Genomic DNA, 144,179 nt, shown 5'->3' with positions numbered 1-144,179 from the left:
AGCCCCTGATAAGATCACAACCGTTTGTAGTTTTACTAAATGCGCGGGAACAAATGGAAAACTGTTAATTGTATTAACCAATTACCAGTTGTAATGCTGCAACCAAAAGAATTCCTTTGTACCTCTGTAACCTTACATATCCTGTATGCATCGGGCTATAAAAAGCGGCCACATGCATCATTCAGGGCCCTCTTGTATGTTGTAAAACAGAGGGACCAAGTTCGAACTTGCATTAAAGATCTTTGCCGCTTGGCTTTGACTCCGGATTCTGGTGGACTTCTTCGGGGAATAAAGGGTCTGGGCATAACACCTCCAGGGGTGCTGGGAGCAGCAAATAATGCCCAGTAAGTGTTGCTGTTGCTTCATGGAGGGCACACCCAGGAGATACTGCTGGGCAGGTCGCAGGACCTCCTGGTCCAGCCATTCCAAAGGCCCCCCATACTCCACCTAGTGTACATCCTCACAGTCACTCCCCATCCTATTGACCACCCAGCCCACTCTCTCCACCACCACGGGCAAGGAACACCAAAGCCTCTGTGACCACACCTCACAGGAGGAGGAGATGCTCTGTCTTGGGAATTCCTGATGGGCTGTGGTGAGTGGCACCTGTCACCTCCCGCAGAGGGGCCCCATTGTCCCCCTACATGTCCATGTCCCTCTAGAGCCGAGCACAGGTCTGACCCAGGTCAGGCATCCCATCATGTGTGTGACTTTGCAGGTCAGTCTCGCGGAGAATGGTCAACCTCTCAGCCTGAGGTCACACACTCCACGAATTCTCCATTCCCAAGAAAGATCACAAGATGCTTAAAACACTCAAATTACCTAAAATTCACTCTGATTTTTAAAAAATCCACGGGAAGGATATCTGAGTAAATGCATTGAAATATTTCTTAACTTCCTTTAAATAACCACAAAAACACACAACTGGGGGAAAAAATCTGCATCTACCCTAGAACCAAGGAGGCATTTAGTGAAAAGAACCCAGGCCTTGGAGTAGGAACCAGGAGGCTACTAACATGAGGACCTCATTTCTATTATGACCTTCAGTTATGATTCAAGTATTATTCAAAAGAAGAAGGTCAAAGGGCACCTGAAGGAGTGACCTCAGTGTCCATGACATGCCACCTTCACCGGAAAGCAGAAAGAGGCCCTCACTGCCCCTGCTTCCCTGCCAATAATCCCATCACCCACACATCAGCAAAGCATGCCAGTCGAGAAATGGTGGCTCTGAGGGTTCTCATGTCAGAGCACGCCCCTCCCCTCTGACCTCCTCTCACCCCTGAGACCACACTTTCACTCCCCAGCAGCTGAAAGGAGCCTCTACCCATGGAGCTGTGCTAACCGGGGAGCCAGGCAGAGAGAATGGAGGGAAATCAGAAGCATGGCTGCATGGGGCCCCCGTGTCCGTGTTGCAGGAGGTTTGCAATTCTGCTGGCTGTGCAAAGGGCAATGTCCCCTCTTGCAACCCCACCGGCTGTGCAGGGGGTGATGTCCCTGTTGCAATCCTGCCAGCTGTGCAAAGTTGATGTTCCCTCTTGCAATCCTGCTGGCTGTACAGAGGGCAATGTCCCCTCTTGCAATCCTGCTGACTGTCCAAGAGGCAATGTCCCCACATTGGGCATGCCTAAGGAGTCTCAGCGTGTTTCCTGAAGCAATGGGTCTCCAACACTTTCAGCAAAGTTTCAAGTACAAGCTCCTACGTAACAGGCACAGCTGCAGATAGAATAGGATGGTGAAGACCCTCTAGCTTAGAATGTTTCTGTTTGTTTCTGAAAAGCCTCTGGAACCTCCAGGGAGGTACAGATCCAGTTTGAAAACCACGGCCTCTGAAGGGCCTGAGGCGGAGCAGGCACGGGCGCCAGGCCTGCCAGTGCCGCCTGTGAGTCAAAGACCCTCCATAGCAGCAACTGGTGGCCCTGGGATTCTCTAACCTGAGCCTGAGTCAGTCTCTTTGTCTTTGAAAAACAAAGAAAACAATTCAACATGTGGCTCAGGGTGAAATTCTGTAGCCAGCAAGAGTAAGAATAATGTCTTAGGCATCTGGAAGAAAAAGTCTGCTGAACTATGTTTTCAACAGAGGAAGGTAGAATATGTCATAAAACAGCAACTTCAGGTTTCCCATAGATTCGAGAGCATGTTACAGTAAACCAGACAGAATGGGTACAAATATGAAGAAACTGCAAGGTAAACCAAAATGGCAAATTAAAATCCACGCGGGCTGCGGCTGACAGCACACCCCATGGCGCAAAAAGAAATCATAGAGAGGTGGGGGAAGAAACTGGTAAAATATTCCAGAATCGGGATGAGAAAAGAGGAATAAAATTAATAGGACAGAACACAAAAACTGACCACAGATTTTCAAACTCACAAAATGGGTATCTCCAACAAGAAAACAGAACACTAGCAGGCCCCCAGAAACTGTGCTCCGCCTAGAAACACGACTCTGCCATGGAGACAACCAAGAAACAAATCAAAATTAAGGGCATAAAAAGAGAGAGTTATTGGATGAAAGAAGAAGTGGTAAATATCAAAATTAATTAATAAGTCTTTGCACTTGTCTTTGCAATTATTTTATAAAAATGTATGCAAAGAGGCTTTGTTAAATAAGGAATGTTATGTTCTAAGAAATTACAATCCATGTTAAATTAATGAAATTTGGCAAATGCAGCAGGAAAAGCAAAAGTGCTCAATATTTGGCTTTTACATATAAGGTACTACAAGTTCTATTAGTGCCTTTTAGTAAGTATATTAAGAAACCATATTATAAAACTATGTTAAACAAAGATTTTTAAATTAGCACAATTTTAGATTTACAAATCATTTGAGGAAAGAAAGGCAAACAAGACCTACTGTCTATAATTTTTTTAAAAACAGGAAAAAACAGACATCATGAACACAAATACAAATACAAACGACAAACATGTTATAGAGTAGAAATCAGTAATTGTAAACTGTTGCATTATTTAAAAGATAAATTAAAAACAAAAACCTCCAACCAACATACCTAAAACAGATGAAAAAGAATGTTTAACATTAAAAAGATGGATAGGTATCTATGAGACAGATGGAGAAAATGAATGCAGAAATGACAACTTTACTAACAAAGAATAATTTCAGAAAGTTTCTCACTGCATGAAGAGGATGATTTTATGTTGATAAAAGTTACAATATAGCAATACAAACGTGTGGTGCTGAAAATATCCTAGCAATTAAAAAGCAAACCATGCTGTAGGTCTAGCTGAAATGGACAGAAACACACCTGAACTGGGAGACTCCAGGCATCTTCCCTATTCCATGAGAGAGTAAATAGAAAACTAGCATGTCAGAGACTTGAACAAGAAACTTACACATAAGCCTTTCCAAGAGTCATGTAGTATTTACAAAAATTAACCATATTCAAGTGCTAAAGAAAACCTCAATGACATTTAAGTTAAGAAAGTTTAATAAAATTTAAGAAAAAATAGAGATTATATTTTCTGACCACAACACACCAAAGCTTAACATTAATAATAAAGCTTGTGCCATCAAAAAAAAAAAGTAAACTCTTGGAAAAAAATAACTCATAATTATTAGGATAAAGAGAAAAGAAAACGAAATACCATAACAGACTATTTATAATATAAAGAAATCAAAATATCACATGTTAAACAATTCATAGCTTTAAATGCTTCCAGGAAGGAAAGGTGAGAGGGAATGAGTGGAAAGAAAGAGAGATGAGAAGGAAACAAGAGAGGGAAGGAGGAAGGAAGAAAGGAGAAGAAAAATAGGGGAGGGAAATATCTTGGTAGATGCATTAATTGCATTAATCACCTTTTTCTGTGTCCGTGCTGCGTACGGAACAATCACAAAATGTCAGTGACTTACCATGTCAAGGATTCGCTTCTTTCTCCTGGGTTTGTAGGTTGGCTGACCTTGGCGAGATACAGCTGGGGTTGGCTCAGGATGTACAGGTTGGGTTCACAGCTTCTCTGGGCATCTCTCTTCCAGGCTCCAGGTTGAAATGGCAACAGTGTCCTGGAAACTCTTCCTCACCTGGAAAGAATATATGTGCACAGAGTGAACCTAAAAGTCCTCAATATGTTCAAAGCCTCTCTGCAGACATGGTATATGTAATATTCTTCCCATTCCAGTGGCCAAAGCAAGATTGAAAACCAAGCCCATGGCTTGTGGGGTGGAAGAGTTTGCCCAGCCCCTCAGTGAGAACAATGATTAAACAATAGCGTATCAAAGAGATGAAATTTTGAATACACCAATAAGCCCAAAACTAAGAAGTAAGGAGAAAATGCACTAATGGTGTCTTCAACGGTTGCAAACGTTCAAGGAAATAATAATTTTAAATGTAAAAACACTAATGCACAGCACAGAAAAATCTGGGAGACTGCTGGAGTTATTAGAGAAAGCTAATACAACCCTAGTGTCAAAAACTAACAAGGAGAAAAGACAATTACATGCTTTAAAATAAAGCTAAATGTCCTTAGAAAACACTAGCAAAAAACAAACAAAAACAGCAGGGTAGTAACCAAATAATCTTGTAAAATCAAGTAAGTTTACTCAGGAATGTGGACACTTTAACACTAGAAAATCTATCAATAAACGTATCCAGTCAACAAAGTTATATAAATTGTATTTCTGTCCAGAAAAGCAAGTATCTATTCCTGATATCTAAAAACTAGAGGCATTCTCAATAAAATGGGAAACTAAATTAGGAGACCTTCTGCTACAGACTAAATGTTTGTGTCCCTCCAATACTTAAATATGGAAACCTAATCCTCAGGATGATGATATTTGGAGGTGGGGTCTCGGGGGAGTGATTAAGTCTTGAGGGTGGATTCCTCATGAATGGGGCCAATGCTCCTTATAAAAGAGACCCTGGAGAAGCTTTTTGTCCCTTCCACCACATGAGGTCACAGTCAGACGATGGCCATCTATGAACCAGAAGGCAAGTCCTCAGCAGACATTGAATCTGTGGACACCTTGATCTTGAACTTTCAGTCTCTAGAACTGGAGAAAGAATCTTCTGTTGTTTAGAAGTCTCCAAGTCTATTGTATTCTGCTACAGGAGCCCAAATGGAGACACCTTCTATCATTCCCATTATTCAGTATTTACCCACAAGCTACACCCATTGAAATAAGGCATGAAGCAGGAATCAGAGAATTAAATATTGACAGACAAACAAAATTTACATAAGAGGATTGTTTCATTTTACATAAATTTGAATAATTTAAAATAATGTAATAAAACAGTAATGAAGTCTCACCTTTTGTCTACATTTGCTATAATTTAAAAGTCTAATTTTTGGTTAAAATAGCACAATTCAAAGATTATAAATGGCATGTAAGCTTGGTGCCATGTGGCAGTGGCAGACAGAGATCTGATAAACAGAAGTGCCTCTTATTTCAGTAGCCTGTGAATTGTGCTGCTGCTTATGTGTAGGGTAACTTAATAAGTAGAATTATCGGTTTAGTGGTTGCTAATGTTTTACTTAAAATATTAAAAGTTTATATTCTGGCTGGGCGCGGGGGCTTATGCCTGTAATCCCAGCACTTTCGAGGCCGAGACGGGTAGATCACCTGAGCTCAGGAGTTAGAGAATAGCCTGGCCAGCATGGTGAAACCCTGTCTCTACTAAAAATACAAAAACTAGCCAGGCATGGTGACGGGTGCCTGTAATCGCAGCTACTTGGGAGGCTGAGGCAGGAGAATTGCTTCAACCCGAGAGGTGGAGGTTGCAGTGAGCCAAGATTGCACCATTGCACTCCATCCTGGGTGACAAGAGCAGAACTCCATCTGAAAAAAAAAAAGTTTATATTCTACAACAGTGTCGCATGGGTGTCATTTAAACAGTGGTACATGTGCCAAATAATGCAAGTCAAAATCAATCAATTTGGAACACAAGTTAGAGGCAATAAAATGCCACTCTTATTCAAACATTTCATTACATTTTTTCATGCTTAACTTACATTTTTAAAAATACAATGAGCAAAAAATTATTCATTCTGATAATATGTACATGCGTTCAAACACAAGCATGCACGCACAGGTGTGCACATACACACACACACACACATTCCCATAGGAAAATTATGTTCAAATAAAATAATTTTTAAAGCCCTTAATGCTAGCAATCGCTATGTGAGATGGGCATTTCATACATTGCATGAAAAGGTAAATAAACAAACACCTTTATAAAATAATCTGTGAGTATGTAAAGAGAATTTTAAAACCAATTATCTCGTAATTTATATTTTTGAAAAATCAGAACATGGTTTTCCCAAAATGTTTTTCCTGGCCATATTTATAGTAGAAAAATAAAACACTAAAATGAACTATATGCCCAACTAAAAGATAAACAATTAAACAAATTAGAAAACACAAGAGGAAATATTTTGCATCTGTTAGAAATGATGCTGGTTATAAATAAAGAAAAAAAATCAATAAAAGATCAGCAAGCTGTGAAGCAATTTAAAGCGGCCCAATATATGAAGTCCCCTAAGTAGACTGAGCAGGATAACAGCAAAAAATATGTGAATAAATAATAGCTGAAATTTTTCCAAATTAGACAAAAAATATAAGCCTACAAATTTAAGAACCATTTAACCACAGTCAAAAGGAACATGAAGAAAACTACACTAAGACACATGATGATCAAATTACTCAAAGCCAGTGATAAAGAGAAGATTTTAAAAGCACCCACAGGGCACATATCAGGCATATCAGGATAATGACTTCTTGTCAAAAAGAATGCCAGAGGGAAGACAGCAAAGCAACACCTAGAAAGAGCAGAAAGGGGAAAATAAAAAAGGTACCAACCAAGAATTCTATGCCCTGGAAAAAAAAAAATCTCAAAACCAAAGGCAAAATGAAAGGTTTCTAGACATAGAGAAGCAGAAAGAATTCATCATCGTCAGCAGAGCCACACTACTACAAATTTTTTTTAATTGTACTTTAAGTTCTGGGTTACATGTGCAGAACATACAGGTTTATTACACAGGTATACATGCGCCCTAGTGGTTTGCTGCACCCATCAATCCGTCACCTACATTAGGTATTTCTCCTAATGTGATCCCTCCCCTAGCCACCTACCTCCCAACAAGCCCCAGTGTGTGATGTTCCCCTCCCTGTGTTCATGTGTTCTTATTGTTCAACTCCTACTTATGAGTGAGAACATGCGGTGTTTGGTTTTCTGACCTTGTGATAGTTTTCTGAGAATGATGATTTCCAGCTTCATCCATGTCCCTGCAAAGGACATGAACTCATGCTTTTTATGGTTGCATAGTATTCCATGACATATATGTACCACATTTTCTTAATCCAGTCTATCACTGATGGACATTTGGATTGTTTCCAAGTCTTTGCCATTGTGAATAGTGCCACAATAAACATACACGTTCATGTGTCCTTATTGTGGAATGGTTTATAATCCTTTGGGTGTATGCCCAGTAATGAGATTGCTAGGTCAAATGGATCCTTGAAGAATCACCACACTGTCTTCCACAATGGTTGAACTAATTTACACTCCCACGAACAGGGTAAAAGCATTCCTATTTTTCCACAACCTCTCCAACATCTGTTGTACCTTGACTTTTTAATGATTGCCATTCTAACTGGCGTGAGATGGTATCTCGTTGTGGTTTTGATTTGCATTTCTCTGATGACCAGTGATGATGAGCATTTTTTCATCTGTCTACTGGCTGCATAAATGTTTTCTTTTGAGAAGTGTCTGTTCATATCCTTTGCCCCTTTTCTCATGGGGTTGTTTGTATTTTTTTTCTTGTAAATTTGTTTAAATCATTTGTAGATTCTGGGTATCAGCCCTTTGTCAGATGGATAGATTGCAAAAATTTTCTCCCATTCTGTAGGTTGCCTGTACACTCTGATGATAGTTTCTTTTGCTGTGCAGAGGCTCTTTAGTTTAATTAGATCCCATTTGTCAATTTTGGCTTTTGTAGCCATTGCTTTTGGTGTTTTAGAACATGAAATCTTTGCCCATGCCTATGTCCTGAATGGTATTACCCAGGTTTTCTTCTAGGATTTTTATGGTCCTGGGTCTTACTTTTAAGTCTTTGATCCATCTTGAGTTGATTTTTGTGAAAGGTATAAGGAAGGGGTTCAGTTTCAGTTTTCTGCATATGGTTAGCCAGTTTTCCTAACACCATTTACTAAACAGGGAATCTTTTCCCTGTTGCTTATGAGTGTCAGGTTTGTCACAGATCAGATGGTTGTAACTGTGTGGTGTTATTTCTGAGGCCTCCGTTCTGTACCATTGGTCTATAAATCTGTTTTGGTACCAGTGCCATGATGTTTTGGTTACTGTAGCATTGTAGTATAGTTTGAAGTCAGGTAGTGTGATGCCTCCAGCTTTGATCTTCTTGCCCAGGATTGTCTTGGCTATGCAGGCTCTTTTTTTGGTTCCATATGAAGTTTAAAGTAGTTTTTTCAAATTCTGTGAAGAAAGTCAGTGGTACCTTGTTGGAGATAGCATCGAATCTCGAAATTCTGAAAGAAGTCCTTCAGGCAGAAGAAAAATGATAGCAGACAAATATTGATCCACAGAAAAGAACGAAGAGCCCTGGAAATGGTAACTACCAGAGTAAGTATATGTGTTTGTTGTTATTTAAATCTCTTTAAAAGAGAACGGTTTTAACTGTTTATAGCATGTATAACAATAAAATGTACGGCAAAATAGCATAAAGGCAGGAGGGAAGAAATGGAAGTGTGTAATTGTAGGTGCTTACACTCTCTGTGAAGTGGTGTAATAACACTTGAAGATAGGGATTCGTTAATGAAGTATACACTATAAACCCTAAAGCAACCACTAACACAACAAAACAAAGCATTACAGTTAATGATCCAACAAAAGGCATAAGATGGAACTTAAAAAAAAACACAATTCAAACAAAATGGGAATAAAAGGAGAACAAAAGACAGACAATACAAATAGCAAGAAGGTAGTCTTAAATCCAACCACATCAATAAACACATTAAATATATTGATAAGTTTTGGCTCTGTGTCCCTACCCAAATCTCATCCTGAATTTTAATTCCCACATGTTGAGGGAGGTGATTGGATCATGGGGGCAGTTTCCTCCATGCTGTTCTTGTGATAGTGAGGGAGTTCTCACAAGATCTGATGGTTTTGTAAGCATCTGGCATTTCACCTGCTAGCACTTCTCTCTCCTGCCACCATGTGAAGAAGGTCTTTGCTTCCTCTTCGCCTTCCACCATGATTGTAAGTTTCCTGAGGCCTCCCCAGTCATGTGAAACTGTGAGTCAAATAAACTTGTTTTCTTTATAAGTTACCCACTCTTGGGCAGTTCTCTATAGCAATGTGAAAATGAACTAATATAGTAAATACAATCTAAACAGCAAAAAGCAGCTTTTGACAAATTGGATTTTAAAAAGCAAGATCCAACTATAAGATGAGGGGAAGAAACACACTTTAAATATAAAGACATAAATTAAAAGTAAAGGAGTGAAAAAAGATATATCACATTAGCATCAGTCAAAACAGATGGAGCGGCTACACTAATATCGTATGAAGCAAATTTCAGAGCAGATTCTATTGCCAGAGATAAAGAAGGACACTTCATAATGATAAAGGGTTCAATTAACTGAAAAGATATTATAATCTACAAAGGCTACTACAAGTAATGTGAGTTTAACAAGATTGCAGGATACAAAATCATAAAAATTTAAATGTACTTCTATATACTAGCTACAAACAGCAGAAAATTGAAATTCAAAAATAATAATACATTTGCAACAGCACAAAAAAATGTGACATAAATCTGACAAAAGATGCAAGAGATCTGTACATTGAAAACCACAAAACAGTTCTGAGAGAAATTTTTTAAATGCCCAAATAAATTAAGAGATGTGCCTCATCATATAGATTAGAAAACTTAACATGGTTAGCCACCACTCATCCTCCAGTTGATTCATAGATGCAACATAATTTTTATAACAATCCCAATAGGCTTATTTGCAGAAAGTGACAAACCGGTTTTTAAATTCATATGGAAATTGAAAGAAACTAGAACAATAAGAAGAGCTAAGGAAAAGAATAAAATTAGAGGATTATCACTACCTGATTTCAAGACATTATAAAACTACAATAATCAAAAGAGTGTGATACTGGCATAAGGACAGGTCAGTTGAACAAAATAGACTCCAAAAATACATACATATGGACAACCGAGTTTTGACAAATATACAAAAGCTATTAAGTAGAAAATGATGAGTCTTTTCAACAAATAATTCTAGAACAACTGAATATCTCTATGCAAAAAAACTTCAACCGTGTCTTATATCATATACAGAAATTAATTCAAACTAGATAATAGACCTAAATATATAACCTAAAATTATAAAATTTCAAAAGAAAACAAACATAAAATCTTTGTGACCTTTGATTAGGCAAATATTTTTTAATATGACCATCTAAGCACAATCTATAAAATAATAAATTGGTAAGTGGGACCTCATCAAAATCTAAAACTTCTGCTCTTCAATAGACACTGTTAAGAAAATGAAAGGCAAGGCACAGCTGGGAGGAAATCATTGCAAAGCATACATCTAAAACAAGTACTTATATCCAGAATACATACAGAACTCTCAAAACTCAACAATGACAACAAAGTAAGGGGAAAAGTGAGCAGAAGTTATACAGATACTTCACCACACGGCATTTACAGATGGCAAATTAGTACATGAAAACACGCTCAATATCATTAGTCATTAAATATATGACCATGTTAAATATAAAGCCACAGTGAGAACCATTCCACACCTACTACGATGGCTAAAATTGAGACTGACCATGCCAAGCCCTGAAGAGACTCTGGGGAACTTGGAACTCTCCCAAGCTGCTGATGGGAACATAAGATGGTGCAACTATTTTGGAAAAGTTTGGCAGTTTCTTAGAAGGTTAAACATCACCCATTATAGGATTCAGTCATTCTACTCATAGGTGTTTCTCATAAGAAATAAGGGTATTTCCTGTGGGTTTTTTTTTTTTATGGGAAATGTCCTCATAAAGACTTGTACCTACCTGTTCATAGCAGCTTTATCTGCAATAGCCCCAAACTGGAAACAAGCTGGATGTCCCTCAGCTGCCGAGTGAGTAAATAAACCACAGTGCATCAATTCCATAGAATACTACTCAGCAACAAAAAGGAATTAACTATAGATATACTCAGCAGCATGAATGAATCTCCAAATCATTTTCCTGAGTAAAAAAGCCAGACAAAAAAAGAGTATGTACTCTCTATTTCCATCTGTAGAACACTCTAGAAAATACAAATTAATATATAATAACCCAGAGTATTCAAGTGTTTGTTGGGGAGCAAGAGGAGGCTGGGGAGATGGGAGGGGGATTTTAAAGGGGCCTGAGGGAGCTTTGAGAATGAAGGAAATGTCATTAACTCAATTGTGGTAATGGCTTCACAGGTGTAGGCACATGTCAAAACTTAAGAAATTACACACTTTTAATATGTGAGTTTATCATATATCAATTATACCTTAGTTAAGATATCAAAGTGATGCTTGTGAAAATAGTATTATTTTTAAAATAAACATCCTATAAACTGTTCAATTGCATTGTAAAGTGCTTATGATAAAATGCTATGAGATAATAACAGGAATATTTTCAGATGCTGGTGAGGTTTGGAGGGAATGCTTATACACTGTTGGTGGAAATGCAAATTAGTTCAGCCATTGTGGAAAACAGTGTGGTGATTCCTCAAAGACCTAAAGACAGTCAGGGTGTGGTAGTGAATACCTATAATCCCAGCACTTTGGGAGGTCGAGGCAGGCAAATCACTTGAGGTCAGACATTCAAGACCAGCCTGGCCAACATGGTGAAACCCTGTCTCTACTAGAAACACAAAAATTAGTTTGGCATCGTGGCACATGCATGTAATCTCAGGTACTCAGGAGGCTGAGGCAAGAGACTCACTTGAGCCTGGGAGGTGGAGGTTGCAATGAATCGAGATCACACCACTGCACACCAGTCTGGGTGACAGAGCAAGACTCCATCTCAAAAACAAAAACAAAACAAAACAAAACCAAAACAAAACAAAAAAGACCTAAAGACTTCCATTCAACCCAGTAATCCTATTACTGGGTATATAACCAAAAGAATATAAATCATCCTATCATAAAGACAAATGTATGCATATGTTCATTGCAGCACTATTCACAATAGCAAAGACATGAAGTCAACCTAAATGCCCCTCAATGATAGACTGGATTAAGAAAATGTGGTATATACACACCATGGAATACTATGCAGCCATAGTAAGAATGAGATCATGTCTTTCACAGGGACATGGTTGGAGCTGGAGGCCATTATCCAAAGCAAACTAACACAGGAACAGAAAACCAAATACCACATGTTCTCACTGATAAGTGGGAGCTAAATGAGGAGAACACACGGACCCATATTGTGCAAAAACACACAGTGGGGCCTTTTGGAGGGTGAAGTGTAGAAGGAGGGAGAATATCATCAGGAAAAATAACTAATGGGTATTGACATAGTTTGGCTCTGTGTCCCCACCCAGATCTCATGTTGAGTTGTAATTCCCAATGTCAGGGGAGGGACCTGGTCGGAGGTGTTTGCCATGAGATGTATTTCCCCCTTGCTGTTCTCATGACAGTGCGTGAGTTCTTGTGAGATCCGGTTGTTTAAAAGTGTGTTGCTCTCTCTCCCACTCTGCCATGTGAAGAAGGTACTCAGTTTCCCTTTGCCGTCCGCCATGACTGTAAGTCTCCTGAGGCTTCCCAGCCTTCTGCCATGATTGTAAGTCTCCTGAGGCCTCCCAGTCATGCTTCCTGTACAGCCTGCGGAATGGTGAATCAATTAAACCTATTTTCTTCATAAATTACCCAGTCTCAGGTAGTTCTTTATAGCAGTGTGAGAGGGGACTAATACAAGTGCTAAGCTTAATACCTGGGTGATGAAATAACCTATACAACATACCCCCATAATACAAGTTTACCTATGTAACGAATCTGCACTTATATCCCTGAATTTGAAATTAAAGTTTTTCTTTCTAAGTCAAAAAAAGTTTGGTTCTTTTTCTGTAAGAAAAAGTAAAACAACATTATGTAGAAAAAAATGGAAACATTAAAATATGTGGGCAGTGCTTGGATCTGAGTGGTGGGCTGTGGGGGTATGTCCCTAAATGCTGATCATTTATTCACTGCTGTTTTCTGTTGTTGTTGTTGTTGTTGTTGTTGTTGTTGTTGTTGCTGCTGCTGTTGTTGTTGTTTTGGCTTTTTTTTTTTTTTTTTTTTTTTGAGACAGAGTATCGTTCTGTCAGCCAGGCTAGAGTACAGTGGCATGATCTCGGCTCACTGCAACCTCTGTCTCCCGGGCTCAAGCAATTCTCCTGCCTCAGTCTCCCTAACAGCTGGGATTACAGGTGTGTACCACCACACCCAGGTAACTTTTTTCTATTTTTAGTAGAACCAGGGTTTCACCATGTTGACCAGGCTGGTCTCAAACTTCTGACCTCAGGTAATCCACCTTGGCCTCCCAAAGTGCTGGGATTACAGGTGTCAGCCACCACGCCCGGCCTATTTACTGCTGTTTTAATGTGCCTGTGGTACTTCTCAGGAGTGGTGAGTGGGGTGTTTCTGTGTCTTAAGCCAGGACTGCAGAGTCTGTGCAGAGGTGAACAGTAGAAAGCAACAATGGGGTGCTGTGGCCGGGTCCTCAGTTTCCTCCACACCCCAGGTGGGCTGCCACCACTGACCATTCTTAGTCCACCACCGTCTCTGGGATACAGCCCAAACACACCACCATAATTCACTTGTTGGCTTCCAAATGTGGGTCTCAGACTGTTATCAGGCTTGTGGCTTCAAATTTACCTTCTCATTTAGCATTTTAAGAGATTGATACCTCCAAAGAAAATAGGGTTTTGCCCTTCAAAAAGATGATAGAGTCAAGATGGGATTTCAGACTTCTGCAAGCATCTCTGATGAGTTTTCCTAGAGTACTAAAAAGGGACCCAGTTAAGTTCCACGAGGCAGCAGCGTGTAAAGGAAAGTCAACCCAAAATATCCCCAGCAGTTCCAAGGCGAGTTTCCCACCGAGCAACTCATGCACTTATTTTTGTGGTTGAATTATTAAGCCATACAGATTTTCAACAAAAGTAAAAACACTAAGAAGAGCTAATGGGTAAAGAACTTCACCCTGGGCCAGACACCACACTAAGACACCACACTAAGTTCTTCACGCATGTTAAATCATGTATCCTCACAATTTGCTAGGTGAGGATAGCAAACAGAAAAACTGAGGCATGGAAGTGTGAATGTTCTCAGCAGTAACAAGGAGGGCACCTAGGACTTGAACCCTGGGAGCCACCTCCTGCATTTGCATCCTTACAAAAACACTCAGTGGCTATCAACGTGGCTGAAGCCATGGACACCACAGGCCAGTGCCTTCACCCTGTTGAAATGTGCATCAGGATCGGGTCACCTCCCCTGTCATCTAGCAAAAGGTTGTGCAATACATCAGCCACAAATTGCAAAGGGCAGATGATAGCTTCACCACCCAAAAATCATCTCGGCTTTCACCTTGATCTCTCCAATTGCCATCCAATATCACAGGGTTCCTCTCATCCTCTCTTCCTTCCATAATCGTAGCTCCTTCTCCTGCTCCCATCTCCTACAACATATTTACTGATTTGCTTGACCCAAAAAAAAAAAAAGTTTCAGAATTGCTAACCCATACTTCTGTGATACATTACAATAATAATAAAGCCCCTTAACTAGAGCTGGAAGTTTGTTTCGAGTTATTTTTATCTTTAGCCTGAGGACATAGAGTCCAAATACATTCAGCCCTTCATATCCATGGGTTCAATCCATGGGTTGAATCCACGGATTCAACCAGCCACAGACCAAAAATAGTTGGGAAAAAATGGATAATTGTGTTTGTACTGAACATGTACAGATACTTTCTTGTCATTATTCCCTAAACAATACAGTACAACAGCTATTTACATAGCACTTACATTATATTAGGGATTGTACATAATCTAGAGATTATTTAAAGTATATGGGAGGATGTGCATAGGTTACATGCATAGGATGTGCCATTTAACATAAGAGACACAAGCATCCATGGAGTTTGGTATCCGTGAGGGCTCCTGGAAACAATCACCCATAAACACTGAGACAACTGTTCTGTGTTCAGCAGTTATTTGGGTTAGTTCTCCACCGCCTCCCACCCCACTTCAGTATGCTCATCTTATTCACTGTGGAAAACAAGTCACTTCATTTATTTTCTTTTTGTATTCCATCGTAGATTGTTTACACACCCATTCTTGTTGATTTCATTGATTTTCTTTTTGGAGTAAGTAAAATATTAACATGGTTCCAGAAGTCAGATGGCACAATAGGACTGACACCAAGAAGTGTCACCACCCAACCCCCTTTTTTTCTATTTTTTATCTTTCTGCTCAAGCCCACCCACCCCAAGTAGGTGCCAATTTTATTGTATGGGTCTCTGGTTCATCCTTCTTTGTGTGTGAATAATTGCGTTTTCCATTTTTTCATAAATGAACAAATGGGTGTAAATTTTTAGTTCCCCTTCTTCTTACACAAAAAAGTAACATACTGCATTCTTCTGCACTTTGCTTACTTTTTCGTACGTAATAATATATCCTCGTGAATCACTCCCTATTCTTCCCAGAAGTCTTCCTCATTACTTTTTTTTTTTTTTTTTTTTTTGAGACAGAATCTTGCTCTGTCACCCAGGCTAGAGTGCAGTGGTACAATCTCAGTTCACTGCAGCCTCCGCCTCCCAGTTTCCTGTGATTCACCTGCCTCAGCTTCCTGGGTAGCTGGGATTACAGGCGCACACCACCAAACCTGGCTAATTTTTGTATTTTTTTAGTAGAGGTGGGGTTTCACCATGTTGGCCAGGCTGGTTTTGAACTCCTGACCTCAAGTCATCTGCCTGCCTCAACCTCCCAAAGTGCTGGGATTACAGGCATGAGCCACCACACACAGCCATGTGTTTCCTTTTTAGATGCACATAGACTGCATTGTATTAATGGTTTCCCTAATATTAAATGACCTTTGCACTAAGAGAGAAAAAACCTACAGCCATAGCATTAGACTCTGCTGGCTGATTTCTGTTTTTATCTTTAATATTTAACATTTCCTTCCTTGTGATGTCTTTTGGTTTGCTTGGTGATTTTTTTCTAACTCTTTGAAAAGGAAAATTAACTCAGTTCTTTTCTTTCACTTTTGTTTATAAAAAATATTTAAGGCTATACGTTTTCCTCTTTCTGAATATATACTACAAATTCTGATATGCAGTGTTTTCATTACTATTGTTTATGAATTCTTTAATTTTGGTTTGTATTCCTCTTTTATTCAAGTGTAATAGGATTTTAAATTTTCTTTTTTCTTTTTTTTTTTGGGGGGACGGAGTCTTGCTCTGTCCCCCAGGCTGGAGTGCAGTGGCATGGTCTCGGCTCACTGCAAGCTCCGCCTCCCAGGTTCACGCCATTCTTCTGCCTTAGCCTCCTGAGTAGCTGGGACTACAGGTGCCCACCACCACGCCCAGCTAATTTTTTTGTATTTTTTAGTAGAGACGGGTTTTCACAGTGTTAGCCAGGATGGTCTTGATCTCCTGACCTCATGATCTGCCTGCCTTGGCCTCCCAAAGTGCTAAATTACAGGTGTGAGCCACCGCGCCCAGCCTAGGATTTTAAATTTTCTAATGAAAGGGCCATTTTAATTTTGGTTAATACTTTCTACTTGTATTGTATTATAATCAGAGAGTGTTGTTTATAGAATTCTTACTCCATGAATCTTACTGTTTTCTTTGTGACCTAATGTGTGATCAGTCCTTAGTAATGTTTCACGTGTGTTGTATGTAAATATGCATGGACAATTATCAGGTTGTGGAATAGATATGTACAAAAATCTACCTTAAGGCTTGTATTTTTTAGGTCTTCTATATTCTAATTTATTGTTTGTGCCTTTGTCTGTCTTGTACTGAGAGTGATGTCTTAAAGTCTTCCTGTCCTATTTAGGATTCTTTGCATTTCTTCTCAATTCTGCCTTTTCAAGTTGGTTGTTATTTGGTAAATAAATATTTATAATTATTATTGCTTCATTATAAATTATGGCTTTCAGCAGTAAAATGTGTCCTTTGTTGTTTGCATTTTTTTGTCAATTTCTAAATGTTTTGTTATTTCCAAAAGCTTTGCATTTGGAATTCTACTAGGTCTGAAGCAAGTGTTGCCACTCTGATTTTCCTGTCTCCAATTGCATAGCACATCTTTGTAAATTTCTTTATTTTCATCATTCTCAAATAATTTTATTCTAGATGAGTCTCTTGCATACAGCATACATGTGGGACTTTCTCTCTGAAGTGAATTGGAAAACATTTTCTTTTATGCAATAAGTTAAACCCATTTACCTGTATTGACAAAACTGGTATGTTTGGGTTCAATCCTGTCAGATTCTTATTTTTTAATGGCTTTATGGAGGTATAATACCATTTCATAAAATTGACCTACATTATATACAAATTTCAACAATTTTTAAATAAATTTATAGAGCAATGGAACCCTTACCACAATCTAATTCTAGAAATTGTAATCACCCCCAAAAAATAACCTCCGGCCCATGTGACCTCATTCCTATTTCCATTCCCAGCTCAGGCAACTACTAATCTACTATCTGTCTATAGATTACCTTTTCTGGATATTTCATATAAACAGGCTCACATAAAATGTAGTATTTTTTGTCTTATTTCTTTCTCTTAAAATAGTGTTTCTGAGGTTCTTCCATGTTGTAGTCCATATCAATCTTTCTTACATCTTGATTTATGAATAACATTCCATTGTAAGGATATGCTGCATGTCATTTGTCCACTCACCAGCTGATGAACATTCTGTGTTGTTTCCACTTTCTAGCTGGTATTAGTAACGCTGCTGTAGACATTCACATGCAAGATTTTATGCGGGCATGGGTTTTCCTTTCTCCTAGCTAGGTACCTAGTAGGATCTCTGGGTCTTAAGGTGAATATATGTTTAACATTTTAAGGAACTGCCAAGCTATATTCTAAAGTCACGGGATGATTGGCCTTCCTACCACAGCCCAGGAGTTCCCTGTGTCCCACCTCCTTGCCAGCAGGAGTTATCGTCTGTTCAGTTAGAGCCATGTAGGGTATGGGGGAAGGGGTATCCTCACTGTGATTAGAATTTGCATTTCCCTGATGGTTAATGGTGTTCATCATCTTTTCATGTGCTTATTCACCATTCATGTATCTATTTAGGTGAAATGTCTGTTCAAACTTTGCGCCCATTTTAATCTTGTGTGTGTGTGTTAGAGAGAGACAGAGAGAGAGAGAGAGAGAGAGATGGTATCATAATAGCTCTTTATACATTCTGGATACAAAGCTTTTGTCAAGTACATTATTTGCAAATACTTTCTCCCAGCTTGCAGATTGTCTTTTTATTTTCTTGACAGTGTCTTTTGACGTGCCAAAGTTTTAAATTTTGATGATGCCTAAGTTATTGTTTTTTTCTTTCATGGATTGTTTCTGTAATATTTCATCTAAGAAATCTGTGCCTAACCCAAGGTCATAAAGACCTTCTCTTTAAAAATTTCTTCCAACAAGTTTAGAGTTTTAATTTTTACGTTTAGATTTATGGTCCATGTTGAGTTAACTTTTGTGAATGGTATAGAAAGAAACCTAAGTGTCTTTCTGCATGTCAATATCCAGTTGTACCGGGATATTTGTTGAAATGTGTATTATGTATTTATTCATTAAAATTGTACTTGTGTATATTGTATTCGTCATTTTGTTTAACTGATGCATTCTATTAGCTCTTTTATTTATAATTTATGTCTTTTGGTATTTACCACACTTTTTATTTTTGTTCTAGAGGTTACTTTTGTACTCATATCTTTTAAAATGTCTTATTCAGATTTTCTTATACAAATTTTCACAATTTGTTTTGGTGTTTGTTTTGGGTTTTTTGTTTTGTTTTGTTTTGAGGTTTTTTTTTTGTTTTTTTTTTGTTTTTTTGGTGGTGGTAGTTTTTTTTTTTTTTTTTTGAGACATGGGGGTTTCGCTGTGTTAGCCAGGCTGTCTCGAACTCCTGATCTCAGGTGATCCGCTCACCTCAGCCTCCCAAAGTGCTGGGATTACAGGCATGAGCCATAGCCCTCGTTTTGTTTAAGAGTATTCTGCCTATCAGTTATTGCCCATATGGCCATCAGTGATCAATGGGTGTGTTCTTCTTTCTTCTATCTGTCTCTTTTATCTCTCCACTTCATTTGCATGACACACACACACGAGAAAGAGAAAGAGAGAGTCCTAGATCCATCTTTGCAACATCATTTAAGCTTCTATCTACCTACAACTATTAGATACAAATATTCAACATATAAAATACCAATAGTCTTTGTTCTGAAGTCTCCACAGTCATCTCTTGGCAATATAAATTTATTTTTGGTGTATTATTTATGAAAGCTCCTGCATGCTGCATGTTAAAACTACTGTTTGAATAATTTGGACATTGGAGGGACTGCTTAGCCAGATATCAAGTCCTTGGTTCACATTTTCTTACTTGGAGTACTTTGAAAATTCTGCTACATTGTTGCTTTCATTTGTATGTATTTTGAGATGTCTAAGTTTAGCCTATATTTTTGTCCATTGTAAGTTGGTTTATCCAGTCATTTTGCTAGGGGGTGTACTGGAGTTAATGCTTCCAAGTCAGTTTTCCCCGCTACCCTGGGGTCCTTTTCAATATGTAAATTCAGATATTACTTCGTTACTAACATTTTCCCCTAGATGACAATTTTAAATAGCAGCTCTGCCCACTGTTTTTGTTTTGTTTTGTTTTATCTGTCTTTATAGGTAAATTGGGTATTTTTCCCAATAATCCATTTCATCCACTTTCTCTTTGTATTTACTTTCTTGCTGTTTTCCTCATTTTCATTGTCTTGGTCTGTTTTCACCTTTTCTTCAATGTATTTTCATTGAAAATGTATATTTTCATTCTAATCGATTTTTATTGGATGCCTTGTAATTTGGACCTCATTGTTGATATGATTTTGTCTTTATTTTCCAGCTTCATCTCTCATTTCATTTTTCTTTTGTCTTTTTACACCCATTTCTGTTCTTAGTTTTTGAACTTCTGGTTTAGGATGTTCTGCAGACCTCTCCAGGCTGTTTAAGTGGATCTAATTTTGAGTATAACATAATAATTTTCTTCTACTTTGTTATTGATTTTGTAAGGGGGGTTTTACCAGGTAAATTGTTTGGAATCCCACCTTTTGGTTTCCTTTTTGGCAGATTTGTGTAGAGAAAGACTGACTGTGCCTCTGCATTTATGTGGACTGGGCTAGCAATTTAGTTTGGTTCATGAGATATTTACTTCAAGGCTATCCTTGCCTGCTTTCTGTCAGTGCAATAAAGTCTAGTTCTTTACTGAATAGATAATTCTTTCTCTCTGTCTTCTTTGTCAATATTTTGAGAGGTGGCAGTGAGAAGAGGGAGTGTGCATGTCCTTTGATTCTTTTTCTTACAGGACTCCCCCCTCCTTCTTTTGCTCTTCACTGTGCAGCATTCAGCACGCTGCCGCTTTTTGTTAACCCTTTCCACCTCCCAGGCATGACCTTTTCCAGGTTACGTCCTCACGTCCACCACACAGTTAAAGGCTTTTCTTTATAATCTGCCAGGAATGGCATTTTCATGCTTAAGGTGACTTCCTCTTTCCAGGGGTGGATTCAGATCCATTTCCGACCTGAAACTGCTCTCCCTGTTCTGTGAGCTGCACTTACCCTGCAAACACCTGCAGAATGTGGGGACAGCACCTGCATTGTGCTGGAGGAACTTCTCATATTTGATCATTCTCTGTCTCTGAGTTATGCTGAAGATGCTGATTTTGCATAGCTTTGTTATTCTCCATCTTTATTTCATTTAGAAGAGATGTGCAAAGTTTCATATTTATGTAGTTGCCATTACCTCGACTACCCAAAATTCCCCAATGAATTTATTCTTTAAACTCCGACTTACATTAGAAAAGACATATACGTATTCATTCAGTATGTATAAATGAATGCAAAACAATTAGAAAAAATATTGCTGTATCATGTATCACCTACAGTCCCCCAGCAAAACCCCCCTGTTGCATCCTCTTGGGGAGACACCGGCCGCACTTGTTCATTCCCATCCCTGTGACAACCTCCACCACTGCACTCACAGTTGATAAACCCAACATGTCTTTCCAGTCCTCTTCAGTGGCCACATCTTCTGTGAGCCTCTCCCGTGAGCCAGCTGTGGTATCCTCCCTCCGCCCTTCGGTGGGGTTATCCTCAGAGGAGTTACTTCCCTTCTTCCTTGGTTACCACCATTTACCTGGTAGCCATAACTTTTCTTATCTATTTTTATTCTCATAGCACTGAGTACACAATAGGTACTCAATAAGTGCTCACTAAATCATTTTATTTCCTGCTGCTCTGGGCCATCAGGAAGAAGCGAATACCGGTAAATGCTCAAGATGACAAGTATAAATGATGTCACCATCCTAAGAGGATGACATCACTTCTACCAGCGGTTCTGGATTTTTCCAAACTTCTAGCACATTAATCTTAGTGGAAACTCAGTAACTGTTTTTCAGATAAGGTGATAGAATGACAGAGAAGATAGGGAAGAAGATGGGGAGTCCTTCCCACTGCTGGAAATGTCCCCAATGCTGAAGGCAAGGGCTGCCACAGGCCATGCCACACACGTCAGCCTGGCCAGGACCTCCTATCCACAGACAACCTGGAAATGGAGTCATCTTTGACTCATGGTGGGCTGACCTACTGTGAGCTCAGGCAAGCTTGTGAGCATTAGGGATGGACTGAGTGAAAGCAAAAAAGTTCCTTGCAATTCAAGTTCCCCTGTCCTTACCAGAATCTGATCATGGGGAGATATTTCAAAGCCCCTTTTGAGAACACCCATGGGCAGCTGACTTTGGGGCCCAGTGCAGACATTCTGGCCAGAGAGACACCTTATGTTGTGCAGGGAGAACCCCAGAATTGCAGAGCTGGATGTGGTCTGAGTCAGCCTGTGGCCAGTCCCTCACCCTGGGGGTGATGGAGAGGAAGCCTGGACTAGGCTGTGCCCCCAGATCAGTCTTCCAGGCCAGCAGGTGCAAATCTCCACCTGCCTCTGCAAGGCCCTCAGCTTCTTCCCTTTGCCGGGTCCCTGTGCCTGTGACTCTGCTGTTTATGGGGCACTACCATCTTCCCATCAGGGAGCCAGGTGCACCTGGTACACCTGCAGAGGTGTGCAAATGGAGCCAGGTGCGCAGGCATGAGGGCCATGGATAGGCAGCATCACCTCCTGCGCCAGCATCCTACACCTGGGGTCCCCAGGGTGAGGGACCCCACTCACTTGGTGCTACAGACACTTCTTATCCAGAAGTTTCTGATGACTTGAGAGATGGCTTGGCAAGGGGGAAGAGGCAGGGACAGAAGAAATGGGACTTCCACTGGAAAGAAAAACCAGGACTCATTTTGGTTCCTTCTGCCATGTCAGTGGTTGATGTGGGGGTTTCCCCCGGAACTGGCACCATACTTTAAGTATAGATTAAGATGCAAGATCACCTAACCTATGATAATACATGTATTTCACATATTTACAGAACCCTTTTCGTAGAAATGAGAGGGATTTGCACTGAGGCTTAACACCTTCAGGGATACCCTGTAAGGATAACAGGACCTAAGGAAAAAATGGAAATTACCTAGAACCTGTTACCCTCCCCACAAAGAGGCTTCCAGGCACTGCTCTGAAGGGCACTTGTGACCAGTACAGTCATTCATGCGACAGTCAAGAGGGGTTGATGAAACTAAAAACAGGAAAAAACAGAAGAGCTGAAGCATCATTAAATTCATGAAGTTCCATTTGCCTTTTAAGCTTTAGGTTGCATGTTTCCAACCCAACTCACGTGAGTTCAAATCCAATCATCACTGCCATCAAATAGGTTTTACGAGCTGCCACCTGTGCTTCCCAGACACAGAGCCCAATGCTCGGGTGGTGCCTCCTCCCAGAGCCCGAGCCTTCACTTAGCTTTTTGAGGATCTGTTCCATGCACTTGTGCTGCTCTTGAATGCCATCTCTGGATCTCACAAAACAGGACACAGGCAAGCTGTTCATGGGCTTGACACGGGTAATTCCTTCATTGTTCCCTCTGGAGTTCCACTTGTCAACCTTAAACCCTCACAGAGGTCCAGGATCTGGCATCCAAGCTGGGGCCAAAGACGAGCTTGAAGGGGTCACCGCCTGGGTATGTTTGAGAGACACCATCAGGGTGCCGCAGGATGTCAGATCCATGGGGGTCCAGAAGGGCTCTCAAAACAAGAAACAGACTCTCTGAAGCAGGCACATGTGGGTGACAGCACTCATGCCATCTCACGTGGACGGCTGGCTCCTGTGAGGCTGCCAAGCCAGGGGGCACCCACCATGCTGCGAGGGGCATCCTCAATAAGACTCACGTGGATGTCCCCTGTAATTGGGCAAAGAAATGGAGCTGAGTGTCCCTCACCAAGCTGAAGGATTGAGGGCAAAGGTTAGCTCAATCATCCATATAAGACAAAGGTTGGCATGACAACCAGCTGGTATCTGGGGAAACTCAAGGGCATCTCACCTCTGCAGACAAACAGTGGTTTCACTCCTCATGCATTGCACTGAAAGTGTTCAAAGAAAGGGGGACAGAGGAGATCCCAGGAGGCGCCACCATCACCTAGGAGAGCTCCACTCCAGCAGTGGGTCTGCGTGCACCTAATCGAGGGAGCTGCGCCCTGCCCACAAGCTTAGCAAGGTGCACAGGGAAAGCCAGGGTGCAGACTCGGGGGTGTCAAATCTGAGCCTGTCTATAGATCACGGTGGATTTTGATAGCATAACACCAAAAAAAAAAAAGGCAAGAATCACCATAGTTGGACTGAGATTTTAGCATCTCTCTCTTTCAATAGAGGCTCTTCACAGGAGCCACATGCATACGATTGGTGTCGCTAACACCTTCTCCTACTCTGTGGCTTGCATTTCACCCTCATAGTGGTCTCCTTTCATGACCAGAAGTTCTCAATTATGACATAATCTAACTTGCAAATCTTGTCCTTGATGGATAGAACTTTATTTTTTTTTTCCTTTTGCCTTTCAAGTTGAAGCTCACTGTGTGGCTGGCATTTGTTTATGTGGTGAGGCAAGGCTGACTTTTTCCCACATAGATGTTCAGAGAACCCAGCGTTGTTTGATGAAAAAAAAAAAATCTGTACCTGCTCCACCATTAAAATCAAATGTCCACATATGTATGGATTTATTCCTGGATTTCATTATGTTCCTTTTGTCTAACACTATTGTAAATGGCAAATATTTTTTCATTTTATTTTCTAATATTTGTTGGTAGTATCCAGAAAACAATTAACACTGAATTCAGTGTCCTTACTGAACCACTATCTGTATTAGTCAAGGTTCTCTAGAGGAACAGGACAAATAGTATGGATGAATATATGAAGGGGAGTTCATTAAGGAGTACTGACTCACATGATCACAAGGTGAAGTCCCACAATGGGCTGTCTGCAAGCTGAAGAGCCAGGAAGCCAGTTCGCCCCAAAACCTCAAAAGCAGGGAAGCTGACAGTGCAGCCTTCAGTCTGTGGCCAAAGGCCTGAGAGCGTCTGACAGATCACTAGTGTAAGTCGAAGAGTCCAAAAGCTGAAGAACTTGGAGCTGATGTTCAAGGGCATGAAACATCCAGCATGGGAGAAAGACGAAACCCGGAAGACTCAGCAAATCTGTTCTTTCCAGCTTCTCCTGCCTGCTTTATTCCAGCCATGCTGGCAGCTGATTAGATGGTGCCCACCCAGACTGAGGGTATGTCTGCCTCTCCCAGTCCACTGACTCAAATATTAATCTTCTCTGGCAACACCCTCACAGACACACCCAGGAACAATACTTGGCATCCTTCAATCCAATCAAGTTGACACTTAATATTAACCATCACACTATCTTAAATCTAATAATTTCCCCATAGATTACTTGAAGTGTTTTGTATACACTCCAAATAATATTCAAATAATGAGAGTTTTATTTCTTGCAACTATGATGTTATTTTTAAATTTTTCCCTATTGCACTGGTTATGAATTCTAGCATAATGTTAAATGGAAATGGAAATGGTATTTTAAAAAAGGACATTCTTGTTTGCTTCCAGTCTTAGGGGAAAATATTTGAATATTTCACTATTTAATATGATGTTCAATGTGACCATCAGGTTAAATTCTATATCTTTACTTCCTTATTTTCTAAGAGTTTTTATCAAAGGCTTTTCCCTCATCTACTGAAATGTCGTGAGTTGTCTTTTTTGTTCTGGTCCCTTGGTGACTTACACTGATTGACTTTCAAATGTTAAATCAATCCTGTATTCCAAAATAAATGTGAGTTGGATGTCGTGTATGATCACTTTATTCATTGCTAGACTTGGTTAGCTAACGTTTTGCTGAGGATTTTAAAATCTACATTTGTGAGTGACATCAAACTCAATTTTTATTTTCTTGTAATGTCTTTGTCAAATTTCCACTTACACATTATTTGACTCTTAAGAAAGAAATTGGAATCTGCAGGTTCTTTTTTTGTTCTCTTGGGTGGGATTGGAATAATTTATTCCATCAGAGTTTGATAGGATCTGCTGTTGAAACCTTTTGAACATGAAGTGTTTCGTGTGTGTGTGTGTGTGTGTGTGTATAAAAATATAAATTTGTCATATTTAATTCTGCAAAGAATACTCAAAGATTTTATTTTCCCATGGGTCTGATTTTCTATTTGTTTCCAGGAATTTAATAATTTTATCCCAATGTTCAAATGTATCTCTGTGAAATTTCTCCCAGGGATTAGTCACCTGTGATCTGTGTGGTGGCTACAGGGTCTGTGACACTAACCCCTTGGCAGTCCTGAATTCTCGTGGTACCAGGCAGGGCCTTGCCCCTTTTCAAAGATTCCACTTTTGCTTCATTAAATCTCTATACTGTATATTTATTTTATATTACACTAATTTATACTCATAATTATTTCCAGCCTTCTACTTTCTTAGGGTTTAATTTGCTTCTGTAGGTGGATTTTTTAATGATTAATTATTAGCTTTTTTCCTAATATGTGCATTTATTTCCTTCTAATTAGGACACATTAGCTCCATTAACCACCCTCCAACTTGTATACTATTGAGTTTATGTATTTTAGGACTCTATACTTGTTAAAACTCATTAAACATTATTATTATATTATTTTAAATATACCCACATAGTTACTTTTCTCTTTGTTCTTAGTTCCTGTCTGTATCACTCAACTTCCGTCTGGGATCATTGCTCTTCTGCCTGCATAATAATAGTTTGTTTCTATTACTGTTGTTTGTGCTGATATTTTTCTTTGTCTCAAAATCTTTATTTGTCTTCATTTTTGAAAAATATTGTTACAGCATGCAGAATTCTGATAAGCAGTTATTTTCCTTCAACACTTTAAACATATATTTTTGTTGCTGCCTGTGTTTCACCATTTTCATTAAAATGTCAGCTATCAATCTTGTTTTTCTGAACGTTAAGAAGTGGGTTGTTTTTGTTTGTTGTTTTGTCTCCTTTTAAGAATTTCTCTTTGTCTTTGATTTCAGCAGTTTTGCTATACTTTGCTTACTGCAGTTTTCTTAATATTTACCCCAGGTTTTATAGTACTCCTCGCATTTGTCATTTAGTGTCTTTTATTATTCTCACTTTTTGCCTTCTGAGCCCCAATTTTATGTATACAGCTGGGCTATGAGGAATTATCTGTACTCATTCATTGCTTTTTATAAAATTCTTTTTTTTTTATTATTATACTTTAAGTTCTAGGGTACATGTGCATAACGTGCAGGTTTGTTACATATGTATACTTGTGCCATGTTGGTGTGCTGCACCCATCAACTCGTCAGCACCCATCAATTCATCATTTATATCATGTATAACTCCCCAATGCAATCCCTCCCCCCTCCCCCCTCCCCATGATAGGCCCCAGTGTGTGATGTTCCCCTTCCCGAGTCCAAATGATCTCATTGTTCAGTTCCCACCTATGAGTGAGAACATGCAGTGTTTGGTTTTCTCTTCTTGTGATAGTTTGCTAAGAATGATGGTTTCCAGCTGCATCCATGTCCCTACAAAGGACACAAACTCATCCTTTTTTATGGCTGCATAGTATTCCATGGTGTATATGTGCCACATTTTCTTAATCCAGTCTGTCACAGATGGACATTTGGGTTGATTCCAAGTCTTTGCTATTGTGAATAGTGCTGCAATAAACATACGTGTGCATGTGTCTTTGTAGTAGAATAATTTATAATCCTTTGGGTATATACCCAGTAGTGGGATGGCTGGGTCATATGGTATAAAATTCACATCACTCATCCTAATATTACCACTTTTCTCTTTTCCATTTTTTATCCATTTATCTCTCAGTGACTGAATTTTGGATATGTTCTTCTGACATATCTTCAGGGTTACCGATTCTCCCTTTGACTTATCTGATCTGTCGTTAAACTCAGCTACTGAATGGTTAATTTCTATTATTGTACTTTTCAGTTACAGAATTAGCATTTTGGGTTTTTTTTATAGTTCTCAATTCTTTGTCAATTTCTTCTATCTTAATTTTTATTTACATAAATATATTAGGCATTGCTGTTACAAAGTTTTTGTCTGAGAACGCCACAGTTTCATGTCAATAATCCTGTCTTCTGGATACTACGTAGGTCTGTTTTGTTTGCTTATGTTCTTTTGATTTTTGGTTATGCTTTCTTTCCTCATATGTCTAGCTGTTTTCTTTTAATGAAATGGAAAACTTTCATATGAAAAACAGTGGGGATAATTTGAGGATTTGAGTGGTGTATCTTCCTTTAGAAATTATTCATCTTTTCTTTTAGTTAGCTAAACTAGGGGAACAAGTCATCCCTGATGGCCTTAATCCAATCATGGATTGAGGTGATTTTAAGCTAGTCTGTATTGGTGCCTCTGTTTCTTGTTTATCCTTTTCTTATTTTTTTCTTGAATTATAAATCTTTAAGGTCCCAAACCAAAGCCTGAGGGTTGCTGGTATATTTGAAAGTCAACATAAAATCTTATTATTTACTTTCTATCTTGCCTAACTCTTCTATGCTCTTTTATCTCTTTTCTTGCCATCTTTTAGATTTTTTTTATTTTTCTATTTGCTATCTCTATCAGCTTGATAGTTACACATGCTTTCACTACTCTTTTCATGCTTCTCCTAGAGATTACAAAGTGCATCCTTTAGTTATCAAAATTTTACTTCATCTTCTGTCTTCCTAGTCCTCCGTGCCTGCAGAGAACTTGCTTTGCTTCTCAGCCTATAGGCCATCATTTTCAAAAACTGCAAACATCTGTAGGGTGAAACCCACCCCAAATAACAGGCTCCTCTATATGCTCCTCTCCTTTCCTAGATCTTGATAACTCTCCAGTACTTTCCAACAGATTGTTATGTTCTTTGGTAGAACAAAGAACATAAAAGGTGTAGAAACCTGGTAGTTACTTGATTGTTGTTTCGATGGTCTCCAATTTTTTGAGTTTTCAAACACAATAGAGAATATGTATCATTGGGACTTTGGACCTGCCTAATAACGTCGATGATTTATGAAGTTCTCACTGCGTGCTCAACATTGGTCTGAGTACTTACACATGCTATTTCACTTAATCCTCATGATTGGCCTTTGAGTTGGGCCATTGTTAGAACCTCACTTCCCAGGAAAGAAATCGAAAGCACAGAGGCGAACCAAAGCAAAGCCTGGCAGAGGCCAGGGCCACAGCTGTGAAGTGGCAGGTGAGCCTGCAAAGCCTGAGCCTGACCTTAGAGTAGCATCTCTTAGCCCCGACGCCAGTTTACTGGGAAATGGTTAAGCATTTTTGAAAAACCACGGATTCTAGAGTGTTAAGGGGAAAAGTAGGTGGTAATGTGTGGTTAAGAGACTTGAACCTATGCACCTGTCGAGAGGAAGAGCCAGAACCCAGGGAGAGGAAGTGTGTTCTGTGTAGCCTCAAACTAGAGCAACAAAGACTTTAATATGAATGAGCCTTTTCTAACTGTGCTAAAACTCCAAGTTATAGAAATGCCACTGAGGGGTTCCATGGGCACACTTTACTCAGCTGGGTTTAACTGTAACAATATTTTTACAAAAGAAATATGCAAATCCCCCCAACAACAAAACTGCATGGCCTTGGGGTAAACTCGACAGACTGTTACCCAAGTGGCTACCTTGTCTGGGGTAAATACCTGGGGTTCATCCTCTCGTGCCAGGAAAATTTAGACACACACACACACACGAGGAGTTTAGGAGCAAGAAAAAGAGAAAGGAAAACAGCTCTCTCCCAAGAGCAAGAGAGGGAACTTCCCAGAGGAAAAGGCCAGCAGGTGGATGCGCTGAGTGCTGGATTTTTCTAGTCCACCTTGAGAAGGCGGTGTCTGATTTAGGTGGGGCTCACAGATGGGTTCGATCACGTATGACGTTTACATAGCGCTCGGGGAAGGCTGGCCGCCCCACCCTGACCTTATTATGCAAATGAACTTGCCCCTTGGCCGGCGCCATCTTGTCTGCTCCTTACTGTACAGGTGCCTGGCAGAAGGGAAGATGGAGCCGCCATTTGGAACATGATTGGCACAACTGCCCGCATCTGTGCCGCAGCTTGATTTTTACAGGCTGCTCTTTGTTAGAAAGGAAAATGATTTGGGCCTGCTTTTCATTAAAAGGAAAGCCTTACCGAGGACTTCCCTACCCTCACTATCTGCCTAAGTCATTTCTTCTTAACTCCTGTATCATTGCTCTCATCCATTACCCAAGAAGGAGCAAAAAGAGTCACATGATGATGGGGAGCCAGCAGGAAGGACGGGAAGTGAAGGCAAAGACTGTACAACATCTGGCAGGGCTGTGCCTCCTCAGCCAGTGATGCCACCACAGTCATGTGGCAGGTGCCTGTGGGCTCTCTTCCCATGGACGACCACCAGCAGCGGACTTCCTGGTGGGTACACTCCCGAGGCTGGGCAGCTATCTCTTCTTCAACATTGAATATAAACCTGTGTGCAGAGGAGTGATGCACTGTGCCAGCAGCAACCCATTTCAGTGCTCCTCGCCTTCCAGGTTCGCACGTCACTGAAATGCCTCGGGTACCAAGGAGGGGGTACGACCAGTGAGTCTGCAAAATGGCATTAGCACGAAACCCCCACAGCCATCCTGAACATCCCCGTTTCAAATTTCCCTGGAAGTGTCATACATGGAGATTGAGTCCAAGATTTTTACTTCGATGAACAATTGGAAAATGAATTCTATTATCTTTCCATAGAAAATACAGATGTTCGAGTCCCTTGGCCACTTTTCTGCTGCCCGAGCTCCTGTGACAATGGCATGGTGATATATTCCTGCCGCCTGGGGGAAGCCTGCAGCCACAGGGAACCCAGCAAGGAGATGAGCGGAGCCCTGGCCTCCCCCACCAACCAAGTCCTGGCCTCCCCCACCAACCAAGCTCTGGCCTCCCCGACCAGCAGAGCCAACTCCCCACAATCTAGGAACCCGCCTTCAAGAAGAATCCAAAATCCACCATGGTCTGGGCACATTGTCTCCGGGGTAGAGAGAAGGAACAGGTCACAAGGAGAGATGATTTCAAGGACGCATCATCGGCACACCCACTTGCATCCAGCATACATTTAATTTCCCTTATTTTGTTGTTGACGTCTACGAGGGCTTCCTGTTCTACCATCTCTGACCCATGGTAGTTTGAGTGACTACTTTGGGAAAATTATACCCCAGTCCTGATGTTTGTTCTTGTACAAACACCCATAGTTATTCCAGATACACATGTAAAACTCGGAGGTTCGAGGGAGCTCGGCCATTTGAATTGCTAATAGTTCCTATGCCTCTGTTCCTACCGTGGCAGGCAGGGTTATTCCACCACCTGCTATGTGCTGCCCTCAGCTAAGAACAGAACGTGGTGCTGCTGTTCAAATAAAAGAAGAAGTGCTGCATTGAAACCAAAAATGAGAATAATCAGCATAGGAGTCTGGATTTAAGCAAACACTGGTGTGTTTTTTATCCTCCAATGCAGTCAAGCAAGATCGCCAACACAATTAAGCAGCTGCTTAAGAGCAACAAAAAAGAAATCCACTTGCAACCAGAAAATAAAATGGGCCGTTTTCCACACTTTATTCCTGTTATAATTGTTCATTTTCAGTAGGCCCTTAGAAGACTATTTAAAGAAGAGATTTCATCCAGTATGGCCAGAGAGCAGTACTTCTCCATCGCTTTCCAGGCTGAAAGTTGGCTTTTATTTTAAACAACACTCAGGGAAACTGCTATGTGACTAGGACGATGGTGGCCAATGCAAGTGGCGGCACCCACCTCCCCTTGTGTGCAGTGGGAAGAGCTGCTCTTTCTCTGAGGGCACACAAGGACACAAGGGCTCAATTTCATAGGAGGAGGGTCTGTAAGGTGCTTCCCTTGTTTCTAAGAAGCCAACTTCCAAGGAGGAGGGAGCGAATGCCTGGGAACTGCAGATACGGCAACCTGCAGCCCTGGGTGCCACCCAGTCCCCAGAGCTGAGCTCCCAGACTATGCCAAGAGATATCAGAAGGCTTTGGTCCAGAAAGTCCTGCTTCTCTTTGTCCCACCTCCTGTCCCTCCCATGTCATCTGCCTCCCTTCCCCCACTCTGTCCTCTGGATCCTTCCCTTCCTTGTTTAATGGAGGGGAGGAAGGAGAGCCCTGGTGGCTTCCTGGAGGGAACGCTGACTCCTCCCGCCATTGGAATGAATTTGCTCCTCACCCTTGGACATTCTCCCCACCCCGCTCACAGAGAAAACTGCGGGCTGCTCCTGATCCGTGGGCCCAATTTGATGCACAAGCTGTGTCAACCCACTTTTAACCTCACAGGTGTACAAGTCTGTGTTTATTAGCAATGCCTGCAGCTTCCACAAAAATAGCAGGCAACTCAGGGCAGTCTAAACGTGAATGTGGCCTGGGAGCTAAGCAGGATTTCACCTTCATCTTCCTCAGCCCAGAGAGTCCAATTTGTACCCATGGGCCAGGCTGGTACCCACTTGGTGCCAGCCAGCGAGAGAATCCACAACCGCAACTTGGCACTAGCCTCTCTCCAGGACAAGCATCTAACCAGCTGTTCCTGCATCCTGGATGCCATGTCCTCCTCCTAGAAAGTGCAGTCCCGGGAAGAAGAGGAGAAGCCACAGGTCAGGGGGTTTACAGGACAGGAGGGGCCGTGATCATCCCCATGCTGGTCCAGTCTCCACACCCTAAGCCTGCTCTCAGGGGAGCCGCTTCTGGGATGAATGCATGAACATGGCCTCCACAGTGCCAGCCTGAACCCCCCACCTCTTTAGACACAGCGTTGTATCCTGGTGAACATCTTCCCAGGGATCTGATCAGAAGCAATTCTTTGGTTTTCCAGTTTTCCCAGGAGGAAGGTGGCCTACCAGGTTGGGACAGATAGCATTCAAACACCAAGGACGACGAGCTCGCTGCCCTCCAGGTCCTGTCGCGTTCTGGGAACCTGAGCGGCTCGAGATGTGGAGCACACCTCAGAACAGGAGAGTACATTTCAAACCCTTTTCTGACTGGCTCTGAAGAGAGTGCGAGCCATTACCAGCATTCTCTTCTGATATTCTCCAAAGTTTTTAGTAGCTACAAGATTCTTAATTTCATATAAAATATTTCAGAAAAATCAAATTGGCCCTTGTCAAGTGAATTTTGACTTTTAAAAAAGAGTCATATCATTATTCAAACCTTAAGTATCAGTACAGAGCTTGGAAACATTACTTTAAAATACATACTGAATTTTTGGAAGGGCTGCTTGCTGTCACCAGTATTTTAAAGTTATTTCTCCCCGAAGCATGAACAGAAATTTTATAAAATGCAAACGTCAGGACATCTGAACTCGATGAATTTTTTTCTTTTTCTTTTTTTTTTTTTTTTTTTTTTTGAGGCGGAGTCTCACTCTGTCGCCCAGGCTGGAGTGCAGTGGCCGGATCTCAGCTCACTGCAAGCTCCGCCTCCCGGGTTCACGCCATTCTCCTACCTCAGCCTCCCGAGTAGCTGGGACTAGAGGCGCCCGCCACCTTGCCCGGCTAGTTTTTGTATTTTTAGTAGAGACGGGATTTCACCGTGTTAGCCAGGGTGGTCTCGATCTCCTGACCTCGTGATCCGCCCGTCTCGGCCTCCCAAAGTGCTGGGATTATAGGCTTGAGCCACCGCGCCCGGCCCGAATTTTTTTCTATTACCCTAACTTTCTCCACTTCTTTCCCTCAGCCTAGCCATCACTCTAATTAATAATTAAATAAAGTAAGACTCATCACTTGCTAAATGCAAGCTCTCACCTTGGCAGGAAGCTTATGTTAAGTCTAATGCATTAGAAGTTGAAAAAAAAAATTCTTACAAAAAGCAGCAAATCATAACAGTTGCTAAATTTTCCCTGAAAGGAAAAAATGCATTTTAAAGTAAGTGGGGCCAAATGCGGTGGCTCACACCTGTAATCCCAGCACTCACGGAGGCCGAGGCGGGCAGATCACTTGAGATCAGGAGTTTGAGACCAACCTGGCCAATGTGGCAAAAACCTGTCTCTACTAAAAATACAAAAATTAGCCTGGCGTGGTGGCAGATGCCTGTAATCCTAACTACTGGGGAGGCTGAGGCAGGAGAATCACTTGAACCTGGGAAGCAGAGGTTTCCGTGAGCCGAGATCATGCCACTGCACTCCAGCCTGGGTGACAGAGCAAGACTCCATCTCAACAAAATAAAACATAGAAAATAAAATAAAGTAAGTGGTATATTTTCTTCCTTCTCCCTAACTTGAAATTTCCCTCGGTAAAACTCAGGAGAACAGAGCCCAACATGGCCATCCATCACGGATCAATCAACTTTCTGGAGGCATTTTTCTCCATGAGAAAAGACTCCCATTTGCTCTAATCATTTTGGATTTTTTTGCCTGACATAACACTCGTTTCCCAGGGACAAACTAAATAACCAAGGTCCATGAACTGAATACATTGTGCAGCGCACTGCCTGGACAAGGCAACAGAAAACGTTTTTGCACCAAAAGGCTGGCTTCATCCCTCAACAAGTGACATCTTAAAAGCAAAACTGGAGGACTCAGAAAGCTGTGTTTGCTCAAGAAAGAAAACCCAGTTCACTTATTCTACTAAGGTAATGAAGGAGGCATTCTATGATACAGAACTCTTGTTAGTTTTAACACTTTCTGATAAAACCTGACCCAACATGTCTGTCAGGAGAGGCTAGGGAGCAACGTGGAGACAAATAAGCTTGAAAGCACAGCGGCTTCCGACAGTGCAGTGTGCTCCTCACTCGCCGCACACCCAGTGTGGTCAACAGAGCAGCAGGAGCTGTGGGTGTGGGGCCTGGACATCACTTTTACCAAACCGGTGGCCAGAGTTGGTCTCCTGGCCAAATCAACTTCACGGGCTGGGGAAGCTCAGTTCTCCTGGGCACCCCAAAGGAGGGCACCCTGGTGATATTGGGGAACACTCATAATTGCACCTGAGTTGCTGCCATCGTTCCCAATTATGGGTCATAAAAACCTGACATTTAAGACATTTGAGTTCTCAATGCTAACCACTCAATATTAGCATGGGGGAAGCTTTCATGAAACACCTGCCCAGACCCCTCCCAGGTCAACAAATTCCAAATCTCAGGGTGGAACCCAGCCATCTTTATCATTTCAAAGCTCCAACTCTTTGATTTCAACACATAGTGGGTTTAAGAATCCCAGCAACAGTCTTACAGCCTCCCCCATCCCGCACATGACTCAGGAGTGTCCATTCCTACTTGTGATGACACCACCAAGCACAGCATCTCTGCAAGCTTCAGCTTGAGGCAGAGACTGAACCAGCCAGCATCAGTATCTCCAAGGCAGTGGAATCTCAAACTCCAGTGTATAGAGAATCACCTGAAGTGTTGCTTAGAACCCCATGCTAGAGTGCCCCAGTACCCCCAGTTCTGATCCGTGGCAGCCAGTGGAATCCCCCAGCCCAGGAATCCACATGTTGGCAGACGCCCCACTTAAATACAGAGCTAAGGAGTTTTCAACCTCCCCGTGCTGACTGTGGACAGAATGCTTCTGTTCTAGTGGGTGGAAACTGCCTGAGAACAGAACCCAGCCTGAGGACTTACAGTGGGTGCCCTGGCTCACACCCTCATTCATTCAGCCACACAGACCTGGACTTAGCAGGTATCAACCAGGTGCCAGGTCGCAGACCAGGGAGGAATCCCGATGGCTTTTCTCCTCCAGCAGCCTCGTGGGTGCTGTGAGCCCTTGCTCATACCAGGGTGCCAGCTAGTTCAGACCAAGGGGCTCAGTGGCAGCAGGGGTCCACTAGTCACAGGTTGTAGGCTTGGCCACGCTGCTGCCATGAACTCCCCATTGTGACAGAGAACTCAGGACAGCAGAACCTCGGGGTCCACGGAGCTGTGCTCTGGCACAGGGACAACAAGTGGCATTTGCAGACAAAGAGTCTCTGCTCTTCTCACTGGCCATGCCCTATTTTTTCCTTCCCACCTCAACACTGGGCACCAGCAAGCAGAGAGAAGAACAGCAGGTGTTTCTGAGCCAAAGCCTGTCTGCACCGCACGCAGCACATGGTAGACCCTGAACGCTGTCAGCACCATCACTGCTGTGCTATGGTCTGTAGGTGTCTCTTGAGCTGAGAGTTGCCAGAGGTGCCGAGGATACGCTGAGTGCTGTCATTAAGCAGCCCCACCTCCTACCTCTTCCCAACAGGATGGCATTGCCCTCCTCAAGCCAGACTCCGGGCCCTAGTGCCACCAGGAGCCATGCAAGCAGCACTTGCCTGCTCAGGGCATCTGCAATTAGGGATGGGGCCTGGATTGGCATAGTGTGTGTGTGCCCGTTCCCACAGACTGCTGGGTGGCCTAGCCCGGACAGTGCACGGGAGCTCACTGGGCAGCAGGAACCTGAGAGACAGTCTCACTTTATACTTCAGGGAATCAGTGGGGCTTCTGCCCTAACTCCACCTGTGCCCACAAAGTCAAGTCCACAGCAGCATCCCAACGTCATGCTAAGTCCACTTCCGCACATCCCTTCTCCAGTCCCAACGACAGCTCTGCCAGGGAGCACCACACATCCAGTGTTGACAGACGAGGAGGCCAGGACTCAGACAGGCTGCCCAGCCCTGGGTCACAAGCCGAGCAGCACCCAAGCCGAGATGTGAATGCTGGCCCAAAGCTGCCCTCTTCCCACAGTACTTCGTGGCCCCAGGAGCAGGTGCAAGGGGCTGAATGTCTGTGTCCCCAGCAGATTCATATGTTGAAACCTAACCCCTAAGGGGATGGCATTACATGGTGGGGTTTTTAGGAAGTGATTAGGTCTTGAGGGTGTGGCCTCAGGGATGGGGCAGCGCCTTATAAAAGTGAAGGGGTGGCCTACCCCTCCACACCTGTGGGTGTTTCTCGTTAGGTGGAACGAGAGACTTGAGAAAAGAAAAGAGACACAGAGACAAAGTATAGAGAAAGAAAAAAGGGGACTGGCGCCCAGCATACAGAGGACCCATGCCGGCAGGGGTCTCTGAGTTCCCTAGTATTTATTGATCATTATCTTTACCATCTTAAAGATAAGGGAGTAGCAGGATAATAGGATCATTGTAGGGAGAAAATCAGCAGTAAGACATATGAATAAAGATCTCTGTGACATGAATAAGTTTAAAGGAAAATGCTGTGTCTTGATATGCATATGCAAACATCTCCACAAACCTTTTAGCAGCATTGTGCCAGCAAGTCCCACCTTTTGCCCTAAGGCGGTTTTCTCCTTTCTCAGTAAACAGAGCATACAATCGGGTTTTACACCGAGATGTTGCATTGCCCAGGGACGGGCAGGAGACAGATGCTTTTCTCTATCTCAACTGCCAACAACCGCCAAGAGGCCTTCTTCCCTCTTACACTAGTCCTCCTCAGTACAGACCCTTCACGGGTGTCAGGCTAGGGGACGATCAGGTCTTTCCCTTCCCACGAGGCCATATTTCAGACTATCACGTGGGGAGAAACCTTGGACAATACCTAGCTTTCCTAGACAGAGGTCCCTGCGACCTTTGGCAGTGTGCGTGTCCCTGGGTACTTGAGATTAAGAGAATGGTGATGACTTTTAACCAGCAAGCTGCCTTCAGGCAGTTGTTTAACAAAGCACACCCTGCATAGCGCAAAATCCTTTAAACCTTGAGTCACCATAGCCCATGTCTCTTGCAAGGACAAGGTTGGGGGTAGGGTCACAGACTAACAGCATCTCAAATACAGAACAAAATGGAGTCTCTTATGTCTACTTCTTTCTATATAGACACAGTAACAGTCTGATCTTTCTTTCTTTTCCCCACAAAAAGGGGCCCCAGGGAGCTCTCGCCCCAGCCTGTGAGGACACAGCAAGAAGGTGGCCGCCTGCAACCCAGAAGAGCCCTCCCCAGAACCCAACCATGCTGGCATCCTGACCACAGACCTCCTGCCTCCAGAACTGTGAGAAATACATCTCTGATGTTGAAACCACCCAGTCAGCAGGACTTCGTTACGGCAGCCCACATGAACTGAGAAACCGCACTGATATTTTCCGGCTGGGTCTGCGTCTGCCTCTGCTTGGCACAGGCTGCTGTTCATCCGTCTCTGGCTGGATGGAATCACACTCAGACACACAGCAGCTGCCCTCACTCACAGCACCATGGTTAAAGTTGGCTCACTTACAAGTATCATTTCTTTTCTTTTACCCATGTATTATTCCCCTCGTCAACCTCTTCTTCCCCAAAATAATGCAAAGTAATTCAATCAGATAATATACTGACAGTAATGCAGAACTGAGGAAGTCATAATTTGAAAGAGGAGAGAGACACCACCGTCCTAACCAGGGAGGCCCAGTCTCTCTCCATGATTGTGAATCCAGCTGGACTCCGAATGTCCTGAAGGCCAGAGCAAGGAGGGAAATGAGTGAGGAGCAGAAAGCTCTTCAGAAAACATCCACAGGTGCGATGGCTCATGCCTGTAATCCCAGCACTTTGGAAGGCCAAGGCAGGGGGATCATCTGAGGTCAGGAGTTCTAGACCAGCCTGGCCACCATGGCAAAACCCGTCTCTACTAAAAATACAAAACCTAGCTGGGCATGGTGGTGGGATCCTGTAGTCACAGCTATTTGGGAGGCTGAGACAGGAGGATCACTTGAACCCAGGAGGCGGAGGTTGCAGTGAGCTGAGATTGTGCCACTGCACTCCAGCCTGGGCAACAGAGTGAGACTCTGTCTCCAAAAAGAAAAGAACCACAGGGAAAGCATCTCTTCCTGGTGCCTACAGATTGTGAGTGAGCCCTAGAATGACTGTTTTTCTTCCTGTCAAAGGCATTTGCCCCACCAGACATGAACGTGATTTGCCCCCAGTGACTGACAGATAAGGAAATAAAAGTGACCTGCAAAGACTCAGTTCTTCAAGCCCATTTAGCACGTTGTGGTCATAGAGGGAACCGAACACAAAGGGGAGCATGGGGAACGCAGAGCGTGGACTAACCGGCCGTGGCCCAGCACTCGCTCGAAGAGTCCACTCATTCCTACCTGAATAAATGTCTCTGAGCCCCTGTCAACAGGCACACACAGGCCTGAATCACTGTCCGAGCACCTGTCAACAGGCCCACACCGGGAGAGACACAACCTCTCTCTGTGTTGTCTCCCCTCCTGCTGCGAGGGCAGGACACTAAAACATGACTGAGGAGACTCAAATCTGAGGCTTCAGGAAAATGGAGCAAACGGCTCCCTCTCTGATAGAAAATGCTGTTTTGGCCACAGAATCCAAGTAGTTTTTCCACCATTTCATAGAGACCTGGGAACGGATTCCCTCAGTGACTTTGAAAATGACCCGTTATTGTGAAATGTTAGCTAAAATCTTGCGTGGAAATGTGTCCCCAGCATCCACCATTCCATGAAGGAAGTGAAGTAGAGGGGGATGTTGTCTGGGAACGGGGTCTGCTGAGCAGGAAGGTGAAAGAGCACAAACACATTCCTCCATATATCTCAACTTCCTGGGCCCAGCACAAACACATTCACACATTCCTCAGCCCTGGGCCCAGCACAAACACATTCCTCCATATATCTCAACTTCCTGAGCCCAACATAAACACATTCACACATTCCTCAGCCCTGGGCCCAGCACAAACACATTCCTCCATATATCTCAACTTCCTGAGCCCAACATAAACACATTCACACATTCCTCAGCCCTGGGCCCAGCACAAACACATTCCTCCATATATCTCAACTATGGAAAAACACCACCTGGAGAATCCCCCGATAAGGTCACAACTGTTTGTAAAAGCGTGGGAACCAACAGAAAACTACTAAATGTATAACTTAAAATAACAACCAATTGTAATGCTGTAACCAAAAGAATACCCTTGTTCCTCAGTAACTTAGCATATCCTGTTTACATCGGGCTATAAAAAGCGAGCACACGCATCGTTCGAGGCCCTCTTGTACTCTGTGGAATGGAGGGACCAGGTTCGAACTTGCTGTAAAGATCCTTGCCGCTTGGCTTTGACTCTGGACTCTGATGGTCTTCTTCGGGGAATAAACAGTCTGGGCATAACAGAAGGAAGTGAAGTGGAGGGGAGTGTTGTCTGGGAACGGGGTTTGCTGAGCAGGAAGGAAGTGAAGTGGAGGGGAGCGTTGTCTGGGAACAGGGTCTGCTGAGCAGTCACTGTGGTGTGGACAGCTGCTGCGGTCACAGTCGGCTACTCCCTCGCAGACGCCCAGGCCAGGAGCAGACGCCCACATGGCCTGATGGATAAACACACATGGACAGCAGGGAGCTGGATAAGCTGGAGTCACAGCAAGAGGACTTGGTCCCAGCGGGGCCCAAAGTGCTTTACAAACCGTCTATGTGGGTCTGCCGCTCCTACCAGTGGACACCGGGCACCTGTCTAGCATTTACAAAGCCCTCCCTCCGGCTCAATGTGACGAGTGCTAAGGAAAGAAAGGCCCCATGTCACCACCACAGAGGCCTCAGGGGCATCCAGGTGTGGCCCTTGGGGACGGGCTCATCAGCACCTGCTCCAAGTCCTCTCCTTGTCCCCACGGTCACAGAGAGGGCAAGACCACACACCCTGCCCCGCGGACGACCAGTACCCTTCAACCCAAGCAAGTCCCGAGGATTCAGCCCATTCCCGACCTCACCTGGCTCCTGGTTTCCTAACATCTTGCAAAGGGAAGAGAATAAGAGCTTCGGCTTGCTTAGTGGGACTGGTTTCCCATGCAGGAGACAGGAAAGCCAGAGGAAATGCTGGCCCCGGGGTCTGACGAGGAGCAGGAGAGGGTGGGGAAAGGCTTTCTCAATCCTGGATCCCTCGGGCTTGCCAAATTTCAGGCCTAACCTGGAAGCCTTGAGTACGAGGTGAGGGAGAAATAAATCACCTGGGGGCCAACCCCTCCCTCCAAGCAGGGGTGGGGCAGGGGGTGCTGCCCGGGCCTTGTCTTCTGCCGACCCCACACCTGCCCCTGCTCAGAGCTGAGAGGAGCGTGTGTGAACTCCAAGGAAAACCTCCACTTAGAGCCTAAGGCTTAACTAAGCCTGAGGATACTGTCAGCTGCTACAGCCCTTCCCGGAGGCAGAGAGTCCCTGAGATGACTCTCGGACCCAGGCCTCCAGCCCTCTGCCCTCTCCCAGCTCTGATGCACCATCCCACCTGCTGCCTCACACTCAAAGGCACATCTGGGATGTTCACAGCCCACCCGTCCCAGGCGCTGCCTCTCCCCTCTGCCCTCGCTGGCGCCTCCGGTTTCTCCCTTCTGTAGAATGTCACCCTCCACCTCGGGCCCTGTCAGACTCCCAGAGCCGCCCCCTACTTCTCTACCAGCCTTACCCACCTATGCAGGGGTTTGCCAAGTGCTACAGTCCTACGAAGTACCCTTACCTGCTCCTTCCTTCTAGCCCCAATTTCGGCAGCTCATCTGCTCCCCCAACCACGATGACATTCCCAGCTCCACGTTTCACTTCACTTCATCCGGCCCATACCTGCCAGAGCTTCCTAACATCGTATGATTATTATCATCTCATCAGGCCTCCTTGCCTGTGAAAAATCTCCAGCCTGCCTGGCCTCTACCTGCCAGTCCCAGCAGGCCCTTCTCTCGATACAGTCCCAAGGAGATCTCCAGCTGTGGCAGCCCCCACATGTAAATCCCACCCACCTCCTGTGAGCAGCAGGATGGCAGAACAGCTTCCTTGAGTGGCCCTCTCACAGGAAAGACTTACAATGGTGCACGAGAACGCTGTCATTTTAGTGCTGGCTGCATACAGTATTCTGTGAAGACAAGAACAATATGTAAATAGGAGCCAGGGGAGGTAACACCAAAACTGGTCTCGCCCTGGGGTCTCTGCAGAGCCTTGGGAGCCTGGAGCTTCTCCTTTGGTGGCTGCACGGGACACACATGGGGGCAGCAGACAAAACCCAAGGACCACTGTGTAATCCCAAGGGAGGTTTCCATATTAAGATAGAACTCAGAGGGCTGTGTCCACCTTTACATACAGCAAGCAATAACCCTTGCTGCACAGAAAACAAATAAATGTGCTTGTCTCAACTCTCACATGGGGCAAGGAGAAAAACTTTCCCAGAAAACCACAAGACAGTCCTCTTCCAGGTCTGCTGTCTGAATTCACTGTAGTATAGATCAAAAAACTTCAAACAGGAAATTTTAATTACATCGGTGCCTAGTGGAAATGCCCCGGACAATAGGAAGAAGTAAGTGTGCAGCCTCTGGAGGAAATAAATCTCAACCCACCTCTCAAAGAAGTTCGTGGGTAGCGTTGAGGGAAAAGAACAACCTGTCTCCTAAGTAAGAAGATAAATCGCGTGAGTGCAAAGCAGCAGAAGCAGACGTGCACACGTTTATTATGATTGATATTTTAAAGAAATAAAAGAAGAAAGCTGCAAACAAGACGCACAAAGGATTTTTAAAAAAGAATTTCTAAAGATGAAAAATATGATGATTAAAATAAAAAGCTCAGTGATCTCCAGGTACAGGAAGTTGGAACGGAGGCATCATTCCACCTGCCCAGTGTGACTAAAGACACTGGACGTTGTTCTTGGAAACACACAGTTTCTGAAGGGTGCAGAAAAGACAGATGGATGAGGTGAAAGAGATCAAATGAAAAAACTAAAAGGCAGAAATGAAGTCCACAGGCAAACAGCCCGGGCAGCGCCCTGAGCCTAGTTAAAGATCGACCCCGGACCTAACTGATTAGGTTATCTATAGACTCCAGACATTGTAAGGACAAACGTTGTGAAAGTCTCTGTCCTGCTCTAATTACCGGTGTCTGCCACATATCTTAGTCCTGGGCCCAGAACAAACACAATCCTCTATTTTGTCCCAACTTCCTGAGCCCAAGACAAACACATCCCCCCCCTCACACATCTCAGAAACACCACCTAGAGAGCCCCTGATAAGGTCACAACCGTTTGTAGTTTTACTAAATGCGCGGGAACAAATAGAAAACTGTTAATTGTATTAACCAATTACCAGTTGTAATGCTGCAACCAAAAGAATTCCTTTGTACCTCTGTAACCTTACATATCCTGTATGCATCAGGCTATAAAAAGCGGGCACATGCATCATTCGGGGCCCTCTTGTATGATGTAGAACGGAGGGACCAAGTTCGAACTTGCATTAAAGATCCTTGCCGCTTGGCTTTGACTCTGGACCCTGGTGGTCTTCTTCGGGGAATAAACGGTCTGGGCATAACAGAGGGACCCCGGGATCTGAAGAACAACAGAGTGGTAAGTTCTCAGGGCGTTCTTTCACTTTACATATCTCAGACTTCAGGTGGAAGCAGCCAGCAATCTGGAAATACCCACAGGTACAGACAAGGAAAGCCCCAACCAAAGTTTGCTCCCTGCAGGCAGTGGATCAGGACAGAGGCAGCCTGGAAACACAGAAAACTTTTAGGAGCTCCACTCTAGCTGACTATCACAGAAAAAAAATCTGTGTCACCCCTCCCCCACCCACCACCCTGGCTATGGATACTAGCCAAGGCCAAGTGGGGAGCCTGGACTTCCACTTTCACATGGTTTGATGGAGGTGCCTCAACCTCCCCACTGCAAGATGGTGTCAGAGAAGACCTCATAGGGAGCTGGGACATTTATATCCAGAGGCAGAAGAAGGACCCCTTTAGGATGTCCATGGAGCCCCTAAGGGGAGCCTCAACCTTCACCCCACCCAGCAGGAACAAGACACTCTCCCCTCCCCTTCTTGCTATTTGGGATTTGGCAAGCCCGAGGGATCCAGGAATGAGAAAGTCCTTCCCCACCCTCTCCTGCTTCTTGCTAGGGTGGTGTCAGAGGACACTGTCCTAGTAGAAAGTCAGGAATCTTACCAGCATCCAGCGGAAACGAGGCTGGCCCTCCTCCTCTGGGGCCACATGGGGAGAAGTAACGAGGAACTCCCACACTCCACACCCGAACTAAGCAGTCATCAGTGGGTGCCTAGTGGGGATTTGGAACTTTTACCCCAACCCACAGTCATGAGGCGCAGCCCCCTAGAAGCCAACAGAGCTCAAATAGGAAGCCTGGAGTTCCAGCCTCACCTGGCAATAACAGGACAGCTGCCCCTTTTCCTGCCAGAGTGGCATCAGAGAAAGCCAGCTGTGACTCCTGTTTCAAATAAGATTCAGAGTCGTACAACATAGTACCTAAAATGTTCAGGATTCCATTTTTTTTTTAATCATTTATGATAACAAGAACCAGGAAGCTCTCAAAGTGAATGAAAAGAAGACAATCCGTGTTTAACACTGGGGTGATAGAGATGCTAGAATTACCTGACAAAAGACTTTTTAAAGCAACCATCAAAAAATGTTTCAGACATGCTTGAAATAGAGTCTCATATAATAAATCAAAAGTCTTAACAAATAGAAGATGTAAATAAAAACCAAATGAACATTTTAGAACTGAAAAAAATATATAGTGGTTAAAATGTTAAAAGCCCAAAGGATGGGCTTACCAAGAGAATGGAGGGAACAAAGGAAAGAATTAGTAGAACAAAAGAAACTGCCCGATCTGACCAACAGAGAGAAAATAGACTAAAACAGGTGAGCAGAGCCTGGGGGACCTGCGAGGCTGTAACAAATGTCCTAACATGGATGCCACCAAGGACAGGTGGAAACAGAACTGGAAGTAACAATCGATGGAAACTTCCCACATTTGGCAAAAGACATAAACCTAAAACTTCCAGTGCTAAGCAAACCCTAAAAGATAAATCCAAAGACATCCATACAAAGCCACATTATAGTCAAGTTTCCAAAAACTAATGAGAAGGGAAATATCTTGAAAGCAGAGAAGAGAAACAGCACCTTACCTCCAGGGGAAAAACTATGGGAATGACAGTGGATTTCACAGCAGCAACTGTGAAGGGAAGAAAGGAAGCACCACACATGTTCAGTAACGAAAATTCTCTCTCCAGTGAACATACTTTTCAAGAATGATGGGGAAATAAGACCTTCTTGGAGAACAGAAATAAGAGAATGTTGTCGCCAGAAGACCTATTGAAAAGAATGACTGAAAGAAATTTTCTAAACAGGAAAGAAGAGAATCAGGGGACTTGGAATATCAGGATGGAAGAAAGCACTCAGCATGCAAAAGCATAGGCAAATATAATATATTTTATTTTCTTCTCAAATCTTGTAAGTTATGTTTGAGGGTTGAAGCAAAAATCATAACTCTGCCTAATGTGGCTCTGAATACATGTAGAGAAAATTTTAAGAAAAGTATATTATAAATGAGGAAGGGTAAAGGGATAAAAGGAGAGGTGAGGTTTCTTATACTTTACTCGAACTGATAAATGGCCCATACCAGTGGACTGTGACAGCTTATATAATACCTAGATAAACCAATTTAAAAGGCTATACAAAGGGATACAACCAAAAATACTATGGTTAAAGCAAAAATAGAATTCTAAAATATTCTCATGGAAGCCACAAGAAGACAGAAAAAATAGCAAACAGAGAAATAAAAAAAAGAACAAACAGAAAACAAAAATTAAAATGACATTGAAATCCTAACATTTCAATATTTACATTAAATGAAAGTGGTCAAAATACACCAATTAGAAGAGAGAAATTGGCAAAGTATATTTAAAAACATGATTCAACTATATATTGTCTGAAAGAAACTTACTTCAAATATAATGAAATAAACAGACTAAAAGTAAACAGATGGGAAAAGACATTTCAGACAAGTATCAACCAAAAGAAAGGAGTGGCTATGTTAATTTCAGACCAAGAATACTTCAGAGCAAAGAAGATTACCAGAGATAAAAAGGAATATTATGTAACGATAAAACAATTCACCAAGAAGACATAGCAATCCTAACTGTGTATGCATCAAACAGCAGAAATGCAAAATTCGTGGAGTTAAAAATTGATAGCACTGACAGGAAAAATGAACAATCTACATTGTAGTTGGCAATTTCAGTCCCCCTCTCTCAATTGTGATAGAAAAATTAAACATAAAATCAGCAATAATACAAAAAAGTTTAAAATACCACCAAGCAATATAACATATACAATATTTATAGAACATTCTGCCAAACAACAGCAGGATACACATTTTTTAAGCCAGTCAAATTCAACAGCAGGGGGGTTGTATACCAACTTTAGTGACACTAATGTTAACAAGTTCTGATGGCCTATTACCATCAGACCAACAGAATACACATCTTTATTATGTGTCCATATCATAATAGGATACATCATGGGCCATAAAACAGATCTCAACAGATTTAAAAGATTGTATTCTTCAGCCACAATGGAATCAAATTAGAAATCGATCGCAGAAAAATAGCACAAAAATATAGAAACACTTGGAAACGAAATGACACCCTTCTAAATAATTCACGGTTCAAAAGAACATTCTTAAATAACATTTTATGCTGAACTGAATAAAAATGAAAATACAACATATCAAAATTTGTAGGACAAAGCTAATGCCAGGCAGAGAGGGAAATTCACAGTAATAGATGCTTATATTAGAAAAGATGAAGGGTCTCAAATCAGTAATCTAAGCCTACATCTCAAGCCCCGTGATACAGAAGATCAAAATAAATGAAAGCAAGCAGAAGGTAGAAAGGTAACAATAAAGATAAGAGTAGAAATTAATGAAATTGGAAACAGAAAAATAACAGAGAAAACTAATGAAGCAAAGAGTTTGTTCTTTGAAGAGATCAATAAAATTGACAAACTTCCTAAAAGATTGGCAAAGAGAAATGAGAGAAGACACGAATTACCAATATCAGGAATATCACAAAAAAATCTTGCAGACTTCAAAAAATAATAAAGGAATAAAAGAAAGAAATCTCCACAAGACACATTTGAAATCTTAAACAAAATGGACCAATTCCTCAAAAAACACAAACTGCCACAGCTCACCCAATATGAAATAGATCATTTGAATAGCTCTGTGTTTAGAAAATTGAATTTCTACTTTAAAAAACTACCCCCCAACCCCCGCCGCAAAAAAAAAATAAATCTCCAGATCCAGGAATTGCATTACTGGGCATTTATCTCAGAAAAGTATAGTAAAGGGAGAAGTATAGGATAATCCACTGAAATTTTAAGTTCACACAAAAACACATCCACAAATGTTTACTGCAATTTTGTTTGTAAAAGTCCCAAACTGGAAACAAGCCAGACGTCCTTCAGCAGGTGAATGGATAGGCAGGCTGTGGTGCATCCATTCATACCATGGAATACTTCTCAGCAATAAGAAGGAATAAACTATTGATAACAAGGAAGAACCTGGATGAATCTCCAGAGAAGTATGCTCCGGAAGAAAGCCAATCTCAAAAGGTTAGGCATTATACTATCTCATTTATAGAATTCTCAAAATGACAAAATTATAGAACTGGAGAACAGAGTAGTGGTTGCCAGTGATCAGGTCTAAGGTTGCGGATGGAAGTAGGCATGGGCCTAAAAGGGAAACCTGAGGGATCCGGTGGGATGGAAATGACTGTATCAATGTCGATATCCTGGCTATAACATTGTACTATGGTCTTTCAAGCTCTTACCACTGGGGAAACTGGGTAAAGAATATGCGTGATTTCCCTGTATTCTTTTTTTCCAACCATATATGAACCTACAATCATCTCAGAATAAAAAGGTTAATTAAAAATGACTCAATAATCGGATTAATTGGTGGATTAAATGCAGATGAAGAAAAAATTAGTGAACTAGAAGAGAGATCCAGAAAAATCATCTAAGTCATATTATGGGGCTAGCAGAATCTCAATATGAAAAGCAGACAGGGACCAGAAAGGAAAATTGCAGGCCAATTTCACTTGTGAACATAGATGCCAACTCCTACAGAATATTATCAAAGTGAATACGATAGTGCATAAAAACATTCAAAAACACGTGGGCCTCTCCTCAGAACTCTCTGAATGTTCTTACAACTCAAAGAACAAATGAATGTTCTTACAATCTGTCTTCCCCCAGAATAAGTAATCAGAGAGAGAAAGAGAAGAGGAAGAGGAGGAAGAGGAAAAGGAGGGAAGGGGGAGAAAAGAGAGAGCCCAAAGCCATGGTGCACTTTACAACCTTATCCCTGGATTCACACACTGTCAGTTCAGCTTTCGTCTTTTCATCAGAAGCAAACAGATAAATCCAGTTCACTTTCAAGGGATGGGGAGTTAAGCCCCACCTCTGGAAAAGAGAAATATAGACTAATCTGTTGATATAATTTAGGACCATCACGATATTACCTGTGACAGCAATATAAACACGAAGTATCCAGAAATAAACATAACCAAATATCCATAAGCCTCTTTTGGAGGAAGTTACAAAACTTTATTTAAAAGAGCTGAAGAAGACCCAGAGGAGGGATAAAGACCACAGTACTAGACAGGAAACCTCAAGGTTCCACAGAGCTCGTTTCTCCTCACCTTGATGTATCATCCAGTGCAGATTTAACCCAAATCCCCAGGAGACTTGTTTTCCATATGGAACTTGAAAAGATTATTGTAAATCATACATGGAGAAATAAATGGCCAAGAATAGCCAACATACTCCTGCAAATGGATACCATGGTGATCAGTGTTGGGCAGGGCAATTCCTTGAACAGATATCAAGACTGACTATGATCCTGAAGCATCGCATGCCTTTAGAGAAGGCAGAAAACCTTGAAGGCCCCAGCATGAAGATCACATGGATCAACAGGCTCTTGTCCCTGCTGGGGGAAAGCAAAGAGCTGCTTCCTTTTTGCTGAAAGTTTGACATCACCTAATAGGTTAAATGTGTCTCTATCAAAACCCCAGCAAGCAAAGGCGCCTAGGCATAGGCCCTTGAAAAGCTGCTGCCCAGTGCACCAGAAGATACGTAGGAGAATGTCTGGAGCAGTGCAATTCACAGGTAAGACAGGCAGAATACACCCAGATGCCCACCTACCAACAATAAATGCAGTATACTCAGACGAGAGAATGTTCTCCAGCCGTGAAAATAGATTTGCTATATGCACAGACATGGATGAATCTCAAAATCACCACATCAAGCAAAAGAAGCAAACAAATTCCAGACTGTGCAGTTACTTGTGTGTAACTTCAAAAAGAGAGAAACTAAGCAGTCTATTGTTTAGAGACACACATAGAGGTGGGGCAACCATAAGGAAGGACAAGGGATTCAGTTGACTTTGAGGGCAGTGTTTGGCAGGTAGAGAGTTGGAGAGAGAGACAGAGGGAAAGGTGATCGGGGTGGAACACTGGGAGGCAGGATGACCAACTGCCCGATTTTGCCAAGAAATGAGAAATTTCCTAAGGTTTAGAAATGGGAAATTTCCTAAGATTTGGAAATGGGAAATTTCCTACGGTTTAGAAATTTCAGCGCTACAACCAGCACAGTCTTGGGCAAAGTGGAACTACTGGCTACCCTACACCAAAAGCTTCTAAGCTTCCAGAACATTCTGATTTGGCCCTGTGGCTCTTTATCTTACCAATATTTTTAAACTAGATGTAGCAGGTGAAATGGTACCCCCCAAAGATATATCCACATCTTAATCCCCGTTACACTGCGAAGTGACCTTATTTGGGGAAAAAAAAAAGTGTCTCTGCAGATGAAAATAAATGATGACTCTGAAGACGAGATCATTTGGTTAACCAAGTGAGTCCTAAATAAAAAATAAGTATCCTTATAAGAGACAGAAGTGGAGAAGACACAGAGAGAAGGAGAGAGCCATGTGAAGATGGAGGCAGAGTCTGGAGCAATGTGGCCACAAGCTCAGGGACACCTGGAGCTCCCAGAAGCTGGAAAGGCAGGGAAGCCTTCTCCGCTAGAGCCTCCAGAGGGAGCGTGGCTCTGCTTACACCTCAGTTTTGGACTTGTGGCCTCCAGAACCATAAGACAATCAATCTCTTTTGTTTTAACCCAGCAGTTTCATGGTCATCTTTTGTGGCAGTCACAGTGAACCAATTCACTGAGTGCATATATTTTTACACCCTGTTTTGGTTACATAATATATTTTAAAATAGAAAGAAAAATTTTGACACCGCCCCCCCCCCCCCACACCCGGCTTCCTTCCAGGTAGCAGCTCTCACACACCACCCCTCCCACCACCCATGCCCCCCCGGAGTAGGTCTGCAGCGCGTGTTTGAAAGTCCCCTATTTTGGCATCTTGTGCGTGTGTAAGTAAATGCTTCTAATCTTCCCTGTCAGATGTAAATATCCTTGAAAACACCAATCAAGACTTATGCAATGTTCATACCCCGCAGTGTCTAGACCAGTTGTCAATCAAACAATAGTGCGCAATCAACGCTGCTGAGCGAATGAATCAGTAAATTAGTGTCAGCAAAACTCTACGAGGCAACAACCAAGCCGGGTGAGACTCCCGATGCACATCGGAGGCCGGCGGCCCCTGGCACATCCTGCGGATGCAGCCTGGAACCAGCAGGCTGCAGTTCTCAGCAGTGCCCGGTCTGCCTTCCATCTTCCATTTCCAAATCGCCTGCTCATCCCCCGCCCCCTGCCTGCCCTCCCATTTGCTGTGTCTGCATCCACCTCTGAGATGCTGGTGTTCACCACTCAGCCATGGTATTTCTTATCCCATGAACCACAAGCACCCATTGCAGATGGTTCCCAGCACTGTCTGTGGATTCTCATGGCCAGCATGTGAGGTCCCAGGCTCCAGGTTTCCCCTTTGCTCACACCCATGTCTCCCAGGCTTGGGCAGCCCATGCACAGTTATTAGGATGAGCCAGAGAGGCCAACACACCTCAAACCTGTGTCCCAAAGACAGTGAGAGCAAATGGCTGGCTCACTTGTGGACAGGGACACTGCAGCAAGCCCAGGATGCCACAGCTGCCTCCACCTCCTCGTGCAGCACACAGCTTCTGGTTCTGCAAAAGCACTCGTCACCCTTCCCCACCAGGTGCTGCACAGCAGCCCACCTGCAAGGCTTCACCAGGCTCCCTGCCTGGCTTCCAGGTGGGCTCAGCCATTGGGAATCCCTGTCAGGAGATGGGAGGGAGGAAGTAAGGGAGGAGAGAGAAGGGGGAGTATTTATCCACACTACCCATCCTTGCTCTCTGCCTGCAGGGCTCCCGCAGACTGGGTGCTTTCCTTGGGTGATGGACACAGCTCCTGCAAGATTCCCCATGCCCCTCATTTCCACCAGCTGTTCTTCCCCCTTCTCTCTTCAATCCACAGCATGGTACATGCCCCATGATCCCATGTCCAGCACAAAGCACAGTGCCCTCCCCACACTCTGCCCACCTTCACATTATCCTCTTATTAAACTCTCCTTAAATTCCACAAACTGAGGATGCATCTGTTTCCCATGAGGACTCAGGCTGGCCTAGCACCTGCGACGTTCCCCAGGAGGGCACATGGTGGGATCTCACCACCCTTCCAATCTTCCAAGCCAGTGGGGCACCAGGACACACTTACTCCCAGGTAGGGCCTCAGGATACCACAGGCCAGAACTTAGAGAACAAACTCCTGGTCAGAGATCACATGGGCAGCGAGAAGGAGCAGTGGGTTCTGAGAAAGAGGAGTGGACAGGCTGCCAGGATCCCCATTCAGGCCCCCTAACCCACCCGTCTTAACCAGGAGAGCAAGGCCCAGCCAGGCAGTGAGGCTCAGCCCAATCTGCGTGTCCCAGGACTGCAGTCTGCTCTGCCTCCCAGATACCATGTCCTTACAGAGATTGAATTGGCATCACCAGTTCAAACCCTAGCCAGTGAGATCTGCTAGGAGATGGGGACAGTGAAGAGCTGAGATTGAATCTCAGGTCAGAAAATACCAGCAAACCACCCGGGGGGATTTCCAGTGAAATTAGACATAAGATGGACTGGGAGTTTCTGGGGCTCCAGTGGAGAAGGGCAGGATGGCAGCAGGACCCACCAGTGCAGGAGATGGCAGCAGGACCCACCAGTGCCGGAGTCCTGGCCACAACCACCTTTGCTCTGCCTGGGACACAGTTTATGATAAGAAAATGATGGCATCCTGCTTTGGGATCTTGAGTGTCCAGGGTAGGGAATTACACGAAAGGATTCTATTTTTGTCATTTGTCATTTATATTAACCAGCAAGTCAATGATCTTATACACACACACAAACACACACACACACACACACACACACACAAAATTGTCAATCATCCCTTGTCCAGACACTCCTTAGGAGAGAACCAAGGCCATTCTCGAGTCCAGCACTTGCCTGGCCTGGGCCCTGAGTCTACAGAGCCAGATCCTCTCCTGGACCTCACATGTCAGAATTCCCTCCTGGACACCTGGCCCGGATCCACGTCATCTTCTGCCTCACAACAAGCAGTGCACTTCCTGGACATGAAGTCGCTGTTCATTACCAGAGGCCAGGAGCGCGCTCAGTTTGATAGGGAAGAGTTCAGGGAAGAGTTACGATGGGCCACGACTTCATCTCATGAGACAAGCAGCTTCCCAGCAAAAAGCGATGAATTGTGTCTGCTGTGGCTTTTCTCCTGGGAGTAAACCAGATGACCTGGGTCCCTCAGGCAGCTCCCATCATTGAACCTGTTCGAAGCTTGTATTTGGAGTTGAAGGGGTTGCTGTTACTGAACAATAACCACACACAAATATTTGTGAGGATTTTAGCAGTGATCAGTGACTGCATCTGAACAGTCCCGTTAGATGACCCCAAAGCATAATTAGCCTGTGTTAGATCATCAGGTATTACCACATTTAGCTAAACTTTGGAGGCTAAATTTACTACATATTCTGATTTTGACCTACTTCAAGTAAAGAAGAGATACAATTGTTTACAAAAATGAAAATTATGTCCCCACAGATTATTTCTGCTTGTTAAATGATTATTTCTTCCCATAGAGTAAGTTTGGAAGACACTAAGAACAACCACAGGACAAGGCATTGAGCATTTACGATGGGACAGGCACAGCACATTCTCACTAACCCTCATGAGAAAGCCACAAGGCAGATAATACCAACATTCCCATTTCATGGATGAGGAAACTGAGGCAGGCCAAGACCGAGCAGCTGCTCAAGGAGGCAGAGCCAGGACCTGACTGTGGCCCTTTGCTCTGTGAGCTCACCGGTCTAGTCCTCACTCTATGTGACCAATCTCCTGAAAGACCACACCCTGTCTTTCCAACATGCAGTGGGGCCCTGCCTCTGAGCCCAAACCCCCTGGGGGGAATTATCCCCAGAGCGAGCACGGCAGTGGTGCCCCCATCACGACCTCACCAAGGAGGCACCAGTGTCTCACATTGAAGCATCCCTTCCTGGAGTTTGAGTTCTGACCAGAAGCATCTCAGGACCTTCCCGGATCCAGCCCCCAGGGCCGCTGCCTCATCCCAGGTTTCTTCATCCCACCACCACTTTATGCAGACAATTCTGATTCCAAGAAGGGACCATCCCTTGAGATCTGGCACCAGCCTCCACATCTCTGGGTGTAGACCTACACCGATGAACCATCTCACCATGCTCTGAGCACGTGTACCTTTTTCCCTTCTACAGCTCGGGTACCTCCAGAGAGCACGAACCACAGCTCGTTATTTTTGCATCTCCAGAACCTGGAACAGGTCTTGGCACAGAGAAGGCAGCGAGCGTTTCCCAATGAATGAATAAAATGTGGAGTCTGGTGAAATTCTTGCTGTAGGAACCAATGATTATGTAGTTGATTCAGAAAATGGTGCATAAAAAATGGAAATATCCTCCATGTTTCTAAGATAAAAGCCTCACTTTGGCCGTGGCCTGGACCATCCACATGGGCCTGGTTGCACAAGCATACCATAGACCTTTCCTGGACCTCTTCCCTGCTCTAGGCTGAGCCCAGCCACAGGGGTCCTAAAGCGACATACTTCCCACAACCTCCAGGTGTGTCTGGCCACATGTCATCCTTGCCTGTCAGAGGCCATGCCTCTGCTGTAACCCCAGAATATTTTGAATGCTTGTACTCGGAAAATCCAGATAGCATGGAGTGACCCCAGGACGCACTCCCACAGCGTCCCCATTGGCTAGATGTCCATCTGCAGGACATGATCCCCTTCCACACCCCTACACCCATGCTGACACCCACCCATCCCAGGACAACCAGTTCAAAGGCAGAGAGGTCGAAGCAGGAGCCAGCGGCCCTGCCTCAATATATAACGGCCAGAGCCACCCACTCCCCGGCACCTGCTCTTGGGGCCTTCAGGCCTCTCTGAGCAGCCAGGGATATGGAGGCAGCTCTGGGTCAGCGATGCAGAGAATCTGGAATCTTCCGGCTCTGTACCCAGGGCCCACTTCTGCCGCACAGCTGGGAAGTACTTGTCTCCAGGCTTTTGAAGTGTACAAGAGTCACAAACTCCTGAACCCATTCTATACTGCTGACCCAGGAAGACTAGACGCTTGGATGACTTTCCACTCACTGTGCCATGGGTCTGTGCAACACACCATAAAATCCATGGGATTTTACATCAGAATGTTCTGCAAAATAAATAAGAAAATAACTTTAGAGTCTGAGGGAACCACCACCGTAAATAAAGTGTAAGATGTAAGAAGTTTACTGAAAGCTAAATGTTCTGCCTTTTCAGTGTGCTTTTCTGCCCTAGGGTTCAATCAGCCAGCTGTCCCCTCCAGCAACAAAACCCTAATAGACTGAAACTGTCGGATTGCAAGACTGCATGAGTGATGCAGTTTACTCATATAAGATGCCATCGATAATACATAAAAAGTATCTAATTCCTAGACCCGAATCTAAGGAACTCGGAAGGAAGCTTGTTGGATGTTCTACAAGTGTGGGGATTCCAGATTCATGCAGAAAAGGCACAGGGTGAAATGCTGCAAATGGCTTAAGAGGAACCCCTTCCCTTCCATCCCATGTACTAGTGGAGTCATCACACAGAAGGTTGCTCTCTGAATGAACCGAAAGGACACTTTTCTCCATCCTCATCCTCCTTTGATCACGATTGGACTGTGTGGAGGGAAAGGGCCCCGCATCCGCCAGCATGCTTGACTGACAGCAGGCAGGCCTTGAGACAGGCCCTGGGTCCACAGGAGCACAGGCAGCCAGCGACTGTCCTGCCGGCTCAGGCCAGGGCCGCCGTGTCACTCAGAATCCATGGGGAAATGGTGTGGGGCTCGCAGTTCTGTAGGTCCAGCAGCTCCTCGGCTTGGCTGCCCCAACCACATCCTGGAAACTGTGGATTTGGGAGGAAAAGAGAAACAGAGCTAAATGGTCAGTGAAAATTACCCATTTCATCAAAAAATTTCCAAATTCAGACCCCAATAAATTACCTGGGATCTGGCAGCTGCTGTGCACAGCATATTAAGGGATCGACAGAAGTCTTCTTCCACCCTTCCTTTCCATTATTCGCTTGGAAGTGTCCAACCAGGGTGTGGGCTGCAGGAGCCACAGACAAGGCCAGGCTGGCACTCTGAGGCCAGCTCCACCACCCCAAGGCTGCTCTTCTGAGCCTGCTGGCCTTTCCCTGAGCAATGCACCCAGCTCGCCCCTCTGACCCTGGCCTGTGGGGGACTGGGCAGGGACCTCGGGGAGGGACACAGATGCTCAAACGCCCAACCTGGGTCAGCTTCCCCTTCTGCCCCTGCCATTCCTTCCCTATCTTTGCATTTCTCCCTGCAGGTGGGAACAATGTGAACGCACGCTTCCACCCTGTGCCCATGGGGTTCCTGAAAGCTGGCCATCTGGACTATGAATTTCCAAGGTGAAGAAGTTCATCCTTCCTTCAGTTTCACTTTCCTGAAAGGCCTCCGGGCAAACCATGGCCAACTCAATCACCTTTCCTAGAGTGCCAGGCTGGAGAGCCTGGGCTCCTCTCCCAGAGAAAAGACAGCTGTGGGGCGTGTCTGAGCTCACATGCAGGGGGCATGGCCAGACACCTGGGGCAAGTGTCCGGGAAAGCACCAGCACTGAAGCTCCACCAGACTGAGTCACTGCCACCTGCCCTGAGCATCCCTGTGTCACCTGGCTGGTTTCTCCACAAACTGCCTTCTCACTGGTCCTCATGGGGAAAGAGGCTTCTAAATGGGCCACTGGCCCCAGGAAGCACAAGCTCAGTCTCTACAACACTTGGGTTCGCCATTCTGAAGCACTGGCTTGAAGCACGTGGCTTGATGCACGTGGCCGGCTCACTACAGCATTCAGAGCGCCCTGTGTGGGCCCAGCACCTAGGAGGTGCTCAAGAAACATGAACTGTGCAAAACGTCACCTAACGCAGGCTGTGGCAATACCAGAAGCAAGCCTGGCCGAGTCTTACTTTTTGTTTAATTCTTTACTGCAATCATACATAAAACAAAAAAAGGCAATGAAATGTAAAGAGAAGAATGGCAACCATAACCATCATCTACAGGGCTGAACAAGGCTCCTGTCTCTATTTTTCAGATGAGCCCCTCCATCCAATATTACAATTAGTTGCTTGTATTTATGGAACGGAGCACCATCACATACCACACACCATAACAAACCCTGAGCTTGCTCTTTGTAAGCATTGGAGAACGATTATTTTCTTACATACACATAAATGCATGTGCACTTATATACACAGTAAATACATTTTTGCTCACACAGTATGCACATGTGTTCACATATACACAAATGTGTGTACACACATAAATTCATATGTTCACACACACAGGCACCTGAACACATACATGCATGCAAACACACACAAATCCATGCATGTGTGCATGCACACTTAAACACAGTTACACACAACTACACATACCTACACATACAGACAAGGCTCTGGGGAAAAGCGGCTGCTTGTGGCATGATTGCTGAGATTTCTCTGGGTCTAAATTGATACTGCCTCCTGTGTCAGAAGAGTCTCGTGCCTACAGCCAGACAGACTGAGGAAATGCCAACCCTCTGTCTTCCAGCACAGCCCTGAAGCCAGGCTCCACCCCTCTACACTCCAAAAAGGGGGACATCCAAAGGTTGGTTCAAACCAGAAAATGCTTCTGTACTTCTTGTGTGTTATCCCTAGGTCAGTCTGTATTCCTCCATCTATATGATAATATGCCTCAACTTTGCTTCTTACAGAAATGTTCAAACATGCATGAAAGTAGAGAAAAGCATCAACTCAGCCCCTCGCATCTATCACTGCGGATCCAGCCCCACTCCACGTCCATGCTCCTATTCTCTCTGCTCTGTGTCAGTTGAGGCAAGTGGAGAGCCAACAGACAAGGTGGAGCAGGGCAGTCCTCCTCAGCCCCGGGGCTGCATCCTGGCTTGGCCTCACATCAACTGTGAGGTCAGGCCCGCCAGCCGTTGGGCTGAGATCGCTTCTCCCCCATAATCCAGATGACAACGTCCACTCCCAGGGCCATTTGAGATTAAATTTTAAAATGCACACAAGGCTTCATGCGGTGTGTAGCACCTTATAAGCATTTCATGAACAGTAGTCAAAATTAGTAATTGTATTGTTAGCTGTACTTCCAAACACCACAGCACAGACAGCAGAGGAGCTAGCCCAAGGTCACTGGTCCATGAGGGGCAGATGGGCTGGGCCCCAAGATTCTGCGTCTGCTCCTCGGGCTCAGGAGCGGGAGGAGGTAGTTTTGTCTTCAGGCCCTGAGGCCCCTTGGATTCAGCAGAAGCCTAAGAAGCAGAGCCGTGTGTATGTTAACTCCGAAACGTTATGCTGAAAAACAGATGCATTCTTGAGGCATTTTCATGAGTTTAGCAAATGCCTGAAAGGTACCTTCTATGAAGTATGAAAGTCCAAACGCAATTTGTTTAACTCAGTTTTTAACTCTCAGGGAAGCGTTCCTTTCTCAGCACCCTGAGCCCAGTTATGGTTGCGAAATCCTGGCCCATCTTCCACCAAGCGGAAGGATCCCTGGCCACCTTCCTCAGTGTCTGCAAGGAGGAGGACTTCTCTTCAGAAGGGCCAGGACGGCCCCGCATGGACAGGTGCCTCAAATTCCCTGTGGCACAATTTCCTCTGCTGAGCATTCCACCCTGATGGATTTGACAACCTGCTCCGCAGGCTCAGAGCAGCCCAGAGCTGTCCCCGGGCTGCAGTGGGAAGAGGGATGAACCCACACGTGAGGGCTCCCAACTTCAGACAAGGGAAGGAGGAACCCAGAGATTCACAAGAGAATTAAGCAAAATCAAGCATCCTAGAACCCTCAGCATGGGTGCCAACCAGGACCTCAGTCCTCAGGAGGCTACTAGGGAGGCAGAGAGAGGCTTACCCACTCACAGAGCAGATCTGAGCCTGGAACACACCAGCCAGCACGGGGCCACACGGGGTCCCAGACCTGTGTCCATTGCCCAGGGTCCATACCCAGTGTCCACACCCAGGCTCCACACCCAGTTTCCACCACACCAAGGGTCTACACCCAGGGTTTACACCCAGTGTCCACACCCAGAGTCCACACTCAGTGACCCACACCGAGTGTCTACACCCCATGTCCACACCCAGAGTTTACAGCCAGTGTCCACTACGCCCCGTGTTCACCGCATCCAGAGTCCACACCCAGTAACTCACTTCCAAGTACCACACCCCGTGTCCACACCCAGGATTTACACCCAGAGTTCACTACACCCAGGGTCTGCACCCAGTGTCCACCACATCCAGGGTTTACAGACAGTGTCCACCACACCCAGGGTCCACACCGACTAACTCACATCCAAGGTCCACACCCCATGTATACATCCAGGGTTTACACCCAGAGTCCACCACACCCAGGATCTGCACCCAGTGTCCAAACCCAGGGTCCACACCCAGTAACTCACATCCAAGGTCCACACCCCATGTCCACACCCAGGGTTTATAGCCAGTGTCCACCACACCCAGTGTCCACCACACCCAGTGTCCACCACACTCAGTGTCCACCACACCCAGTGTCCACCACACCCAGGGCCCGCACCCAGTGTCCACACCTGGTGTCCACACACAGGATTCACAGTGTCCCACACCCCTGTCCACACCCAGGGTCCACACCCAGAGCCCCACAGACAGATAACGAGGGAGAGACCAGCAGACTCCCAGGCAGCGATGTCTGAACCCCAGTGGCTGTGCTGTACCCCATGCTCTCCTGCTCTTCCTCCTTCAAGCTCAAACCTTTTATGATATTTGCTCTTGTGAGTGGTTTATTAATTACTCTGGAGGGGCTGGGATATAGGTTGAGAGGATGCGCAAGGAAGTCAGCGCTCCTGGATTAAATAAAGCACATCCTAATTCTGTATTTCCAGCCCTAGAGTGAGTGTTTTTCCAGTATGAGCTGGGGAAGCATTTATTGTTCTGAATGTATTTACCTTAGAAAATGCATTGCAACTGGATCCGCTGAGCCCTGGCTCTCCAGCCAGCTGTCCCCACACAGCAGTAGCTGGTTTTACAGGGTGAGCCAGCGCCCAGCACTTAGCACAATTCCCTGACCACATTAAACATTCAGTAAAGACCGGGTGCACAGAATCCTAATGCCATTCATTCTCGTAGGGCTTTACCTGGCTCAAAAATGGTTCCTTAACCACAAATTCATTTCAAGAGACATGTCCAATGAAATTAACATTCTCCCTGCGACTGGAGATCATTCCTCAGTCACAACCAAGCTCCCCGTACTTAATGACATGCTTTTAAAAAAAATGATGGCTCTAGTTAAAGTTGAGTGGTCATTTCATTCCCAACTCATCCTTATGGTTCTTAAAGAATGTTTAAAATTCCTTGAGCTGAGCCTCAGGCTAAATGTGAATTTTTTAAGAAAGTAAACAAACATTGAGATTCCCATTTGGGAATTAGTGAGGAATGAGCAATTCACAGCTTGGTTTCAAAGTAATGGCTCAGACTCCAGCTTTGGCAGAAGTTGGAAAATGCAGACTGGGCCCTTTGAGAAAAGACTTTTTTTTCCTCCAAATAAATAATTGTTTGAAAGCAAGTGAGGTGGTAGGCAAAGTAATTCTTCCAATGCAAGGCTCCAGACAGCAGGAAGAGGCCCCTGGGAAGGTCCAAATCAAAAAGCAAGCCTGGGCCGCTGGCATGTAGCCAGGACCACCAACAGGGAGCGGCCCCCAGGCCATGGACTCTCTGGGCCCTGTCACCAAGCTCTGGGCTGTAGGACATGTACAAGGCCCTGTAGGTCAATGTCCCAACTCAAAACATACTCCTACAGGGTCACCCCCTTTCTATGTCAGGAGTCAAACTTATATAGTTGGTTATTTTCTTATTTTCCTAGATAATTTGAGACATTAGACCCGAAGTTCTCAACAATAACTGCACACCGGAAATAGCTGGAGAGATTAAGAAACACAAGGCCTGGCTGTCTCCCACAGAGGTTCTGATTTAGTTGGTCTGGAGTACACCTGGTTGCAGCATCCCAATTCGAATGTGCAGCCGTAGCCAAGAAATCCCTTGTTAAAGGAATCCATGAGTTACCAATGCCAGCCAAAGGTGAGCCCCTGGAAGGAGAGCAGGAAGGAGGAGAAAGAGGGAGAAGAGGATGAGGAGCAGCTTGCAAAACACCTTACAAAAGATGGATCAATGTTCCTAGACCAAATCCCCTGAGGATCAGAAGAAAATTTCCCAGGCGTCCTTCATGCTTGAGAAGGATATAATAGGAACAGAAATGCAATAAAAATAGTCACTCAAAGGCAAGATTATCAAACAAGGAAATAAGATGAAAACAGAAATTGCAGATTCCAGGAAACAAGTTGACCCAAAACACCATCATTACAGGAATCCTACAGAGAGTCAAAACATTGAGAAAAGAGGACACCCGCAACCAACACCAAATTAGTGACTCAGGAAAAAGGCTGTGGTCACCACGGTGCAGGCCAGTGCAGACATAGCAGGGAGTGAAGCAAAGAGAGAGAATTGACCCCAGAGACAGCGATAGTCAAGCATAAGGAAAACTGGCTCCCCAAAAATGAGCCCAACCTGTGGAAGCAAGGCAGTGCAGGAGAAAAGGAATGATTCACAGAAGAAATGCCTTGTGATTCTACAGCTCATATCATGTTTCAGCATCAAATTATACAGAACAATCTACCAGACATATCCTGGTGAAGGTCTTGATTTTCAAGTTGAAAGAAATGATTTTTGAGGCATCCAGGTAGATAAAGAATTCACCAAGGCTGAAAACCATCAGACTGGCTCAGAGTTCTCCTCAGCCAAAGTCTACTCAGTCTGTGGGAGGCAACGGGGCAAAGGCTGCAAAGTGCCCAGGAAGGGAGCGTGAGACACCAGGATATTCACTCCAGCTAAGGTCATTTAACATCAAAGACAATGAGCAGGCACTCTCAAAACTGCCCGAACTCCAGAACTCAGGGACTGGGCAACACCCATGGGCCCTTCTCCGAAGACCTGCTCAGTCAGAAAGTTCAGGAGATGAGAAAGCCGGCAGAAGGGCCTTCCTAGGACTTCGTGCTGGATGCCAGGAAACCAAGGAGAGGCTCTACAGAGTGCTGAGGTGAGGACGGAAGACCCACTGCAGGTGCAGAGTGCATATGGAAAGAGACAGCGTTTCCATGCTCCCAGGACCTCAGGGAGTATGGTCACTGGGTTCTTCTAAGAAAAAAATCACTGGCACCAAATCTCACAAACCATGAAATGAATAAAAACGACCTAGGAATGGAGATGTCTTCATTAAAGCCCTGGTGAGGAAGGGCAAGTCCACAAAATACAGAGCTGACACTAAACATCTACATGAAGTCAAGTTACAAAGTGATTGCGCGGGCTATGAGCTTTGGTAACATTCGAATCATAGCTAACAAAACATTGAAGGTGGGGGAAGGAGAAAGGAACTGTGGCTACATCCATTCCTGTGTCTTTCTTAATAGAGAATGGGAAAATGAAAACACATGGTTAAAACAGTCTGTCTCCACCCTTACCATCTCTCACAATTATTTTCAGAACCTGGAAGGCATCATTGCATCACCAATATCTCTTCTAATTAAAAACATGCATCGGAAATCCAGCAATCACTTCAGCTTTGCTTTCTGTTGTTGTCTTCATGTAAAATTGAATGGGTACATACGTTAGAAGATGGCACATATCGGATCATCTCATGTCATCATATACAGCAAGCGACCTACGCCAGCCTCCCTGCTCCTGTGCGCCATGGATGGGCTCACCAAATGTTACCCAAGTAATAGGCAAGTGAGTCAGTGCCTTTTTTAACTTTCTAATGCATATTTCTCTTTATTGCTTAGCTCTTTAGAAGAGAATATGTCTGGCTAGGTACGGTGGCTCATGCTTGTAATCCCAGGACTTTGGGAGGCCAAGGTGGGTGGACCACCTGAGGTCAGGAGTTTGAGACCAGCCTGGCCAACATGGTGAAACCCCATCTCTACTAAAAATAGAAAAATTAGCTTGGCGCGGTGGCAGGTGCCTGTAATCCCAGCTACTTGGGAGGCTGAGGCAGAATAATCACTTGAACCTAGGAGGCAGAGGTTGCAGTGAGCTGAGATCACACCACTGTACCCTGGCCTGGGCAATAGAGTGAGACTCCATCTCAAAAAAAAAAAAAAAAAAGGAAGAGAATATATCACTGTTCTGAATACAGTCAAGCCCAAAAGGTAAAGCTTTTTCCACTAGACAAAACCTATAGAGTACCAATTGCCCAAACTGCCCCCTGTGGCTTCATTCACCTCCAAGTGGAGCCCTTGTCCTGCCTCTTCCTCAATCCCCCGGGCCCCATTGCCTCTCCCATCAGTCTACACCCCTGCCTCTGCCCTCAGACAGTGAGTCTTGGGGGTCTATGACTATGGAACCTCAACCTCCTCAGACTGAATACAGGCTGGTTGGTGGAATCCACCCCCTTTCCTTCACTAATCTCTACACTCCCCAAGAACGGAGATGGCACCTCTGTCTCTAAATACCTAGGAGACTGACTGGTGCCGGATACACGCTTTAGTGAAAGTCAGTTAAAAAGTCAGTCACAAGGCGACTTATGAACGCTATGCCCATGAATATCACAGTGCAGCCAAAAGTATTTTCTCATAATATTTAAAATACAAAATTGATACGGTAAATATTTGCTAAGAGCTTATTTTCTATAAATAGAGGGAAAGTTTTCAATAGTTAAAAAAAGGAAAAAAATGTGTCCTGCCATTTTTCAGAAAAGATGGACCTCAAGTAGCAGGAAGACCAGAACGGTGCAAATGAGGGGCAAGCGCACACGGGCCACACCTGCGCCCGCTCACAGCCAGGCCCTGCAACCTGACCTGGGTCTTTTCCCCAAGTGGTATTTGGCGCAGCCTAATTGTGATCAGATGGGAGGTTTCACAGGTCTAGCTGCATCCTGGGAAGATCTGCCACCTGTCTGGACCAGAGCACAACCTCAGAACACAGTTCTGGAAGGACCTGAGGCTAAGGAAGGCGCCACGGGGCCCTGGAAATGCAAGCCCCAGGGTCTGGGGTGGGGCCTCTCACGGTCAGCTCCTCCAGCGCCAGGCCGGTGTGGCAGGCCAGGTCTCACTAACACAGGCCTCCATAACGACTGCTTCTGCACTGGCTGAGTGGTTAAGTTAAATATTAAAAACTGAAAGAGCCAGTGCTCGTATTCAAAGGCTGGAATGTAACAGAAGCCCACCCAGAGCTGTGCCTAGGCCTTTCCTGGGCCTTAAAGCATGACAAAATAACGAAGGAATTTTGTCCTGTTATGCTTATCTGTTGCATGCATAACAGACATGCACCTGTTAACAGGACCCATTTAGGATTAAACAAGCTTTATTGTGGGTCTGAAGACACTCCCCAGGCCTCCACAAGCAAGTTGATTGGGGGTCTGAAGGAAATCCCTGTCAAGCGCATCTGTGTGAAGAGACCACCAAACAGGCTTTGTGTGAACAATAAAGCTGTTATTCCCTTGGGTGCAAGTGGGCTGAGTCCGAAAAGAGAGTCAGCGAAGGGAGATGGGGAAGGGATTGCTTTGTAGGAGTTGGATAGGTAATGGAAAATTACAATAAAAGGTGGTTACCTATTGCTAGCAGAGGAGGAGGTTGCAAGGTGCATGGTGGAGAGATCATAAGACTTACTGTCCAGAAAAAGAATGTCACAAAGTCGACTGATCAGCTAACGTAGGGCAGGGACAAGTCACAGCAGTAAAATATTGTAATTTCAGTTAATCAGTTAAGGCAGAACTGGTTGTTTCACTTCTTTGTAGTTTCTTTGGCTGCTCCAGACTTCTCGGCTCCTGCAAGCCACCTGGATGTGTATGTGGAGGTCACAGGGGTTATAATGGCTGAGCTTCGGCTCAGAGGCTTGACACTCTCCAGACCTCCGTGATTTAGCAGGAGACAAGGGTAATCACCCCAGCACCTGGACCCATTTAGCGTAAGTAAATTTACCCAGGCTCCAGAGGAAGGGCTTCAGCACTCAGACCCGTTATACATTAGAGGTTAATCACTTATGTCTTTAGATGAATATACACTTACACATAGACATATAGCTTTGACGGTATATAAGCTCTGGAAAACTTTGTAATTTTGAGTTGGTCTAGCACTATTTTCCAGGCCTTCTCCCTGTAACCAGTTACAGAAATAAAAACTCCCTCCTTTCCCAGTTCATCTGCATCACATTACTGGGCCTCAAGAATAAGCAACCCGACCCTCCATTTGTTCAGGGAACACTGTCACGCCCGGGGAAGGGACACTCTGTTTCCCAATTACTGTCCACCCCTTGCCACGTGGCAGCTTTCATGCCGGAGGCCGGAATGCTTCTACAGAGGTGGGGTGAGGCCATCTGGAGAACGAGGCATGGCCCCCAGGGTGGCTTGGTGGCTGAAGAGCAGTGAAACTGGGGGAGACCAGAGTCCCGGGGTCCACCAAGAGCTGAACCAGAGGTGGAAGCCCATTTGTCCTGGGATGCTGAGCAGGGCTCAGTCCCATTCACACGTTCTGAACTATTTCCCCTGGACGGGGTTGAATGGCACCCCCGGGAAGTTGGTGCCCACCTAGAACCACAGAATGGGATCTTATCTGAAAATAGGGTCTTAGCAGATGTTTTGTGTTAAGATGAGGCCATAATGGATTAGGGTGAGCCCTAAATCCAATGACTGGTGTCCTTATAGGAAGGCCACGTGATGGCAGAGACGGGGGGGACTGCCGCTGCCAGCCAAAAAGTGCCAAGAACTGCTGGCCACCGCCAGGAGTGGAGAGGCAGGAAGGGGCCCAGGTGGAGCCGCCAGCAGGAGCGCTGGCCCGCCCACGCCCTGATTTCAAATGCGGCCCCAGAGCTGTGAGGCAACAGGTGTCTGTTGCTCTAATCCACTCGTTTGTGACACTGTGTTAAAGCCGACCTAGGGAAAGACCCCGTGGGGAGGACGTGTGGAGAGAAAGGTTCCGTAGGAGCGTCTCAGAGCCTGCGGCTGGGGGAGCCGGGGGCAGCGGAGCTGGCCGGAGTCATCCCTTCCCCTCCACGGCTGCTGCGCTGTGGACGCTCTGCCGCCCTCACTTCTCCAGCAACATCCACAGCTTTCCGGTCGCGTCCAGCTCTCCAAACTTCACCCCGCCCCGTCTATGCTCTTTCAGAGCTCCCATGGCTACCCACGCATGCCCCCGCGCCACCCCATTGCAGCCTGGCCCCAGCTGGGAGGCAGGACCCCCTTTCTCCCAGCCTGTTCCCGGGCATTCACAGGCGTGCACACCCTTCGTCAGGGGCACTCAGCCCTTCCCATCGGACTCTCCCAGTCTTCAGTGCCACCCTGAACCCACTGCTGCCCTCAACAATGCCTTGCTGGGACCAGCTGGGACCAACACAGACCGTGCCCACGCCCCATCCATGGGACAGTCTAATCGGCCCCATCACTTCCCAGCACTTTCGTGATGGAAACTGCCTGGACCGTTGCAAACCTTCCCTCTCACACCTTTGCCGGGCCCCACCTCCCTTCCCAGGCCGGCTGGAAGCCCAGGGGTGGGGGTGGGGGTGGGGGTGGGGATAGGGGTGGGGGTGGGCTTGAGGGTGGTGCGCCCTTTAGGGCGTTCTTTCCAGGGATGGGAGGAGGAGGTGAAGACGCCCCGATCAGTTCTTCCAATCCCATCCTGCTGGGCTGAGGTCTGGCGGGAGCCCACACAGGTGAGTTCCGCTCTCCCCTCTCACTTTTGCACGTGGGTTGTCTGCAGTCTTCGCTGCCTCGTGGGTGTGGCCATGCAGCTGGGGTGTGTGGCATCCTAGGGTGGCATCTAGCTTTTCTCCGACCCATTATTGTTGGTTGAATTGTGTTTATTTAAAAGAAAAAAAAAAAGTTGGAGCCCTAACCCTCAGTAACTCAACATGTGACCTTCGCAGACAGGTCTTTGTGGAGGTAATTAAGATGAGGCCATTAGGATGGGCCCTAATCCAGTGTGACTGGTGTCCCTATAAAAAGAGATGGGACAGACAGAAAGGCACAGAGGAAGGACTGTGGAGACACCGGGAGAAGGCCACGCAGCAGTGGAGGGTTACAGGGATGCAGCTACTCTGAAGGCCGCCGGGGCCACCAGAGCTGGGAGAGAGACAGGAGGGAGATCTTTCCCGGGGCCTTCGGAGGGCGTGTGTTCCTGACACCTTGATTTCAGACCTGTGGCTTCCCAGAAACATGAGACAATAAACTCCTGTTGCTCTGAGCCCCCAGTCTTGGTACTTTGTTTCAGGGTTACTAACACTCCCCTGCCTGTCTAGCAGCATCTCCGAGAGGCTCGGGGTGGCTGTCTTTAGCCCCTGCAGCGGGGACCACACCAGACCCTCCCTCAGCAGCCCAGGCCAGCCTCTCCCCCTCCTGTTCCTCACTTGGAGTCACAGGAACCTGCAGGGTGTCCCCTGCCTGCCCTCTGAGCCTGCAGGGCAGCAGATCTTCCTCTTCTCCTGGGCACAATAGTTCCTGTGTCCTCCTCAACTGCTGGTGCGGCCTCAGCCCTCCCAGGTCCCCAGCAGAGGGAAGACACAGGTGTGCAGGCCACACGTCCCAGGTCCATGTCTTCCAGAGCAGCTCAGGTGCAGCCAGCGAGCTCCTCCTGCCGGGGCTAGGGGGACGCAAGCCCCACTGCTGGTCCTTCTCTAGAACACCTCCCCAGGCCACTTCCTGGCTTCCAGGGTGGGGCTTGGGAGCCCAGTCTTCCCTCACAGGTTGGAAGGGGAAAGACAGTCCCTCACTGCCATGGATCTTGGTAAGACCAAGGACACTCCATGGACTCCCAGCCCCTCTCCTCCCCTTGTACCTCCAGATCACCTTATTCCCAATGCCTCGCCTGGAAAGGGGCTGCAGACATGGGCCCCCTGCAAGTCAGTGACCCTGAGCTGGAGGCACCCACCCACCCCGTGTCTTACCCTCGGTTCAGGGAGGAAGAGTCTGGGCTCTCAGAGGCTTCCTGTTAGCACTTGGCTTGCTCCCCATTAGCCTGTCTGGGTTAAGGACTGAAGGGTGCTGAGGGTTTTGTCTGCACCGGAGGGTCCAGCTGTGCCCAACCCTACACCAAGCAGGCCCCTCACTCCCTGCCCCCTTTCAACAGGGCTCTTCTGCCCTGGAACCTTCTTGGTGGCATTTCCCTTAACACGGTTAAGTAGGTTAAAATAAAGGCAAATGGAACAAGCCTCTGAAGTGCCGTGGAAAGATGCCAAAGAAAATCAACTACGTGCTAAGAGCTCGGGATTCTCCTTTAGGAGCCTACAATATGCTGTCCAAATGGTGCCCGCCTTTCCAGTCCATTACTCCCCATCACTGGCCCATCGTGCAGACCTCAGCTCACTGGGCTGGGGAGCTTTATGTCACCGCAGGCCTCAGAAGTTATCAGGTAAAGGGCGCCCTTCTGCCAAGCTCCTGGGCTGGAAGTCCTGCTGTGTTTCCCGAAGCCCAGGAACTCTGCCCCCGCTGTGGACAGCAGGAGCTATGAGAAGAGAACAGCAGCACCCCCAAAACACCAGGGGGAAGGGGATAGATGGGGACTGGGCAGGGTATTCCCCCAATGGCAAGCTAATGGAATGGAAGTGGCTTCCTTCCCATGAGGCCGGAGCAAGTGACCATGGTCAGGAGGCAGGGGATGCTGCATTGCCCCTGAGACTGGGACCCGCCTGGACAAAAGCCCCTGGTCTCCCTCCCCAGTGTCACCCCACACACAGGGTACCCTGCCTGACCGCAGATGTACAAACCTCATGTCAAGGCTGCTCCAGCAGGTTGGGATGGCCAGACCTCAGCGAGGGTCTCAGCACAAGAAGGGGCAGCTCCACGCTGGGTGGTCCCAGCCTCACTATCACACATAGTGCAACTGACCTGCATGATAGGCTGTTTCTCAGCTATTTGGAACATGAGAGGACTTTGTGCTTTGACATTTTCATATGCAGAATTGCAGAATCCAACAAACAGGACCCAGTCAGGTGTTTACTTAGAGAAACAAATGCTCTCGCCACAGGTCTTTCTTTCTCAAAAGCAAACAGCCACAGTATCCATCATACTCCAGGGGCAGCCCTCGAAGCCTGGGCTGTTGAGAATGCGCGTCCTGGCCTGTGGTGATGGCCGTCAGATGGAGAGGGGCCCCACGCCACAGCACCAGCAGCAGGGCCTGGGGGCTGCACAGGGGAGAGCTCCATAAGGAGCATCATGAGCATAGTGGGTCCATTGACAAGGTGCAGTCCCCATGGTGGTGCCTAACGACAAAATGACATCATGCCAGCTGCAAAAAAAGGAAAAGTGATCAGAGGCGAGCTTGTCAGAAAAGCTTTGAACTAGGTGACTGCACCAGACATCTCAGAGGAGGAAGAGTGCCTCCCCCTCCTTGGGACTCCGACCTGGTGCCCTGAGCTCATCATCCCTCCTCTCGTGGCCCATGCTGTCAATATGCAGGGCCTTTTCGAAATGACAATGGGTCCCAAGGCTTTGGGACCACGTTTGACACCTCCCCTTTACACAGTGCCCATACCTCCTTGGTGTTCAGCTGCTGGTCAGCTCCATATGCCCTGTGGCCCCTGCCCTCCCAAAGCCTGTGAACAAATGCTTAGTCCCAGATCAGAGTCTATGGCAATCTGGGATGTGAGCTGAGTGGCACCTGTTGTGAACGTGCACGTACACGGGCATTTTGTCAGTCTGCACCAGTGCATAAATGTTGCTGCATTTGCCGGCTGAGTGTCACCAGGCTCCAGGTCCCATTACACATCAGGAATTGTGTCCAATTCTCCTGGATATGCTGATTGGACCTGAGGGATCCCTGACTTAAGCTCCGCCAAACAGACTTACCCCGTAGAATTTGGATTTGGGATGGAAAGGGCCTGAGGGATCCCAGGGAGGCTAAGATGAGCAAGACATGGCGTGTTGGAGAGCCAGTTTCAGAGCAAGCCTGCAAAGCTGCCAGCCAAGGTTTCCCTTTGGAGCAAAGCCAGCTCCTGTCCTTCTGGCTTGGCTTTTCCTAGGGTTCTGGGCAGAGCAGAAACCTCAGCATAAACCCCCTTTTCATGAGCTATTGCAATAGGTTTCTGTCCCTTATAACCAAATGACTCCCGACCAAGAGGTGCCCTCCTGCCACGTTCTCTCTAGGGCAGCAATGTCTGGCACTAGGTCTGGATGGTTCCTGCACTACGATTAAGCTTTATGACCCCTCAATAAAGGAGGAGGCAGTGGAAGCAGCCTAAGCCTGGCCGTTCTGCTTCTCCAGCTCGGACGCTAGGTCAGAGGTGACTGGGTGTCCACTCACACAGGCAGCCAGGAGGAAGTCAGGGACTGGTCCCTCTGCAGGCAAGCAAACCTGGACCTGCGGCTGCCTGGACACCCAGGCACGGTGCTTGGTTCCCATGCAGGCTGAGCCTCCATTCAAGCTCTGGCCCCAGTTTACCGGTTCTCAGTGCGACCATTGCCGGCCAGTACTGATGGTTCCCACACAGACAGGGGTGCCCAGCAGAGGCAAGCCTGTTCCAGCCACACGCACCCTGGCAGAGAGGGCAGCTTCCAGCAGATGAAGGCCCTGGAGACACCTGGCCCTGTGCCTGGCAGCACAGAGACAGTGGCATTCATTTTCTCCAAACATCATGAGTCCTTCTCACGTGCTCTCCCTGGTGCCAGTGAGGTGGAGTTCTCCCAGCTTGGCACTGCTGGGGCCCTGGGGGCAGGGCCACCCCGACTCAGCAGCACTGGGGACCACAGGGCCCAAATGTGTTCAGTGCAGAGCTTCAAACAGTCGGAGGAGGCTCCGCAAGTCCCGAAGGAGAGAAACAGGCTGAGCCTGAAGCAAAAACATCTGGCAGGGCTGCGGAGGGCAGCAGAGACGATGCCCCAGGAAGGTGGCATGGGGGTGGCCCTGACGGCTGGCTGAGACCCCGCCGGTGGGTGTGGGGGACCTGCTGACAAACCCCATTGTTCCCAGGGAAACAGATCTGCCCTCAGTGCACCTCCCGGGGCTCTGCACTAGCAGTAGAATTTAGACAGTGGTTAGAATCTTTTCCTCTTTCCTCCCAAAATATTTTATTTTTCCCACTTTGGTCACTATTTCTAAAAGACAGTTGCCTATTTCTATGAGGCATTTTTAGTGTCCTTCACACGGGAGTCACATCTCCAGGGACAAGTCAGGGCCCGGCCTCGATGCTGGAGGACATCTTCCGAGGACGATGGGAGGGTGGGGCACACACCTCCAGCTCTCAAGGACACCACATTTGTGACAAAGGCAGGAATAAAATGCAGAAAGTGTCTTCCGGTGCCAGACTGGGAAGCCGGACAGGGAGCTGGAGAACTTTGGGGCCCATGCCCAGTACCTGGATCACCTGGGCGCTTCCCTTTGCCTACTGGCCTCCCATTCCATAAAGGCTCACTGATGGGGGAGGACTGGAGGGTCCTGGGATTCCCCCGCACAACCAGTCAGATGGGAGGGCAATACTCGCTCCCATCCCAACGCCCATGCATTGGGAAACCAGGTGCAGAGGCGCTGCTCACCACTGAGATGTGGGGCCAGTGTGTGATGTGTGCGGGTCTCTCTGTCTCTCAGTAGAGCAGGGAAAAGCTCTTCACGGCCAACTCCTAGGGAATTAGAGAGTGCACCACTAGCTGGGCACCCACCGTGGGCCAGCTGCTGGCAAACCCTGTTCATCCCTTAGGTGATTTAATTCTTATGACTGTCTCTTAAGGGGTTGGTCTGTTGACTGCCACTTCATAGCTGAGGACTCAGGCTCAGAGACGTCTGGTCATTTGCTCATGGTCACACAGCTTAGAAGCACTAGAGCCTGGATTGAATTCCAGGCTACTCTGAGGCCAAACCCTAGCTCCTCTCCCCATGGCAGCTTATGTCTACATAGATTTATCCTCACAGCTGTGACTCTGTTCAGAGGATGCACAATGGACAGACGGTGTGAGCTGACGTGGAGCTCAAGGACACTGGCCAAGGCAAAGCTTTGCTCTAAATTCAGTAAACATTCATTGGCTGAGAGCACGCACAGACGGAAGCATGTCGTCTCCTTTGTCACCACACAGAGATTTTGCCTGAACTAAGTCAGGCAAATCTCCCCAATCCTGGAACCCCCAGGCAACGCGACTCCTCTCCTGCACCCGCATCTGCTCCCAAGAGCTGACAACCATCCACTTCTCGGGATCCAGAAAAGAACCTGTTTCAACACATCAACCCCCTTGACTCATTTGCTTCAATCTTCTTGTAAAACTAATAAAAATGCAAAGTATCACCATAATTAAAGTTTTAAAATTACACCAAAATAAGTTAAATAGTTCCCATCACTCATATCGTTTTTCAGAATGATATAAAAGATACTATTTACTATCTAGCAGTCATAATGAAAACTAATCTTTGAAGCGCTTAATGGATTTTCTGATACAACTCAACCCGCTCCCCCAATTATTCTTAAGCAGCTCCAATTTCAAGTGCTGTCCTTACTGTAGCTGATGTCAGGAATTCCCAGATGGCACTGAGGAGAATATGGATTTCAGGAACACAGTGACAGCGGCTCAAATCACGTCACCCACGGAGGCTGCACCCACCTGCCAGCGCCTCCCTCAGGCTGCGATGCGAACCAGCAGTCACCACGTCGAGCCATCTCTCTGCCTGCCTGTGAATCCCACCCAGGGCAGGGAAGAACTTGCCTTCCTCTGATGCCCTGGGAGCTCTGTTGTGCTGCGGCACATTCCAGGAAGACAGCCAGTCAGGAGGGAGGGTCACAGGCGGGGCCGGGAGGAGTCCATGTGCTGGCTTCCTCATCCTCTTTTCCTCCCACAACGGACCACACGGAGCTCACTTTGCCCCAGCCAGTGAGTGAGGTTTCTACCTGAGGTTTTTACTAGGGGCTGGTCAGGCAGGTGCCCTAGTAGATCTGCCAGGACAGGAATAGGCAAAGCTACCCCCTATTAAAAACAATTCCTCACTCTCCAATGTTAAATGGAGATGGCATTCTAGGGGAACCAGGAGTCACTTCTTGAATGTGCCCCTGAAAACTGGGAGCACTCAGACCCTATCCATAGACCACTGCCCACTGCCCAGCCAGCTGCCCAGGCCCCACCTTGAACAAGGCAGTGCCTTCTCTGATTGCTTCCCCGACCACTCTATTGTTGGAGCACAAAGGCACAGGCAGGCAAGAGGACAAAGCTCTGGGGCCAAGCCCTACAGGCAGGCATTTCAGGCCCTAGCAGCGAATTCCCAGCCCGAGTCCCTTCAGTTTCCAACTAAACTGTCTTCCAAGGACTGGGTCATCGGGGTGGCAGCAGGATGACTGTTGCAAGATGATCCCTGAAAAGAGCTCAAGTTTAACGCTGTGCTGCCCCGAAACCGCCACTTGGCTCTCCTGGGAAAAGCGCTGTGTTTCCGGGCACTGTGGTCCCACTGAGCTTGGGAAATGTCCTTGGCTCTAGTCTTAGACTGAAGACCCCCTATGGCAGTGATGTCATCCGTGTGGCTGTCCCTGAGAAGTGACTCAGAGGGTCACTTGAGGAAAAAACTGTCATTGCAACAGGGTCTGTAATGAGGGTCTATAATGAGGAAAATAAATGTGTATGGTAAATTTGGCATTTTCCTTACAATCCCCAGCAGGCACTAACTTCACATGTTGTAGCAAACCCAGCTCTGTATCCAACCAATGGCATTATTCAGTTTTATTGTTTCTCTCTCAATTAGACATTGCTGACTGGGGCCAGTTTCACTTAGGAGGGAAAAATGGGTTTAACGAGCTGTTAAAGGCTTATCTATGCACAGTTACGACTACTTCCAGCACCTGATTATTTCCAACTTCAGAAGCTCACCGTCTCTCACACAGATCATCAATACCCATCATTTCACAATAATCACATTGATTCCAAGGTTAAGGGATTACCTTTGACTTTTAATGCCCTGCGGCTTTATCAGTATTTCTGAATAAAATTTTAGGATCCGCACAAGCCTTAGCCACTGGAATTTCATGCACACTAGTGCGAACGTTCAGTATTTCCAACTGGTCATGCTTTTTGGACTAGAAATCAAGACAGACATTGGAGGGCAGTTTAGAAAAACGTTGTTAGAAAAATAAGGATGCTGATGATGCCTTTTTTTGTTTTTGAAGAAAGCTGTTTCCCATGGAAATGAAGTTCCTCTGAGAAACTGAATGTCTCAGTGCAGAGAGGGCTGCATAGCAGCCTGACTGCTCTCTGGAGAAAGGTCTGCTTGCAAGGTCGGCTTGCAGCTGCATCTGGGCACCAAGTTTAGGGTGGGTTCCCACCACTCTCTGTGCCAAAACTGCACATACAAGGAGGTTGGTGCTGGATGTCAGCTTTTCTCCAGGAAGTCTGGAATTCAAGTGCCCGCTGGGAAGAGGGCACTTACCTGACCAGCCCCTAGTAGAAACCTCCCCCACAGGCTGTTGCATTGTTGTTGCAGGGAGGAGGGAGCTCCGTGTGACCCGCATGGCAGGAAGAGAAGAGAAGGAAACCAGCACGTGGACTCCTCCAGTGCCGCCTGTGTCCCTCCCTCCTGATGGGCTGGGTGTACTCTGTGCTTCTGTGCTGCCGCCATCCATCCCAACCATGAGTCCCAGTGAATCTCTGCATGTGGGGGTGATCGGAGGCCCTGACACAGTCCCCGTCCCCTAACTCGGGTCTGGCTATGCGCAGGTGATGGCCCTCTTCCCCAACAGCCTGGCCACGGGTTTTGTCCTGCACTTTTTTCTTGGGTTCTAAAGCTGAAGAGCTGTGGGAGGAACTTCAGCTGCCTTGCACCTGCTATGCCCTGGGGCACCCTGGAGTGGACACCTCCTTTGATTCTGCTATAGAGCATAGTCTGTTCAGGTTTCCAGGCCAAACCAGCCTTCTACAGGATGCCAATCAAAAGGCAAAGCCCCTCCCTCCCAGGAGCTGACCGTGGCCCCTCTACCTGGGAGGAGGGATGATGGCTCCCTCCCCAGAGAGACAGAGCCTCCTGCTTAGCAGTCAGGGCAGGCTGGCTTGGGTGCGAGCCGTGTGCTCGTGTCCCCAAAATGAATAGGTTGAAATCCAACCCTCAAGGTGATGGTGTTAGGAGGTGGGAGTTTGGGGAGAAGACCAGGTTGTGAGAGTGAAGCCCCCATGGATAGAATCAGTGCCTTATAAAAGGCAGACAGAGGGCTCTCTCGCCCTCTTTTCTCCAAGCGAGGAGGATCCAGGAGAAGGCAGCCATCTGCAGCCTGGAGGAGGCCAACCCTGCTGGCACCATGAGCTCAGACCTCCAGCCTCCAAAACGGTGAGACGGTGATGCTGGTGGCTGATAAGCCCTCAGTCCATGGGACTTTGTCGAAGCAGCCCAACCAGACTGACGGGAGCAAGTCCCGGTGCCCTAATAACACAACCTTCAATTGGCCCCAAAGAGAAAACACGAGACACTGAGGCCAGACGGCCCAGGAGGATCATCAAGAAGGGGACACAGGAGCCGGGAGGACACAGGGGAGCAGCAGGGGAGAGGCGAGAGGGCTGCCGAGGCTGGCTGGGGTGTCCTGTCTCAATGGTGGAGGAAGTGGTGGGGAACAAAGGCCTCCCTAAGGGCTCCACGCTAGATTCTAGTTTGCCGGCTACTCGTTGCTAAATACATGCACACATTTGCTGAGAGCTTGACTGTGTTACTTCCCATCAATTCTTTTTTTCCTTTAAGATCTGGAAATCCAATTGGCTAACACAGCACGAGGTCAGCACAGCCAGGTCCAGGCCTGCACTGCAGTTGCAGCCACACCATCGCTGCAGAGCTGACACAGGGATGCCCCCACACAGCCAGGGATGGAGGCCAGTTCCCCAGTGTCGGCCCAGGAGGCCAGGCATCTGCAGAGCCTTTATCTGGGCTGAGGCTCCCATGGATATGTCAACAGCACATCCTCAGGCTCCTCCCTTTGAAGCACACGAGAGAACAGACACACCAGCCCCCCCGGAAGCAGGTCAGGAAATAATGTAGTGGAATAATTGATAACAATGTTGATACATTCCTACACCTTTGGAAACACGTCTATTATCACAAAAAATGCAAACGTAGTCTGAGCTTCTATCAGGGGCTAAAGGAACTTGCCGCCTCCTTTCAACCCACAGTGAACAGGGGTATCAGCGGGACAGCAGGACCCTTCGAGTGTGTGGAATGTCCCATGTCATCCTACAAAAGTGTGGGGCTGAGCGTCACATCCCAGCACGGCACAACATCAACAGTTTCCTGCTACAGTGACCTCCAAAGGAGGCCTGAGACAGAACAGAAGTTGGAGGTTACCTCCAACATCCAACTCACCAAGTAGGAGTTTCAATCAAAGGAAGCCTGTGCCAATATGTTTCTGTGTCCGTTGACGTGTGAAGAAGCTCCTGTGGATGGAGACGGAAGATGAACTCTGTGGTTCTTCCAGCAGGGGACTTGATGGAGGCCAAGTCTTCAAGTCTCCAAGTGAGGGGAGCACAGTCGTGGGTGGGTTCTGCACTGGCTGGGGATGGGCATGTTTTGTGGAAATGCACTCTTTTTCTTTTCTTTTCTTTTTGAGATGGAGTCTCACTCTATTACCCAGACTAGAATGCAGTGGTGCAATCTCTGCTCACTGCAACCTCCATGGGTTCAAGCAATTCTCCTGTCTCAGCCTCCTGAGTAGCTGGGATTACAGGCACCCACCGCCACGCCTGGCTCAGTTTTGTATGTTTAGTAGAGACATGGTTTCACCATGTTGGCCAGGCTTGTCTCGAACTCCTGACCTCAGGTGATCCGCCTGCCTCAGCCTCCCAAAATGCTGGGATTACAGGCGTGAGCCCCTGGGCCAGGCCTGGAAATGCATTCTTAAGGCATTATCATGGAAGCATATCTCCCCCATGGGCTGGAGGAGCCTGGAGAGAAAGGGGTTGCCTTTCCAAGTGGCCCTGTTTATGACAGTGGAATTTAGAATTTGCAGCTGAATTTTCCAAGCTCTGCGATTCTTTCTTTCCTTTTCTTCCCTGTCCATTTCATTACTTGTAGCACAGACAGAAGGAAAAAAGCTGAAGAAAAGGACAAGATGCAAAACTGACCACGCAGATTACTCCTCGTACCTGCCATAAAAATTGCGTGGCAGAGCTTGAAAGAAAAGGCACTAATGAGGTTTGGGGTCATCAGCGGCTCCCTGCCTCCCGGAGAACAATAACCAAGACTTCATCACATTATCCTAAACTGCGGAGGAACCAACAACTAAATGATAATGATAAAAAATAATGACTATTTCCCTGTTAAGTGCTCATTTCAATATCGCATTCTGAGTATTCTATGTTTATGCATTTCAGAAACGAAAAATTGATCATTTATGAGTCAGACAGGTCCAGATACAGGGGTGGAAACATCATGAATTAAGATGACATGTTTCCTGACTCTGTGCCAAGTGTGGATATATTTCGGAATAACTGTTGTGTCTACCATAATTTAGGAGAGAAGGGCCAGTTGAGCCTTCACTGCATAAGGTCATGTATTATTTCACCAAAAGTTACATCTTAGATTGGAAAGTATTTATAAATATTAAGCAGCACAAAATAATCAAGCTATTATTCCTGGGGAATGAAACGTGTTTCCCCACCCCCTCCGTACTGCCTAGGAAATGTCGGAAGATTTGATACAGAAGCCATTATGAGAACATAGTGTGTTTGCAGTTAGACACTTGGACGGAATCCAGACCCCACCACTAATTCAGAGTTGGGTCTTCAGCTAGGCTGACCTGGGCTGCCTCTGCCACAGACAGGGACAAGCCTCTATGCAGAAGAGCCTCCAAGGTGGAGGATTTGAGTCTTTAGCACAGAGCCCAGCACTGAGTAAGCACTCAAATAATGACGACAGGGAGACATTATCTCCTATTTACATAGAACGCAACCCTCCATTTGACATCTTGTACCAGAGTCTGCATGTCTCTTAAAGATGACCGTGGCTTCCTGTCCTCTCTTGTCAGAGAAGCTGCCCCTTTTCCAAGGTAACTGAGTTTGCCTCAAAGACTCTTCTCTTCTCAGAAGCAAAACTCACTGGCTGGCATGGCCCGGCCTGTCTGGTGCCCCCACAAAGAACATTCACCAAAACATCCCAAGCTTGAACCCCCAAGTAACACCCAAGACCCTGATTCTGTGGGTCCCGAGAAGGCTGGTTCTGGGGCCGGAGGTAGCACCGAGATGGAATGGCACATTCGTCATCCTTTCCCCGCTGGTCACTCGCCAGCTACTCGGGCAGTAAGGGGTCCTCTGTCTGTGGTGGCCACGTTCGCAGGAGGTCCAGGTGCCCGTGGGCCTTGTCTTCCCGGACAGGTAGATAAAGAGTAAATGCACGCTCTGGGTAGCTGTTACCCATCATAGGTTCTACTTACCCACTCTTCTAGTAAGTGTGTGTTGTATGTGTGCATTTGCACACACATGTGACTAGCTCCTGATGTCAAAGTCATTGTTAATGATGGATCTGGTCAAGGAAGTGTGGAGGCCTCTGGTCTAGAAGGAAGGAACTGGCTCTGGGTGGTTGACTCTGTTCCCTAGTCCACTGGGATAATTTGCCATCCTAGAATACCATAAACTCCCTTCCATGTGGTTTCTGTGTGTGGCTACTGGAGGGGGGCAGCTCTGGACACCCCCTGTCTTTTCCCCCTGGGGATGACACATGGCCTCCACTCTGGATGGGTTCCTCTTGTCCTCAGACAGTTCCTCTCTGGCCTGGGACTGCTGGACTTTCTCCCACTTTCCTACGACGCTTCTTTCCTGCTTGCACAAAAACAAGCCCATCTCCACACATCAGAGACGGGAACATAGCTGAGAAGGGACTGAAGACAACGAATCCACCGCTTCTGAAGCATGTCCTGCCCTGTTCACTCCTGTCTGCTAGAACCCCCTTCACACACACTCCACGTTAACCTTTTCCTCTTGTGCTTCATGGTGACTTACAGCATTTGCAGACTCATTTCTGCCCCTTAACCTTCGGCTTTTTCGTCTTCCCATCGTCACATTGGCTGACAGTGCCCTGCCAGCTGGCTCCTTCATCCTTTCCACTCTGTCCTTGCCCTTCAGGAAAGGATTGTCTCTTTCTGGCAACAGGAAGGCTGTGTTCAGGAAGAGGGATGCTCCAAGCCACCCTCATCTTTTCCCGCTTCGAGGCTGAAAGACATCAGTTGCCCTGCAAGGAGTCCTGGTTGCAGTTATTGGAAAATAACACCAGGAACCACAAGAGGCTGCCCAGGTGGTGGGGAGGCGCAGACACACCGCTGTTGCTGCTCCACAATATGGAGCTGAAGCCTTTTAAGTGTCTGAATTCACCTTAATTTTTCCAAATTTCATGTATTTTTAGGGCTTTGTATTTTTATATAGTATAAGGTATTATCGACGATGACGATTTTTGTTGTGCTGATAGTACAAAGGAAATAAAAGGAATTATCCATGGGGGCCCTTTGGATGGATGCAGGCTGTGCCCCCAGGAGTGCCAACCGAGGCCTTGAGGCTGAGCCAGGTAGACATGTTACCTGTCACCTGCTGGGCCACCATCTCCCTCATTCATTTTATTCAGCAAATACCTTCTGAGGACCTGCTTCTGCCTCTGTCATGCGCCGATCCAGGCTGTTGTTGAGCAGCCCAGATGGGGGTGGCTGGCAGAAAGTGACAGCTTCAAGCTCTGTTTCCACCTGCGCCCCTCATGCTGATCCCCACGTGGCTCTGCATTCCCAGCTCTCGTCCCTCCTGCTTTTATGGACGGGACATTTAATGAGTCTTTAATCCAGCCTAATTCTCCCCATTTAGGTCACTATCTCCTTGGAGAAGCTGCTTCATGCTTGGAAACAGCCAGAGAAAGCTCTGGCCCTGCCCCCAGACCCAGCCTTCCAAAATCGCCATTTATCCCCAGTTCTCCAGCCGACACCAAGAACTCAGGGAAAGACTTGCTGCCTCTCTGACTGACGACTTCTCCAGGGAAGCTATGGGTGGCACCCAGGCTGACACAGTCACCACAGCTCGCTTGTGGACAGGGGATGGACCCCCAACAATTTCTGTTTCCAAGAGAAACACCAACCCCGTGCTTGCCTCTGAGAGCTTATAGATACTGATATGTTACCTGCATGAAAGCTACCCAAGATTCTATGGCAACTGAGCCTGACTCCTCTTCATTTACCAGCATTTTCCTATGGGCAGCACTAACCATGTGACAGAAGTCCATGAACTGTACGAGCAAATTCACACTGGACTCCTGGGGTTCACTGCGGATCAGTAAAGGTCACTCTATGCCCCAAAGAGTCCCTTAACACCCAGATAGCACCAAGACAGAAGGCAATCAGTCTTGCTCAGCGGGCCACTGGGTCTTCCCAGCCCCCCCCCCACACACACATACACATGCAAACATGCACACACATACATTTGTACACATGCAAACACACATGCACATACATGCATGTGCACACACACAAACACACATAAACACACACATGCACACACACACATATGAAACACACACACTTAAACCTAGAAAGAGCAAGAACAAAAACAGCTACCTGTTCACAGACTTTTCATGAAAGAAGGACCATTAAGATCACTCCATGAGGCGCAGCTTGCAGTGAGCTGAGATCACGCCACTGGACTCCAGCCTGGGGGACACAGCGAGACTCGTCTCAAAAAAACAAAAAGATCACTCCATGATCTAAGACCATGCACTTAAAGTGCCTACTGCAGAGCCTATTGCAGAGCCAGCTGTACAAGGATGCTTCTTTTCTACATTCGGTTAAAAACAGGTCAGAAAATTCACATCTAGTGTAAAATTATTAATGTTTTCCACAGAAGTTGGTATCTAAATATTCAAACAGACCCGAGGCTGTTGTCCGTACACTCCATGTCTTTACTCAGAACAAGGACAGCCCCGTCTCATGTCACTTCTCCCGGATGAGCTAAACCCCAGGAAGCTGAGAGCACCTAGGGCTAGGGCTTCTGCAAGGAGTAACCCTCATACATGTTCACTCCCAATCTTACATTTTCATTTTGCAGTGCAGCTACTCATGTTTCCCAGAGATGAATAAACAGTCTATTTCCTTAAAGGCTCTGCTTGTCCTCAGAGACAGGTGCCCAGGGGTACAAGCAATGGAAACCTGACAGATGGCCAAATCAAGAAATCAAGAGCACTTTGGGGAGTCAGCGATGATTTCCTGCACACAGATCAGCATGGGGGCGGGGCTGAGTGGCTGCCAGGCGGCCCGCTCCATCGCTGTTAATGTGATGTGACGAGGCTGTTTCTCTCCCCCAGTCAGTGACTAGGCAGTCGCAAGAGACTTGACTCAACTGCATAAGTCAGTCCACTGGAAATTAAGTATTAAACAGGGCAAAACAAACCTTGTCTTTGGTGCTGAGACACATTTTCAGAGGGAAAAAAGTCTTTGTGGTGAAATAGCTTCAAACACTTCCATGGCGTCAAACTCTGCGGCAGTCCTGTGGCGAACAAACCCTTGTCCTAATTTCTTTCCCATTATTTGGTTGTATTGCTTTTCCAAGTTGAGACTGGGGTGTAAACAACACACAGGCCAGTGCACTGATGGAGCTCCCCACAGCTGCAGGTGTCTCTCGTGAATTTCTCTTGCTCCTGAGTTCAGACTTCACCCAGTTCTTCTGGAGGATAGGGAATGCCTCAGTTCCCACTTTTAGAGAGTTGAAAGAAAGCCAAATCGAAAGAGTGAAACTCTTGAATCCTCAGAGCAACCCGGAGCAGAAACAGAAATGCAAACGTGTCATTCTGCCGTTTATAGTAAGACTCCCATTATGAAGGGAAGCTGAAATGTTTAGAACAAAAGATTTGCTCAGTGTAAGCATTTGCTGAGCAGCAACTGTGCACCAGGCATCGGTGTTACCAAGAGGGATATGACATGGACTCTGCCACAAAGAGCCTCCATTCGAAGGGAGGAGACAAACCGGCACCATGTGAGACAGGAGGTGTAAGTGCTGAGATAAGAATGGAGAGACCAGGATGGGAAAGACATGGCTGGGCAGTTATTGTCTAACTTAAGTTAGAGGAAGGACGAGAAGAATGCCCGCAGATCCAGAGGGAGTGGAGATGGCAGTGGTTTATGGCAGGGGACCAGCAGAGACAAGGAAAGGAGCCCACAGGTCTGGAGAGATCAGGCACAAGCCACTGTTCTAATCCCAGAGAGTAGCATTGATGGTGGTGGAGCAGACAGCAAAAGACAAAGTTGGGAAAAAGAGCAAGACTCGGTGACTGATTAGATGGGAAGAGGAATGGGTGAGAAGGAGAATTCAAAGATGACATTGAGGTTGGGTATTACATGAATATGATTCCTCATCCAAGACAGAAAGTCAAAGAGAAGGGTCAGTATGAGAAATGTGGCATTTGAGGTGTCATTAGGGTATGGACAGGTACGTCAGCCAGGAGCCCAGGAGACAGATCTCTGTTGGAACTGCACCTCATGTGGGTATAAATCACTGGGATCAGTGGATGAGAGGGTGTCCACGTAGAAGTGGACCACAAATGGAGCTCTATGCCACTCCCCACCCATAGCACGTGAGGAGGGGAAGGGTGGGCTGAGACAGTGAAAAAACTAAAAAAGTCTCATCAGAAACATGTGATGCACCAAGAGTCTAGACAGCAGCTGGATAAGTGCCCCTGTATGGTAATGACACAATTGTCCCTCCAATATCATTCAGCATCTTCCATGATAAAGGGACCAGATGATTGGGTCGCCCTAGTTGGGCAATCAACTCCATCTGTAGGCTTCTACTCTTCTAGGTGCTGTGAGGGACACAAAAGCATCACTTCCAGGGTCAAGGACCCACCATCTAATAGGAGACTAGACTTAGACACATGAAATATATTGATAACAGAGGATGGATATTCTGGATTCATGTCTAAATTTTTCAGAAAGAAAACACACACACACACAGCAGGTTGGAATTTGGTGAGTTTGTAAAGGAAGGGAGGTAAATTATTTAAAGAAATGGCATACAAAGATAACCAGAGGAGAACAATAAACTACTAGCAATAGGGTAGTTTTAAATTCAGCATTAAGAATGATCACATTAAATAGAAATGGTCTGAAAAACAACTAAAAGACAGAGATGATCAGACAATAAAGAAGCATGATCAAAATATATGCAATCTACAAAAAAACTCACTTTGAATGTAGACAAACATACATATATGTATAAAATTATATGATACATATGCATGCTAAATGCAAAAGGATGGAGAAATATATACTGTATAAACACTAATAAAAAGAAAGAGACTTATCCTGCTTATATTAATGCCAGAAAAAATATACTACAGAATGGGGACAATTACCAGAGATAAAGAAGGACATGACATGAGAATAGGGTCAGCTCCTCAAGAAGACATAACAATCCTAATGGTCCATGCGCCTAACAACAAAGCTTCAATGTACATGAAGCAAAATCTGAGAGAACTGAAAGGCAAAAGTACACAGATCTATAAAGAGAATTGGAAACATCAGTGGCTCTCTTTGAGTAATTGAGAAAACAAGTGGACAAAAAACCAGCAAGGACATGGAATATCTAAATAACACCATTAGCCAACTTAACCTGACTGGCACTTATAGGATATTCCACACAATGACAGTGGAATCACGTTCTTTTCCAGATTAAATTAAATATTCATTAAGATAGGCCATATTCTGGACCTTAAAACCTCAACAAACATAAAGGAAAAAAAATCATACAAAGTAGGTTCTCTAACCCAAATTAAGTTAAACTAGAAATCAATAACAGAAAGATGTCTGGAAAATGCCTCAAAATGCTAAATTAAATAACACACTTCTAAATAATGTATGGGCCAAAGAGGAAGTCACAAGGAAAATTTGAAAATATCTTTAAGTGAATGAAAATAAAAACACAATGTTATCAAATGTGCAGGATGAAGCTAGGGCAATGCTTTAACAATAAGGTCACACAGAAAGGAAAATGTCTCAATCAATCATCGATTCTTCCACCACTAGAAAATAGAAAAAGAACAAGTGCAAGGAAGGAGAAGGTAGAAAGTAATAAAGAGAAGCACAAAAATTATAGTTTGAAAACAGAAAAATGATGGCAAGAGAGATCACTGCTCTTTTCACTGTATACTCTCAAGACCTCAAGACCCAAAGCTGGGCTTCCAGCCCAGCTGCTTCCCTTGAACAGAACCAACAGGTCCCTCACGTGCACTCATCACCTTTCTCCCCAGCTGGCTCCTCTTCCTGGGTTCCCACCACCACTCCCCCTTCACTCACCCAAGCCCAAATCCTGCAGGTTGTCCTTTTCTTCTCTCTCTCCAACCTCCACCTCCACACAGGTACCAAATCCTATTAATCATATCTCCCTAAAGCTCCCCTTCCTCTCCATCCCTATACATACCACTCTGTTTCAAGCCTTTACCTTCTAACACCCAGTAGTCAATGGCCTCCTAAGTGATGCCCCAATCCAGCCACCAGCTCAGACTGCAGCCTCCAGGATCTCCTGAAGGCAAATCTGACCAAGGACACATGGTTCAGTGTTTAATAGAACTAACAGGATTGAAACTGGAAGGAGCCCACTCCAAATGCAGGGACGGATGACGCCTAAACTGCTCTGCAAACAACACTGCCAAATGTTTCCACTCTGGCACTTAGGAGAACTGCACCTGTGAATAGTAACTGACATATTTTCTTAAATCCAATACATAGTGCCCATCAATAAGCCACAATGCAGCAATTTCTGTTAAAGAAACCAAAAAGTGGTTTTCAGTCATTTACTTCACACCATGCTAAGACCTTTGGTCTAAAAAGGCAACATAGAATGACATCACATTTGAAAATGTCAACTCTAAGGTCCCAGAGCTGCTGACGCAGGAGGGCCGGGGGCAGGCCTGCAGCAGGCGTCTCGCCGTGCCATACGGGTGGATGCACATGGAAACACATGGGATGCTTCCACCCAACGCAGCAGCTCGGTTTTGGAGTTGCTGTTGTTCTTCTTTTTTAACTGAGTTAAACTGACGATTTAGCTGAATGATCAAGGGTTTCTTTTTTGCTTGCTTGTTTCAGTTTGTTAATTTTGATGGTGGAAAGGCAGTTAGACTAAATTGGTTATCTTAATGTAGGTGTTGGCAGGGAGGGATTGGCAGTCTGGGCACTGTTAGGCCCACACAGCAGCCTTGACCCAGGTCCTAGGATGTATTAATATCTACAGAGCCCAGCGTGCAGGCTACGGCCCACGCCCTGATATACGGTGCAGCTGGTATATCATGATGACTTCACAGGACCCAAGAATGGAAACCTGTGTCTAAGTTATCAATAACCAAAAATAGCTCACAGGGGAAAGGCATTTTTTAAAAAACTGAAGAGAGGCTGGGTGCAATGGCTCATACCTGTAATCCCAGAACTTTGGGAGGCCAAGGTGAGCAGATCACTTGAGCTCAGGAGTTCGAGACCAGCCTGGCCAACATGGTGAAACCCCGTCTCTACTCTAAATACAAAAATTAGCCAGGTGTGGTGGCACACAACTGTAATCCCAGCTACTCAGGAGGCTGAGGCACAAGAATCACTTGAACCCAGGAGGTGTGAGGCTGCAGTGAGCTGAGATTGTGCCACTGCACTCCAGGCTGGGCAACAGGGCGAGACCCTGTCTCAAAACAAAACAAAACAAAACAAAAAACTGAATAGAAAAGGAAAGCGAAGAACCATCAATCTAAAGAAAGCTTTATTTGGTCCAAAGTTAGTTATTTTCACCTTCGACTAGCTTGTACTTAGGTGTCTGTCGTCGACTGGACCTATCTGTTGAGAGTGAAACTCCGTCGCTGAGAGCCCCTGCTACCTAACCTAAAACAACCTTCATTTTATCCAATGTCAAGGGCCACATCCATGGAAGAAAAACCAACATCAGGGGACCCAAACTTCCAGAGATGCCTCCATGGGCAAGGAGAAGAGCTGGAGTTCCCCTGGCTCATGTGTCCCCAGCCTCCCCTGACATCCCCTGTCTGCTCCCTCTAATAGTGGGGAAGAAACTAGGTATTCATTTGCATTTCTGTGAGTCAAGCAGGAGCTAAAGCAGTGTTTTCCGGTTTAGACAGAAATGTCAACAGAGCATTCTTGAACCTGCTGGAGTCTATCTGGATCACAATGGAAACTGAAAATTACATACTTGAACACACCATTTTGTAGCTAAAATACGTGCATATAGCCAAGAACATGGACTCCTTGATGTAATGGTATACGATTCAAGTAATAAAATAGAAGCCAGACTTTTGGGAGATGTGGCCGTGCCATAGACACAGACCCCAAACTCACTCAGGCCTCAAGTCCAGAGCGCTCCACTTCCCTACTCCACAGATAACCTGCAGGACATGGTTCAGAGTGAGATCCCTCAGGTCTCCCTCACCCCACTGTGCCCTCTGTGAATTGCAGTTAGGTGGGGCACAGGTTACCAAAGTGGGGACGGAGGTGCTCTCCGTGTGGACATGCTTCCTGGTGTCAGCAGGAAGTATTCAATCCTAGAAGTCAATAAACAAACCCAATACCACCCTCATCCCTCGCTGCCCTGGTTGAGGCGGAAATAAGAATGGCTTTCAGAATAGCGGGGCAAAAGAAAGGAACAGTATGCCTTCATTCTAAGACACAGAGATTAGGACTTTAATTTAAAGGGGATCATACCCAATTTTGGAGGAAGAAACTGCCAAATAGTCTGAAGGAACAAAGGATATTGAATATTGATCATTTAGATGAACACAGAATGCTAGGTTGCATTTTTTGTAATCATGTGTGGGAAATCTTTGCTTATGGCCTTTTCCTACATCCCAGATCAGGGTTCTCCTTGCATTCTCATTTCATTATGGTGTCCTAATGTGTCCCTGAAGATAACTCCGACCACACTGTGCATAGAGCTCAACAGTAAATTCAGTGCGTTTTTCCCTGAGAACTTTAGAACCAGAAGGAGGGTCTTCAGCGGCCTGGCAGGTGGCTCCAGTGACCTCTGTGGTGTCTGCCGGGCCAGGCCTGTGAGGTGTGGGTTTATGAACACACATGAAGAGCAGATGGGACGTTTTCTTCAAAATAAGTGAAAATTCCTTCCTCGTTATCTCTCTACCCACTCCACCAGAGGAAAGGCCTCACCCCTCCAGGCAGCATAAAGAGAGGGTAGATGTCAGCACAGGAAGAGGCACCTGCCAGAGCAGCCCAGCCTCCATGGGGGACCCTAGGAAGACATGGACAGGCAGCAAGAATGGCTCAGCATGGGCTTCGCTCCAATGACTGGCCGAAAGTGCTGCACTGAAGATCTGAGGAGCCCAGGAGAGGGAGTTACTTAAGCCAAATCCATCAGTCATGAATGTTCCAGAAAGTAGACAGAAGGCATACTGATGAATAAGAACAACGCTGTAAGGAACATGGCTGCACTGCAGCCGAGCGGGCATAGGCCGAGGTAAATATCCTGTGTACTCAGCGAGTTTCGAGCACAGGTGTGTAACTCCACTTGTTATCACAGCCATGTAGCCATAACATGGAAGGCCATCACTTGGCTGTAAGCCACGACTGTTTGTAAAAGGTATAACTGCCCTGCCTGCACCATACAGGTGCTCTTGGGCTCGGCTCAGTTCTTGGGCATGACTCCACACGGTTCTTGCTGCTGGCACCCAGAGAAAGAGAGAGCCAGAGCTGTCCATCTTGCAGATGGACCGAGGGGAGCCAGGGCACGGCATGGCTCAGCATGGTTCCACATGGCTCGTGGTCATGCCCAGAGAGAGAGAGTTAAGCTGCTGACCCTGAAGGCAAGGGAGAGCTGGCCGTGCAGCTGTGCATGGGAGCCGGCTGCTGAGAGGAGCCACAGAACCGGAGCAGACAGCCGAGATAAAGGCAGACAGTGTAAGAGAGCTGCTGATGAGAGAGCTGCTAGTGAGAGAGCTGCTGAATAAAGCCACGTCTCATTTACCTGCTGTCTCTCGAGTGTTCTTCCAGCTCCCTGCACCCTGACCACCCACTCCCCTCAGACCTCAGCTGGGGCTGGAACCTGACTCCTACTTTCACGTACTTACTGTGTGCCAGGCAGTGTGCTCAACACTTCCCATGCACCAGCTCCTGACTGCCCAGTGCTGTGGGAGGAGGGCACTGGCATTGTCTTCTTGACACAGACAGGGAAACTGAGGTTTAAAGGGGTGAAGTTCCCTGCCTGATGTTACTCAGCTGCTACCTACCAGAGCCAGGGTTCTGACCAGGTGACTTCCACAGTCCCTCCTAAATCCAGGGCCCTGAGAATGGAGCTATTCAGCCAGGGCACTGCACAGTACAGGGGAGTGGAGCCCTTGGCACCATCTACAGACACTGACCCCAGTTGAATCTGGACACATGAATTGGTCTCTCTGAGTGTCCCTGTCCTAGGCTGTTGGGTTTGCACAGAGATCTGACCTTGGCCTTCTTCTGTCAGCTGCTCCAGATGACCTCATCTGCCCTTCGGTTTTATCCATTGCCACACCATTACCTCCAAAGGATCCTGACCTTTAACCTTGCCACCTTTAATCCTGACCTTTCCCACAATCCCAGACCCATATTTCTAACCATATATGGAATGCCCAACAGGTGCCTGAAACTTAGCTTGGTTAAAGGTAACCCACCTTATTCCCCCAAGTCTGCACATCACTCTCCTCAGCCATCAGCCATCCCAGCCAGGACCCACAGTCACCCCACCCCACCCCTGTCCCTCTCCATGTCTTGAGGCTGCTCTAGAAATATCCGCCCACCCCACCTCACCCCCACCGCTGCAGTGTGCATCTCCATCATTCCTCATGGCCCATCACCGGAGCCTTCCACCTGTGTCCACTTCAACAGGGCCTCCACACTCAAAGGTAGCTACATCTTGTGATGTTGGAGGTGGGCTTTGCATTGGTGAGAGGAGACCACACACACACACACACACACACACACACACACAGGCATTCAAGTTATATGGGGCTCCTGACACAGAAATGCTAAGGTGATCAAACCACCCAGTGCACAGACAGATGCACAAGCTTCCCTAGTTTCTGAAATCTCTAATGGAGGCGGGGGGGGGGGGGGGGGGGGGGCGGGAGGGGCACACAGCTGCTCTTGATATCACCACAAATTAGCAAATTAGGGTCTTAATAGACTGAAGAACCTAACTCTTCTTGTATCAAGCTTCCTTGATGCTGGGAGGTCTGTACCACTAATTATGAAGGACTTACACAAATCATCTTGCCCTTCATGGAAATTCTTGCAGATCTCAAACAATGTCATGGTTCTCAAGGCTCATGAGGCCTGCATCACTCCTCTGACTCCAGGGAGCAGAGTCAGGGCTGGGGCATCTTTAAATAGCACCTCCAACTTCCTGGCATCCCAGAAAGCTCCCTTCCCCACGGGTCCTGTGTCTCACTTAAGCCTCTTTTAGCTGGCAAGTTTGCTGTTGAACCGGTACCAAGACCTTCATTGCATCCCCCAGGATCTGATAAGTGGGCATTTGTCAAGAAACTGTGAGTCTTATATGTATAGTTTCTATAATTTGAAACTGATCAATGACTCCCATTAAGTTTCTCTATTCTTTTTCTAGCATAATTATATTTTTCACCCCTTTTGAATATCACCTTAGACCTACAGATACTTACAGATTCAGCTGTAATCACCAGGGCCTGTCATAATTTTGTTTCTGAAGTTGAAATTGCCACATTACTTGGTGATGTCCCCTCAACTCTGACTCCACTGTCACCATCTCCCCATATTTGAGTGCATCCTTGTTTTCTCAGAACAGATGTTCCAGGCCCATCTTCGGTTCTCTTCCTCCAAATGTGGGAGTCAATAATTCTTGAAGTAGCCCTGGTTCCTTTTAGCAGAAAATGGCACGAGACGCCCACATCTGAGCCCCAGGAGGGCACAGTAGATTGTGTCACATCAGAGCAGAACAAGCTTCCCTTTTTAAAAGGCTATAGTTTCATGTTGATATTTTCCATTTACCTCTCTATTTACGGAGCACATCCGAGGGCATGCTCATTCCTCCTTCTGAATAGACTTTCCGGTCTTTGTCCATTGCCTTGGACACACTGTTACAGAGCCTCACATCAAGAAGGGCTTAAAAACTACTGTGAAGCCAAAAACTGCAAGACTTCACTTTCTTGTCTCTGTTTGACCCATGGGTCAAGCACCCCAGACTGAACTTCAAAGTGTGAAGTCTAGACAACCTCCCGTCATCACCTCTCAAGTTTCCACTGAAAGAAAATGAAATTCCATCCTCTTCAGGGCACAGGGTATTGAGAAAAACTTCTGAAGCTATGATAAAGAAAAGAAAACTACAGACACAGCACCCTTGAACTCTTCATTCTCGTGAGCCGTGATATCGTTGCTTGTCTGTTATCTCATGTGGGTTGGTGTGCATTCCAGTTTCTTTTAACTGTTGGATAAATACAAATACTTTACCAGTCCATCATCACAAAAAAAAAAAAAAAAAAAAAAAAAAAGCACTGTCAGAAAATACCACAAGGTAATGGTCATGAATCTATCGCAATTTTTAAAACTTTACCAAAAAAATTTAAGATTACCATATCATTTGCATAATTATATTGGGGTTCTAGAAGCACCAGATTACAAAAGATATCCAAAATTATTTTCATTATATTTTTCAATTTTAATTTTGTTTGTTCGTTTGTTTGAGACGGAGTCTCGCTCTGTCACCCAGGCTGGAGTGCAGTGGCCCAATCTCAGCTCACTGCAAGCTCCGCCTCCCGGGTTCATGCCATTCTCCTGCCTCAGCCTCCCTAGTAGCTGGGACTACAGGCACCTGCCACCATGCCTGGCTAATTTTTTATATTCTTAGTAGAGAAAGGGTTTCACCATGTTAGCCAGGATGGTCTCAATCTCCTGACCTCGTGATCCACCCACCTCAGCCTCCCAAAGTGCTGGGATTACAGGCATGAGCCACCACACCTGCCTTTTAATTTATGTTTAGATTATATCTATACAACTTCAGTCACCAACCAAGTTAGAGGTATAGTTTGACGTTTCTCACAGAAACTGACATAGGAACTTTGGAACATTACAGCCTTGGAAAATTATTGCACAAAACATCCAAATAATTGAATGGAATGAAATATACCAACCCATACCCCTAGTTTTGTGTAATAGAAATAAAATTTATCTGGGTAAATTGGTAGATAGAAGGCAATAAAATACCAATTACGGGTACAGTCCTGCCAAAATCCAACCCAGCCCTGAGGCACTGACATTTCCTCTTGGATCTAGATGGGGCCAGGGAGCTGGGGTGTCCCGACTTCCCACGTGCTGCTGCTGCTGCTGGTCCTTGCGGCTCCCCCAGGATGTAGCTGTTTCCTACAAGCTGTCACTTGGGGCTGGCAACAGTGACCGGCCCCATTCTGTGTGTCAAATAAATGCTGGATGATGAGATGTTCCTGGGGCAGTGACCACTTGCTGAGCACGTTCACACCTAAAATCATTTAGGCAGGAGAGGACTGGGAGTGTGGAAGGCTTTGGCTGCCTCAGGAAGGGGTCAGAAGGCTCTGCTTTGGGAACTGAGCTCCCCACAGAGCCGTTCTCCTCAGAGCCCACACCTCCCTCTTGTGAGAGTTGGAGAACACCCCTCCCTCTTCACCTTGGATGACATCCCTCCCTCTTCACCTTGGGGAACACCCCTTGCACTTCACCTTGGATGACACCCCTCCCTCTTCACCTTGGGGAACACCCCTCCCTCTTCACCTTTGATGACATCCCTCCCTCTTCACCTTGGGGAACACCCCTTGCACTTCACCTTGGATGACACCCCTCCCTCTTCACCTTGGGGAACACCCCTTCCTCTTCACCTTTGATGACACCCCTCCCTCTTCACCTTGGGGAACACCCCTCCCTCTTCACCTTGGATGACACCCCTCCCTCTTCACTTAGGAGAACCCCTCCTCCCTCTTCACCTTGGATGACACTCCTCCCTCTTCACCTTCTCCTGCCTCCACCCCTCCGACTTCCCTGAGCTTGGTTGGGTCTTGATTATGTCAGGGTGGGAGTTTCACGCCCCTTTAGTTTGGGGTTGCGGGGACAAGCACCAGCGAGGCCCCCTGGGCTTGGCTCCCCCAGCTCTGAGGGAGCCTTCACCTGCCCCTCCACCCACTCCTGCCTGTCCAGCTGCTGGGCCACACCAAGAGGCAGGAAACTCCCCTCTCTCCCAGAGCTCAGAGACTTATAACTTCTCATGAGTCTCTTTTCAGTTTTTAACCACTTTAGTGAGGTCTGATTGACATACAAAAAGCTGTGAATATTTAATGTGTACAACTTGATGAGTTCAGAGATAGGTACACACCTGTGAAACCATCCTCCCAGTCTATGCTGTAAGCATATCTGTCACCTCCAGAAGGCTCCTTTTTACTTATTATTGTACATGATAATTTCACATCAGATCTCACCTAGGAGCAAATGTGTAAGTGCACAACACAGCACTGCTAGCAGTAGGCACTGTGCTGCTCGGTCAGGCTCCAGGACTTACTCATCTTGGTAACTGAACCTTGGTACCTACTGACTCTGGATTTCCACCCTCTGATTCCTAAGTGTGACTGTTTTAGGTCCCTCACATTAGTGGGGTCCTGTTGTATCTGTCCTTCTGTGCCTGGCTTATTTCACCTAGCACCAGGTCCTGGTTCATCCATGTTGTTGCAAACAGTGGGATTTCCTTCCTTTTTAAGGCTGAATAATAGTCCATCGTTTGGATAGACCACATTTTATTTATCCATTCTTCTGGGCATCCAGCCTCTTTTCCTTAACTCCCCCTTTTCAGATTAAAATTCATACCTCTTTATATGATATTTCTCTGCATTTTAAAATTTCAACTTATAAGTACAAGTATCTTTAATTTTTTTAATTATACAAAAGGAATGAGAGCTGGTCAACCTTTTCTCTCCACTCAGAAACCACAGAAATCATGAGCAACTGCAAAGCAAGTTGTAGAGAGAACAAAGGAGGGAGGCGAGGCAGTGACCCAGAGACCCCTTCCCCAGATTCCTGGGTGTGCCAGAAACTTGGGACAGGCCTGGGCTGGGAGCACAGCCAGCCCTCTTTACTTCTTGTGGCTCCAGTCAAGCAAGGATGACTTTTCCAGATAACATTATTCTAGAAATGTGCAAGTCGGGTAACACTCTTCAAATTTTCTCAGGACTACTTCAATTCAGTATCATAGGGAACTGTGCATTATCTTAGGAATAATAAAATATACATTGTTAACAGCTCTTATAATTAGATCGCATTCAAAAATTCTGCCTGGACAAGCTACATGTTTGTATTTACCTTGAAAACAAATCAAGCCTGTAATCCCAGCACTTTGGGAGGCTGAGGCAGGCAGATCACGAGGTCAGGAGTTCGAGACCAGCCTGGCCAACATAGTGAAACCCCATCTCTACTAAAAATACAAAAAATTAGCTGGGCATGGTGGCGGGCAGCTGTAATCCCAGCTACTCAGGAGGTAGAGGCAGGAGAATCACTTGAACCCAGAAGACAGAGGTTGCAGTGAGCCAAGATTGCACCATTGCACTCCAGGCAGGGCAACAATGTGAGACTCTGTCAAAACAAAACAAAACAACAACAACAAAAAAAAACCCTGTTTTCAAAATTTTCAAGGCCCTTTACTCTGATCGCTAGTAAAAGAAAAACAACCTCAATTTACTTGTACCAATCACAGAGCTGCAAAACTGAGGCTCTTTTATAAAGAGCAGAGATTAACTGGCACGCATGAAACTCTATTTTCCCCCAAGTTGCACACCTCTTTTTTATTAACCACTTTATATTGTTCTACCTGCTTATTTGTCTTTTTTTTTCTTTTTTCTTTATTTTATATTAAGTTCCAGTATATATGTGCAGGACGTGCAGGTTTGTCACATAGATAAACATGTGCCATGGTGGTTTGCTGCATCTGTCAACCCCTCATCTAGGTATTAAGCCCAGCATGCATTAGCTATTTATCCTGATGCTCTCCCTCCCCCTGCCCCACTGCCAACAGGCCCCATGTGTGTTGTTTCCCTCACTGTGTCCATGTGTTCTCATTGTTCAGCTTCCACTTATGAGTGAGAACATGCAGTGTTTGGTTTTCTGTTCCTGCATTAGTTTGCTGAGGCTTCCAGCTCCATCCATGTCCCTGCAAAGGACATGATCTTGTTCCTTTTGATGGCTGCATAGTATTCCATGGGAATACCTCTTTTTATATCACACAGGGAGCAACTGGCCTACGAAAGCAGTCATCTTCTCACCAGCTGGCTGCACCAGTTCCCATTTACAAACCTGGGCAGATCTGTGGCTTCTGCCAGGATCATCCAGCACCTGTCCAGATGGTTCTCCCTATCCCGAGTGTTACCACCACGGGGGTCAGCACTGCCCTCCCCCAGCAAGGGCAGCTGGGTTCTGGTCCTAACCTGAGGCCATTCCTTGTGGCCCTTGGCCATCTGTAGTGGTCCAGCCTTGACCATCCTCCATGTCGTCTTCCCTCTTGATGGTGCGGGTGCTGCTCTAAGGGAGGGCACTCTGCCTTATAAAGACCTCAATTAGATGCCTCTGTCTCCTTTAAAAAACAGAAGGTGGCTGATGTTATCTTGCCTTTTCTTTTCATTGCAGCTCTTAATGGTATAGAATGACCCTGATTTTATTTGTATAGGAAATGTATAAAAAGCAGGTTAACCAGAAACCACAAACTAATCCCACACTCTGCAAATCTATTTCTTGAAGCTGCAGTGAATCTGCCCACTCTCTCATCAGCCAATATTTCCAGTGGGGCCGCAATCTGCACTGACTTTAATTATCCGTGGGCTTGCACAAGGCCCTGGTTCTACCGCCCTGATTTCCCAAAACAGTCCAGCCAGTAGGCTCCTTTCCCACAGATTGGGGATCTGTTTCAACTGGGACTCACGGGGAGGTTCAGTGGGGGCATGATCCCCAACCCTGCAATCATTCTCAGCATGCTGTGTATATAGGATGTTATTTCCCAGGAAGAAGGTCTCCAAAACCCATCCCATTCTCACGGAGAAGCATGCGCCCTCCAGGACTGCCTCTTGCCCACACTGGCTGATTCAGAACTGAGTGCAAGGAGCCTTTCCAGAGGTAAGAGAGACAAAGTCAGTCTCAAAGCCTGTCTGCTAATTGTTCATCTTGCTCTCCAGGAAGCTCCCAAAAGGACAGCCCTTGATGGACAACCCCAATTCAAGAGGTCAACACAGAGCAGCCGCCATGGCAGAGAGGCCCGGTCGGGCTGCGCTTGGTCTGCTTTGGTTGCACACGGTATGAACTGTCTTTATCTTCCTCCCACCATGCCAACACATTATATTTTCTTTAGGCGCACTCAGGCAACAAAAATGTTAAGGCAATGACAGCATAACCAACCCTATGGCATTTTTTTTTTGCAAACATCATAGAATTTAACATCACTTTGTTCACTTGCCACTGCACAAAAATATCAACTTGGCACTCAGCAGCCCCGTGGCGATGTGCATATGAAGGCACACACTGAAGCCCACCGTGCTCCATTATTCAGCAATCAGGGCTTTATGTAGGAACGAAAACAAAAAGCACCACAAGCCCCGGGCACCTCTAGAATCGCAGCTGTTATCATCCTGCAAGGCTCCCCTCAGACATCAGGCTGGTGATGCAGGGCTCATGATGGGGCCACAGTCAGAAGGAAGGCAAAGGTGACTTCCTAAGGGCTGTCTTCTCTGATGTATGATTCATGGACTTGAATCCTGGGACACACATCAGTTTTTCACCCGAGGTCTGTGCAGTGGGAACCTAGGGACCTCGAGAGGGAGATGGCCATCTGGGAGGTCTGGTGACAGGTGGGAGAGGCTTTTGGGATTCTCTTACCAGAGGGAGCCAGCCCAGGGCCTCTCTCCAGACAGTGGTGGAAACCACATGTGTCTTGGCTCTGGGTGGTCCAGCAGAGGGGATGATGGCCCAGAGCCCCTTTCTCAGATGCTACTGTGCAGCAGAACCTTGAGGCCAAACCTCTCAGACAGGACCCTGCTCAACTTGTGAGAATTCCCCAGCTACTAAGGACATCCCACCTGCTTTTGAACGTGGAGCCCCCATGCCCTTCAGAAAATTCCCCCAAATTCCACTAGTTTCTGAAACAGCCACATTCCATTTCAGGCGCTCACGTGGGTCATTATCTCAGTTGGGACCCCCCAGAGCAGAGACAGAGACAGGCTCTCAGGAGCTGCTCCTAGGAAGCAGGAGTGGGCAGAGGGAAGCATGGACAGGGAAGGTAGACAAGCCTAGAGGTCACACTCAAGGTCTCTGCCACCAGCAGCAGGGAGAGCTCCCCAGAACCTCCTGGAACTACCCACCTGCAGCACCGGGGCCCCAGCGTTTATCCCTTTTCCCCACTGGAACCTCCCCACAGGGGCGAGTGTTACTAACACCAGGCATTCTGCAGGTCATTTCAAATAAGTGCCACTTTCAGGGCTGCCCCTGCTGGCCGGGCTGCCTGTCTTTTCCCCTGGAAGGGGCCAAGTTGCCCTCAGAGAGCAAGGCCCCGCACCTTTTGCGCATGTACATGAATTCCCACACACTAGACTCTGATTTTTGCAGTAGATGCATTGCAGACACGCAGTCTCGCCATGACACAACTCCTGGGTGGAAGGAGCACGGGGCCTGGCAGCCAAGGATCCCAACACCCCCGGCCCCCAGGCAGCCCAATCCTTGAGGATTCTAGAGCCAGCCTTGCACAAAGAATTCACTGGCATGTGTCACTTCTGGAACACATGACTGTCTCAGTGGAAGCAGAGCAGAGGGGCCAGTGAGTCCTGGAAGGCTGGCAAAGCCCGGGCTATACACTGTGGTTGTGCTGACCAACCTCTAATGGGGCAGACTGGCTCAGGCACCCCCAGGGTCACAGCCCCTCTGCAGGGCAGAAACACTGTCATGAACACCCAGCGATCACTGCTCACCTACAGTGGGTATGGTGGGTCAGCAACACGTGAGCACTGATGAAAGCACATGGCCATTTATGGAGCAGCTGAAGGTGCAGACGAGGAGTGCTGGAGGGTGTGCAGAACGCGAGAGCCCCCTTGCAGCCAAGGCCAAAGGGAGAGATCAGAGAGAACGTGTCGGCCGGGCACAGCAGCAAGCAAGGTCAAATGCCACTCAGAGGCCCGGTGACAATGACCACCGCAGCAAAAGCGAGAACAGCAGTTTTAGCACAGAACTTGCGGGATGACCACGCGCCCATGTGCAGACCAGCTGCCTGAGATGTCTATCTCGTTTTTTGCTCACGGCAGCCCTGTGGTAAGAATCACTTAGGTCGCCACACTGCAGATAAGGAGAGCAAAGCTTGCAGAGGCTGGCTGGCCCAACATCAGCCGGCTTGCACCTGCCAGTCCCAGAATTTGAGCCAAAGGGGTCCAGGTCCAGACTCACGGTGCTTTCTTTGTCACTGTGCTGTGCAGCCTCTGTTCAGGATGAAGGTTCAAACAGCCCTCAAATGGAGAGGTGATGGTCACCAGGGACCCTGGCAGACCAGGGGGCAGATGGAACTGGGCCGAGGGGCTCATAGAAGTGGAGAGATAAAGAAAGGGTTTCTACCTTTCCAAGAAAGTTGACAATGATGAGGAAGCATGAAATTGGGTGGAAGTGGAGCCAGGGAGCATCTTCCATTTCGATGGAATGTCATGAAGAAAGAGAGAAGGCCAAGGTGTGGCATAGAGAAAAGAGAACAGAGGCAGGTGGAATGAATCCAGACCAGTCTCCCAGGGGTAGGCTCCTCCTATGCTGTGACAGAAGGAAGGAGAAGGGATATGCGTGGTGCACAGAGGCGTAGGAAAAAGAAGAAGTTCCAGAAGGCAAGTTCTCTTTTCTGTCGTAAGTTTGGGGGTGAGAGTTGAGCTCAGAGTGAGTGTGGAAGCTGGACAGGCCAGAGATTTTAGGAGAATGGGACAGATTTGAAACAGCCATTGCAGGAGAGGAGAATAAACTGGCCAGAGAATTGTAATGACATTATTAGGCAGCTCCCCTGGCCCAGCTGCAGTTAGAGGTCTTGAATTTATAATGAATTTATTACTTACACCACCACCAATCCCATAAAACATTTAACAGCTCACAATCAAAGGCACAAATCCAGTTGAGATTTACAAGCATAAGCAGGTGCAGGGTGAGAGGGAGAGGGCTGTATCAACAAACGGGGAAGGCCAGGCATTGTGGCTGACATCTGTAATACCAGCACTTTGAGAGGCTAAGGCAGGTGGATCACTTGAGGTCAAGAGTTTGAGACCAGCCTAGCCAACATGGTGAAACCTCATCTCTACTAATAATCCAAAAACTAGCCAGGCATGGTCCACCTGTAATCCCAGCTTCTCAGGAGGCTGAGGCAGGAGAATCGCCTGAACCAGGGAGGCAGAGGTTGCAATGAGCCAAGATAATGCCACTGCACTCCAGCCTGGGAGACAGAGTGAGACCGTCTCAAAACAAACCAACTAATGGAGGAAGCTAGAGCATGACATTGAACCCTCTGGTTCCTGAATGCCCAAACAACCACGAAAAGCTCGTTATCTGCTTGCAAGCATATCTATCTGCTTAATACCTCCTTAGTCTTGAACACCGAGAACAGTTTATTACATGTCTGTTGTTTTTATTAAGAAATTTGTTATGAAATTTAAACAGCAGTGCTACAGAATCCCTGAACTATCGATGAGGGAAAAACACACTCAAGATTCCACCTTTTACAAGAGGCTCAAGAGCAGGTATGTCACTCACAGCATTTCCAGATGATGCCAGGATGTTCTGAAGGGCCACTCCCATCTCAGTCCTAGAGCAATGGGGAGGACACAGCATGGAAATGTTTCAGGAAGCTCCCCCAGGAAGCAAAGCCACAGTACCAAAAACATCCCGTCTTTCAGGTTGTCTGATAAACCAAAGACAGACATCAACCAACACCAGAGGAAGAGGTGATCCAGTCCCCTTCAAGGCCAGCGTTTATTACCAAATACTGATTAAGGATCAGCGACACTGTGAGACCTGCTTGAGGCCTAAATTCAAAGCTTTGATTCTTAGCCCCATCCCTGAAGATTCTGATTCCGTAGTAGAGATGGTGGTGATGACAAGGACAACAGCCAGCACTGCTTGATCATGTCCTGTGTGCCAACCACTAGCATGATTCTAAGTCCTTTGCCCATCCCACTTTCTAGGCGAACACACTGAGGAAACCTTTATTTGAAACAAGGTATCCACGGGAGTTCGACAGTCAACTGGGCTTGAAGACAAACTGCTTTACAGTCTTTTCCTCTCTCTCTACCTTGACCTTTCTCTCTCTCTCCCTCTCTGTCTCTCAATGATCAGCCCTCTAAGTCTTATCTGTCAGTGAAAGTGGGGAGGCGAGAGCAAGCCTAAGAAAGACAGAATGTTTAAGGTCAGCTCAAGCATCGCTTGGTGGGCAATGGAAGCAGCCAGCCAACCCACAGGAAACAGAAATGCACCTTCCACTCCGTAGTGTGGTGCCCGTAGCAATTTCTATGGAAATGGAAGGACTGTTGAACACCAGTGAGTACATTCACAATATTTACCCACGTAGGCATTGTTCACGGTCGTAAGTGGTGTTGACCATTACGGGTTTTGCAAGACAGGGAAGCAAACTTGTTGTAAAGAAAAATACCCAAGCCTTGTCTGGTAAATTCAGGCAAAGGGCTCCAGAAGGATGGTGCCAGCTAACCCAGCACTCTCTGAGAAGGAGAGATTATGGAAAAGCATGTCAAAGTATTAATGTTGTCATTGCATCTCTAAGGAATTATCCTAAGGATGTAAGATTGGCTAAAATGTGTTTAGGAGATCACCTAAAGATCCAACTATAGGAGATTAGTTAAAATCCATGCAGTTTTTAAAATAATGTTAGAGAGGTGTAACTTACTTGCACAAATTTGCTAAAAGGAAAATGTTTCTGATATATTAATAGGAAAAACAGCTTATAAAGCAAGATGTAGAGCTTTCAATCCAAGTAGTTGGTTGCCACCAGCCAGGGGCCCCACTGTAACAATAAGAATAAAAATAAATACATTTTAAAAATCCACGTTCTTTTTTTTTTTTTTTTTTTTTTGAGGCGGAGTCTTGCTCTGTCGCCCAGGCTGGAGTGCAGTGGCGCGATCTCCGCTCACTGCAAGCTCCGCCTCCTGGGTTCACGCCATTCTCCTGCCTCAGCCTCCCAAGTAGCTGGGACTACAGGCGCCTGCCACCTCGCCCGGCTAGTTTTTTGTATTTTTAGTAGAGACGGGGTTTCACTGTGTTCGCCAGGATGGTCTTGATCTCCTGACCTTGTGATCCGCCCGTCTCGGCCTCCCAAAGTGCTGGGATTACAGGCTTGAGCCACCGCGCCCGGCCAAATCCACGTTCTTAAAATACCATAGACTCATGGTAGTAATAATGTCTAGATGAGCAGCTATCCCAGAGCAGGCCTTGTCCTTCACAGGGCTGATAACTGCCAGATGCCTTCTCCAGAGAGGCATGGGGTGCAGGCTGAGGATTTGGGGTGCAGGCTGAGGATTTGGTTTGATCTCCACAGAAAGACTTTAGTGGAAAAAAGAAATACCAGCAGAGCTGTTGACAGTCACACAAGCTGGCAAGATGAGCAAAATCTAGAAAAGGGGAAAAAAACTGCTCTCAATTTAAATCTTCAGGGCATTTGTTAAGTTCTGGGGCAACACTAGAGGCGGGGGCCCAGGGTCAGAAGCCTCTGCCAGGAGACTGAAATAGCCTGCAGTTACAGAGCACTGACAGACGAATTTCCGCTAGAAAAAGAGGAAATGGCTAAAACACAGAGCCGGTACCCCCCTCGCTAAAGACCCAAGATCAAACCTCAGAAGACAGAGGGAATGCCCCGCATTGTGCCAGAGCTGAGGTGATGCACACCTGTAAGCCTCCAGATCAACATCCCAAAAGGGCCACGCCCAAGAAAAGAGGTGGAACAGAGTTAGTCTTACTGCAACAGCAACCCAGCTCAATTCCTAACTGATGAGCCACTCAACCTGAAGAAAGAAAAGAAAAGAAAAGAAAAGAAAAGAAAGAAAGAAAGAAAGAAAGAAAGAAAGAAAGAAAGAAAGAAAGAAAGAAGGAAGGAAGGAAGGAAGGAAGGAAGGAAGGAAGGAAGGAAGGAAGGAAGGAAGGAAGGAAGGAAGGAAGGAAGGAAGGAAAGAAAGAAAGAAAGAAAGAAAGAAAGAAAGAAAGAAAGAAAGAAAGAAAGAAAGAAAGAAAGAAATATAATTTTTCCCAGAGGAAATTAACATCAGCTTCAGCCTCTATGGTTCTTTTATTTATGATGCCTGGAATACACTCAAAAATTATGAAGAGGTAGAATAAAGTAACCAACAATTCAGAGAGGAAAAACTAGAATTCAGAAAAGAAAAACATATACACAGATCCACAGATCGTCCAGATATTGGAGTTCACATGCAAAGATTTCTAGATAACTACAATTAATGTGTTAAAGAAAATCTTGAAAGTCAACAAAACAGTGAAAAGGCTGAGAAATATTTAATCTACGAAAAGACACAAATCAAATAGACATTCTAGAACTGAAAATAAGGTATTTGAAATTAAAATGTACTGGAAGCATTAAAGACAGATCACACAGAGAAGAAAATTGATGAACTCATGGAAATGTCAACTAAAAACTTCAGAGGGAAAACAAAACAAAGCAAAAATCAAAAGAGAACAGAGCATTGGAGACATGTGGAACACTGCCACATGTCAAATGGTCTAACATGCATGTAATGAGAATCTTAAGAGATAGGGGAGAAATAATGGGGCAGAAACAATATTTGAAAATACAATGGCTGAGAATCATACAGAACTGATGAAAGCCAATAACACGTAGATTCAAAACCTCACAGAGAGACAAAAACACGTCAACAGAGAGTAAAAAGGTGATTACTAGAGTCAGGGAAATGGGTGAGTGCAGACTGAAGGGTCCAGACTTGCATTTACGTAAGATGAGTAAGTTTAGAGAGCCAACACACAGCAAGAGGACTGTAGTTCATAGTATTTTATTGTATCCTGAAAATCTTCTAAGAGAGTGGATTTCGGGTACTCTTATCACAAAAAAAAGTAACTGTGAGGAAAGGGATATGTTAATTTGCTTAACTGTAGTAATCACTTCATTATGTATATGTATCCCAAAACACCATGTTGCACGCCTTAAATATATATAATTTTCAATGGATAAATAACAAGACTAACAGCTAGATCCCAAGCAAGAACAACAAAGCAAAAAGAAGAAGAAAAAAGGACCACCATCATGAATTAAAAGGGGACATTACTACAATCCTGCAAATCTTAAAAGCTAAAGGACATATTTTAAAATTGTATGCTAAGGAATTTGAAAACTTCGATGATAAGAACAAACATACGATGGAATGGCATTGGTAAATTGCTGACAGAAACAGAAACAAATAATCCCAACTAAAAATTCCGTACCTAGGGAAAAATCCTTTAGCAACGAAGGTGAAATACAGATGTTTTCAAAGCAATAAAAACTGAGAGTAGTTGTTGCTAGAAGATCCACACTGCAAGAATAGTAAAGGGAGTTTCTAACGGCAGAAAGAAAATGATTCCGGATGCAGGTACGGAAATACGCGAAACATCAAAGAGCGCCACAGGGTGCACATGTGAGTAAATATCCAAGAATACGTCGTGCTTCACGCAACTCTCACAGCAGTGTCTGAATGGACAGCACATGCAGAAGCAAAACACATGGAAATTATAGCGCCAATCACGGGAAAAGAGTAAATAGAATTAAAACTGCCACAGCGCTCAAATACAAATAGGGAATGGTTAGGAGTATTGAGGCAGGCTGTCATGAGTGAATAGGCATTTTACAATCTCCAAAGGAACCACTAAAATAATACTGAGAAAAATGAGACCGTAGAAGACAAAGTGAAATAAAAAAATAATCGATTAACCCAAAGCAAAGCTAGAAAGAAGAGGGAAAAAGGTGGAACAAATTGAAAACAAATGGTAAGATAACAGACTTAAACCCATCCAACAACAGTATCAGCACTTACGTTAAATATAAATAGGATAAACACTTCAATTAAAAGACAGAAATTGTCAAACTAGATAAGAAGCTTAAGCCCAGCTGCGTGCCTTTTACAAAACACACTTTAAATAAAAGACAGAGTTAGGGTGAAAGTAAAAACATTGGAAAATATACATCATGCAAACACCAACCAAAATAGCTGATTTGAGTCTATTAATGTCAGATTGTTTACATGTTATGTCAGATTCTATAACACTCTCTATATTACTAGAGAAAATTTGGAATATTTCATGTTGATGAAGGACTAAAGGTGAAGCAATTTAAATTTAAATGTGTTTGCATAATTGTTAATAAACACAGCTTCAAAATATAGGAAACAAAAAAATGGTAAAACTAAAAAGATAAAAAAGCAAATCTACAATCACAATTGGAGTCTTTAGTACACCATTTTCTGTTATTGATTAAACAGATGAAAATTAAGATTTGAATTAAGATTTGAACATGATTAATGAATAGGACCTAACTGGCATATACAGAACTTTACACACAGCTGTAACAGAATACACATTCTTTTTAGATGTACATGGAACATTAACCAAAATAAATCAATCCCCTGGGCTGTAAAGCAATCCTCAACAAATTCAAAAAATTAAAATTTTACAGAGGATATTCTTTAATGACAGTGAACTAAAAATAAAAATAAATAACAGAAAGATAGTAGGAAAGCACACAAATGTTTGGAAACTAAACAATAATCCAAGGGGAAAGATTAAATAAATTACAAGGAAAAATATTTTGGAGTGAACAAGAATGAAAATATAAATATTAAAAATTGTGGCATGACACTAAATATTGAAGGATATTGATTGATAGCCCCAAATGTACATATTGAAAGAAGACAGGAAGAAATGATTGAAATCCATTCTCTAAACTTTCATCCCCAAAATCTAAAAGAACAGCAAATTAAAGTGAAGAAAATAAATAATAAAGATAAGAGCAGATAGTGAAATTAAAAGCAGATATACAATATAGCAAGGCGAAGCTAAGTTATGTTATTTTAAAATAGTAATAAAGCTGCAAAACCCCTAGCAAGAACCATGAAGCAAAAAGGGGGAAATTACCACTATCTTGCGTGAAAAAGGGACATTACTAAGATTCTACAGGCATTAAAAAGAAAATAGAGGGTATTATGGAAGATTTTATGCCAAGGAATTAGGAAACTGAGATAAAAAGAAAAAACCTCTTAAAGAACAAAACCTTCAAAAACTGGCATGAAGAAAATTAGAAAATGTAAGTAGTTGTATATCTGTTTTTTAAAATTGAGTCAACAGTGAGGATCTTTCCCATAAAGAAAACTCTAGACTCAGGTAGTCACTGGTTAATTTCTCCAAGCCTTTGAAAATAATACCCATCTGAAAATTTACTTTAAGAGAAGAAGAGAAAGAGGGCTACTTCCCAGTCGATTTCACAGACAAAACATAACCTCAGTACTAAAGCGTGACAAAGATGCTAGAAAAAGAAAACCATAGTCCAGTTCTTTCATGAACACAGATGCAAAAATCCTAAACCAAATATCAGCAATTTTAATCTCGGGACTGTAAAAGCATAGTATATCATGACCCAACAGGGTTTATTCTAGGAATACAGGATTCAATTTAAATACCACTACATGCTTATTCACAATAATAGGGTAAAACATAAAACCATAGAATTGTCTCAACAGATGAAGGAAAGTATTTCTTAACATTCAATACCCATTCATGACTAAAATGCTCAGAAAACTGGGAGTAGAAAAGCTCTTCTTAAATACAATAAAGTGTCTATTTTCAAAAGCCTACAGCTAATAGTGGAATAGCCAGCACTCCCCCAGCGAGTGACGGTCACACATCATCATCGTCACGTTTGTTAGATGCTGAGCTGGAAATATCGAGCCAGAGCAATAAGCAAAAATAAATAAATACATACAGATTAGACAGGAACAAATACAATTGTCAGGCTTCACAAAGGACAACTGCATAGACAGAAAATTCAAATAATCAACAAATTGGAACGAACAGATGAATATAGAAGGGTCACTGGAAACATGGTTAATATACAGAGTTCACTTTGTTTCTAGGTAATATCAACAAAAATTAGAAAAATAAATAAATTCTGATTGATACAGCGTCAAAAAATTCAATACTTGGGGATACATTTATTTTTCCAAATGCAAGGCCTCTTCATGCAAAACTGAAACATACTGAAATAAATTAAGAAGACATAAGCAAGTGGGGAGATAGTCCTTGTTTGCGGACTGGAAAAATCATTATTTTTAAAATGTCAACCCTTTTCACATTGATCACCAGATTTAATGCAATTCTAATCATCATCCCAGCAGGTATTTTTGTGCATGCTGACAAGCCAATGATAACATGTATATGGAGATGCAAAGGACCGGGAAGAGTCAGGACCATCTTGAAGAACAGGAAGTGGGAAGACTTAAACTCTCAGACCTAAGACACACTAGACAGCTACAGTAATCAAGACATGAGGTGTTTCTACAGTGATGGATAAATAGACCAAAAACAGACACACCTATGCAGCCATTTGCTCTACAAAAAAAGTTACCTAAATTCAGTGGGGATAGGATAGTCTCTTTAATACATGGTAATGAAGCAAATCAATATCCATGTGGAGGGAAAAAACACTATAAACTTCTGTATCTACTTCAAGGTATGGCCAAGAATTAATTCAAGATTTATTTTAGATACAAGTGCAAAAGGTAAAACAATAAAGTTTCAAAAAGAAAACATAGAAACATATTTTCATCATCTTGAGTAGGAAAATATTTCTTAATACAACAGCATTAACAGAAACAAAAATTTGATAAATTCAACATATTAACACTAAGAACTTTTTTCGTTTAAAAACATCACCATTAAGTGAGGTGGGTGGTGGTTATGTGGATGGACACCTATGTAAAATTGTGTCAAACTATATGCTGAAGGTTAGTGTACTTAAGCATATATAAATGCAGCTTAATCGAAAAGAAAGGAGGTAAGGTGCAATCCACTATCATAAAAATATACACATGTACACATACATAAAACATCTGGAAGAACATCCATCAAAACACTGATACTTGGTCGATTTTAGGTGCTAGGAATATAGGTGATCTGTATTCAATTTTCAATATCTATATATACTTGTATGCTTACATTCTATGAAAAACTCAAACCACTTGTGTGATTTTCATGAAACATTTTAATGGCTCATAAAAGATCTGCAATGCTTTTGATCATATTGAGAGAAGAGTATGAAGTCAGTCCGGGTGCAGGGTGCCTCCCTGCTCCTCTGCAGGTGTAAGAAAATTAAATCTAGGACTGATGCCTAAATGTTGCTTAGAAGGAACCATAGCTCGTTGTGAGGATCCCACGTGGTTGATGGCTGCCTTGGGATTGCAGAGCACGTGGTGTGTGTGGCCCTAGGTTAGAGGGTCTCACCTAGGTGCAGAAGAGCAGGACGTCCTGTGTCACCTGCAGTCCAGCTCTCCGCCTTTCCCTCATCTTCGCTCCCAACACAAGTCCTCCCGAGAAGGACAGGAACAACCACAGGATGACAGGCTGGCTCCGAGGTCATGTTGTTAAGCACAGTGTCAGTTTTATGGCAAAGAGCGAAAAAAGCCCTTTTTATTGCCACCTACGTTGGCGGACCCTTCATCTGCCTGCTTTTTCACTGTCTGACTCACTGGTTTATTCTCCACACGGGGGATGCTGTCACACGGTGAGTTACGCCCACTTCATGTTTGCTAGAGCAGATAATTCTTAGATCTCATAACCTATTTATTTCATTTGGATCAGCATGCTTTCCCAGATGACCTCCCAAACCATCAGCAATTGTTTCTACATACCTCTCCCTTTATGACTTCCCAGGAAGGGACTCAGAACACCTCTTTGACCTGTGGAATTGCAAACTGTATTCTCAGTCTGGGAATTCGAATGGGGGTTACATATTGTGCACATCAGAGATGGCGAGTTATCCCAGGGACTGCCAGTTCAGGTTATTGAATTATGCATTTTCTGAACCATTTCAACAAGAAATCTTACCCTTAATGTACATTTGCACTTGATGAAGGACCAAATCTCACAGGGGTCGAAGAACTGTATTTATTGACTTCCTATAAAGTACAAAAAGCCAATGAATTAGTCCCTCTGATCTTATTACAAACACCAAATTTAGGATCTATACTTTATACAAAATCTAGTTACAGAACCTCATAAATCTTTAAAGAAGTCATACTTCAAGCCTTTAAAAAAATACAGTATTTATAAGGTTGTAGACTTCATTTCAAAGCACAGATCAATAAAGAGCAGCACGACCATGAGCTTTTGCATAAGTAAAGAAGAGGGGAAATTCAGCACTTTTGGAGGGAAAATCTGAGCTTCATCATCATTCACTAATTTTAGATGAAATTAAGGGGGCAATAATTGTTATTCCTGCGGCAGCACTAGCAACCTATCCAATTTGCTATACATAGAGAGTTAAGATAAATGTAAAACCAAAAAAAGCAGACACCTAAAGACAAATGCATCATACTCTATCAAGCCCATAGTTAATCACTGTTGCCCCAAAAGCTACTTTATTATGGTAACCGAGAAAAGCAGAGCACAATTATGCAGTTTAAAAGGTTTCAATCAGAATGATGAATGGTGGTCTTTGGATAGCTTATTAACATGTTTAGAAACTTAGTTGTTTGAGTGGGTTTTTTTTTCATTGAAATAATAATTTAAAAAAAAAAAACAGAAAGTCAGCACGCTTCTAAAGACTTTCTGGTTGGAAATCTCTAGCTGAACAGAACTGAGGTGCGTCCCAATGAATCCGTTCTCAAGATGGCAGGGGAAGTACCAGAATTCAGAGGGAAGTGTCCCTAGGGACTATCTCATCCGCCCCATCATTTTACAGAAGAGGAAACTGAGATGCAGACAGGGCACTGATGCACCCAGGTCACAGAATACTCGTGGCTCTCCAGGACCCTCGCTCAGGATCATCCCTCCCCCTTGGAAACCTCTCTGAAGATATATTTGGCATATAGTTAATTGAAATGAAGACAACACGCTGAACACAAAGAAATGACATGCTGAGATATAAAATACAGAGGACAAAAGAAACATAAAACTACAAAGCATCCTTTTAGACCAAAGATGCGTGTTATGTCTTCCATGGAGAATTTGAGTGCTCAGAAAAATGACGCCTTCAAAAGTTGGAAACATTGCTTTGCTCCTCTTTTTTCTTACCTTTCCCCGGCACCTTTGAAAAAGATGATAGGGCGACCTTCTCACAATTTTTACTTTAAACACATCATGAAAACTTCATGAAAGGAACCCGTAGGTTTCCATTTAATAGGCATTTTACGCGGTGCTGCAATTGGTAGGCAAAGGCTGCTTTTAGCCAGGATGGTTCAGTTCATATGCATATTCCACTTCCTGGAGCAAAAGACATCAGTGGTCTTCACCGGAGTGGGGTGTGAAGGCGACTTGGGACTGCTGACCAGCACTCATTCTGAAATTGATTTCACATGAAAACCACATTGCAGGGGCTTTGCCTGCTGCAGCTGTCTCTTTCTCTGTAAACACTTCCTCCTGCTGGGAGGATCAGGTGCTGGATCCGTTTCCTATTCCAGCTGTAAACAATTACCACAAGCTCAGTGGCTTTAGAAAATAGATACTCTCCTTGAAGATTCTCCCTTCTGGCACTGGAGGTCAGACACTTGATCACGGCGTGAGTTGGGCTAAGTTCCGTCTGGAGGCTCTAAGGGAGTGTCTGTTTCCCTGCCTTTTCCAGATCCCAGGAGCATCTGCACTCCCTGGCTGGCGACTCCTCCCTCCACCTCACAGCGCATCCCTCCGGCCAGTGGAAGAAGCCTTTGCGCTGGCGCCACATCTCCTCTTCTGCTTTGGGTCTGCCTCTATCTTGTAAGGACCATTCATGTGATGACATCGGCCCAGGCAGGTAATTCAGGATGATCTCTCCCTTTCAAGATATTTAATGTCACCGCATCTGTGAAGTCCTCTCTACCATGTAAGGCAATAGAGTCAGTTCTCAGAGATTAGGACATGAACATTTGGGGAGTCCGTTTCCTGTCTACGGCAGGTACCGTGCGTGACATGGGGGATTTAAAGCCAAAATGGGATTCCTGTCCTTCCAGGAGGTGGTGTCAGGCAGGGAAACCAACATAGTCCAGAAACCGTGCTCACAGCACCCATGAGCCAAGTGAGCTCAGGGATCCAGAACAGAGAAGGAGACGCTCTGCATAGAAGGGTCTGGGAGAGACCCTCGAACAGTCCCTCTCACAGGTGCCTCTCACCACCACAACCCCCACCTATAACCATGTGGCCATGCCCATCTCACAGGTGCCCCTCACCAACACAACCCCCACCTGTAACCATGTGGCCATGCCGAGTCCACCAGGGCCTGCCTCTCTTTTCTGTTTCGCAGGGCAGAAGTGCCAGGCACCCCTCATGTGTACCCTTGGCAGGAGCCTCCAAGGGCATGATCCTATTTCTGCGTAAATCCCAAGATGGACTCTGAATCCACTGTCTTCACGCCTCTTCAGGACAGCTGAAAGAGACATTTAATGGGATCCAGTGTGCCTGGAAGTCAGGGTAATGTGTTTTTATTTCCAAAATAGTCTCACCTCGACTCCCGTAATTAACAATGACGGTGCCAAATGGACGGAAATCCGATTCAGAGACTTTCCCAACACTGGGGCCTCCTGAGCTCATAAGGACTAAACGGATGCAGTCAGCACCAACAATTAATTACCCAGGCCACAGGCAATTACACAAGAGCGTCAGCGCAAAATGAAGACCAAGACATGAGAAAGGGAAGTCGATATTTAAGTGAGCTGTTGGATACAAGGCCAGATGCACCAACCTGAACCGTCAGGTGACCAGGCAAAGCTTCACCCCCAGGAGTGGCTCTGGATTTCTGGGAGGCACCGCTGAGCAGACGCGAAGACTCGGGACTCCCCAGGAGCCAGGCACCCAGCAAGGGCTGAGCCCCCTCCCATCACCCCTTCACACCGGAGGGCACACACGCATTTCTGAGGAGACACTCCCTTGCTAGAACTGAAGTCACGTCCCTCAGCTATGTGCCCCTAAACCGCTCTCCTTCGCAGACACCACACAGTGACAGGCACGGGCCCAGCAGGCTTCTAGAAACCAGTTTCGCGGCACACTCTGCACTGTGATGGCACATGCCAGGCACTGCATCTGTTGGAAAATTCTAACCAGGCCACAAATAACCAGCAGCACAACATGCTGTCAGACGTTGGGAGGGACTGGCTAGTGTGGTTTCTAAACTCGGTGCGGGGACTCACTGAGATGCCAAGTCTGGACTCCCTATTTTGGAAGGAAATAACAAAAGCCTGCTGGATGGCTTTACATCCATAAGAGTCAGCTTGCTGAAAAGCAAAACCTCTCGGCTTAGAGACCTGGGGCTCGCTAAGTGTACAAGCTGAGACGTGTTGAAAGAAAATGTCCGGCCAGGCAGCGAGGCCATGCTTTTCGGTTTCTTTTCATTAAGTAAAGTAAATTGCAGTTCAGAATTTGCTTTAGAAAATGATTTTGTAAAGCTATTATTCTTGTCTCAAAATTCGCAAGTTCAGAAGATGCCTTGAAATGTCTCTTCATTAAATACTGTCACCAAGAGAGGCATGAGCAAGATAAATGCATCCCTGTCTACAGCTGAACTCGTGAGGCATGAAGAAGAAATTTGGTCGAAGGCTGCCGCAGGGACAGAGGAACGTGCCTCAGCAGCCAATCCATGTGCTCCCAGGGAGGCCTCCCCGGGGACCGCTTGACCCTGTTGTCAGGGGAAATAAACTACACAAGGGCTCAGGAATAGGCCAGACCCAAACTGCACAAGGCACGAATTCCCGCTGCTTGTCAGCACCTGCAACACAGGCAGTGGGGAGGGATGGTGATGATAAACCATGCACAGGGGGTTTGCAATTTCAGAAAGGTGTGTTTTATAGGTGTGCTCTCACCTCACAAAGCAGGCAGGACAGGTGTGAGCCCACCAGGTAAGGAAACCTGAGCCTGAAGAAGGGCTCAGGCCCTGCAGCTGGGAGAGGGTAGCGTCCACGTGCTCAGCCAGGTCTGTGGTTTCCAAACCCAGCTCTTTTCCCCCTCGGCCATCTCGCAAGCCAGCATCATGGTGACTATAAGCAAGAAAGCAGGAAGCATGGTGCGGGGGGGTGCAGCAGGGTGCAGTGGTCATTTGAACCCATATGTTTGTGAGCAGTGGACCTATACTGCACTTTAGGCTTTTGACACAGCCTCTACCCCAAACCTTGCCCCAGAGTACAAAGGTCTACCCCACATGGCCACCTTATCAGAAACCTAATCGACTGTGCCCCTGGGATCTTGCCTCAGAGGTTACTTCACCCTTCCAGAATGCTTACTCACGACACTCACAACCTTATACTTGAGTTAAGGCTCATATGAGCCCCCCAGAAATCCCAGGAAAAACTGCAGACTCAGAGGGGTGGGGGTGCGTGGGAAGGGGCAGGAAGGACAGTAGATCTCTTGCCCCCCTGCCAATTGCTCTCAGATTTACATGGTCATTCAAGTCGAAGAGCCTGGCTGGGCTTCCCAATTCCATCTCGACTTCACATCTACACATTTAGTCATTGATTTGAAGCCCCTGCACAAGGTGGGGCCAGAGGACGTTCCAGAACCAGTCCTTTCCCAGGATGAGTGTCTGCCCTGACCCTCTCCACTCTCAGAGCCAGTTTCCCCTTAGAGGATCATCTCTGCCCATAGATCTCAGTCCTGAGCTCTAAGATACTCTAATGACATTGGACCTTAAAAGGCAGGGAGATGTGGGCTTCATTCCCTCTTTTTCCAGGTGTTCCCTTGACTCTGATGCAAACTACTGACCCCCAATCCCTATATTGGCAATGACCTTTGAGTTCTGGAACCTGAGAGGTTTGGGGCGGAGCACTTAGACAAACCCCACGGCCCTGCTGCCCATCAGCAGTTACTTTACAAGTGCTTCCAGTGCCCCATGATCACCACCCTACTGTGTTTTGCAGTAAAGTGACTGTGGACTGTGGAAGGCAGGCCATGGTCAACCGAGGAGGTTGTCCTCAAGAGCTGCCTCCTGAACATTTTGAAGAGACTGTTATTAGGAGGGAAAGCACCATCATGACCTTCACCTACGCACCTCTGGATATCCACAGTCAACCATTCACCCCCTGCAAGGGGCAATCCTATTAAGCCTCATTGCCTAGCACAGATGCAAGTGCTCCAAGCCAGGAACAAGTAAGTTGTAATTTAGTCTTGTTTTTTTTTTTTTTTTTTTTTTTTTTTTTTTTTCACTTCTCTGATCTGAAGCATTCAAGGAGGTATGTCAAGGCTGTGACCCCTATCAGGCTCCCTGGAGTAGCAGAGCAGACAGAGATAACTCCAGAATACCAGAGTAGAGGGGAGCATCCTCAGATTTTAGGTGAACAGCAGATGTGTAGTCAAAGATGGGAAGAAGGGATGTAAGCTAGGGGTGGAAGAGAACTCATTATGCAGGAGCCCACAGGGAACGGCCCTGGCTCTTGAAGATGGTAAGAAGGAATCTTATCTAAATTCACCTGTTCTTGGTGCATTCACCCACCTTACCAAGCTGGAATGGCAACAGGTTTAGTTTTCTGAGAGTCCCTGCAGTGATGATGGGTGGGCTGTGCCGCAAGGGCAGTCTAGGGGCAGGGGCCAGGCTACTGTGCAGCATCATCTCCCTGGTGGACAGCCAGTGAGGACAATGAGCAGAAACAGCAGAGGGAACTCATAGAGATTTAAAGGGATGCATATAGAAGGAAAAAGAAAAAACACTATTTTGAAAGAGTGAGGAGGAAATGCAAATTAAAACAGTAAGAGACCATGACACACTTATTATTAGAATGGCCAAAATCCAGGACTCTGACAACACCAAATGCTGATGAGGGTGTGGAGCAACAGAACCTCTCATTCACTGCTGGGAGAAATGCAAAATGGTACAGCCACTTTGTAAAACACTTCGGTGGTTTCCTACAAAGCTAAACATACTCTTACTATAGCATACAACAATTGGGCTGGTTGGTATTTGTGTTAGGCTGTTCTCCCACTGCTATAACGAAATACCTGGATTGGGTGATTTATAGAGAAAAGGGGTTTAATTGGCTCATGGTTCTGCAAGCTGTACAGGAAGCATGGTGGCATCTGCTTCTGGAGCGGTCTTAGGAAACTTACAATCATGGCAGAAAGTGAAGGGGGAGCCGGCATATCAAGCGGCTAGAGCAGCAAGAGAGAGAGAGTGGGGAGGTGCCATGCAGTTTTAAACAACCAGATCTTGTGAGAACAAACTCACCATCATGAGAATGGCACCACGAGGATGGTGCTAAACTATTCATGAAGGATTCACTCTTGTGATCCAACCACCTCCCACCAGGCACCACCTCCAACACTGGAGATTACAATTGGACTTGAGACTTGTTGGGGACACAGATCTAAACCATATCACTATTTATCCAAAAAGTTGGAAACTTATATCCACACAAAAACCTACACACAAAGTTTATAGCAGTTTTATTCATTATTGCCAAAACTTGGAAGTAACCAAGATGTCCTTCAGTAGGTGAATGGATAAACAGTGATACCTAAAGACAATGGAATATTATTCAGTGCTCAAAAGAAATGAGCTGTCAGACCAACAAAAGACATGGAGGACCTTAAATGCATATTACTAAGCAAAAGAAGTCAATCTGAAAAGGCTATGTACTATATGACTGCAACTATATGACACTCTGGAAAAGATAAAACTATGGAGACTATGATAAAATCAGTGGTTGCCAGGAGTTGGGGAGGTAGAGGGGAGATAAATAGACAACTACTCTGTGTGATACCGTAGTGATGGATGCATGTCATTAGACATGTTTCAAAGCCCACAGTGTGTGCAGCATCAGAAGTGATTCCTAACATAAACTACTGCTATGGTTTCAATGTGTTCCCCAAATTCATAGGTTGGAAACTTTTTTAAGAAACAGTGTTGGGAGGTGGGGCCTAATTAGAGGTGACTATGTCCTGAGAGTGGAGCCCTCGTGGATGGATTTATGTTGTTATCATAGGAGTGAGTTCGTTATGACAAGAGCAATTGGTTACAAAAGGTAGTCAGTCCTTGGTACTTTCTCTGTCTCATGCTTGCTTCTGCCTTCTCTCCTCCCACCATGGGACCACCCTTGCCAGAGGCCAGCATCATGCTCTTGGACTTCCCAGTTCCAGAACTATGAGAAAGAAATTTCCTGTCTTTATCAACTATCCAGCCTGTGACAGTTTGTTGTAGCAGCAGAAAAGGGACTAAGACAACCTGGGACCTTGGATGATAATGCTGTGTCAGCGTAGGCTCATCAGTTATAACAAAGGGATCACTCAGGTGGGGCATGTTAATAATAGGAGCGGCTGTGCATGGTTAGGGGTAGGGGGCACATGGGAAGTATCTCTGCTTTCCTCTCAATTTTGCTGTGAACCTAAACTGTTCTAAAAAAAATAAGTATATTGAAAATAAACAAAAAAAAGAAGAAGAAAACAAAAACGAGTGGAAGAACTTCCAGCCAATCACAAATCAGATTGGACAGACTCAGAGGTACAAGATGCATCAATATGAATTCTGAGGCCTGGTCCAGCCCCACCCTATCACAATTCCACCTCAGTCATTGCTGGGAACTTTTTCTTTCTACCAAACACCTATCGTTACTGCTTCAGGAAGTGTGTTAGCACCTGATATGGCATGTGTACCCACTTTCTGTGGCCTCTGTAACAAAGTACCACACACTGTGGACTGGACCACTTTATCCATTAGGTGGCAAGAGTCACATGTTGTTATAACACATTGAAATTAATTTATTGCCCTCAAACAAAGTGCTATTTCAATCTGTATGCTTTAAAACTGTGTAAGCTTTATTTTTTTATTTTGCCAGACATTGAGTTTTCCCACTCAAATCTTGCTTTACCCTGAGAAAATTTCTAAAAACTAAGAATATATCAGTATATAAATGATTTAATTTAAATCTGGAATGTGCCCTATTTTTACATATAAAAAACTTATACAATTTACTGACAACAAAAAGATTTTAGAAATATTTTACCAGAAATATGTTGGTTTTTAAAGGTTGATTAGATACTTCTAGACACTTCACACACACACACACACACCCCACACTGAATAAAATGAAGAGATGATCCAGAGAATCCAAGTTTCAAACAACTGTTAAATTTGTTTAATTTTCTACAGGTAGGCATCTTTATTTCACTTTGAGCCTTGATATGATTTGGTTTTGTGTCCCCGCCCAAATCTCACGTCAAATTGGAGGAGGGGCCTGGTGGGAGGTGACTGGATCATGGGGTGGATTTCCCCCTTGCTGTTATTGTGATAATGAGTGAGTTCTCACTGGGGCTGATGGTTTTAAAGTGTGTAGCACTTCCCCCTTCACTTGCTGTCTCTCTCCTGACACCATGTGAAGAAGGTCCTTGCATCCCCTTTGCCTTCCACCATGATTGTAAGTTTCCTGAGGCCTCCCAGTCATGCTTCTTCTTCAGCCTTCAGAATTGACAGTCAATTGCATCTCTTTTTTCATAAATTACCCAGTCTCAGGTAGTTCTTTATAGCAGTGTGAAAACGACTGATACAGGCCTAAACTATCAGAATCATCTGTTTTCCAATTCCCTTCAGAAAAGGCATAATGAGCAAACACTAGCATTTCCAAATATCCACTGTTGACTTTTCCCTGGGGTTTGGCCTCTAAAGGTACAAGGCTTTGCATCACTCACACCTGCTTCTTTGTGACAAACTGACCAGGTGTGGGCATCTGTGGCATCCCATGAGCCCCAGACCCTTCCTTGGCAATGGCTGGCCACAGCTCCTCTCCTGGCCCGCCCGCTTTGAAGTCAACGTCTGCTACAGCTTTGCCAAGAGGTGAAACGCCCCATCATGCAGGCAGGCAGCTCTCGCTAGTGCTATGTAGACCCTGCAGAAGTCCATCTTCTTCTGACCAAAACCACAGCTCCAAAGCTCCATTGAGCTCCAACCAGGACATCTGCAACACCTGCAAGTCGGCACGCATGTGTCAAATCAGTAAAAAGTTTCTCAGCCCCTGCTTTGAAGTAGACACCTCCGGGCAGTGCAAGCTCAGAAGGCATTTGATGTTGTTTGGGCTGAAATTTTTATGTGCTTTAAACCATTGTAAGTGAGGAAGCACCAACTTCCAAACCCTAATCCTGTCAGCAACATAAGATAGATTCGATTTGCTTTAATAATATGGATAATTACTGGCATTTCTAATTTAATTAAGAAAGATGCTTCTGGCTTTATTTGCATTGTGCTGCATGTTTCTATTCATCTAACATCTAGGGATTCACAAGAAAAAGAACCATCTACACAAGATCCTGAGGGCATACAGAGAGCATGAAACTCTTTTTTTTTTTTTTTTTTTTTTTGAGACGGAGTCTCGCTCTGTCGCCCGGCTGGACTGCAGTGGCCGGATCTCAGCTCACTGCAAGCTCCGCCTCCCGGGTTTACGCCATTCTCCTGCCTCAGCCTCCCGAGTAGCTGGGACCACAGGCGCCCGCCACCTCGCCCGGCTAGCTTTTTGTATTTTTTAGTAGAGACGGGGTTTCACCGTGTTAGCCAGGATGGTCTTGATCTCCTGACCTTGTGATCCGCCCGTCTCGGCCTCCCAAAGTGCTGGGATTACAGGCTTGAGCCACCACGCCCAGCCCATGAAACTCTTTTCTAGCCAGCCTGGGTCTCTGTGGACATTGTTTAAGATACCAACCAGGCGCTCTCCACCTGCAAATTCTCTCCTACAGCACAGAGTCTGCCAGGCATAGTGCCCAGGGGCTGCAGATCCAAAGGTGAATGTGGACTTACCTCCTAGGCATAGGAGGTGTACAGGCTCCTGTGGGAAAGGCTGCAATGGGGGCTCCAAGCAAAACGAGAGTTTCCCCATGAGTTTCCCATGGAGGGGCGTGAGGGAGAGTTTCGTAGAAGGCACCATGAGGCTGGACTTAAAGGAGGTCAAAGTGGAAAGCAAATGAGATGGAGAGGACAAGGAGAAGCTGGATTCCACATGGAGAAGAAACTCTTTAGAAAACTAGAAATCATTGGAAATTTTCATCTGACCACTTAGGTTTATAAACAATGAGATTGAGGTTGTTTAAAAAAACATAAAAGAGATTTCCTCAGCCTCATGACACCTGGGTCATACCATATGAACAACTGTGACCGGCATGGATCCTAAGCATTTTTTTTTTTTTTTTTGAGATGAAGTCTCGCACCTGTTGCCCAGGCTGAAGTGCAATGGTGTGATCTCTGCGCGCTGCAACCTCTGCCTCCCGGGTTCAAGCAATTCTCCGGCCTCAGCCTCCCGAGTAGCTGGGATTATAGGTACCTGCCAGCACACCTGGCTAATTTTTTGTATTATTAGTAGAGACTGGGTTTCACCATGTTGGCCAGGCTGGTCTTAAACTCCTGACCTCAGGTGATCCACCCAACCTGGCCTCCCAAAGTCCTGGGATTACAGGCGTGAGCCACTGCACCCAGCCAGTCCTAAGCATTTTAACATCCATAAATATTTTGTAGGTCCTCAGAGTATGATTTCCTGTTCAGTCTCCTCCCAATTCTGCATCCTTGTGTCCCAATAAGGTTAACAGTTAAGGTGAGAGGAAGGTTCACGATGTTTACCTCTAAGGAACCTTATCTTTTGTGAGAGTCCATGAAGTTCCTGGGATTTCCAGTTTACTTTGAGATTTAAAGATACGAGTACGGAGATCCTGCCCGTTCAGAGGGTCCAGTCGGGTTGGCTGAGGGTACAGAGTGGAGCAGAGGTGCGATGTGACAGTTCTTGAGACAGCCAGTGTAGCTGGCACTGGCCACACTGTAGACAGAGGTCAAGTGCATTCCCACTGGCATCAACATCAGACTTGGTGTTTGAATTAAAAGAAAGAAAGAGGGAGAAGGGTAAGGAAGGCCTCAACTAGAGTGGAGGCATGAAAGTGAAATGCTGGAATGGACAGAGGTGAAACCCAAAGGATTTGGATAATGATTGCATGGAGTGAGAGGAGAGTGGCCAGGGGGAACCTGGACACATGCAGCAAATTCAGGATGCAGTGGGCTGGGGAGAAACTGGGTGAGTTTAGTCTTAGACATGTGGTATGTCAGTCAAGATCAGAGCGGGCAGCAATGTCAGCTGCAGATGGCAGCAAGGTGGACACCCGGTAGTGTCAGAAAGAACCCTGGTCTCCACATCAGTCCAGGCTGCCACTCTGCCATGCCACCCTTCAGCCTCAGGGTTCCCATCCAAAACATGGAGAGAGGGTACTGGTGTCTCAAGGGCAAGGTAAGCATTAGAGGTCCTCAGTGTGGGTAACTAGGAGCTGATGTTGTTGGCGCTGGCACAGGTCTGGCATTTACTGAGAGCACAGGTTAGGGGTCATCAGCACAGAAGCAGCCAAGAAGCCAATCATGTGAAGAGGTTGTGATGGGTCAGCCCCGTGGATGGCACCTCAGGCAGGCAGTCAGTTGGGCAGGGAGAACCCATGCTTTCTTTCACAGGATGGGAAGGAGAATGTGAAGGCAGGGAGTAGAGGTGCCTCCTTAGAGAAACGGGGTGGTGAAATGGGGCAGAGAATAGGAAAGGGCCTGGGGCTGTGATGGGTGGGGGAGGTGTAACCAGATTAAGTGACCCCAATCCCCTGACGCATTCATGCTTCCCCTCCCCATGGCTGGTGCCCTGGTTCCACTGAGGCCACCAGCCTGTGGCCACCTTTTCTAGAGCCATCCTCTGCTCTCCCATGACCGGGCCAGTGCAGCTGAGCTGCCTTGAGCAGGGCCAGTGCATAGGGTCCATGCTTATTTCCAAACTTGCCATCATCTACAACCAAAAGGGTTTGGCAGAGACAGATTGGCATGACCTGCTGGCAGTGCCAGCTTAAATGAATGGTCTTAAACTGAACTAAAGACCGTTGCTGGAAGAAAGAGCCTGCGTCTGAAAAAGCCACCCTCTTTAACGGAACTCCCAGGCCCAGGAGGCCACACTGGAAGAGATGCCTGATCTCAGTCAGGGTGTGCAGGGACAGGATCCGCATGTCACTGTCTTTGTGTCTCACTGTGGCATTGAAAACTCCAATGGCCTTTAAGTTCTGGTGACGGTAATAGCTAACACTTAATGAGCACCTACAATGATTTGGACATTGTGCTCAATGCTCTGCAGAGGTGAGTGGATCTCATTTAATCCTCCTGCCTGAAACACCTGCCTTAGGAAATGGCCTTCATCCCTGCCCCACAGATGACCAAAACAAACACAGAGAGGCTAGGGGAACAAAACTCAATGCCCCTGTCTTAGCCAGACTCAGAGATGAAGGATGTGGCAGTGATCACAGAGCCCGTGGGCTGTGGGCTGTGGGCTTCATGTCTTCCCACATCCCCAGCCTCCAGCTCATGCTCTCTCCTCCACTCAAAATACAGTAGGGGCCTCCTCACCCATCGTGCATGGAAGTTCTAGCGAAGCGATTTTCATTCTCAAACACAAGGAATCTGGGCTCTATGAGATCCTCCTCACCTGTTCAGCTCAAGAAGAGAAGCAGGTGAAGGGCTCTTTGTACACTCTGACTCCAGACACAGGGCTCCTGGCACTCTTGTCCCTGCCTCTCCTTACCCATGTCCTCTCTCCACCCAGACACACAGAGGTGTTCACACAGCATGCTGGGTGCACAGAAGAGCAGCCTGAGGCATCCGAAGAGGGCAAACTGCAGTTTTTAAATTCTATAGATCACCAGTGTAAGCGCACACCGTGGGTGACATACTTACCCATTAACAAAAAAAAAAAAAAAAAAAAAAAAAAAAAAAATCACATTTTCATCACATTGTAAACATCTATTGCAGTTCTACAAATAACATGCAGATAAATATTGGGCATCACCTCTGCTTAGTGAATCTAGTGTAGTCAAGATTTCCAATCATGATCACATCACATCTGTGAATGCTGCAATTTAGGTTCTGATTTGCATGCAGCCCTTTTCTAACATATCTGAAATAAACAGGTTTTCATTTGGCCCCCGAAGTGTCACTCATTAAGGGGCGGGTTGTTTATGTATGAAAATAGACAGAAAAAGTGGAAAGTTATTTTGTCTTCAGATATTTGGACTCTACAGCTCAAGCACACAACACCCTGAGCACTTGACCAACAAAAAGGCAACGGGTAGTCCAGCAGCAAAATCAGCTGCGGAGGCCACGGGGGCTTTGGCTGGGAAGACCAGATGGTGCTAGAAGTAAACATTCCTCAAGGTGAAGGCTTTCTGGGTGTATTCCTTAGATACTAAGCTTCTCAGGCTCAGGCCTAGAAGTGAATCTTTAAATCAAAGATTAAAAACGGTTTAAATTATTGAGAGGGTTTAATTCTTTCCCTTTTTTTTTAGCCTGCAGTTTCATACTGCTGAGTTGAAACTTCCAAATGTGAGTGACATGTTATATCCACCTTCCTTACCAGCTCATGTTGACTTTTCTCTAAATCCCGCAAGCTTTCAGTTCTCATGTTCTGTGATCACCTACCCAGAGCTCTGCTCCCTGGAAAAGTTGCCTCTTTGGACACAGGAATGACACAGGATGGAAAAAAAGACTCTGGAAGGCAGAGCATGGCACAACGTTGGGCATCACACTCAGGGCTTTTCAAGAAAGCTGAGGCCTGTTTCCAAGTTGCCTCTGTAAACATTCTGCCCTCCTCAGACCTCTAGTTGCCTGATACTCCTTGTAGGTTTCTACTAGGGCTGCAGATACCGGAAGCCTTTGGGCTTTAGTGGGAACACCCCTGCCTTCTCATCTTTCCTTCCAGCTAATACTCTTTCCTCAGCTGATGAAACTTCAAACCTGGCTGGAAAAGCTTTTCCACACACATCAACAATATTGCAGTCACAGCTTTTTATCCACTAGCTGTGAACACCATAGATTATCGAGCCACTTTCACCCCTGATTATAGTTATCAGCACGGTAAGGCTGTAATATGCAATATTTTAGAGGATAAGGAGTCTGATCTCATTCATTACATAAAATGATGGAATCAGATTTTGCAGGAAGTCAATACCTTGAATAAATGTCTATTTTTCCTACAGTAGGACACACAACATTGTCCAATATTGTGAAGCACGGAAGATACAAAACAGTATCAATATTACTATTCTTAAGATTTTTTTTCCATGAGCTTATTTTGGAGCAGATCTCCCATGCAGGATGTCTCATGAATTATACTCATCCACCAACATTGTGTGAGTACCTAACTGCAGTGCCTGGGACTGTGTGGGTGGCAGAGAACAATGGGTGGCCAGAACAGGGGCCCCTCCCTCCAGGAGACTACAGCTTGGTGAGGGACAGAAATAATTCCAATTGAGTAGACTTAGCAGGACCTCTACAGATATTCAGAGGCACTAGAAGCTTGGGCAATTGACACCTAAAGTCTTTACTAAGATGAAAGTTGAGTAGTAACTCTCAATGGTTACTTTTTGTAGCCATTGTGTCATGGCCCTGATGTCCTGAGATTAAGTTTTGTCTGAGGCCCAAACCCACCATATAGAAACACAGGAGCGTTTTGAACAGGAACGCTATGGTTTCCTCGGTTGTCTGCACTTAATAGGAGCACCCACTTAGTAATCATGGACACCTCTTGATCTGCCCCTGCCATGGGTTCAGCACCTCTTCCCACCTTCCTACCCTAAATGCCAGCCCTGGCTCCTCCATCCCCTCCCTGGAGACCACATCTGACCTTGCTCCCTGTCGCTCCCCGTCCAGGCCTCTCTGGACCTGGATTCTGGATGACTTCTCCTGAGGGCTTCTGTGGCACAGCCTCTGCTCTATTCAGTGCCCTTTCCCCAAGGGAACAGGACTGTGTGTCAGGCCTTCAATGCCTGATTCTGTCTCTCCCTGACTCTACTCAGCAGAGCACAAATTCCAACAGAACCAAAACATGTGCTTTTCCCCATCGCCAGCCCACCTTCTCTATCCCACCTCAGCCTCCACCTGCTCCAAAGGTATCCATCCTCTCAGGGTCAGTGCAAATGCCACCTCCTTGAAGTCATCCTTGATTCTGTGGGTACCATCTTCCCAGATCAGCTTCTCCCCTTTGAGACTTGAAAGCACCGTGTCCACTCCTATCTGATGTGCGTGACCTGGTGCTGCCATGCACTGTGGTGTTCCTCCCACAGGATCCTCTCCCCACTGTGCTGCCTGTCCCATTCCCATGGAAAGTCTTCTTGCTCCCTTCCTCTTCTCTCCATCTGCCAGCAGAGATGGAGGCCACAGGCCCCTGAACTAAGCAGGCGTTCAACACAAATGTATAATTACTGCTTGAATTAAATTCCAGTCAGGTTCAAGTAGGACTATGTGGATTCACCAGCTCTGGAATGTAGCACAAAATCAAATAAACAACAGGTACAAAATATATAAGACATTGCCCAAGGACTAGCACTTACTAAAGAATGCCGTAATTTATAGAAAAACAAAGAGAGAAAACATTCATTGTATTCCCTTGAATAGAGTATGCAAACATCTATTTCCCCAGTGGCCAAATTCAGTGGTGGTGGCATCCACTCCTTCATTCATTCCTGAGATCACTCCTTCATTCATTCCTGAGATTTACTGAACATCTCCCATGCACCTGGCCCTGGGTCACTCCATAGAGAACTGCCTGCCCTTCAACCAGGTTCTTGCCCACTGGGATTTTCCCCAGGGGAGAAACTGCCACTGGTAGCAGACAAATCCTCTTCCACATTCTTCTCACTGTTCCACAGATGCCACTAGGAAAAGTACGAACTAGACAGAGAAAAAAGCCCTCATGGTCTGGGGTCATTTCACGGAGGTGAATGGCTTTGCAAATCCGAACGGCTTTAGAGCTGTCCCCGCGTGGCCTGGTGAGAGCTGTCCCACTTGGCGTGGTGAGAGTTGTTCCCACATGGTATAGTGAGAGCTGTTCCCACATGGCATGGGGAGACGGCCATTCCAGTTTTCTCAGTCACCAAGAAAACGTTGTTTACATTCTATACAACCTAAAAACAACTTAAAACTGATGTGTGAGAGAATTTTAAAGGATTGTTCTTTAAAATGATAGGTGCTGAAGGGACACTGTATTTCAGCTTGTGATTTGGGCCTCAGGGCATGACATTTGCTTCGGGACACATCTGCCCAAGGGAGCCCTGGGGTGATGTGAGGTCAAGGGCCCACGGCACGTCAAGCCACAGGCCAGTGTCCCCGTCCTGGGCACAGGCCTGGACTTCATCTGCTTCCTGAGGTCAGGGGCCCAGGTGTGACCTTGAGGACTGCCACCTGTTCTTTAAAGGCAAACTTTCCAGGAACAATGGGAAATGAGGAGTGTTTTCAGGAAGCCTCCGACCCTTGTTAGGGCTGCAGTCTTGAGAGAAGAGCATCAGGGGGCCCGCAGTGAGCAGGAGGGTCTAGGAACACTGAAGCACATTTGACCTTGTGTGACCTCGTGCTGCTGCACCTGTAGCGACCCTCCCTCAGGCGTCCTCTCCCCACTACACCCTCCATCTGATTCATAGTGAGAGCATTCTTCCCCCTTCTCCTTCCCTCCATCCACCAGTAAAGGCCACAGACTTGTCCACATCGCCCTCTGTGACCCTTCCACACTGACAGCCGGCCAGGGGCAGGACGACAGGCAGCTCACGTGGCTCCAGGCTTCTTGTCTTGCCTCAACCCCACTGGACAAAGAAACACTCGTCTCATTGAATATTTAGAATATGATCTGTGGCTACTAAAGATCAAAATTCTCTCGAATTCTCAAGTGGAAGGATTTGTATTGTTTTATCTCATTTTACTGACTTTTATACATCATTTATCCTCAAGATGGTCTCAGAAAAACGGATGAGGAAGGCTGTACGGAGCTCAGAACTTCTGTCCTGACCATCCCCATTGATGGGCAGATAAGAATCCTCCCCAACCAGCCACCCAGCCGTGCAGGAACACCTCACAGACAATGGTCAGCTCCCTGAGTCCCAGAGACACAAAATCACTCAAGATCTTCAGTACTGGTGCCCTCCCTGGCATGTGGACAACGCCCAAGGAAAGGCCAGGAAATGAGGGATGACCCTACCACAGGCAGAAAAGACATTTCCAATGTTTCCCTTAAACACATCCCTACAGGACACTGGTACAAGTCTTGACCTGTATGAAAATCCACAGGAATTCTGCGTGATTTCAGTTACTGCTCACTGGTCAAATCAGTCATGCATGTTGGCCCCATGGCCCCTCACCTGTCCTGAAGACCACCCAGGGGTATGGCTGCTCTGGTCTGAGAGGCTCAGGCTTTGGGGAACAGAGCACTAAATGTGACAGGTTTATATTTTTCCAGCTACTTCTGCCAAGAAACTAGTCGTCTGACATTTCTAAAATGTATATCTAAAGAATTATATGTGATAATTGAAAGCATCAGGAAGCATGCTATGTGCCAAACAGTTAATTAAAAGTAAAAGGCACACTAACACAAGCACATGGCTGTTTAAAAATCTTTAAATTGTAGGTTGTCATTAATCCTGCCTGGGCCCATAGGCTGACACATCAACAGTCCTAAAAGTTTTGTCCTGTCTTGAGCAGAGGCCTTACACACTCTTCCATGTGGGGGAAGTACAGGGTGGGGCAGCTGGGAGCCAGGAGGCCAGGAGGAAGCAGGAAGCTCACTAGTGTGCAGCCCGAAGAGAGGCTGGAAGCATGTTGGTTCCTGTGGCTGCTGCAGCAAATTAGCACAAACTGGGTGGTTTAAAACAACAGAAATTTATTCCCCCCATGTTTTGGAGATTAGGCTTTCAAGATCAAGGTGTCAGCAGGACTGGTTCCTTCTGGAGGCCGGGGTAGGGGAAGAATCTGTTCCAGGCCCTCCCTCAGCTTCCAGGGACTTCAGGCCATCATCACTCCAGCCTCTGTCTCCATCCTCACATGACCTTCTTCCTGGGGTTTCAGTGTCCTCTCACAGCCTTCCTACAGGAACACCAGTCAGTGGATTTTAGGTCCACCCCACCCTAATCCGCGAGGACCTCATTTTAACCAAGTACCTGTGCTAAGACCCTGTTTCTAAGTAAGGCACATTCTAAGGTTCTGGCAGACATGAACTTTGGGGGACGCTGGTATCCAGCCCAGTACAGGCAGCAAAGCTCTCAGTTTCCAGCCGGGTGGGCCAGCGCCACAGCAGTCCCCATGCTATGAGGGCAGCGATGTCATCACCTGCTCTAGGGCAGTTCAATCGACTGCACGTCAGGGCGCAGAGCTCTGCCTTCTGCAACCCCCGGGCCCCGACGGCATCCCTTTCAGATGTGTGATGGCGATGCCTCTGAATGCTTTCTATTCAAAAGCTCACTGAAAGCTTCTGGTTCTTCCAGGCAGGAATGGCTTTGTGGCAGCAAGTTTCACATCCCTGAAGACGGCCTCATTCCAGAAGGCATTAGTGTGGGCACCAGGATTAACCCAGAATGCCACCCGCCCCGCCTGTTGCCTGCCTTCCATCAGACTTGGCCCAGGGCAGGTGTTCATCCGAATTACACAACCCTGGGCAGCCATCATAATGAGATAAGGGGAGACCACACTGAGTTCTCTGAGGGCCTCGCGGAAGAGATATTAATTGAAATTGTCCTCAAGTAAAGAGGGGGTGTTCAGAAGAAGGAGCCGTGTGATGCAGGAGGGTGGGAAAATGCAGAGCACACAGGAAGCCCTAAGTGGCACCGTGTGGATAAAGCACAGGACAGGTGCAAGGCCCAGAGGCTGACGGGATGACAGGGAGGCAGTGCCAGGGATGCTGGGCTGTGGACCCTTGCTTGAATCCTGCAGACCGTGGTCACCGGAAGAGCAGGCGACATCACCTCATTGTGCTTTGGGAAGATTAAAGAGCAGTCGTATGAGGCTGAATCAAAGTGGCTGAAGAAGACACAGAAGCCATTCCCAGTAGGGACAAGGGTCTTACCACGTCCTGAGGCCCCTCTCAGAAGAATGAGTTTTTAAGGCAGAAAAACACACACGCGATTGCAATAGAAATCCATTATAATGAACTATGGTTTTCAAATGTTTTGGAAAACAAATTTGTGATATGGAAACATATGAGCTCCTTTATGAATATGCTAAATAAGCTCTCAGACAGCAGGTTCAATAACCACAGGAACTTCAGAGCAGTGGTGAACATGAATGGATTTCTAGATATCTGCAACAACTCTAAAGTGATACGGAAGAGGTCTGTATTGTTCCCACGGATTTTAACAACATTCAAGCCTTCAAATGTGCAGTAAGATCAAAGGTACAACAGCGCCCTCCAGAAGCCACACCTGCTCTGGGGACAAAGTCCCATCCCAGGTCACTGCTCACAGCACTGGGCTTTGACATCTGCATTCACAGGGAAGAAAATGTTAAATTTCAGTTAGAGGCTAATGAGTATAAAGACGTGATTTTTCCCCATCCTAGTTCACAGGTGCCCTGTGTTCCATCCTGATGAGAAAACAACTGTGAGAGCCACACAAGGAGATGTCAGCTCACAATGGGGTGGAGAGTGTGAGGATACGGAAAAGAAGACAGAAAAAATGTTAGAACCAACTGATGGGGGCCTCAACCTCAGTGGGGAATAGGGACACCTGAGATCCGGGACGCTGAGCCTCCGCCAGGGTTCCAGGAGAATGAGGCCCCTGCAACAGGAAGAGGAACAGCTGAAAGACGGGCCATGTAGGCAGAAAGTGACCTCAGCTTTGGTGACCACTAGAAACAGGATGTCTACATGGAAATGCTCAGCTGGCCACTGAGACGCAGGCTTGCAGGCAAGAAAACAATGCTGGGAGTCTCCCAGGAAGCAATTGTCCATGTCTGCTGGAAAAGTGGCATGGACAGACGTTCTGCCTGCTCCCCTTTTAGGGCCCTCCTACAACTTCAGGGCCCCCCACTATTATAGAATCTTCAAAAGCAACTCATCCCCACATCTCCCCACCAGACCTTCTGAGTAAGAAACGGTACCCAGGGATGCCTGGGGGTATTTAGCCTTGGCCTGAGACCACCAGAGATCTGGGAAAAAGAAGAAACAGGCAGGTTAAGAAGGGGGTGGTTAAGCTGGACAGGCCAGAGATGAAGGGAAAGGCTATGAATGAGAAAACCAGGGCAGAATGCACCACATCAGAGCGGTATAGAAGGTACAGAAGGTCAGAACGAGGTATAGACTCTGCTGGGGGCTGTGGACAGGCACAGATCTCAGGAAAGGTCAGGACATAGGCAGCATCAGGCAGACGGGCTGCCATGGGGCCTCCTGCCTTGTGGGGCACAGGAGGGGAGAGTCGTGGCACATCTTCCATGTTTGCCCCTGCAGTTTAGGCTTAGGGGACTTCAAGAGAACCTGGGCTTCTTTGGCAGGCTGAACACACAGTCCAGTGATGTTTTGCGGGTGCCGTTACCAGTGTATCTGCAACCACCCCTACCCCCACCAGCTTGTTTTAGCCCTTGCACCTGGAGCAGATAGCTCAGGCACCCCCACTGCCCACCAGGCTCCAGATCTTCCCAGAGCTTTGTGAGTGACTGGGAACCTCAGGTGCACGTCACAGTATGTGGCTATGGACAGTGTCTGGACTCTGCTTGTCATCCATCTGCTTTGGGGGGCCATCAGAGCAAGTGGCAGGGGACAGGGAAGCACAGAATGTGCTGGAATCTCCAGAAGCTGTTAGCATTGATACAGAAAGGCACAAAGAATGCGGGCCCATCAGACACACCCTCTTTCTGCGGGGCTGGAAACATGCTCCATTCAAAGGCACGAGTTCAGGTCACACCTCTTTTTCTTTAGTTTAAAAAATGCATAGCTAACAAACTATTTTCATCTTTACAAATGGCATAAATGTCATTAGAAGCTAACCTGAGCTTATTGGCTTTATTTAACTCATGACAGGTAGAGAATACAACATTAAAAATGCAATTAACTTGGGCATTGGGGGAGAAACAAACCCATCGGATGGATGTCTTTTGAGCGAGAAGACATATTTATGTCTCATAAATCTTAGAAATTCTTACAGTCACACCCCAAAGTAGGACTATGGTACTTTATTATCCTGAATTTCTCAATTCTTGGCTGTTAACATTGATCAGATGAAACAAAAAAAAAGGACTCTCCTGAATTTAAAGTATTTCCCAAGGAAATAAAGCCAATTGAGAGTCAAGGGGAGGTTTGGCCAACTCACCTAACAGAAAAACACCATGTTAGTGATGGTTGATTTCATGTGTCAACTTGACTGGGCCATGGCTACCCATACATTTGGTTAAACATTCTCTTGGGTGTGTCTGGGAGAGGATTTCTGCATGACAAACATTTGAACTGGTAGACTGAGTATAGCCGATTGTCTTTGCCTCTACTGGTGGGCCTTATGCAGTCAATTGAAGACCTGAACAGGACAAAACAGCAAAGTAAGAGGGAGCTCCTCCTGCCCTATGCTTGGCTGGGACATCAGGGATTTTCCTGCCTTCAGACTGAAACTTGCACCATCCACTCTCCTGGGTCTCCAGCTTGCCTGCCAACCACAGATGGTGGGACTCATCAGTCTCCACAATCATATGGGCCAATTCTGTCTCTCTTTCTGTATGTACGTCTGTATATACAAACACATATACATTTATACACACACACATATGTTAGTGTATACATACACATGTATATGTGTACACATATACATATATGTCTATACATGTATATAGATACACATATACATGTATACATACACATGTCTATATACATGTATAGACATATGTATGCATATACACATATATACATATAGTCACATATATGTATATATACCCATGTATACAGACAGACATACACACACATCCTGTTGATTTTATTTCTCTGAAGAGCCCCGACAAATACACTATCTATTCACCATTTATTCATTCAGTGATTTAACAAATATTTGTTGAGCACTATGATAGACTTTGCAAACTTCATACTTAGCACTGACTATGGCATTATTCAAAAATGATACCATGATGTTCTCTGGAAGCCAGCCCCACCCTAACTCCAAGCTTGTGTGGTTTGGCTGGGACTGACCCCACCTCTCTTGCATTCCAAGATTTCAAGTAGATGCATGACCTGGGCCTGGCAAATCCTCACACCCCGTGCTGCGGCCGTGGAGATCAGTTCAGGATGGACACATAACCCAAGATCACCCAGTGAGAATTCTGGGACCCCAATCTTGGAGTCATCAGGAAAAGACACTTTCTTTCTGCTATAATTTTCAGGGAAAACAGGGAAAGCACTGGAGTTGCTGGGACTAGCCCATGGAAACCTACCCAAGAGCTTAGGTGGCACACACAGAAGAGACCTCGCAGTGACAGTCCAGCTAAGGCCCTGAATCTCCAGTGCTTTTCAGCTCTGTGTGCAAATGAATTTCCTGTTTGCCACTGAGATGGGCGGGGTGCCTGCCACTTGCAACCCGAGGACCTCCACCTTTGTGACACCAGGAAATGCTCCACTAAGGCGAAGACATGAGATGACCTTTGTTGGGTTCAATAGAACAGATTCCCAAGATGAAAGCAAATGACTTCCCATTCTAACCCACACGAAAATCTGAGACACCAGCAACCACCTCGTCCCCTTCTCTTTCAGAAAATGAAGCCATGCAAGGTATTATGTGCCTGGCTCCTGGTCACAGAGCAAGCAGTTTCTCAGGGACAGAATCTGGTTACTGGTTTGGGGTCAAAGTTCTCTAGAGCATGGACCTCTCCCATGCTCCCAGAATGAGGAAATGCTGTCCAGAATTAGACCCACTGCCAAAAAGAGCACCTGGGAGCCTAAATAGAGAAAATGGTGCCTGCCGACCACTGGCTGTACCTGCACAACTTTAAGAAAAAGAGGGAGGTATTTTAGACCTATTTCTCCCACACACATATGTTTGTTGCACACCAGCTATGTCTGTCCTCCTTATTGGATGCTAACCTGATTTTCTTTTACTGTCTCCTCGTTCACCGACTTAAGAGGATATACAAATTCACTCTAATCAATGTGGACACCTGTGAAAATCAGGAAAGAGAAAATGAAGGTCTGGAGTAAGCTGGATTTCTCTTCACGCCTGCCTTGGCATCATCAGGACGCCAGTGTGTAACCCACATGAATCTCATGGGTGTGTAACTGACGTGCACCTCCACCAGCTCAAAGTACAAAATGTGCTCACTGCCTGTTAGTAACCAACTTAGTAACGCTGTATGTCTAAGCTGCTTTTGTGAGAAGCCTTTTCTTCCTTCAGCTTGGGACCTCCCTATCATGAAACCCCAGTCCCAGACTCACTTGGTCTCCTGTGGAGCAGAGGGAGAGACCCAGGAGGTCAGCTCAGTCGGCCTGAGGTCCAGCTCCTGCTGTGGTCTGTGATGCAGTCCCATGATACGCCGAGTGGTCCAGAGGTTCAGCACAGATCCTGCCCAGCATGGCATCAAAGGCAAGGTCCCACCACTGGTCCAGCGCTGGTTTCCCCAAGTTAGTGGAAGAAAACCTCTCCACAGTGTTATGCTCAGCCATGATCACGTCAAGCCACTACAGACTTGGGCCTGATGCCCAGTCCTTTAGGGACAGTTCTCTTAATTTACATGTATACAGCAATTTTCCCAAGGCAACTCGAGGTGCCATGTGGCTGGGTCAGATGCTCCTTGTCAGGCACACAATGTGTCTGGACATGTAGATGTGGTTCTTTTCTAGGACTTTGGAAAGGAGCACCATTTTCTTGGTGTCCACAGGAAGCATGATTCGCCAAGGTGCACCAGCATAACTGAACCACCACTAGGCCAAAATTTAGGAGGAGGGATACAGGAGATGAGCAGGGGGTTAGTACTGGGCTCATTTAAGGAGAACTGAATGAGAAACAACTCCTGCCCTTCCCACCATGCATACACACACACACACACATGCATGCACACACACGCGCACACATACACACACACACACACGCACACACACGGGGGAGAGAGAACTGCTGCAACATGCCACCAACTCCTGCCCCAGGAAAACTGACAGTGACTATCAATGTCCCCATGGCTCCCAAAAGGCAATCACAAAAAGAAAAAACAACCCAATGTTGGTCCACTTCCCGGAGGCCAGGCTGACCAGCCTTGCTGGGAGTCACCTTGTGAACCAACACTGTGCATTCCAATCTTCTTTGACACAGAAAAGGCGCAGCATCAATCAGAGCTAATTGCAGGTTTCTGTGCTACTCTCCCAGCTTAAGTTGTTTTGCAAAAATTACATTTCATTACATTTTATATTCATCAGCTTCAAGAGCAGAGTGCAAAATTAACTTGAAATAATTTCATGCTCTCAAGTAACCTTTATTTTCTAAATTGTGATGTTTTGCAGTAACTGTTTTATCCTACTGTATAATAACAGTGTTCTTTGCATTAGGGTATAGCACTTATAGAACAGCTGTTATCTTAATCAAATATCAATAGCTCATCTTTATTTCAGTACTAAGTCAATAGCACATGCCATTTGTTACTTCACAAACTTCAATACCATAAGTGTTATCAGTTAAACAAGTGCTCTCTAAAGTGTGGTTTAATGAATCAGAACCAATTTAAAAGACAGTCTGTCTTGAAATTCTGAAATCTGCAAAATTTAGTACTTCTATAAAACATCAAAATTTTCAGGTAACCAAATGTTCAGCTGTATTTTGAACACGAACCCTCTTCAACGAGTCCTCATATAATATAGTTTCACTTAAAATATAAGATAGGATACACATGTGTAACACCCACCTAACTGGAAATCTGCCTCCTTCTTTTGTTCTTTTGTTCTTTCTCAATAAATTTTTAATGCACTTTTGCCCAAACTTGCCCCTCAGAATCCAGTATTCAAGCAAAGAAATATCATGCTTCTTATAGCTTAACAATCACATATGTAAATAAGATTTGGGGATTCCAGTAAACTGTAAGTTAGTTCCAGACAACAGAAAAACAGAAAACATCAGAAAGTCCAAAGTAATCATTGCACTACATTAATAGAATCATAACATCTAGGAAGCAGGAGGTAAGAGACCCACCCTACAATCGGAACTTGCCTGTAGTGTCACACTTAAATAAGAGCACCTCACTTGGAAGGGAAAAGAGACAATAGTTGTATTTCAGTGAAGAACAACCTAGATGGAAAAGGAACTGAAATCAGGCCTTTAGAAGTACAGAGGAAAGTTGGTCACAAGGCTTGCCTATTTGTCACAGTGGTGGAACTACAACTAATCAGTAAAAATTACAGGTGAGGAGGCACTTTCTGACACTTACAGGTGACCAGACATGAAACGAGGCATTGTAATAAGGTCATTTGGTTATACTTCTAGATGGAAAGCTGTACAGAAAAGACATAACAAGTGGTTTTCCAGTATCTGCCATAAAAAAGTAAGTATTCATTGAAATATCCTGTAGGCAGAGACTGGCAGTCTCCTTGAGTTAAGCAGATTGAGCAGAAACTCTACAAATGTCAAAGAGGCCAGAGTTCCCAGGGTGGAGTACACAGAGGAGAGAGCTGCACACAAGGCAGAGTACGCAGAGCGGGGAGCTACACACAGGGCGGAGTACACAGAGGAGAGAGCTGCACACAGGATGGGGTACACAGAGTGGGGAGCCACACACAGGGCGGAGTACACAGAGGAGAGAGCTGCACACAGGACGGGGTACACAGAGTGGGGAGCTGCACACAGGGCGGAGTACACAGAGGAGAGAGCTGCACACAGGACGAGGTACACAAAGTGGGGAGCCGCACACAGGGCGGAGTACACAGAGTGGGGAGCTGCACACAGGGCAGAGTACACGGAGGAGAGAGCTGCACACAGGGCGGAGTACACAAGAAGAGGGAGCTGCACACAGGGCAGAGTACACAGAGAGGGGAACTGCACACAGGGCTGAGTACACAAGAGAAGGGAGCTGCACACAGGGCGGAGTACCTAGAGGAGAGAGCTGCACCAAGGGAGAAAAGTAAAAGATCTGTAGAAGGTTTTTCTTGAATATGCAGCAGACACTGATTAATGCGTCATGTGAAAAAAAAAAAAAAAGTACCCAAGACCAAGACAAGAACCACCTGAAAAAATTAGAGGGAGCAATCACTAACACTTACACAGGGCCAGGAGTACACAGAGGAGGGAGCCGCACACAGAGCGGAGTACATGGAGGAGGGAACTGCATACAGGGCGGAGTACACAGAGGAGGGAGCTGCACACAGGGCGGAGTACACAGAGGAGGGAGCTGCACACAGGGCGGAGTACACAGAGGAGAGAGCTGCACACAGGACCGAGTATATGAGAGGAGAGAGCTGCACACAGGACGGAGCACCTAGAGGAGAGAGCTGCACAAAGGGAGAACTCCAAAGATCTGCAGTTTTCTCTTGAATATTCAGCAGAGCACTGATTAGTGCATCATGTGAAAAAAAATCTACCCAAAACCAGGAAAAGAACAACCTGAAAAAATTAGAGGGAGTAATCACTAACACTTGCACAGGGCCAGGAGTACTGCCTATTCCTACCAGCCAGAGTGGAAAAATCGTAAGTTACAAGGCATAGAGCAGAGTACTCAGAAGAGTTTTACCTCAATGGTGGGGCAAGTTAACGGAAGATTAAAAATTTCTGTGTCCATCTAAGTTTTTTGTCCTAACTTCACCCACCAAAGGGCATGTTTGGACAAAAGTGTATTAAAAAATCATTAAGAAAAAGCAAATTACAAATAAAGGGGGCAGATTTCCAGTTGGGTGAGTGTTAAACATCTGTATCCCATCTTATGTTTTAAGTGAAACCATGTTATATAAGGACTCATTAGAAGCATAAAAGCAAAACCTGAAAGGATCAACCTATTTCCAAGGAACTTAACCATGGTGCAGAACAAAGCTCAAGAATATGTATAGGAATAGAAACATATCCAGCATACAACATGGTAAAATTAACAATGAGTGCCATCCAATCAAAGATTACCAGGCATACAAAGAAGCAAGAAAATAATACTCATAATGAGGAGAAAAGGCAATCAATCAAAACTGGCCCAGGATTGACACAAATGATAAAATTAGTGGAAAAGGGAATAAAACAGTTATTGTAACTGCCCCACGTGTTCCAGAAGATAGAGCAAAGTTTACGCATGTTAAGAAGAATTGTGGAAGACATTTAAAAGACCTGAATTAAAATTCTAGAAATGAAAACTGTAAGTTATGAGATAAAAAATAAATATAATGGGTGGAATTAATAGTAGATCAAACATTGCAGAAGAAAAGCAGTGAACTTGAAGATATAGCAATAAAAACCACATAAAATTAAACACTGGGAAAAGGGCTCACAAAACCCAGAGTATTAGTTACTCTATTTAGGAAAAATTAGTATTGTTACTTCATAAACTTCAATACCGTAAGATTTATCAGTTAAACAAGTACTCGCTAAAGTGTGATTTAATGAATCAGAACCAATTTAAAAGACGGTCTGATTTAAAATCCTGTAGTGAAATCCTGGCTTGAAATCCTGTGACTTCAAATGGCCAAATATGCATACAATAAGAGTTCCTAAGGGAGAGGAGAGGTTGGGGATAACATGGCCACAATTTTCTGAATTTAATGAAAACATAAATACGTAGGTCAAAAAAGCTCAACAAACCTCAAACACAGTAAAGATGAACAAAACTACACAAAAGAGCATTATAATCTAATTGTTCAGTGCTAGTGATTTAAAAAAATCTTAAAAGCAGCCAGAAAAAAAAGGGGTCACATTACCTGGGGAGGAAAATAAGGATAATAGCAGATGTTTCACTGGAAACAGTGCCAGCTAAAAGATGGTGGTTACACATCTTTAAACTAATGAGAAAACACTGTCAATCTAGAATTCGTTACTCAACAAAAATATTTCACAAAAATGAAGACAAAGTAGTTTTTTAGGCATACGAAACCTATAGCTATTATCACCAATAAAACTGCACCGCAGGAAACACTAAAGGAAGTCTTTCAAGCAAAAGGAGAATGAGAACAGATGGAAATGTGGATCTACACAAAGGAATAAAGAATACTGGAAGTGATAACTGTATGAGGAAATAAAAGACAATTATTCTTATTATTTAAATATCTTTATACTTGATTGTTAAAACCAAAAATAATAACGCATAGTGTATTTATAATATATGTAGGAGTAAAATGTGTGGAGAGAATAGATCAAATGGTGACGGGGAGACATAGAAGTACACTATGACGAGGTTCCCACATGATACATAAAGTCAGATAACACCACATGGAAGCAGACTGACAAATTAAAGATGTAAACTAGACATTCTACAGCAACCCCTAAAACAACAAAATAAGGATTATAGCAAAGAAGCCAGTAAAAGAGATAAAATATAATCATAAAAAATATACAATGAATTCAAAATAAGACAGAAAAAGAAGAAATGGGAACAAAAAACAAATGAAACAAATGGAAAACAAATAGCAAAATAATAGACTTAAAACTCGCCCCGTCAGTAGCCTCATCCATGTAAACGAGCACAACACCACAATTAAAAGGCAGGTTATCAGGATAGATTTTAAAAAGCAAGGCTGAATCGCGTGCTCCCTAGGGTTCCCTAGGAACCCTTTTTAAATATAAAGACACAAATAGGTTTAATGTAAAATGATGGGAAAAGATATATCATTCTAAGTCCAATCAAAAGAAAGGCATGGTAGATATATAATGTCAAAGTCAACAAGCACATTAGCAGGGTTGAAGAGGCTCATTTTATACTGATAAAGGGGTCGATTCATTAAGAAGCTGTCTCAGTCCTAAATGTTTATGAAGCCCATGATAGAGCTCAAAGTACATAAAGCAAAAATGAACAGATCTGAAGGGAGAAATAAACAAATCAACAGCTGCAGTCAGAGATTTCAACAACTCTTTCAATGATGGAAAGAAAAAGTAGACAGACAATTCATAAAGATATATTAGTAAAAGATTCAAACAACACAATGAAGCAAGTTGACCTAACTCACAATGATCGAACACCTCACCCAATAACAGCAGAACACATATTTTTTTGAGTTGCACATGAAACGTTAACCAAGACAGACTATACCTGATGTTATAAAACATGTCCCCACAATTGAAAAGAATGCGTGTGTGTGTGTGCGCGCATCTGTGTGTGTGCGTGTGTGTGCGCGCATCTGTGTGTGCGTGTGTGTGCGCGCATCTGTGTGTGTGTGTGTGCGCGCACATCTGTGTGTGTGTGTGTGCGTGTGTGTGTGTGCGCGCATCTGTGTGTGTGTGTGTGTGTGTGTGCGCGCATCTGTGTGTGCGTGTGTGTGTGTGCGTGCATCTGTGTGTGTGTGTGTGCGTGTGTGTGCGCATCTGTGTGTGTGTGTGCATCTGTGTGTGTGTGTGTGTGCGCACGCGCATCTGTATGTGTGTGTGTGCGCGTGTGTGTGTGCGCATCTGTGTGTGTGCGTGTGTGTGCGTGTGTGTGCGCATCTGTATGTGTGTGTGTGTGTGTGTGTGCGCGCATCTGTGTGTGTGTGTGTGTGTGTGTATACCTATTCTGCTCTCTGGCCAGAACAGAATTACAGTAAAAATCAATAACAAGACCGGGCACGGTGGCTCACGCCTGTAATCCCAGCACTTTGGGAGGCCAAGGCCGGTGGATCACAAGGTCAGGAGAGCGAGACCACCCTGGCTAACATGATGAAACCCCGTCTCTATTAAAAATACCAAAAAATTAGCTGGGTATGGTGGCGGGCGCCTGTAGTCCCAGCTACTCGGGAGGCTGAGGCAGGAGAATGGCGTAAACCCAGGAGGCGGAGCTTGCAGTGAGCTGAGATCGCACCACTGCACTCCAGCCTGGGCGACAGAGTGAAACTCCATCTCAAAAAAAAACAATAATCTATAGCAAAGATAACTGGCAAATCCTTAAGTTGCTGAAAACTAAATAGCAGAGTACAGGGAGGTAGGTGAAATAATAGCCCCACAAAAATATCCACATCCTAATCTCAGGAACCTGTGCATATGTTGCCCTACATGGCAAAAGGAACTTTGCAAATGTGACAGAATTAAGGCTCTTGAGATGGATGATCCTGGGTGACCTGGAAATGGGCTTTTTCCCCTGTAGCCTCCAGGATGAATGTGGTAGATTCCAACACCTAGATTTTAGGAGCATTACCACAATAACAAATGTATGCTGTTGTGAACCGCCAACTTCGTGGTAGGAAACTACAACGAGCACTAAGTTCCCAGGTGGCAGCTTCCTCCCCAGCACACAGCCCAGCGCCCTCCCTGTGGGAAACACCCAGGAATCTGTGAACACACACGACTGGGCGGACAGTTCTCTGGGACAGGTAGAAAATGATAAGTGACAATATCAGGGTCATTTGCTTTTCGCTGCACTAAAAAAAAAAAAAAAAAAAAAAAAAGTCACGCAGAAAATTAAGAACTTTAAAAATAAACAGTAACATCAAAAAGATCTGAGACGCCAGAGCAAGTGAGTCAAATCTGAGCCACATCTGAGCTCAGCTCTGGAAGAGAAAGGTAAGAGGCTGGCACAGGGGAGGTGCGGGGGAGAGGGAGACTCTTTTAGTGCCAAAACGCTTAGCGAAGGCCTCGCAGAACCTGGAAACCCACAGTGAGACACGTTCCTCTAAGCACGGGGAGACACCTTAAGCCCAGTGAAGTCAGCCAGACATAGAAGGAAAAATGCTGCATGATCGCTCTTATATGTGGAATTTCAAAAAATCAAATACATAGAAACAGAGAGAAGAACGTGGTTACCAAAGGTGGCAGGGGGTGGGGAGAAGCGGCTCCCTCCACCCACTGAGGCGAGCACTTCTTTCTGACTCGTGGTCCTTCAAAACATCCTCTCCAGAGGGAACTCACAGCTGCATAAACAGAGCACAGTCACTTGACCTCTAATGACCTGCTTCATCTTTCGTAAAGGGAATAGGAATATCTATTTCACTGGCCGGGCGCGGTGGCTCAAGCCTGTAATCCCAGCACTTTGGGAGGCCGAGACGGGCGGATCACGAGGTCAGGAGATCGAGACCATCCTGGCTAACACGGTGAAACCCCGTCTCTACTAAAAATACAAAAACTAGCCGGGCGAGGTGGCAGGCGCCTGTAGTCCCAGCTACTCGGGAGGCTGAGGCAGGAGAATGGCGTAAACCCAGGAGGCGGGCCTTGCAGTGAGCTGAGATCTGGCCACTGCACTCCAGTCCGGGCGACAGAGCGAGACTCCGCCTCAAAAAAAAAAAAAAAAAAAAAAGGAATATCTATTTCACCGGTGATATTGGGAGCATACATGAGGCGACGCGTGGATGTGAGCACCTGTAGAAAGAAGCTCCTGAAAATGTCAGCGGCATCAGAGCTGAGCTGTCATCCTCAGATCCAACACGGCTTCTATGGCAAGCTCCGCCTGGGGCTCTGCATTCTTCCCTATCGGTGACTGGAGTTTCATAGTACACATTGCATCTTTTTAGGCTAAGCCTGTTATCCTGTCATTCTCTTTGGTTGACTTTTCATACTGCCTCTAGAGCAAATTGTTAAAACCTACATTAGGAAACTACCCTGCTAAAAACAAAAATCCATCTCCAACGACTCCCGAATGTCTCCAGAATGAAGCCTGCCCTCTTTTGCCTGGCATTCAAGATCTTTCAAGAATACCCACTATGTCTATCACTCTGCTCCACACTCAGACAAACTAGAAATCCCAGAGTGATGTGCCTGGAGCAGTCAGCCCCATGCCTAGCACCTTGCAAATGTCCGTTATTTCTCTAGTGAATTATTGAATTCAGAGGCCATGGGTACTCATATCTCCAGCACCTAACAATGCCTGGCACACAGACAGGATTGCGTGTGGCTGCAGAATGATGTGTCCTGGAAAAGACATCCACGTCCTGATCCCTGGAACCTGGGAATAGAATATATTACCTGTGAATAGAATGTTGCTTTCTTTTTGAGATGGAGTCTTGCTCTGTAGCCCAGGCTGGAGTATAGTGGCGTGATCTCAGCTCACTGCAAACTCTGCCTCCTGGGTTCAAGCGATTCTCTGCCTCAGTCTCTCAAGTAGCTGAGATTACACGTACCCGCCACCACGCCTGGCTAATTTTTATATTTTTTTTAGTGGAGATGGGGTTTCACCATGTTGACCAGGCTGGTCTTGAATGTCTGACCTCAAGTGATCTGCCTACCTTGGCCTCCCAAAGTGCTGGGATTGCAGGCATGAGTCACTGCGCCCAGCCAGAATGTTACTCTTACCTGCCAAAAGGCATTGAGTTGCAGAAGAATTAAGGTTGACCTACTCAGCTGACCTACAGATGGCAAAGTTATCCTGGACCTTCCTGGTGGGCCTAATGTGATCACAAGGGTCTTTATAAGCGGGAAGGGAGACAGAAGAAAGAGAGGCAGAGAGATGCAGTGTGAGGAGGACTCAGCCCAACAGTTGTTGGTTTGAAGTTGAAAGAAGGGGCCACAGGCCAAGGAAGACAGGGCCTCTCAGAGCTGGAACACACAAGGGTGCTCCCTGGAGCCTCCAGAAGGAACACAGCCCTCCTGACCCCTTGCTTTTAGCCTGGTGAGACCCATTTCAGATCTCTGACCTGAGGAACTGGCAGATAATAAATTGTTGCTTTAAGCCTGTACGTTTGTGAAGACTTGTTTCAGCAGCGAGAGGAAACTTGTACACACAGCTCACTGAGTGGATGAGACATGAGTGGATAAAGCTCCTGCTGCCCTCACACTTGTGGCTTCCGTATTACACATCATTCACTTTTGCTTCCCAACCCCCATGCCTTTTCTTCTGGTGACAGCACCTGGATTTCCTCTGGAGAGCCACCTGCCTTCCTGTCTAATCCAGAGGGCCCAAGGGAGGCTCACACAAGCCTGAAGGGCAGGCCTCAGGTCTGGTTTGTCCAGTCAGAGCACATGTTCCTCTGGCCAGGGATGGGTTCAGAAATGGACACGTTATCAGAACCTGCCCAGTGACAGCCAGCCCTGGGACTTTTGCTGCAACTCTTAGAAAAGTCGAGCTCACAGGTCTTTGTCTGTGGCAGGAAAGTGAAGGAGGAGGTGCTGAGCTGTCAAGTGAAGATGAGATGACAGATGCTTAACTGTGCCGCTTGAACTCCTAGATCCAGCCATGCCAGGGACACAGGCGAGCATGTTGTCTTTGGAGCTTAAGTTATTGTGTTAGGTTTCTGTCACTGCAATTTTTTTAAATGTAGTCTCACACCTCTAGAACCTTTGCTCAAGCAACTCTTTAACCTAGACAGTGTCCTCCCCACCCTCTAGAACTCAGCTAAACTACTACTGCACCTGAAAAGACTTCCCCAAACCCAGAGGATGCTTGTCTCCCTCCCAACACTCCCAGGGCAAGTGGCTCTGCAGTCACCGGGAAGGCGCTTGCCCATCCTCACATGGTGTTAAATCCGTGGACCATGCCTTGTTTGTCTTTACAACCCACTCCCTGCTGCTGGAAGCTGGCCTTGGACTTGCAGGGAGGCGCGTGTCTGCTAAATGGAATTCTTTGTTGCAAGGAAACAGTCATGCACACATCAGTACCCATCTCACTGCCTGCGGGCTCCTGAGGAGCTGGCAAAGACTGGATGGCAGTTTCTGCCATGAGCTGCTATTTCCCAGGCAGGGAAGTGAGGGACACTGAGAACCGGAGCCTTCGGCACCATGGGGTCGGCAAGAACAGCATTCTATCATGCACCACCAACCTTTGGAAATTGAAATTCTGATTCTTGAGGCACTACATAAAAGCCTACCTTGACACAAAACTAATTATGTGTGCCTCAAACAATTATGCAAAACAAGTAGAGCGCTTTCCATGTAAAACAATAGGTATAGAGGAAATGGCACTGCAGATACTCTTATAAACATGGTGAAGGCGCCACTCTGCTTAGGAGAAATCTACAAAGGCTTTGTGAAAGTGTACCACTGAGATTCAAATGGCAACTGGCCATTCACCGTCATCGCAGAACACAGTGGGCCTCATGCATCCCACAAACACATCCTGGGTCAAGGCCACCATATTTTCACATTTGTGAAACATAACTGGTCTCATAGCAGCCTCTATACCTGATTTAAGTGATAAAAATAGGACATTACTCTTTCCACATAGATCTAATGGGTACCTCAAACTTAAGGTTCCCAAACAGAACCCTAGAACTCCTGGCCAAGCAGCTTTTTCTTTTTTTCTTTGAGATGGGGTTTCACTCTTTTGCCGAGGCCGGAGTGCAATGGCACGATCTTGGCTCACTGCAAACTCTGCCTCCCGCGTTCAAGTGATTCTCCTGCCTCAGCCTCACAAGTAGCTGAGATTGATTACAGGCATGTGCCACTACACCCGGCTAATTTTGTATTTTTAGTAGAGATGGGGTTTCTCCATTTTGGTCACGGTGATCTCGAACTCTCAACGTCAGGTGATCTGCCTGCCTTGGCCTCCCAAAGTGCTGGGATTGAGCCACCGCGCCCAGCTGCCAATCTGCTTTTCATCAAGTCTTGCTGCCACGATTGGCCCTGCCCTCAGTTTACCTACCTGCTCAGGTCAAAGCAAGGAGTTGTCTCTGACACCTCTTTTTCCTCCACCCAACTTTGAACCCATCAGCAAATCCAGGCTTCTCTTTCTCCAAACTTAGCTTCTCCTCCCTCCACTCCACAGCTAATCCCAGCTGGGGCATCGCGTTCCTGCCGCATCACAGCCACCTCTCCGGTTGTCCTGTTGCCTGGGTCCAACCTAGTGTGCATTGGACCATAACGCATCTCTGCTCAACCCTTCTAGGAATTCCCACCTCACCCAGAATCAAGCTCCATGTGCATCTCTACTAAAAATATAAAATTAGCCAGGTGTAGTGGCACATGCCTGTACTCCCAGCTACACGTGAGGCTGAGGCAGGAGAATCGCTTGAACCCAGGAGGCAGAGGTTGCAGTGAGCTGAGATCACGCCATGGCACCCATGGCAAGGCTAGAGGTCCAGCAGCCCTTACGTACCATGGCCAGCCCAGCACCAGCCGCCTGCCCCAGTCACCACACTCCAGCCACACTGTCCCTCTGGTGTCTGAAGATGAGGTCGAGCTGCCCACCCAGGCTAGTCTGGAGAGTCAAGCTCACCATAGGCAAACCTGGATCTTGGTTCGGGTCTCCCTCACATGTGTTCAGTGAGAGCCAAGGGCCTCTTCTCCATCCTGCACTGTCAGCCTCTGAACATATTCTCCAGGGCCACAGACAGAGGGCAGAGGGACAGGCATGGCAGCCTGGAAGAGCTTGAGTCTGAGAGTGGCACCCATTGCATTTGCTCAGAGCCCATTAGCCAAATGTGGCACCTGAGCCCAAGCTCTAGGCTGTGCTTCCAGAAAAGGTCAACTACAGCAGGAATGGAGAATGTGCAGGCGTTGGTGGGGGTGGGGACGGAGGAGACCGTTTCTAGACTATGCGGCCAGATGACTTGGAAACACAGAGCTGCATGTTGGTGGGGAGAGGGTCAAGCGAGAGTGTGCAGGAAGAACCCAGTGCTCGGGCCCTGAGAACAGGCAGCCACTCCCCAGCGTCAGAAAGGACTTGGCCAGAGACAGCCTCTGGCTCTGATATAAGGGCAGGACCCCCACAGACAGATGTGAGCGCACTCGGAGACTGCCCTCAGTCATTAGGGACTACCAGGGCAAAAGTCATCTGCTCACCAAACACACTCATTGAGTAGCCCCGTGTCCCCAAGCCAGAAAGAGTTCTAGGCACTGAGGGCCAGAGACGAAAGAAATCCCAAATCAGCAGTACACACTAGCTAACTATGGATCTCTTTCTTGCACAGTCATTCTGGAAGTTCATATGGCTGTAAATAGCAAAAACTTTAAAAATAGGTATATCCCATGACTCTGCAATTCTACTTCTAGAAAATTGTCAAGGATATGCCCAAGTATTTAGCTGTAGAAATATTAAGTGAAGTTTTATTTTTAACAGGAAAAAATAATCTAACTGTCCAACCACAGGAGATATGTTAAAGTCATTTAAGAACTTCTATAAAGTGGAATATTCTTCAGATTTAAAAATCGTATTTTGGAAGAATTGGAGACATGAAAACCTATTCATAATTTATATAATAATTTATAATCAAGTGAGAAGAAAACACATGGTAATACTATGAAAAAGCAAAGATTCCTATGAATGATTATTGTGGTCACTTAAGATGATCTTGCTTTGTGCTAGGCACCATGCAAAACCCTGGATGCAGGTGATCACATTTAGCCCTTATCACAACCCTGCTGATGCTGGTGAACTCCCATTTCAAAGATAAGAAGACTGTCAGTCAGCTGGGCCAGTTCTTCTCCATTTTTGCTTCAGACCCACTTCTCTGGATGGGGTTATCCACCCTCCCTCCTTTCCTCTGGCTCCTGGTTGGGATCAGCCCAGGGGAGGCCCTGGCAGGGGACCAAGGCTGGCAAGGGGAGCTCAGGCTGTCTGCTCCACCTGCTCCCTCACTGCTGGGCTGCAGCCCAGGACACAGACTGTGCTCCCCATCACATCTGCAGCCAGGCAGGCTTCCTTCCTGGACATTGCTCTGGCCAGGCTTAGGTAACCCCTCCCCTCCATTTACACTCTGGGCCAAGGGGGCAAAGGCTCCCACCTTTCCAGTCCATGAATGCTGCACTACCATTCCTTGGTTCCTTTAACTCTGCCTCTGATTTAATAAGAGGATCTTATTAAATCCTCTTCTGGCTGGGCGCAGTGGCTCACGCCTGTAATCCTAACACTTTGGGAAGCCAAAGCAGATGGATCACTTCGGGTCAGGAGTTCAAAACCAGCCTGGGCAACATAGTGAAACCTCATCTCTACTAATAAAAAAATATATATACAAAAATTAGCCAGACACGGTGATGCATGCCTGTAATCCCAGCTACTCAGGAGACTGAGGCAGGAGAACTGCTTGAACCCGGGGATTGGAGATTGCAGTGAGAGTGAGCCAAGACTGCACCACTGCACTCCAGCCTGGGCAACAGTGTGAGACTCCATCTCAAAACAGAAAAAAAAAAAAAAATCCTCTTCAATTACCTGTTTTTGAATGCAGCATCTCCTTCCTGCAGAGCCTTCCATGACATGTGCCTATCTTCAGGCTCCCATAACAAAACACCATAGCCTGGGTGGCTCAAACAACACATATTTCTCCTAGTTCTGGAGGCTGGGAGTCAGATGAAGAGGCCAGCAGGGGCAGGTTCTGGGGAGGGCTCCCTTCCTGGTCTCCTTACACTGCCAAGATAGCAGACAGAGCTCTAGTCTCTTTCTCTTCTTTTAAGGACACTAAGGGGCCCCTGCCCTCAAAACTCATCTAAACCTAACCGCCTCCCGAAGGCCCCACCTCATAATACCATCGCAATGGGGATTAGAGCTTCCACATAGGAATTTTGGAGCAACACAAACCTTCAGTCCATATCAACATGGAAGAGGTTGGATTTGAACCTTGGTCCTCAAAGTCCATAGCAGGCACTCCTCACCTTGGTGGAGTCTCTGGGCTCCTTCTGGAGCAGTGGCCTGTGGCTGTGAGCTTTGGGTATTACCCCTGACTGTGAGCAAGCAGATGTGTACGTCATTTCCCTGCTCTGAGCTCCCAGTTCCTCAAGTGGAAGGAGGGTGTCGGAAGGGCTGAGATAACGGACATCAAGCATCAGCCTCCATAAATGTCGGATGTGCCATCATCTCTTCCGTCTCCTCAGAGTGACCACTGCAGACTGTTAGCAGGTCATTTCACAATTTTATTTTAAAACCTTCAATAAATCAGCATTTTCCAAACTGCACATAGAGATCGTTACAGACGACACAAAGTTGAATGAAATCCATGGTGTTGACAGACGGAGTGTCCTAACGTGTGCAGGACAATGGGATGACTGGCCCTTTGCTCTAACGGGATCCTCGGTGAGGAAACCAAGGTCCCCTTGAGTGATATCACACTCCAGACACCACACTTTGGAGCAAAACACTTTCTGCATTTAACAGACGATCTAGCTGCAAGGTTAAGAAGCCGTTAGTCATGGCCAGAGTGATCAGGGTTGCCTTCTTGGAAAACTGTGGGACTTCGGCAAAGCCTTTAATGTGACAAGAGAGTCAAGGGGGCTGGGAGGCCTCCCATAGGCTCTAAGGCTTGCACCTTTGCTCACACTGTCTGCTCCCATCCCCCATGCCTATCCTGCCAAAATGCTACACAGAAAGTGGCTGACACGCACTGTTTAAGGTGACGCCACTCTCAAGTCCTAAACCTCACCACCACCCCAACCAACTATGAACTCTTGGATTAATTCCTGGTTTTGTTGGGGGTTTGCTTTTTGCTTTTGTTTTTGCTTTTTT

At 45.9% G+C, this 144,179-nt stretch overlaps 1 long non-coding RNA gene across 1 annotated transcript; it reads right to left on the bottom strand.

The window, feature by feature from the left end:
- Nucleotides 1–54,100: 54,100 nt before the first annotated feature.
- LOC115900276 lies at nucleotides 54,101–143,378 on the bottom strand. The gene is made up of 3 exons (XR_004059927.1): nucleotides 143,259–143,378; nucleotides 88,453–89,231; nucleotides 54,101–54,733 (listed from the first exon to the last, which is right to left on the bottom strand). It is a non-coding gene; the product is annotated as an uncharacterized LOC115900276 (long non-coding RNA).
- Nucleotides 143,379–144,179: the final 801 nt, after the last annotated feature.

The sequence above is a fragment of the Rhinopithecus roxellana genome, chromosome 11 (genome assembly GCF_007565055.1).
Source record: "Rhinopithecus roxellana isolate Shanxi Qingling chromosome 11, ASM756505v1, whole genome shotgun sequence".
In the NCBI taxonomy this organism is placed as follows: Eukaryota; Metazoa; Chordata; class Mammalia; order Primates; family Cercopithecidae; genus Rhinopithecus; species Rhinopithecus roxellana.
This window is presented reverse-complemented; position numbering and strand designations above follow the sequence as displayed.